Source organism: Pelobates fuscus, chromosome 7, assembly GCF_036172605.1.
Source record: "Pelobates fuscus isolate aPelFus1 chromosome 7, aPelFus1.pri, whole genome shotgun sequence".
NCBI classification, from domain to species: domain Eukaryota; kingdom Metazoa; phylum Chordata; class Amphibia; order Anura; family Pelobatidae; genus Pelobates; species Pelobates fuscus.
In genome coordinates this window covers 158,352,020-158,496,198 of record NC_086323.1, presented here as the reverse complement: position 1 = coordinate 158,496,198, position 144,179 = coordinate 158,352,020, and positions in this window count along the sequence as shown.

Below are 144,179 nucleotides of genomic sequence, written 5' to 3'. Positions count from 1 at the left end.
AATGCTCGTAGATAGATAGATGTGTTGCTCCTATCTATCTATCTATCTATCTATCTATTTTCACAGTGCTGTCATCCAGATTGGGACATCAGAAGCAACAATCCTGGCTTGGCTTCACAAGTCAGGTACAAGTTTAAAGTAATTTATTATGTGACTTGATACTTGTAATCAACTTAGATATTTCACTTGAATTAAAATGTGAGTATTGTTAAATCTTTGCAGATGTTTCTACATCTTACACATTATACATTTATATATGTATAATGTGTGTGTGCAAACATTTATAAAATTTGGTTTGTGTTATTTGTGAGTGTGTATATTTTAGGCTTTATTTTTATATGAGTAACTGTGTGAAAGATGTATGTACTTTCTTTGGCTACTTCTGACAATACCCAATAATTCTCTCTGTTATGAAAAATTACTTTTTAATACTGTAAAAGACATATCGGATCCTTAATTTTAACCAATTTCTGTTAATACTTTTAACAACTATCACTTTCAAATGCAGATTTTTTTTTTATTGTTCTGAAACATTTGGTTCCCAGTTTCATCACATAATGCAGACGAAATCCAGTTATTGAAGACAGTGAGGAAAAGAAAATCAGAGAAAACAGCCTCTTTGTTTTAAAGAAAATCAAGTTAATAATTTAAGCATTCATACTGGGTCGTTTAGCAGCTAAAAATACAGAGCAAAATGTATTTGAAGGAAAAGTACTGAGGCTACAGGAATCTGATTCATAGTTCTATTTGGAAAGTGACATTCTTCTGTGATTTTGCGAAAATTGTAGGTTCTGAAATTAAACACATAAGTCATTACAATGGACTATATTTTGAGCTTCAGAATTAACTCCTGTATTATTTAAAAGTCAAATTCTGTATTTTGCTAAACCTAATCATTAAAGGCCCATTATTTAAGATGCTTATTCATAAAACAAAAACAAAACAATATGCCAATCAATTATGCCACTTCTCAGATACAAGTAGATTTGTGCAAGTTGAAAAAAATCAGCATTTTGAAGGGAATTTAGAAGTTTTGTACCAAAAACTAGTTTTGGTACTGAATCAGATGAACCAAAAGAGTGCAAAACTGGGCCTATCATATACTATCATGACTCAATACTAATGTATATATTTTTCAGTACACAGATAGGAGCAGTTTCCTAGCATTTGGTTCACCGATTAAGTGACCAAAGTGACCAATAGAGGGAAAAACAGGGGCAGTAGTAAAATACGTGTGTGTGTGTATATATATATATATATATATATATATATATATATATAAATACTTTGAATCCCCAGCACTCACATTTACTATATACCAACGCCAGGCGCCAGACCAAGGCTCCAAAGAAATAGAAGATCCAAATGAGACAGGCTGCTCGGTTTCTAAACGTTGGTCATATTTTTTAATCAATTACAATAAAATTTTTAACTTTTAAGCCCGGAGAGCAGCCTGTCTCATTTGGATCTTATATATATATATATATATATATATATATATATATATATGTGTGTGTGTATGTGTATATATATATATATATATATATATATATATATATATTGTGACGAAACCAATCTCGCCACATTGTATTGGAGGAGCCTGGTTGCCTGCCTGCTGCCTTTGGACTATGGCCCTGGGAGATTGGGCCCTTTACAAACAGTGTTCGGCCCTTTTATTACTAGGGGAGAAGAATTGACACTTTTTATAGGGCACTTCGGATGCAGCCGAAGTGCCGAAGTTACCGAAGTGCCGGAGGTTCCGAAGTTGTCGAAGTCGTCGAAGTGACCGGCATCGGACAAAGGACCACGAGGCGGCGGCCATTTTAACTCGAACACCGCCGACCCGTACCATCGACTTCACTTCGACACTTCGACTAAAGTCGAAGTACCGGCCATACTTCGAACGGGACTTAGCTGTTTTTATGCTAGAAAGTGACCGACCGCACAGCCCAAATCCATGGAACTGTTTTGGTCAAGAAAAGGTGCTTGCGGTCGGTCACAAAAGGACTTTCGTGTAACTTTTTATTTACTGGAGGGATTTGTATGATTTTTGAGAGGGGTTATGTTTAAAGTATGCTGAGTCCGAATATGTGATTGTTATGTGGATACGATGTATGGTTGTGAAGTTATGAAAGTTATGGAAAAGTATATTTGGAACTGTACACATAATGGGATTAAGTGTCACACTAAGGGGAGGGGATGTGTGGGAGGTAACATCTATGTTATTGGTTATTTTATGCCTCCCCCTGGGTGTGGCCTGTATGTGTACTCATGTAATAAAAACCAGGCTGGGTGCCCAGCACCTCAGACACTGCTTGACCCACAACACGGAGCCTTGTCTCGTTCTTGGGGGGATTCACTGTATGCTGTTGGAGATTGATTGCTAAGGAGTGTAAGCTGATGTCTGCTTTTCCTATTCATCTGCTAGCAGCTATTCGTGAGGTTCCAGCTGGAGTGCTACCTTATTCACCTATATCCAGTTCGTGAGTTTTGGTGCTTTTACAGTAGCTGTGCCTTTTTGGGAAAAGGGGATTATCGCCTAAACAGATTTTTCCCCTTTTATGCTGAAACGGTCCGTTACATATATATATATATATATATATATATGTATTAAGGCCGTTTGGCCTGTATTTGTGGGAGGGGCTTAAATTAATTCACTCCCCTATATAAGGGACACCCCTTACCTGACTCATATCGCTTAAGGTCAGCATCAGATTTCCACTTCCAGGTCATCCAGACGCCATTTTACCTGATTACTCCATGAGGTTTTCTAAGCTGAGCTGTGTCAGGAATCCAGCAACAGGCTTTTCCTGCCTACCACCTTCTTTCTTCAATCCATCGCCGTGGATGATGTCCAAGTGACTCACAAACCGTAAGTCGACCTACCCGTTACGCCAGGCATCAGTCCCACGGCACCATGCACGGGTCAGGTCCTCACTTTATGGCTGCATTTTGTCTAAGTCTGTTCTAAAACCATTGCATGTTCATGCATATCATTTGTTTAACCCCTTAAGCACCAAACTTCTGGAATAAAAGGGAATCATGACATGTCACACATGTTATGTGTCCTTAACCCCTTAAGGACCAAACTTCTGGAATAAAAGGGAATCATGACATGTCACACACGTCATGTGTCCTTAAGGGGTTAAGGGGTTAAACCCCCTACCGGTCTTTGGGTGTACTACAGGCTTCTTAGACATTATTGCATTTCATGTACAAACCAACGAACCACTGCATTTTCGCCTACACACTGACCCCTACCGGTCATTCGGTGTACTACAGGCTTCTTAGACTTTTTTGCATTTTCATGTACAAACCAATTACCACTGCATTTTCGCCTACACACTGACCACTACTGGTCTTTTGGTGTACTACAGGCTTCTTAGACAATATCGCATTTCATGTACAAATCAACAAACCACTGCATTTGCGCCTACACACTGACCCCTACCGGTCATTCGGTGTACTACAGGCTTCTCAGACATTATTGCATTTCATGTACAAACCAACAAACCACTGCATTTTTCACCTACACACTGACCCCTATCAGTCATTCGGTGTACTACAGGCTTCTTAGATGTTTTTGCTTTTCATGTACAAAACAATAAATTACTGCATTTTCACCTACACACTGACCCCTACTGGTCATTCAGTGTACTACAGGCTTCTCAACATTATTGCATTTCATGTACAAACCAATGAACCCCTGCATTTGCGAATACACACTGACCCCTACCGGTCATTCAGTGTACTACAGGCTTCTCAGATATTATTGCATTTCATGTACAAACCAACGAACCACAGCATTTTCGCCTACATGCTGAGCCCTACCGATTAATCGGTATACTACAGGCTTCTCAGACTTTATTTCACTTTATAAGCAAACAAACTAACTACAGCATTTTCGCTTTTATACTGACTCCTATCTGTCAAACGGTAGGATTAAAGGGTATTTTTACCATACAATCAGCATTTCTGACCCCTATTGGTCAACAGCAAAACTGTCTTCACACGTCATATACAATTTACCAGCCAATATAAATTACACATAAGATTGTTTTAAACATAACCATAAACCATAAATTAAACTCCAGCATGGGCTCAACTTCATGTTTAATTCACAATAATTTACATTTCACATCAAGACCAACAGTGGTTCTATCAACACTGCCACCTACAGGTCTATCAAGTACATTGACAATTTTCATGGGGTTTTACAAACACCAAAACACTGACACCTATAGGTCAATAGACAAACAACATTTCACATACCAATCAGTATCCAACTACACTGCCACCTATAGGGCACTCGGCAGATCCCCAGTTCACTTGCATTTTGCAACACCATGTTCACTGACCCCTGCCATTCAATAAGACATACAACAATTCACATAGCAAGTACTATATCAAACATCTGGTATAAATACATATATTATTACACAGTAGCAGACGCATCTGTATATACGTAACTGGTAATATAGTTCACATTAGTGATGTACCGAACGGTTCACTGGCGAATTCATTCTGAAGCTGCATTCTTAGATAGAGGAGGAAAAGTGTAGCTGCTGCTCATTTGATAGGGAAATTGATAGCTAGGCTAGGGTATTCAGTGTCCACTACAGTCCCGAAGGACTCATCTGATCTCTGCTGTAAGAACAGCACCCCAAAAAGCCCTTTTTAGGGCTAGAACATCAGTCTGCTTTTTATTTTTTCTGTGTAATGTAATTGCAGTTGCCTGCCTGCCAGCTTCTGTGTCAGGCTCACAGTGGACACTGTGCCCACTTGCCCAGTGCCACCACTCATATCTGATGTCACAATAGCTTAAGCTTGACATTTAAAAACAAAACATTTTTTTTCACTGTAATAGATTAAATAGCAGTTAGTTGTCTGCCAGCTTCTGTGTCAGGCTCACAGTGGATACTGTGCCCACTTGCCCAGTGCCACCGCTGATATCTGGTGGCACAATAGCTTAAGCTTGACATTTAAAAAGAAAACAATTTTTTTCACTGTAATAGATTGAATAGCAGTTAGTTGTCTGCCAGCTTCTGTGTCAGGCTCACAGTGGATACTGTGCCCACTTGCCCAGTGCCTACAGCATGTACTCTGCCAACCTCTGCCACTGCACAGTGCCACTCATATCTGGTCTCACAGTAGCTTGCACGCATCCCAAAAAATCCAAATCCCCCAAAAAATTACAAGCAGAGGCAGGCCACCCCGCAGGGGCCATCGTGGTCGTGGTGCTGTGATTCCCTTTGGCCCTAGAATAATGCCCAGTTTTCAGAGGCCACGTACCCTGAACTTGAAAAGTTCTGAGGACATAGTTGACTGGCTAACACAGGACACCCAATCTTCTACAGCTTCCGCTTGGAACCTTGACGCACCATCCTCCTCCAGCTTAGCTTCGGGCACCGCTCAAGATACCACTCACCCGCCTGCCACCACCACCAACACTAGCACCAAAGCCGCTTCACTTGGTATGTCAGGGGAGTTATTCACACATCCGTTTGAAGAAATGAGTGATGCGCAACCATTATTGCCAGAGGATGTAGATAACAGGGATATGTCTCAGGCAGGCAGAATTACACACATGGACGTACGGTGTGATGATGATGTTGTACCCACTGCTGCTTCCTTTGCTGAGTTGTCAGATACAAGTGAAGCGATTGATGATGACGATGTGTCCATGGATGTCATGTGGGTGCCTGCTCGGCAAGAAGAAGAACAGGACGAAAGTTCAGATGTGTGTCTGCCTCTGACAACAGCGATGCCATTTGCAACCTGTGCCAAAAGAAACTGAGTCGTGGGAAGTCCAACACCCACCTAGGTACAACTGCTTTGCGTAGGCACATGATCGCACATCACAAACGCCTATGGGATCCACACATGAGTACAATCAGCACGCAAATTCAAAGCCGCCATCCTCCTCCTGGTCCAGCATCTTCAGCCACGTCAACCACTGCTGTCCTCCTTGCCCCCTCTCAACCATCCGCCACCCCGTCTCTCGCCTTGAGCAGTTCCCGCTCATCTGCCCACAGTCAGGTGTCTGTCAAGGACATGTTTGAGCATAAGAAGCCAATGTCAGAAAGTCACCCCCTTGCCCAGCGTCTGACAGCTGGCTTGTCCAAACTATTAGCCCACCAGCTTTTACCATACAAGCTGGTGGAGTCTGAGGCGTTCAAAAATGTGTAGCTATTGGGACACCGCAGTGGAAGGTACCTGGACGAAATTTCTTTTCACAAAAGGCAATCCCCAACCTGTACTCGATTGTGCAAAAGGAAGTAATGGCAATTCTGGCACACAGTGTTGGGGCAAGGGTCCATCTGACCACTGATACCTGGTCTGCAAAGCATGATCAGGGCAGGTATATCACCTACACTGCACATTGGGTAAACCTGCTGACGGCTGCCAAGCGTGGAATGTGTGGCTCTGCAGAGGAGTTGGTGACACCGCCACGACTTGCAGGCAGGCCTGCTGCCACCTCCTGTACTCCTCCTACTCCATCCTCTTCCATAACCTTCTCGGCTGAGTCCTCTTCTGCTGCTGCGTCTTGCTCCACATCAACAGCTGCCTGGGTACTATTCCACATCCCGGATACGGCAGTGTCACGCCATCTTGGGTTTGACTTGCTTGAAAGCAGAGAGTCACACCGGACAAGCACTCCTGTCCGCCCTGAATGCACAGGTGGAAAAGTGGCTGACTCCGCAGCAACTGGATGTCGGCAAAGTGGTTTGTGACAACGGAACAAATTTGTTGGTGGCATTGAAGTTGGGCAAGTTGACACATGTGCCGTGCATGGCACATGTGTGTAATGTGATCGTACAACTCTTTGTGCATAAGTACACAGGCTTACAGGACGTCCTGAAGCAGGCCAGGAAGGTGTGTGGCCATTTCAGGCATTCCTACATGGCCATGGCGCACTTTGCAGATATCCAGCGGTGAAACAACATGCCAGTGAGGCGCTTGATTTGCGACAGCCCGACACGTTGGAATTCAACACTCTAATGTTCGACCGCCTGCTCCAACAAGAAAAAACCGTTAATGAATATTTGTATGACTGGGGTGCTAGGACAGCCTCTGGGGAGCTGGGAATTTTTTTGCCACGTTACTGGACACTCATGCGCAATGCCTGTAGGCTCATGCGTCCTTTTGAGGAGGTGACAAACCTAGTCAGTCACACCGAAGGCACCATCAGCGACATCATACCATTTGTTTTCTTCCTGGAGCGTGCCCTGTGAAGAGTGCTGGATCAGGCCGTAGATGAGCGTGAAGAGGAAGAGGAAGAGTTGTGGTCACCATCACCACAAGAAATAGCCTTATCAGCATCGCTTGCTGGACCTGCGGCAACGCTGGAAGATGATTGTGAGGAAGAGGAGTCAGAGGAGGAATGTGGCTTTGAGGAGGAGGAGAAAGACCAACCAAAACAGGCATCCCAGGGTGCTCGTTGTCATCTATCTGGTACCCGTGGTGTTGTACGTGGCTGGGGGATAGAACATACCTTCATTGAGATCACTGAGGAGGAAGAACGGGAAATGAGTAGCTCGGCATCCAACCTTGTGCTAATGGGGTCTTTCATGCTGTCGTGCCTGTTGAGGGACCCTCGTATAAAAAGGCTGAAGGAGAACAACCTGTACTAGGTGTCCACGCTACTAGACCCACGGTATAAGCAGTAAGTGGCTGAAATGTTACCAAATTACAACAAGTCGGAAAGGATGCAGCATTTGCAAAATAAATGAAAAAGTGTGCTTTACACAGCGTATAAGGGTGATGTCACAGCACAACGGGAATCTAACAGGGGAAGAGGTGAAAGTAATCCTCCTCCTCCCACGACCACGACGGCAAGGACAGGATGATTTACAGACGTGTTGTTGATGGAGGACATGCAGATCTTTTTAAGTCCTACGCATCGCCACAGCCCTTCGGGATCCACCCTCAGAGAACGACTCGACCGACAGGTAGCAGACTACCTCGCCTTAACTGCAGATATCGACACTCTGAGGAGCAAGGAACCCCTTCACTACTGGGTGTGCAGGTTTGACCTGTGGCCTGAGCTATCCCAATTTGCGATAGAACTTCTGGCCTGCCCCGCTTCAATTGTCCTGTCAGAAAGGACCTTCAGTGCAGCAGGAGGTATTGTCACTGAGAAGAGAAGTCGCCTAGGTCAAAAATGTCTAGATTACCTCACCTTTATTAAGATGAATGAGGGATGGATCCCGAAGGGACTGACAGTGGGCGATACATTCGACTAAAAAAGGCCTGATGAGATGAGCTGCCTTGGGCTAAAAATGGTCCACACGCTGCTGTATTTTAGCTCTGAATGCCGGTTGACTTGCGTGACTTATCCGCCACCAACTAGGGTTCAAGCTGCAATGTTTTAGGGCACTTTCTGCCTGGGAAACAAACATCAATTTTTCTGGACGCTGCTACAGCAGCAGCTGCAACAATACCTAATTTTTCAGGCATGTGTACATGCCTAATTTTTCGGGCCTCTGGTGCTGCACTGTGGCTTCAAAAACCAAACCAAAAAAAAGGCACATAACACGGATTAAACTGATAGGAATAGTACTACTTAACACACCACTTCTATCTGGTGGCACATTAGATTGCACGCGCAGTGCCCCAAATTTGAAGTAGGAGGACCAACCAAGCATCTTTTTCCATCACCCGGTTCCTAAAATCGATGCCATATACATGTCCCCTGATAGGGCGCCAGCTCGTTTTTCTCTTTTTCACTTCACTAGGGACACTTTACTGCACTATGGGCACTTAGACGCACTCTTTGTCTTGCACAGTGTTATTCCTAGCCAGCATCTGTGATGGGAAATCAGGCACTCATCTAAACGTTTAGATTGAGCTTTAGCTTAGAACACCCTTGAAGGTGTTTAAGGAGATTAGGGCTAGTTTAGAGGATTCTTCTTAGACCTCTCTGAGTCTTTATATCCCTTCTGCCTATCCAGCATTTCTGGAAACTAGCTAAGAGAAAGGGTGTCTGTGTGTCTGTGATACATTTAACTTTATATCACCTTATTGACACTTTTTATGACAGCATCACTCCGGTCTCCATACTCTCTGCCTATACCCATCTATTTAGAGGGAATTTCCTTGCCCCTGGCAATATTATATAATAGGTAATAGTATTACCATTATTGCACAATTAGCCACTATAGGGGAATGAGTATAGTATCCCTTTGTTATTTATAAATGATACAATAAAGACTTTTGTCCATTACTCAATTTACTTTAACAAAGGGTACTAACCACGGTATTAGGAAGCATTACTCTGCTTTCCCTTTCTCCCTCTATTATACACCTATACTTACTAGGATTTGTAGGTACCACTTTATTATAGTTGTCTAACCTTTTCTTTTGCCAGTTTTAGATCTCCTTCTTGGGAGATTTTTTCTTTTTTCAGTTTATTAGCATACCTGGGTACAAGCCCTCGGTGGGGCTAGCACCACCACCTGACCACATTTCCTCGTTTCTTCCACTCATACCGCTTTTTCCATCTTTGAAGGGGTTTGGCGAAACAAGGAAATAGTCATCTACTCGTAACAGGGATTAAACTGATAAGAATAGTACTACTTAACACATCTTATAATAACGCAGAGAGAGGCAACGGAGAGAGAGGAGTCTGAAGAAGAGGAGTCAGAGGAGGAAGTTGGCTTTGAGGAGGTGGAAGACCAAACACAGCAGGCGTCCCAGGGGGCTTGTTGTCACCTTTTGGGGGCCTTTGGTGTTGTACGTGGCTGGGTGGAGGAAGAGACCTTCAATGACATCAGTGAGGACAAGGAACGGGACATGGCTAGCTTGGTATCCAACCTTGTGCAAATGGGGAGTTTGCGGTTGTGCAAATGGACTGTTTGCGGTGCGTTAAACGGGGAGTTTGGTCTGTCACTGTGAAGCGGGTGTAACCCTTACACTACCTGATCAATACAACATCATACAGTAGGTCCCCCCCTCATTATTTTTATAGCCCCCACCCACCACTTACGGGTGGGGGCAGGTGGGAGGACAGTAGGTCCCCCCATTGTGATTTATGGCCCCCACCCACCGCGCAGGGGTGGGGACTGGGGGTAGGACAGTAGGTCCCCCCCTTATCCTTATTTACTGAATATTCCCCTGTATAACAATGTTTGGCATTTAGTGAATGTTCCCTATTCTGCTCTGTGTCAGTGTGTATCAGGGTCTCTGAGGACAGGTGTCAATCCATATCTGCCAAGTGACCCTATGTAGGAGGCACAGTCCCTATTCTGTTCTGTGTCAGTGTGTATCAGGGTCCCTGAGGACAGGTGTCAATCCATACCTGCCAAGTGACCCTATGTAGTGGGAACATTCCCTATTCTGCCCTGTGTCAGTGTGTATCAGGGTCTCTGAGGACAGGTGTCAATCCATATGTCGAGGTGTCAATATTTCAGGTGTCAATCCATATCCATTGTGATTTAGGAATGTTAGGTGATTTATGCCCTTTATGAATTAAAACCAGACTCTGCATCAACTGTGTAATTTTCCATGGGAGTTTTGCCATGGATCCCCCTCCGGCATGCCACAGTCCAGGTGTTAGTCCCCTTGAAACAACTTTTCCATCACTATTGTGGCCAGAAAGAGTCCCTGTGGGTTTTAAAATTCGCCTGCCCATTGAAGTCTATGGCGGTTCGCCCGTTCGCGAACATTTGCGGAAGTTCGCGTTCGCCGTTCGTGAACCGAACATTTTATGTTCGCGATGTTATGGGCAAATGCAAATATTACAAGTTTTAGAATGAAATGTTGTATTTCTTAAACTGTGTACTTTGTCTTTAAGAGATATTGCAAATTGACAAGGTGTTAGAAATGGAACATGTTTTTCATAGATGTTTCTTTAAGCAATAACCTCAGTGCATAATATGTTTGCGCCATTTTGTCCCAGGCTATACTACGACTCTTTCAATACACAATATACTGTAGTAACCCCAAGTTAATGGAACTTCCCCAAATCCGGGAATCGCCCACGACTGTGCACTTACGTCTTAGTATAAACAACAGATAAACTATTCAGACTTTAATGCCATCTTGAACTAAGTCAGGAAAATGTCCATGACGTATGCCCCCTTTAGTTATTGCCCTGTATCTTTGCCAAATTAAGGGAGGTCCTAAATTGATTTAAAGTAGACAAGTTACTTTTTCATATATGAACTATGGTGACTCTAAAATGAAGACACCTAAGAGGAGAGACTTGGAGACAGACGCTGCTCCATCTTAAAATGACTGAGAGGCTGACATGATGACATGTTCAGAAGGGTATGTTAACCTATTAATGATATTTGCAAGCATTTAATTTCATCTTATAAACTCTGCTATAATGGATTTTATATGTCTATATTTATATTTTTATATAATAAATATCTAAAAGACAAAACTATTGCTTCCAAGACAATCCTTATTTTATATTGTATTCTCAATTATTTACATATGTTAAATAGAGGATCTCTTACTAACTATATCAAATTATGGCTAAGATATCTTTATGGTTAGCCCTACTAAGTTCTATGCTTTAAGACATTATAGTGGTAAATAAGGGAACCGCCTGCGGTTACAGCGACATCACTACTCATCAAGAGGGCATACTAGATTTAGTGTTAACAAAAAGAAATTTGGTATTAGATATTACTGTAGGTGAAAGATTAGGATCCAGTGATCATCAGTCAGTGGGGTTTAATATAAGAACAGTGACTGAGTCACACCTGCACAAAAAGAAAAGTTTTAGACTATAGAAAAACTGACTTTTCTAAAATTAGAATATGTGTAAAGGAGTCATTATCAGACTGGAACAATTTGAATGGAGTCCAAGAGAAATGGGATTATATAAAAGTTGCACTGCTGAAGGCAACAGAAAATTGCATTAGGCTTATCAGTAAAAGCAAAAACTTCAAGAAACCACTGTGGTACTCCGTAGATGTGGCCAAAATAGTAAAAAACTAAAAGTTAGCATTTAGTAATTATACAAAAAACCAAAGTGAGGAAGACAGAATGATCTATAAGATTAGGCAGAAAGAGGCTAAGCAAGTTGTAAAAGATTTCAAATCACACACAGAAGAGAAGATAGCACAGTCAGTAAAAGAAGGGAACAAAATATTATTTAGATTCATAAATGAGAAAAAGAAAGTAAAACAAGGATTAGTTAGATTAAAAACAAAAGAAGGAAGGTATGTAGAAGGGGAAAAGGGTCTAGCTAACTGCCTCAATTAATATTTTTGTTCAGTATTTACAGATGAAAATGAAGGAAAAGGGCTTCAGTTGGGAAAAAGGACAAATTAGTAATTTGTTACATGTGAGTTTACAGAGGAAGAGGTTCTATTTTAACAGTCAAAAGTAAAGACAAATAAGTCAGTGGGACTGATGGAATACACCCAAAGTTATTAAAAGAGCTTAGTGGTGTACTAGCAAAACCATTAACAGATTTATTTAACCAATCATTGTTAACAGGAGTAGTCCCAGAAGATTGGAAGTTAGCGAATGTTGTGCCCATTCACAAGAAAGGTAATAGGGAGGAGTCGGGCAACTATAGGCCAGTAAGCCTTACTTCAGTAGTGGGGAAAGTGATGGAAACCATGTTAAAGGATAGGATTGTTGAACATCTAAAATCACATGGATTTCAAGATCAGAGACAACATGGGTTTACTTCAGGGAGATCCTGCCAAACTAATCTTTTGACACTGTTGCACATAGAAGGCTTATCAATAAACTACAATTGTCAAGTTTGGATTCCAATATTGTTGAATGGATAAGGCAGTGGCTGAGTGACAGGCAACAGAGGGTTGTAGTCAATGGAGTATATTCGAAGCATGGACTTGTCACCAGTGGGGTAACTCAGGGATCTGTACTTGGACCCATTCTCTTTAATATTTTTATTAGAGATATTGCAGAAGGTCTTGATGGTAAAGTATGTATTTTTGCTGATGATACTAAGATATGTAACAGGGTTGATGTTTCAGGAGGGATAAGCCAAATGGCAAATGATTTAGGTAAACTAGAAAAATGGTCAGAGTTGTGGCAACTGACATTTAAAGGGCAAGATGATGTAACTTGTAAAAACTCAAGGGCAGAGTACAGAATATTTGATAGAGTCCTAACCTCAACATCTGAGGAAAGGGATTTAGGGGTGATTATTTCTGACGACTTAAAGGCAGGCAGACAATGTAATAGAGCAGCAGGAAATGCTAGCAAAATGCTTGGTTGTATAGGGAGAGATATTTGCAGTAGAAAGAGGGAAGTGCCCATGCCATTGTACAGAACACTGGTGAGACCTCACTTGGAGTATTCTACGCAGTACTGGAGACCATATCTCCAGATGGATATTGATACTTTAGAGAGAGATCAGAGAAGGGCTACTAAACTGGTTCTTGGATTGCAGGATAAAACTTACAAGGAAAGGTTAAAGGAACTTAACATGTATAGCTTGGAGGAAAGACGAGACGGGGGGATATGATAGAAATATTTAAATACATAAAGGGAATAAACACAGTAAAGGAGGAGACTATATTTAAAAGAAGAAAAATTACTACAACAAGAGGACATAGTCTTAAATGAGAGGGCCAATGGATTAACAATATCAAGAAGTATTACCGTACTGAGAGGATAGTGGATGCATGGAATAGCCTATCAGCTGAAATGGTAGAGGTTAACACAGTGAAGGAGTTTAAGCATGCATGTGATAGGTATAAGGCTATCCTAACTATAAGATAAGGCCAGGGACTAATGAAAGTATTTAGAAAATTGGGCAGACTGGATAGGCCAAATGGTTCTTAACTGCCGTCACATTCTATGTTTCTATGTGAACACCGGAACGTCTTGGAATGCTGACAGGTTATGAGATGAGTCATTATATATTGCAATAAGGGCAAAAGGAAATCCCAATCTATATTTGATGTTGCGTGAGCGGAGTTAGTCGGTAATGGCTCTTAATCTTCTCCTGGCTTGGAGTGTTGGCCATGAGAGGTCAGGATATATTTGAAGGGGAACATTGTGGAATATAAGTGGTTGGGATGTTTGGTGTAGTGCCCTTAATAATTCCCCTTTAATAGAGAAATAGTATAGCCTACATATGACATGTCTCAGAGCTGTATTAGGGGCACCCCTAGTTTTCAGTGCCCTGTGTGCCTGATCAAACAGTACCCGAGCATTCCGGTGGTCTATTAAGGAGGAGGTTAAAGAGCTCCCTTAGTGTCGCATGCAGATCTTCCTGATCTGTTTCTGGGAGGCCTTTGATCCGCAGGTTGTTGCGGCGGCCGTGGTTGTCAATATCGAGAAAAGGTGAGTATGAGATGAAACATTAGCTTGCAACTGCTGCACCTGTGGATATAGCACATCACGGTCGTCTTCCAGGGAGGTAACTCGATCTCCAACATGGCGGATATCCGCACCTATGGCCTCCAGCTTTGATTGGAAGGAGGCTTGAAGTATCCCCAACATATTAGCAATGTCGCTATTGGAAGGTAGATTTCTCAGCGCATCCATAATTTCAAGGTCATGGTGTGGCCTGTTGCGCGATGTTGTGGAAAAATTCCGTTAGGGCTCCAGACTTGCCCGGGGGATGTTTCACTAATACTTGTTGTGAGGCAAGTGATTTTTTTGGGGGGTGTCCCATCATGGGTTATTATCCCGATGTATTCGGATTAGGCTGAAAACTGTCTCAGAGTGAAATAAGAGCACATCCATGCAGCTTGGATGTCGACTCCGCCCCCCTCAATACGTACATAGATTTTATATACTTATGTATTATATATCAACATTTAGTGACTGTTTGCCAGCCATCAATGCTTTTTTACTATTGGCGCAACAGGCAGAATTCAGAATCATGATCCGAAACGAACATGCTCGCCCATTACGCATTTCGGATATTGCATTATTCAGGTACATTTTGGTCCATAGCTAAACACATTAACGATCACCTGATCAGCCTAAATTCAGATGACTTGCAATTCTGATCAAAATAAATCTCCAAGTGTGGGTATCACACAGTAAGTTTGTTATCAAGGCTAGAATGGCCCACATGCATACTTTCTCGGCTGACCAGGTTACTTTACAAAACCTTTTTTTTTTATGTCTAAATCTATTTGTCTGTTGCTCTGTCTTATCCATTCATGTTGTAGTTTATATGGTAAACACAGTTGTGCGCAAAGGTTTGCATACCCTGGCAGAAATTGTGAAATTTGGCCATTTATTTTTAAAATATGTCTGATCATACAAAACAATTTCTTTCATTAAAGGATAGTAATCATATGAAGCCATGTATTATCACATAGTTGTTTGGCTCCTTTTTAAATAATAATAACAGAAATCACCTAAATGGCCCTGATCAAAAGTTTACATACCCTTAAATGTTTGGGCTTGTGACAGACACACAAGGTGACACACACAGGTTAAAATGGCAAATAAAGGTGCTGAAAATGCTAGTCAGTACTGTTCAAGAAGTGGAAATTTGGGGGATCTTTTGCTACCAAGCCAACATCAGGTAGACCAATATAGATTTCAGCCACAACTGCCAGAAGAATGGTGTGGTAGTTTCAAGAAGCACAATACGACAATACTTGAACAAAAATAAGCTGCATTGTCGAGTGGCCAGAAAGAAACCTTTACTGCATCAATGCCACAATATGCCTGACAAGACCTTGACACTCCTCACAGCTTCTGGCACACTGTAATTTGGAGTGACAAGACCAAAATAGAGCTTTATGGTCACAACCATAAGCGCTGTTTGGAGAGGGGTCAACAAGGCCTATTGTTAAATAAATAACATCCCCACTGTGAAGCATGGAGGTTGCTGTGGGCGTGTTTTGGGGGTATCTGAGCTCCAAAGGCATGGGGAATCTTGTTAAAATTGATGGTAGGATGAATGCAGCATGTTATCAGAAAATGCTGAAAGACAGTTTGCGTTTTTCTGCACAAAGGCTGCGCATGGGACGCTCTTGGACTTTCCAGCATGACAATGACCGTAAGCAAAAGACCAAGTTGACCCTCCAGTGGTTACAGCAGAAAAATGTTCTGGAGGGGCCATCAGAGTCTCCTGACCTAAATATCATCAAGCCGCTCTGGGGAGGTCTCAAACATGCAGTACATGTAAGATGACCAAAGACTTTGCATGACCTGGAGGCATGTTGTCCTCTGCAGTCCAGGAAGCTTTCTATCATTGACAGCAGAGCTGCAGAAACAGTACTGAGAATGTAAAACTTTTGATGCTTTAATTAGAAAAATGTTCAAAATAGTAAACTGTAACTACTTGTATCCTGGAGTGCTGCCAGTTTTTCTATTCTTCTTGGTTTTGGGATGGATTTTTGGTGTCTGTTCGTGTGGAGCACTTCCTGAGAGAATGGCCGGATTGATAGGTGGAACCAAAGTGCAGGGTTGATTATTATTTTTTTTACATTGCCAAAAGATTTAAATCCATCAAACTCAGACTTGTACACACACTTGTTACTGTTGCTGATGCAAAAAAAGATAATTATCCCAATTTGAAGTAATTTTTAATTGTATTGCGAAATGCAAAAATGCATTCATAATTTAATTTTTCCTACATATTTGAGTACACCTTTTCCAAACAGTGAGATGACTTATTGCTTGTATAAAAACCTCAATCAAATACTGATTTCATAGTACATTTTGATATATTCTAAATGTATCATGGAAAAATTACATGATGACACTTTATTGGAAATTCCTTCTGTTTAAAGGACTCTCCAGTGCCAGCAAACAATCCATTTTCCTGGCAGTAGAAAATCCTGGAGTGCCCCCTTCCCTCCTGCCCCCCATCCCATGTCATTGAAGGGGTTAAAACCCCTTCAGCTACTTACCTGAAGCCAGTGCTGATGTCCCTCGCCGCTGGGTCAGGCTCCGCCCCTGCTCCTTCCCTGCCGACGTCATCCAGCAGAGGAGACCTAATGTGCATGCGCTGTAAAGCCCGCACACATTAGACCTTATTCAATGCTTTCCTATGGGGAAAATCTGACACTGGAGGTTCGTGAGGATGTCCAGTGTCAGATAACCGACCAAAGGTCGGTTATGGATTCCGGAAACCCTCTAGTGGCTGTCTGTTAGACAGCCACAGAGAGCAGACTTAGAGCTGCAATGTAAACATTGCAGTTCTCTAAAACTGCAATGTTTTACATTGTGGCACTAAGTGCAAAAAGGTCACAGCACCCAGACCACTTCAATTAGCTGAAGTGCTCTGGGTGCATGGAGTGCCTGGAGTGTCCCTTTACCATATTGCTACCATATGTGTTGTTTATCTTATTTCTGTAATTTCTTATTTTCATATTTATCTTTCTTATTTCTGTAATTTTCCTCTACATTCTTATTTATTACTGATATGCATTGCCATAGTAGCACAGACTACACATATGGCATCCGTAGAAGGCTACTTACTCAATCGCTCTGCCTCCAATTATTGCTGGGAATTTCACAATTCCTATAAATGTCTGTATCTGTCTGTCTGTCTGTCTAATCTATCTACCTGTCTGTGCATCTTTAAAAAATGAAATAAAAAATAGGGCATACAATACATACAATACAGTCAGGGATGCTGAAAAAGGCTTTAATCCAAGCATTTTTTTCTCCTTTCTCTCTCCCTCTTTCTCCCTCTCTACTTTTCTCTCTTGTTTTCTCTCTTGCTCTCTCTCCCTCTCTGCTCATCTATCATGCATTTGTAATGTTTATTTCAATTGGGGTGAGATTTTCCAAGAAGACTACTCCGTTAGTAACTGGCACACAGAGAAACCATTCCCAAGGCCTCTTCTGGAGTACAAACTATCAGACAATATAAATTGAAGTAATCAGTGTGGTCTACTGTGTATGCAAGGTCAGTGCTATTCCTGTAAATCTCCTTAATTTGGTCCGTTTGAAAGCATCGATTGTACTTAGGATCTTAGTGACAGTGTATTTGAGGAAAAAATACACCTTGCTCATTTATCCTTGTTAATAACTTGCTTAAATGTAGTGAGAGCTTTTGTCTAAGAACGTTTTCCAATATGTTTTCAAGCATCTGTAGAAAGCAGAGTGTTGTGTGCAATGAAGGAGACACTGTTTTGTTATTATGCAATAGAACATCTTTTACAATTTTTATTCTTCAATGTATATATGTGTTCCTGCTTCTGTGGTGGTAGAACGATTTTTATAACTGGGGAGATTTTAACAAGATTAGATTGTGAAGTATGTGAAGTAGAATTTTATAATTTACATTGTCAGGGCTGGATTTACATGTCAGATGTCAGTCAGAGGTCTAGAATGCTTAGGGACCCCTCCATCTCCTATCGCTCCCTCCCCCCACCTCAATAAAGACAGATAACGTTAGTGTTAATTCATAGACTGGACTTAGCGGCATGCAAAAGAAAAAAAAAAAGAAAAAACATTTGATAAGTTTTAACTACTGCATTTGTATATGTGTTCATATTTTCACTTGTAATGCATTGTGTTAAAATATGTGAGTATAGTTAGTGTATGCAGCTGTGCAAATGCATGCAGGGTTAAACATAATGTTAGAGGTTATTATGGCAAATTACCTCCTCAATTGCAAGAAAGGAGTCTCTGGCAGAGTTAGATTACACAATATGGTTATTGTTAAAAATAATTAAGATTAAAGGGTTATTTGCAAAGTACTCACCCTCTTATATCAATCCCACATACAAAGACCACATTCACATCTATAACATGATACACAGCTTGCATACATACATATATAACACACACTCTATAACAAACGGATCATGCACAAACACAATTTACACAGCCCACTTATGCACAAAAGCAACTGTAAAAAAAAAAACAAAAAAAAAAAACAGCTGTAGCACCCATACACACAAAATGAAAAGATGGAACAATAGGGCTCATCTGGTATTTGTCGGACACCTGTCTCTTAGGGACAAAGCTTGTTTGTGAATGGGAAACAAGGTGAGATAGTAGAGCACTAAGTCTTGAGGCCAGTATCCTGGCATATAATTTGATATTTGCATGTAGCAGTGAGATGGGCCTGAAGTTGGTGCAGGTGGGTAGGTGTTTTACCTGGTTTGGGTAGGATATCTATGTTAACCTGGAGAATCTCCTCTGAGATAGCCCACATTGTCATAAAGTGGTTAAAGAGAGAGGTGAGACCATCTTGTTAGGCAATGATGTAAAAGCCATTAGTACCTCATCATCAGAGATGAAAAGCTCCAACTCATGTAGCTGAGAGTGCTTAAGGGTGGACAAATGGACTCCAGCGAGAAGTCTCGGATTTCAGCTACCTAGGGTGCGTGTGGAAGGATTGTTAGCAAAAGTGTAAAGCTTTTTATAGAAAGCAGCAAACATGTTGACTATTGTAGCTGGGTTTGTAACTTTGGAGCCCTGCTTGTCTATGAGGTAAGGAATATGGTCTGCAATCCCAGTGCTTTAAGTTTAGATGCTAATAACTTGCCAGCTTTGTTGCATTGTAAGTTGTAGATTTGTCTTACGTTACGGAGATATTGTTCTGTGACGCAAATCCACAATGACTGCAGTTGGATCTTAATGAGGTGATCTGAGCCCTTGCAGCAGTGAAGTGATTTGACTTATTTTTAGTTTCTAAGACTTGTAGAGATTTAAGAAAATGGTCCTCAATGCTAGTTGGAAGTTTCTTAGAATGTGAAATCTGCTGTAGGAGGTGCCCGTGCTGGACTGTCCTGTGCGCTCACCATGTAGTAGCTATTCTCGTATGTTTGGGGTTGTTGTCTGTAGGATTTTTCGGGAGGTGGAGAAAACAATGTCATTTTCAGTCAGCAAAGAGTAATTAAGTTGCCTGAGCCCTCAACCCTTTGTCGGGAAATGGAAAGTGAATGATGTGATGGTTGGTGCATGGTCAAACCAGGTTATTAAATCCTTGCCATTAACATAGTTTACAAAATCAGAGTATCCTCTAGGCACATGCCTATCATAGAATACTGCTCGTGTACCGCACAGTAATAAGTGAAATATCTTCCATGGGGATCAGAGCATCTCCACTTGTCGTGTAGACTGTATTTTAAAGGGAGGTTGCTAAACTGCTGATTAAGGGAAGCTTGTCTTGTGCAATAGACTTTCTGCATTTCGATAATATCCCAAGTAGGGACAAGGTCAAATTGAAGTCTCCAAAGATATATAAATGACCTCTACACATCTTTTTAGAGAGACTTTTATCCAAGAAACCAATCTGATTATTGTTAGGGATATATACTAGCAATGGTGCTTTGTTTGTTACTTAAAATACCTTCTAGAATTAATAATTGAATTAATAATTGAATCTGAGTAGTTGGTTTAGTAGAAACATCCAATCTTTTTGAAAAAATATGGAAACTTTTTTTAATTGATGAGCAAGCGTGGTAATTAATGGGAACTGAGAAGCATTTATAACAACTTTGGAGGATTCTGACTACAGAAATGGGTTTCCTGCAAACAGCATATAGCTACCAGAGCAGAAGCTGCCTCCCTCAACAATAAATGCCTTTTATGAGGGATATTAAGGAACCAGTCATTAATAGAAATAATGGAGCAGGAGCTGGCCTTTATTAATGGTGGGGAGGGTGTGCTCCATAAGAGTCCCAGTGTTCAACATCATGCTAGCAGGCCATCTACAGCCAAAGTGTGAGAAGGTGTGAGGAAGTAAGAGATAGAGTACTAAGAAGGAAAAAAAATGTAGTGTTAATATAGAAGAACAATAGTACATACAACTGTGTAATACAGTATAAGTAAAATATACAAGTAAAAGAAAGAGGGAGAACTTGCTTAAAAGTCAACCAAATATTGTGTAATTGTATCTAGTGATGTGGGGGTTAGTGACTTGAAAAGAGTGGTGCTAAAGACAATGAATGGAGTATAAAACTGTCTGTGTATAGCCAGCTAAATTATATGAGACTAGTAAAGAGAACCACAAAGGGGCATCTAATCTAAACCAGTTTTTTGTTTTTTTTAAATGTAGCATTGTAATAAATGCAGAAAGAAAAGTCCTGCACTCACTCCCATCACTGGGCGGCAGCAATGACTACACATCAGCCCCAACATATAGTAAAAACCAAAGAAAAACATATTACCTGCGCTCTCTCCTTAATCCCTATGCATTTTTTAAACAAATGGAGGATTTTTAGTTACCTCCATTGGCCATGAATGGGTAATCCCACCTGCCAACGTCAAGGCAGACCCCCCCAGGTGGGTCCTAACTCTAACCATTTACCTTGCTTCCTTGAGCTTCAGGCAAAGATCTCTAATGAGACAGAAAGGGGTATTTTTTATATACACCCCTATTCATTATTAACCCTTAATAGGGAACACATGGGATGGGCGGCTGCATTGTAACAAGGCTGAGTGATACAAAAAAATGGATTCAAATGCAGAAAGAAAAGTCCTGCGCTCACTCCCATCACTGGGCGGCAGCAATGACTACCTTTGCTGCACAAGGTAGGCATTGCTGCCGCCCAGTGATGGGAGTGACAATGGAGTCCCTCAACATGTCAGCTTGCAGTTGGCATGGTTTCGGAAGCCAGTTTAATAAAAAAAAAAAAAAAACATCTGCATTGCTTATCATGTCATCAATGCCATAACACTTTTACTACAGTCTGAACTATTTGCTGGTATGGATATGTCAGGATCCTAGGGTCTGTCACTTGTGGACACATGACCCTTGGGCAGTCATTTTATCATTCACATACGGGCAAGAAATATTTAATTCAATCTAGGATAATGTGCAAGACAACATTTGTAATCTATAAATTAACATGCCCATGTGGACAAGTATATGTGGGCAAAACAGAGACACAATTGTGCAAACTAATTTGAGGACACAGATCTAGTCTTGTTATCCTGTCTTACCACTGTAAAGAAGTCCCTGAGGAAATCCCTGATAGGGAGGAAACGCATTGGACAGATTGTGGACAGATTTTACTTGTGTTTTATGCTGATTGATCCTTACATGTGTGTAATTAATCAATTGTGACCACTTTAAGAGAGGGTATATATACCCAGTCCGGTGATAGTAGAACTTTGTCTTGAGAAAGTCCTCTAGTAAGGATGAAACGCGTAGACAGTCCTCTATCTGTTTCTCTGTGCTGTACCTCCTTTCCGGTCCTTCATTTGCGGTCCGGCTGTGATTTGTGGTAGCTGTCGTGATTGGATCGCTCACCCGTCTACATCTCGTGTCAAGGGGTTGGCGTGCTCCCCTCACCTCGCTCGGAGGTCGGGCGAACAGGGTAAGTTGCTCTGGCTGATCCCCAGGGTATTTATACAATATTTTGTACTCTGGGTTATCACCATTGCTACCCCCTTAGCCCAGACCCGGTAGCCTGGTTGGTTTATGAGCTCCCCCCGACAGGGATAGTGCAGGAGCCGGGGGACTGTTTATCTTTCTTTTCATTTTATATATATTTTTTATATGTGCAAATTTTTCACCAGTAGCCATTTTACCAGTGTTTAGGGGGCCCCACACTGTGTCTAATATTTTTTTCCTAAACATCTGCTCTGGACTTTTGTGTTGCCGGTATATACATTTTTGCAGTATTGATTTGATGCTATTACATTGTGTCTATGTTCAATAAATAATGTTTTATACTTTTGACACATGGCAATATTATTAATGCAACTCACTTATTAATTTATATTAACCCTGTGTTGCTACCAGGTTCTATTTTATTTTTATCAATATATTAATTGAGGTACAGGGCTTCAGTGGTCACTATTTTATTGTATTTTACTTTTGGAGCGCTCACATACCATTTTGTATTTTTTATGTATAATTAAGTCGCTCATTTGTATGTGATGCAGCCCGGCATTTGATAATTATTATTCTTTTTGTCAGTTACCTTATATTAGTTGTGGTATTTGTTCACAGATCTAGTATCCGCACGGCTGTCAGAGATGGATCTACAGACAAACCTGTAGCAAAACATTTTTTAGATCTAAGACGCCTGCCGTCTGAGGAGTGTTCAATGGAGGTATCCCTGGGCTGTAATCTAAACACTGCCTTTTCTCTGAAAAACAATGTTTACATTAAAAGTTCAGACAATAGTCACCAGAACAATTACAATAAGCTATAGTTGTTCTTGTGACTATAGTGTACATTTAAGATAATTCTAATTTTGATAGTTGTTATAACTGTAAAAATGCCTGACAATTAGCAATTTAGTTTGTAAACGTTTACAGCAATACCACACTGAAACTAACATTCTCCTAAATAGCAAACAGAATGTGTTTGAGGAGTACCAGACATTAACTCTCAAATAATTTATGTACATTCCAATATTTAAAGGGACAAGCTAAGAACAAAAACAACTTTAGCTAAGACGTAATTTCAACATAGGTAATCTTTACAGCTCAGTGATATAATTAGATATTGTCTTGATTAATACCAAAATACCAAATTGATACTGATTTTAGTTACTTGACCAATTCCTTCTATTCTATGCAGGATGGCAGGCTTATAAAAATACTCATACAATCATAAGCAATAATAATTAATCTCATCTCTACTGCATAAATACAAATCCTCATTATCCTATCACATTATCCCATGCTTTTAATTTGCAGTAAAAGTTGGAATGATTATTCATTTTTAGCTTAATTAAGTGATTTAATCTGAGTAGGGTCCTGATTTTGATCTGAGTAGGGTCCTCTGGATTGTCCTGAATGGTATTAAACAGCTTTCCTGCTACAGTGTTACACATTATGCTAACATCTTTAATATATTTGTTCTTTGTGACTATAAAATAATTAAGTTACCAAGCACAATTTATGGCTTATTTTATTTTCAGTATGTTGATCAGAAAAAAACAAAACCTTTTTGAACTAATCATTAATAATATTAGCACATAATGCTACTTGTCCGTCTCTTAAAGCATTATGACATTCAGGAAAAAAAACATGCAATTTAGATAAAAAGTACATTAGTGAATACTTAATGGCTTTATTTTGTTTACCCCTGAAGCATTGTTAAATTAAGTTCATTGTTTAATATCTTCAAGGGTTTAATGTTCACTTATAATATTTTTATTTAGTTAATAGTGCATATCACAAAAGTTTTTTTTTTTCTCTAAAATAGTGTATAATTGGTAGACTGAACGGCATACTTCAGTCTTTTTACTTAAGGTAAATGCCCTTTCTGCTGAATGTAAGATTCATTACATAGTATAATTTTTTTTCCCCTTGGTTTTATATTTAAAATTATATATTTTTTTATGTTATATGCTATTTTTTTCAAATGTATTTTACAATATTACATTTGAAATTCTGATTAAAAAAACAATTGAAACCAATAGTGCGGGTATCCAATGTAATCACTGGCATTTAACATTTATTGATCCTGTATCTTATTCTGAGTCCTATCTCCCTTTAGACGATCAATTCTCACGTTCAGAACCCTTTTTAAATGATGTTTAATTTGATCTTTACTGTACAGAAACCACTTTTTGCACAGCACCATGAAAGGTTATAATGAATAATCTAAAGCAACATATTATGAATACAAATTAACATTTTGGAGTTGCAATTACAATTAATTATTCAATATTTAAAAATGCAGGAATTAATTCACATCAAATGAGAACATATGTATGACATAATTTATATAATTTTCTATATAATGAAAATCATGCTGAAAGTGTGTACAATGTGAATATTTTTCAAAAACAATTTGGATAATCATTCCACATATACATATATTTGCATATTCTTTGCACTGAGCTTCATATTTGACATTTGTGTTTAGCCAATTTCGAATTATATAAATTGTATTTAATAAGAAAGAACTTGCAATCAAACACTAAAGGGGAGATTTGTCAAGGTGCTATTCTGGGGCAAAGTGGTAAATAAGAAACAGTCACCATGGAAACCAATAGAATGTCTCGCAACATTTAGCACTTTGCACTCAAAATAGAAATGTTCAGCTTTGATAAGTCTCCAAGCTTATATTATTATTATTTTTTTATTTTTAGCTTTTGTTCTCAGATTTGGGAATTGTTTATAAGCTTGATCAGAACATATATTTTAGAAGCATTGTTTAGTTTTGAATGCTTTCTAGATCTTTAATTAGGGAAGAGGTTATGCGACCAGAAAAATCTGAATAAAGTCAATTTACATTATAATTCACTGTCCATCACTGGCTTACTGTGATATCTCAATGCCTTACATATAGTTAACTCCCCATAATTTCTTACAAGCAGCTCAGGGTATCACATGATCACGGAAAAACGTCTTCTTTTGACAAGATGAAAAATGTTGTATCATTATCATTACTTAATTACCCTTGAAGCAACAGACTGATCTATACAAGCATGCATTTGTATTGATTTACATTTGAGTGTATTTAGCATTTAACTCGTATGTGCACTGCCAATTATGCATATACATTTCAAATGAAGCAGAGGCAAAGATGGTATTTTCAAGACACTAGGAAAACTGATTTTTTTTCAAAAGTTAGATTGCCTAAATGTTTAATTATCTTTTTTTTCCTTACAAATCAATAAAATATGGATAAAAACATTTTTTTTTTTTTAACATTTGACCACTTGAAGAGGCTCTACTAAATTTTTGTTTCCATCAAAGTAAAATTCTTCATAAAAATCTGATGTTATTTAATTGGCACTAGATATGTGCATAGCAAAAAGATTTCGATCAGCCAAAACAAACCGATTGGGGGGCAAGAAAAAAATAGTTAGTCCGGATTTATTTTTGTAGTGTTGCGGCTTTGGCAAATTTCGTTAGTGCAATTGTTCAGGAAAAACTGTACAGCCAATTAGGGTACTGCAAAATAAAAAACATATAAGGAGAAATATACATGATATAAATAGTCACATTTCACGCTATTGGACCCACAGATAATACATGGAAAAAAGGAGACTTAGTAAAAATAATTGAATTAAAAAAATAAATGATTTCAATAAAGAGTCTGATTTGTACAATGCAAACCAATACAATACTGATACATATTCCATGCAAAGAGGCTCTTAATATATAAAAAATGATTCTTTTTTGTACTGCTCCTCTTTTTTTGCCTCTGCTTGTCACTTATCAGTGGATATGTAAATAAAAGCAATATCTAATGGCTGCCCACTAACCTAAAACTTAAGTATGGTAGGAGGAGTTACTATTCATAATTCTCAGTATGTATTCAAATTACGACAGGAGGTCAATTCAGAGATGTTACATCACATACCTACACCTGCTGATTGCCTAATGTACAACATACACAAGAGAATCAGTAGAGAGAGCTGTTAGCTTTTTTGTTCCTCAACTTAAGACACTAGGGACAGCAGATCAGAGCATCTCTCCTTTCCATTATTGAATTTTACCCCCACCCAATGCAGATGGGTTGGAGCACGGGGAGGGACTAGTGTTAGGACCCTCGCTCTGGAACTTTACAGGCCCCCTCCACGTGGGATGAGGCCCTTTCTAGTGATTGGGCAGCAACGGCTGACCAGTCAGCAGATTTATTAATACAAATACAAAAAGAGAAGTCCTGCGCTTAAGCAGCAAGGACTACAACACACATCAGCCCCAATATATAGTAAAAACCAAAGAAAAGAAAAACGTTACCTGCGCTTTCTCCTTAATCCCTATGTATATTTAGACAAATGGAGGTCATTTAGTTGCTCCAATGGCCATTGGAGGAATGCCCGCCTGCCAACGTCAAGGCAGACCCCCCTAAGCGGGTCCTAACACTGACCCTTCAGCCTGCTTCCTTGAGCTTCTGGCAAAGATATCTCTAATGAGACAGAAAGGGGTATTTTTTATATACACCCCTATACTTATTAACCATTAATAGGGAACACATGGGATGGATAGCAGCATTGCAACCAGGCTGTGTGATGCAAAGTAAATACAAATACAAATACAAAAAGAGAAGTCCTGCGCTTAAGCAGCAAGGACTACAACACACATCAGCCCCAATATATAGTAAAAACCAAAGAAAAGAAAAACGTTACCTGCGTTTTCTCCTTAATCCCTATGTATATTTAGACAAATGGAGGTCATTTAGTTGCTCCAATGGCCATTGGAGGAATGCCCGCCTGCCAACGTCAGCAGATTTATTAACACTGTGGCTCACTGTTTAGAAGACATTCACCCGCACCTACGACTTGGTGGATGGAGGTATAATGGATGTTTAAAACAAAGAAGGGTTATATTGAGCACATATGTTTTTTTTTTTTATTTATTTTATATTTTAATGTGGACTCTGTTGTGAGAAGGTTAGGAAGTGTGCAAGCCAGTGGGTTATTTTAACTATTTGCCTGCACAGACGATTTTAAACATCCGGCCTCAGATTTTAACATTCTAAGTCTGGATGTAAGCCATCCTGCAGCTTTCATTACAGTAGAATTGTTTTTTTTTTTTCATTCAATACAAGGCATTCAAACTAGCAAATAGATCGCTCAGTATTTTCCCTCAATATCGGCAAATAATGCTGAGCTTAAGCTGACATATTATTTGCCACTTGCTATTTAGCACTTTTCAGTTTTTCAATACATGTATTGCATACAGCTACCGTTTACCTGTCTTGCTATCCTGTGCCAGATTTATTAATTCATATATGCCATTAAAGAGTCTGATTTGTACACTGCAAACTGTTAGAATACTGATACATATTCCATACACAGGGACTCTTACCTGAAATAATTCCTGAATTTTGGCCTGACCTTAGGAGCGCACAAAGGTGGACTAAAGATCTAAACACTATATAATATATATATTGCTCAATCTTCAAATAGTTCGACGTTTCAGTTCCTAACAGGAACTTTTATGCGTTATGCTGTCCTGATAAAAGTTCCTATTGGGAACTGAAACATCGACCTATTTTAAGATTGAGCAATAAAAAATTCTAATTCTGGAAGCACTGGAGTGCTGATATTTGTATTCGAATTATGCATGAAGTGTTACTATATATATATATAGAAATATTTTTGTTCAAAGTGTGTATATATATATATATATATATATATATATATATATATATACTTTGAAAAAATTATTTCTATATCATTTTTAGCAACATTTTAGTCCAGTACTCTATGTTTCATGCTACGTGTAAGACAACGTTTTTTTAGTCCCCGTATCACTGTGCAAATAACACCGTCGTGCAATATAAATGCCATTTTTAAAATTTGCACAATTGATTATTTCATATTGGAATCACCGTAGCCGCATATCAAACAAGAATGTTTTGGAAAGATGCACTAGAAAAAGTCCATGCGGTTTATGGAGGAGATAAATAGCATCCAAGCACAAATCAATTGCTTCATTATTTTGCACTGTCAGCCTGTATAATAATTGTTCTTCCCATTAATTAGTTGAACTCTGGTTCAAGTATTTAAGTAAGTGGACCTTTCGTGTCTTTTCAGGTTATGTCTGCATCCTGCAATAATTTTGCCTAATGAAATCCCTGAAAAGATCTTACCCAAGTGTAATGGCACATCTTGACCTGGGCAAACAAATTCCCAGGATGTACCACCAGAAGTCTGGGTCTGCCATCTTATAGAGGGATCATTACTGACATCAGGATCAATTTAAAGCTCCCCAATCTGGGCTGGTCTATCTGCCAACATTACCTCTTTCCAGATAGTATCAACCCCTCCACCTCTCCTCCTTTTTCAAGACAGGTATCGACACCTGTCTTCCTTTTTCAAGGTAGGTAATGACCCCCAGCCAGACAGCAGATCCTAAAACTCTGTTATAGGAATTCCTGAAAGAAAAGTACATGCAGTTCCCAAGAAAACTAACCTACAATACTTTATTTTGAACAAGGACTTGCCATTTTGAGATTGGAGAAGTCATCATAAGTCGCAATTTCAGATGAATTTGGAGAAACTACTTGAAGCATTCGTTGTGTTGAGCTATTTCAATTGCTTTTGTTTGATTTGTTCATTGCAAACATCTGAAAGTCTGTACATTTTGACAATAAAACTGAATTTCAATGGGAGTTGATTAATTTTGCACAATCATAACTTGGCAACATATGGAAAAGCAGAGATCAACACGTGCCTCTATATATTCAGGTATAGTAGGTGTGGAAGCTATAGTATATAGATATGCACTCACATTGTATGGAGTCTGAAAATTCCTCCTATTAGATGGCGTAAAGTGGTATCACTATGGTCCTCTCCATAATAAACACAAATAAAATCTAGCACACACTGTGGTTGAAAAAAATTGAAAGACAGAATTATAAATGTAAATAGACAGGGGCTCTGCACCCAGATAGCTTCAATGAGATGAAGTGGTATGGGTACCTATAGTGTCTCTTTAAGAATAACAGTACAATTATGTTTGCAGTGTTTTGCAGGATAAATTTGTTATGCAATAATTTTTAAAGATATATTTAGCAAATAGGCACTTGTTCTGATCATATATTTTAATTGCCTTTTTTCATACATTCCTGAAATGAGTGCAGCCTTATCAGTCTACATACTTTCGTACTATGTTCAAAGCAAAGGAGGATGTTATGCTGAATATTCTTGAGAGAGGTCATGTACACACAGAATAAACTCAAAGGGATTAGATATCAAACTGCCAGACCAATTCCTCAGACACTTAACTTGCTTTCAAACACTGACAAGACCATTGCTATGCTTTTCAACTGAGGAAAGAATACTCTTTGCCTTTTTAAATGATTTATTTACAGCTTTGTTGTGGCATAAAATTATTCTCTGCTTTATTTAAAACAAGATTCAATAGGTTCTGTAAAAATTACATGTGTTTGCATAAAGCATGTTTTATGTAACAGGCTATCATTATTTCTTTGTTTTTTTTTTTTGCCTGTCTCTCTTTGGTCAGACTAGATGGGCCAAATGGTTCTTATCTGCCTTCTCATTTTATGTTTCTATGTTTCTTTACGTATCTCTATATATCTATTTAAAAGTCTAAAATGGAATAAAATAAGGAACAATGGTGTCTGCAAAGCTATGTTAGGAGAAAACTGATCATTTTTTATTACAGAAACTGTACATTTTTTACACAGGCCTCCAAACAGTCAGGATTTTGTTAAGACTGGTATTATTTTAGGGTCTTGTCCTGACAGCCCAACTTTGTTCCCTGGTGTTCCAAAAAAGCATAGTGTGAGCACATTATTAGACATGCATATGCACTCTGGGCACTGGGACCATGTGAAAAGAGCTGAAACAGTGCTCCCTGCATGGTTTGATCTCAGTGGGCCAGCCTGTGTGATTGGCAATCAAGCTTTCACACCAGGATGACTTGCTTATTCTTCAGCTGACTGTACCGCCTTTCTGAGTTGGTCCACTTCTTACCGAGGGCTCCAGAGATGCTGTATTTTATTACTATTAAATTTAGTAGTAAGTCCAGGAACTCAGGACTCTCCAGGATGCTTACTTTAATAGGGACACCCAAGCAAACCATGACAGTTTGCTTGTATTTCCCTATTACATTCTGCATCTTAAAGAATCCTAAGTACCTGGACTTACTACTAAATTTACTATGGGCTTTGCTGACCCAGAAATCTGGAGCGGCGTTTTGCAATGAATTGTTAAGTCACTTCCTTGTCATTATTGCAATTTGGTTTAACAACCCTACTTCTCTTATCCGATCCACTGGTGTTGTGCTTTACAGGACACCAATTTTAGGGGGTATGTCTTAAAGTATGTCTTGAAGTATGTCTTAAAACATAGGTATATTTTTAAAAGTTTTACTTATTTGAACATTATGCCCCTGTTATATATGCATATACATATGCTTTATTAATAAGTTGTAATCACTTGTTCTTATATTTTTAATGAGGTGTTGGAAAATATACCACTTTTCTATTGCGTTTAATGTCAAAGAACACTTTTCCATAGATCAGATATGGGAAATCTAAATCTGGAACCTGAAAATATCCAATGTTTTTTGTTTTTGCAAGTATTTTTTTAATATTATTATTGTTTTCTACACCGATGCTGCCACTTAGAGAGGGAGTGACTCTTTTTTTCTATCTTTACTCAAAGCTTGTCTTGCTTACCTTCTTAGTAGGTAGCTTAAGATGGCAAGATTTTATTTCCTGTTTTACTTTTTTTCCATTTATGTCTTGATCATCTGATGGTTTTGCTATGAACAGGTCACTATTGCATTAAAATACACTATAGGATTAATGTAACCAACACGGCTTTATCAAGTAAAGAGTTGATAAAGCCTTGTTGGTGAAACGCGTTATGGATATTTTATACTGCTGTGGTTTTTTATATTGTTTTAATAAAGGTATACTTCCATTTGTGAGTGTGCCATTTTACTTTTTTATTTGTTCTTTTATTTTCTACGTGGCATCCATTTTATGTTCCAGTGACGACTACACCTAAACAAGGTGGGGATTATACCACTAACGCCCTATACAGTGAGCAGTTTGGCTGCTGTACTAAATTTAACTATTTATTATTTAATTCTCCTGGCATTTTGTAACACAGTGAGAAGTATTGTTGTCTCTTTTATATTTCTTTTATGGTCTACATATTGATGAAACATCTACCTAACAACATATCATCACGTATAACTAAGTGGGGATTGTACCGCTGCATGATGTTCATACTAATATAAGCTCTTAAAAACGTGAGTAGGACTATATTAGACTTATTATACTGGTATTATCTACCTCTGGGATATATTGCACTATTAGTTTTTCCTTTTTCTTTTTACATAAGGATGAATACCCTGATCTGACACTGTTTTAGAATAATTATTCTGGATATACGTGAGGCTATATCTTCTGGCAAGTTTTATTGAGACTTTTATTGGATGTCTTATTTTTTTTTATACTGCATTTTTTATATATTGGATTTATTATATATTTGAAACTATACTTTGCCTATTTTGTTTTGGCGCCACCTTATTTCCTCTTTTGTTTAATAATGATGTTAGGGCAGAAACAATCAAACCTTAAAAAGCTCACTAATTACTTAAACTAGTTACTAATTTTTTTCTGGAAAAAAAAACTATCTTTCTTTGGCAGAGATTTTCGTTTCCTGGTGTTCGGCATTCAGGGACAAGTGTTCCCTGGCAGCACACCACTAGTGTGTCTCATGATGTGCAGTGGGCACTAGGACCATGCAGCACTGCACTCTTGTCCTGTATGTGGTGGTCGGTCAGCCTGGTGTGCTTAACACTATATTGATACGCCCCTTAAGTGGGCAGCGCATGAAAAGAGTTGCCCTGTAGTATGTAGACTTCAGAATAAAGTGTATAAGATTAAGTAATTAGGCAATGAAGAATCCTGAAGAATATCCATTGTACCATTTTTATGCATTTTCATAAATAAGACAAAATTATATGTGTACCAGAAAACATGGTGGATATAGTAACCCTAGTTTTGAAGGCCTACCCACTTGTCCTAATTTTATACTTCCCAGTGTTGGGAGATATGCTATGTGCATAGGTTGAAGTGATCATATGCTGAAATATCTACATTGATTATGCTATTAATTCAACATGTATTCCTGACTCTATAGTCCTGAAGTGGCTATTTAGGTGACCGGAAGCCTCCAATCTCTGTTAATAGGTGATTTTACTGACCTTTTCTCCCACTCTTGCTGTAGCTGGTTCCATGTGGCTCCACCTCCATGGCTGAGATTATCAATTAGAGGTGTTGTGCAGCACCACTGTAAATATTGAATTTTCTATGAAAGGGCAACATTTGCAATGCTCAGCCTGCAGGGACAGACTATAGAAATAAGAACCACTACATTAAATGCAATTGTAGAACTTCTTCTTAGAACTTTGGTATGTTTTGCAAGATGTAGCTGTAGTAGATTAGCAGATGTGTGTATATATGTGTATATATTATGCATAGCATCAGATATAAAAATTTATATATTTTAATATAACAAACTTAAAGCTTAAATGGTCATATCAGAATATGAAGCTGCATTGACCTTTGGCATCTCATGGGTTTAATGCTGTCTGGCACTTACTTAGACAAATGCTCACAATCATTATAAATATAGTTACTTTGCATCAACGTATGGTCAGTACATGGAATGCTGAAAATGATTGTAGAAGGATCACTGTATTTGAGTAGTAATCAAAACACAATACAAATACCATGGAGAGAACTAAATACAACCTTAATGTCTCCTGTAAACATGAGACTGTTTCTACAGATTCTTATTAATGCATGCAACAAAGCCATAGAATATCTTGCCCCCTCACTGCTTTACTACTGCCAAAGGGTTAATTTTGGTTTAATGCAAAGTGTTGACACATGAAATATAACACAACAGTTATGGGTCCCTCTGTAATTCCAATTTTTGTTTGGGTTGCATTTCTACATTCTGCATAATTGAATCTTAATGCACTCTACTTCTGATATGTTCAATAATTTTATTTGACTATAGATATATATTTATTTTCCGGATTGGATAGATGTCACTTTTCCAAACTAAGAGAGACACTTGCATCCAGGCATTGGCTAATACTGCAGGACATAGAGGAACACTGTCTATTTGGCATTAGAAGGGACAGCTTCGGACATCAAGTAGATATCTCTAATGGGATTTTATGTTGATGCATTTTAGTTTCTGCCTGAAATTGATGGATGAGCACAAAATATATGTGATCTTATAGTAATTGCTTCTTCTTCGTCCCATGCATGCTAAACAAAATATGGCAATGCAAAAATACAGTAGGCTTGTTATTGCATACACTGATCCGCCACAACATTAAAGCCACTGAAGTGTGAAGTTAATAACATTGATATTATTACAATCGCACCTGTCAAGGTGTGGGATATATTAGTGAAAAAATCTGAATGACTTTGACAAGGAACAAATAGTGATGGCTAGACAACTGGTTCAAAGCATCTCTAGAATGGCAAGTCTTTTGAGGTGTTCCCAGGATGCAGTGTCTAGTACCTACCAAAAGTGGAGCTAGCAAGGGCAACTGCTGAACCATTGTCAGGGTCACGGGTGCCCAAGGCTTATTGATGCACTTGGGGAGCAAAGGCAAGCACGTCTGGTCTGATTACAAACAAGAGCTACTTTAGCTGAAGTTGCTGAAAAGGAAGTAATGCTGGCCATGATAGAAAGTTGTCAGAACAGAGCATTGCTGTTTGTTGCGTATGGGGCTGTGTAGCTGCAAACCAGTTAGAGTGCCCATGATGACGCCTGTCCACTGCCAAAAGTGACTTCAATGTGAACATCAGAACTGGACCATGGAGCAATTTACCTGAGGAAGAGATGGAAGCAGAATGCACTATGGGAAGAAGGCAGGCTGGCATAGACTATATTAAGCACTGTGCAATGTTCTGCTTGGAAACCTTGGGTCCTGGCATTTGTGTGGATATTACTTTTACATGTACTACCTACCTAGAAATTGTTGCATATCACGTACAACCCTTCATGGCAATGGTGTTCTCTGATGGCAGTGGCCTCTTTCATCAGGATAATGCACCCTGTCACACTGCAAAAAATGTTCAGGAATGGATTGAAGAACATGAAAATAAGTTCAAGGTGTTGCCTTGGCCTCCAAACTTCCCAGATCTCAATCTGAACAACATATCTGGAACAACAAATGGCCATGGAGGTCCCACCTCACAACTTGCAAGACTTCAAGGATCTGCTGCTACTTGATGTCTTGATGCCAGATACCACAGGACACATTTAACCCCTTAAGGACCAAACTTCTGGAATAAAAGGGAATCATGACATGTCACACATGTCATGTGTCCTTAAGGGATTAAAGGTCTTCAGGAGTCCATGCCATTGAATGCATTAGAGCTGTTTTGGCAGCACATGGGGACCTACAAAATATAACGCATGTGGTTTTGCTAAATACTATGCTTTTTTTTGCAGACATGTACAACATCTGGAAATGTTTGTACTGAACTGTGTTAAGTAATTCCTGTGTTTATTATAACCAGGACTTAAAATATGCTAGTACAAACAGTGTGGGAGTTAGTTTCCCACTTAAAGCAATGCTATATCTTAAAGGACAAAGAAACAGGACAAAAAGGGAAAGGGTGATTGCTGGTATTTGCTTATCATTGTTAGGATTGTTGGTTATTTGTTTTGATTATTAGTAGAAAAAAAATAACTGAGGGTCATTTTGAATATTTTATTGCACATCACTCACTTTTGATTGCCAAGGAAGAGTCCATCTGGAATCCAAGTGAGGACATTTCTTGCTCAAGATTTATACAATTCCTTGTTATATAATCTAACATATGTCATTGTGGCAAGAGCAATTTCGCCACATTGTATTGGAGAAGCCTGGTTGCCCGCCTGTTGCCTTTGGACTATGGACCAGACTTTTAAACGACTTATTTTTCCCTGCAGAAAGGCTTATTCGTGCCTTTCTGCCGGGGTGTTCGGTAGATTTTATCTACCGAACAAACTACCGAAGGAGTGACCACCCGGGAGCTGGAGTGTGCCGCCAATTGACCACCCTGAAGCTGCGGTTAACCGCAGCTTAATTGAAGAATGCAGGGTGGTCTTTGTTCGTTTACCGAACACGTGGCGGCGGCCATTTTAAAAGTCCTGTACAGCCAGCGGTGTTCGGCACTTAAACTATGGAACTAAAAACGGACACTTACTTGCACGAACACCGCTGAGCCGTCCGCCACCTGGTTCTATTTCGTACCGATCTAACGAATATATGTCCCTTCTGTATTTTGTTTGATGTGAATGTGTTAACCCAGATAGCACAGCCATGGAGCCCATTCGTGTAATTAAAGACTTTGGCTCCATGGCAATTGAACTGTGTGTATAGGATCTGAGCGCTATTCGGTAGTTTTGTGCGCTCAGATCCCAGCTATCTTGGGATATGTGCTCTGTCTGTGTATTATGTGTAAAATGTGACTTTATGTATTTTAAAGTATTTTACTGTTTTGTGTCCCCACGTTTGTAATGGAGTTTTGCCTTTGTCCTGGGAGATAATTGAATTACTTCTCAATTATCTCCAGGGCAGAGGAGAGTAAGCCAAGATGCATTGTGGGGAAGTGTTGTGACTGTATGTCCTGAAATGCTACTTGTCTGTCCGTTGTTACAGTCTTCCATCTGGTCCCCTAGGGGAGTGTCCACCAGGTGGGAAACCTGCATAAATACAGGGGCAGGTAGCCCTCAATAAACAGATTACTGCTTGACCCTCAACACAGAGCTCTGTCTCGTTCTTGGGGGGATTCACTGTATGCTGTTAGAGACTGATTGCCAGGAGTGTAAGCTGCTTGGGAACTTTTCCTGTTTGTCTGCTAGCAGCTATTCGTGAGGTTTCGGTTCGGGAGTTTGGAGTGCTACCTTATTCCCTTTTATGCAGTTCGGGAGTTTGGTGCATTCCCTTGTATCCAGTTCGTGAGTTTGGTGTTCTGCAGTAGCTGTGCCTGATCTCTGGAAGGGGAAGATCTACTAAACGGCTTTTAGCCCCTTTTATGCCTGGGGGTGCCGTTACAGTCATTAAGCACAGTCGCACCATAGATATATTTTGAATACTTGAAAACTTGTATACATAAAAATAATTTTTTGGTACCTTTGAATTTTTTATTGCATATTTTATATACTTTTACTGCTATTTTAGTTATTTATTGGTTTTATTTGGCGCTACCTGTATCCTTTGTTGCGACAATAAATTTTTTCTAGTGTCACATTTGCACTCAATCATTGACGACAGATTGTATTAACCTGATTTCACTAATTATAAATCACACTATTAGAAAAAAAAAGTAAAATAAATCTTAAAATTAATTAGTGCGGGTTCCCTTCACCCCTACTAAATCACAAAGCAGCTGTCACAGCTATGTAACAGACATGATATGATACCTCCTACTGTCATACCTATGTGGGGTGTGAAATTAGTTAATGCAATTAGGTAGGAGAACATGTAGATTTGAAAGACTGAAATGCATTTACTTTATGTAAAAACATATCTCAGATATGTTTGTTTTATTTTTTTTGTCTGATTGTATTTTTATTTCCGTTCTGGTTTAACCCCTTAGGGATGGAGGCAATTGTCCAAGTTCTGAACCAAAACAAAACCTATAATTTGAGCTACATGTCTGTTTGACCAATGCTGTTTTCAACCATAGTTTACCTTTTTCATATTAGGTGAAATCACACTTATACATAGATATGATTATTGTTCAGAAGAAATAGGGCTTTCATTTCACATCAAATATTTATATGGAACACAATTTAATATGAATACAATTTAAATAAGTGTGAGAAATTAAGACATTTTGTTATTTTAAAAGTTCTGCATGGCATTTTAAATGTGAATGTCAATAAAACACACATTTGTATGCTGTGAGATCCCACATTAATGCCCCCCATGTCCAGGTTTCATGGAAAGTTAAAGGGTCAAATATTTGCTGGGCCTATGTTGCCTTTGAGATCGTATTGCAGCCCAGGAATGAAAATTACCCTCAACGTAGCAAATCCTTTGCAAAAGTAGACAACCCAGGGTATTCAAAATGGGATGTGTTCAGTCTTTGTTAGAATGCACTTAGTCACAAACCCTGACCAAAGTTGGTGCTCATATATGTTTGGATTTTTCACACTAAAACTGCACTTTTGCCAATGATATAGCTCAGTGCGCCAATGCATCATTAGCAAAATCTGTTCAACCCTCAGGGGTAGCAGGTTTAAATCCTGGCAGGGTTGGCTGAAATCCATCCAATCACAGTGCTCTGTGTCATTTTACACAGCGTGGGAAAGTTCTTTGGAATTTTCACACGCTGTGTAAAATGACAGAGCACTCTGATTGGCTTAAACCAGCCAATCAGAGTGTTCTTAGCCTAATTGCAGGGCGTGGCAAGACTTTATAAGCCTTCCCCCACCCTGCAGAGTTCAGTCTGCGCAGAGCCCTCCATGGGTGAAGATGGATTATTATTTTTTTGCACTCGTTTTTTTTTTTTTTTTTTTAATTGCGTCGGTTATTATGGTTTGTTATTTGGCCTTTTGGGGCTGAAAAAATAAGATTTTAGAAGAAAGAAAACATCTAATGGTAAGTTGTTTTTATCTAATTTTTTTTAACAGGTTTTTAGTTAAAGGTCCCCCCTCATTATTTTTAGGGTGAGGGGGGTAGGTAGGGGGATAATTTTTTGGGGGGGGAGGGGGTGACAGTAGGTCCCCCCCTTATTGTTATTTTTAGGCCCCCCCACACACCGCTCAGGGGTGGGGGCTGGGGGGGACAATAAGTTCCCCCCCTTATTGTTATTTTTAGGGCCCCCACCTGCCGCACAGGGGTGGGGGCCGGAGAGGGGGAGGACACTAGGTCCCCCCCTCATTATCTTTATGGCCCCCACCCACCGCCCAGGGGTGGGGGCTGCAGGGGGAGGACAGTAGGTCCCCCCCTCATTACCATTATGGCCCCCACCCACCGCCCAGGGGTGGGGGCCGGAGAGGGGGAGGACAGAAGGTTCCCCCCTATTATCTTTATGGCCCCCACCTGCCGCCCAGGGGTGGGGGCCGGGGGGAGGACAGTAGGTCCCCTCCTCATTATCTTTATGGCCCCCACCCGCCGCCCAGGGGCGGGGGCTGGGGGGGAAGGAAAGTAGGTCTCCTCCCCCCCCTTCAATCACTATTGTGGCCAGAAAGAGTCCTTGTGGGTTTTAAAATTTGCTTGCCTATTGAAGTCTATGGCGGTTCGCAAACATTTGTGGAAGTTCGCGTTCGCGGTTCGCGAACCGAAAATTTTATGTTTGCAACATCACAAGTAGTGGATATGATTTTCTGGAAGAGGATAAAAGATTAATGTTGGTTTTTTTTTTTTACCATTTATTTATTATTATTATTATTATTATTATTATTTTAATCTGGGTTATTGGTTTAGTTGTTGTTTAACAGGTTGCCACTGGAGTACTCTTACACTCCTCCATGATGACATCATGGAGCTGGTGGATGTTAGAGACCTTGCGCTTCCCCACCTTCTGTTTGAGGATGCCCCACAGATGCTCAATAGGGTTTAGGTTTGGAGACATTCTTGGCCAGTCCATCAACTTTACCTTCAGCTTCTTTAGCAAGGCAGTGGTCGTCTTGGAGGTATGTTTGGGGTCGGGATCATGTTGGAATACTGCCATGCAGCCCAGTCTTTGAAGGGAGGGGATCATGCTCTGCTTCTGCATGTCACAATACATGTTAGCATTAATGGTTCCCTCAATAAACTGAACTAAATAAGTTTTGATCTTGATCTCATCGGACCACAGGACATGGTTCCAGTAATCCATGTCCTTAGACTGCTTGTCTTCAGCAAACTGTTTGCTGGCTTTCTTGTGCATCATCTTTAGAAGTGGCTTCCTTCTGGGATGACAGCCATGCAGAACAAATTGATGTAGCGCATGGTCTGAGTACTGACAGGCTGACCCTCCACCCCTTTAACCTCTGCAACAATGCTGGCAGCACTCATAAGTCTATCTCCCAAAGACAACCTCTGGATATGACGCTGAGCATGTGCACTCAATGTCTTTGGTCGACCATGGTTAGGCCTGAGTGGAACCTGCCCTGTGAAACTGCTGTATGGTCTATGCCCACTGAGCTGCATGCTCAGTTTCAGGGTCTTGGGAATCTTCTTATAGCCTAGGCCATCTTTATGTAGAGCAACAATTCTTTTTTTTCAGATCCTCAAAGAGTTCTTGCCATGAGGTGCCATGTTTAACTTCCAGTGACCAGTACATGAGAGTGTGAGAGCGATAACATCAAATTTAGCACACCTGCTCCCCATTCACACCTGAGACCTTGTAACACTAAAGAGTCACATGACACCGGGGAGGGAAAATGGCAAATTGGGCCCAATTTGGACATTTCCACTTAGGTTTAGACATTAATGGCAATGGTTTAGACATTAATGGCTGTTTGTTGAGTTATTTTGAGGGAACAGCAAATATACACTGTTATGCAGGCTGTACACTTACTACTTTGCATTGTAGTAGAGTGTCATTGTTGTCATATGAAAAGATATAATAAAATATTTACAAAAATGTGAGGGGAGTTTAAATCCAAAGGACAATCGCCAGACGTCACAAGGACAAGGAATTGGGCATTGTCTTCACAGCTTTTGTGTTAAACTGCCTGTAAAAAGTTTAGCCCTTTAAGATAAGATGCCATTCAGATCCTTAATCCTTAATTATGATGACGTTGTAATAGTACCAGGAATATTCATTTTACGAAACTCTCCTAGTGAAATTTATTTTTTAACCTTTCAGTCAAGATACCACTGGGAATTCCAGCATCTTCCAACACTATTAAAGGAAAACTCAGCAACTAAAATGCTCCTGGGAACCATCTGTTTTTGATTGCTCGCTATCTATAGTGCTATGATTAAGCTTAATTATGTATTAAATCATTTCAATCACATATAGCTGGTAAAGCAGTTACTTTAACCATTTTTGACAGGCAAATGAAAGGTTACGTCGTCATTGCTATAGCGATAGGACAGCCCATTGATTCACCTTTAAACTAACCCTCAAGCTTTGTTAACAGAGATGCAATTACATGTATAGTAATCTTTAAAGATGTTTGTTTTACAGTATTCTGTTAACTAATTAGATTTTTTAGGTGTGTTATGTTTCACATAGGTGTGTTATGTTTTAGAGCTGGCCTCTGTGTGCATGCAATTGTTTTTCACTTTATATAGAATACTGGGCCTATGAGGGCAGATTTAGATAGTGTGTCTGTGCATGCATTTATCACTAAAAATCCTTTTCTGTTCCCAACAAAATGTAAAAAATACAATGTAAAGGGTTTTATTTTGAATTTTTATATTCAAACCTTATATCATCCCGTCAAAACTACATTTAAAATAAAAACTTTACCTTAGAAAATCATCAGCAGTGCTACGGAATTTGCTGGCGCTATGTAAATAATAAAATAAAATAATAATAATAATAATAATATAAATTATTGTAAAAGTCAACCGTCCACATAAAAAAAATCTCCAGACTTTGATTTGCATTACTTCTGCACAAGTACAATTGAGTGATCCATTTTCTTCCTCCGACAAACGTGTAGAGGCTTCATTATACCAGGAAAGAATGGAGCAAGACACCTGCTCATTCCCATTCCCATAATACATGGTTCTGAGATTGGGGGTAATATAATTAGTTTGTTAAGCTTCTTATGAAAAATCACTTGCAGTTATCTACTGCCTATTAAGGGTATTTATCAACCACATACAGGTCATGTGTTTATATAACCTGTACCACAAAATGATGTGACCTTGTGGACTCTCATATGTAGACAAAATAAACAGAACACATTTGTGCTAGCAGATGATCTATATAAACTGCTTGCTGAGAAGGGAGCTTGAAAAAGCTGGTGGTAAATGTTATCAAGCAAACTATTATTTTTCTTTATTTCTTCTTTCTTTAATAGACCACTCCACACTCCTAGAGGCACTTCAGCATTGCAGTATAAATGCTTCTCTATTAGAGATTAAAAGTAAGCTAACTCTTTTTCTAAGAAATTGTGGGGTGGGGGGGGGGATCTAAACTGACCGAGCAAACCTAAGGATTGCCATGTAGTCAAATGCATTGCAAAATGGCAATCCCTGCTACGTACAACCCTTTACCCTTGTTTTGTTATATAAATCACACTGTGAATTTTTTTTTGAGAATTACATTAACCTATATTTATATATACTCTTAATATACCCAGTTTGAAATTTATAGGTGAAAAAAAATATGATACAATGTATCTCTGGGTGCAGGCTAGTGACTATTACAGGTCTAATCTCTCCAAGATATTTAGCCAGCTAGGTGGCAAAAGAAAAGGGACTTTGGCCCAGGGATACATTTGTAGTAATTCCTAAAAATATCCCTATAGCCGGTTCTAAATCCAACCCTACTATGTGCTACAAGTCACATTGTAACAGCATATCGTTTGTTGACTTCACAATATTACATATAAATAAAACTTCACACCATCAGATGAGCTACCATTGGCAAAAGTGCATCAGGGGTTCTACTTGACTTCCAGTTTATCATCATCATACTACAAGGCACCTTACTTCACTAATTATTTGCGTATTTACAAACATCAATGGGAAGCCTTTAGGTTTATCCTTATTTTTTTAAATTTAATTTTGCTTTTTGCCATTCCCAAAGTGTTTAGGCACAGCAAAGCTTGTTCTCACTATATTCGATTAGCCGGGAGTTAGGAGGAGGTGTCTTGAGGGTGCCCTTGAAGGCACATATAGGCAGATAAGTGCTTTTGTGCTTCCTATAAGGCTACTAAACAGAAAAAGGTTGAGCAATATGCACACTGAAGAAAAAATGTATCCTTTATTGGACCGTCCCTGAAGACAGTTTTTCGAACCAGCTGCTACTAACCTTACATTCATACTCCAGTGTCACACTCAAGCCTTTATACCTGAGCTAGTTAAAGGAACAGGCTCATGAAAATGTGAGTGTGATTCCAACTACCATTTATACCTACTTATTTATAGTGATATCTTACTATATTACCCTATGAGAGTTCTCGCGTTTCTCTCTATCCACAGATACATATAACCTCTAATTAGGGTATATTTAAAATGTAAATATATACACATACTGTATGTGATTGACACTCAAGGTTTTTTAATTGTGTTTTTTTATGGTTTTATTATAGTTTGTGCTGTTTAATTTTTGCTACTTTTTGTGTGTATTTATATGGCGAAATTGGAGTAATTCATTTCACAGTGAACATAGCTGCACTTATTCACTTTCTTTGCACAGACCTTCTTTTGTTTGTAGAGATTAGGGACTTACTACCCTGCCGGTTCAATTATCCCCCTCCCGCTGAACAATACCTTTCTAGGTTTATATTTCACTCATACTTACCTCTTTACATTTATTTCCAATTTGACAGCTGTGACATCAGAACAGACTGAGCTCCAGTTTGCATCTTCTGTATGTGTGACTGTTTGCCACATTTGAGTGGCTATATAGGTTATCTTACTGTTAACTGTTTTTTGCTTCAACAGTTGCATCTTACTATCCGTATCTTGGATTAGTGTAGCAGGCAATTGCCTCTACTATTTAGACTAATTGCCTATATTAACCCTCAAAGTACTGCTAATGGGCTTTGCATTCTTAGATATATTACTTGTCCATATTTGGATTTTATTTAAATTGAGAATAAATAAAAGTTATGTTTAATTTTGATATATCCTCAGCTGGGTGTATTAGATTTAGCACGTTTTGGATGATTTATCCGATTTGTGTTTGTGATTAACTTGTTCTACACCCACACCTTCGTTTTCTCTCTTAAAATAATGATTTCATAATTTAAGGGTTATCTCCCAATATGTCCGTGTTGACTACCTTTTGCTCCAATTTTCCACTGAGGTCTCCAACTTTTGTCACCCCCCCAGCAACATCCATGGGTGTTTGAATATTTGCTTTACTTTGAGATTTAACTTGTGATTGACTTGTGCTATACTTATCACTATCTATTTTATGTCATATTTTCTTTACACTGTTTCAGGATCACCTTTTCCTCCGGGCATTGTATCGATTACTCTCTTTAGCAATTTGGCTAAAGCTGCACCCTCTCTTAGTTTACTAGTTTAAAATGTCTTGGAAAAACATCCTATAACTGACTGAAATTTTTTTTATTTTCATCATCATCATACATCAGTGACCGCAGTAATCATACAAAATACTCTGGAGCATAAAAATAATCTTTGCTCTCTTGAGAATATATACAATGTTTTCAATTTCGGTTTGCAGCAAGTATCTCTCTTTCGAGAAAAGTCAGCAGTTACATACAGCAAATGTTTTCTCCTATTCAGTGTTTCTCTGTCCTCAGTGAATCTGTCTGGCTACAAGCAGGCTTTACTTTTACATCTTGTAAGATGTAATAATGATATACAATGCAATTTCATTGCCTCACACTTAAAACCCGACCTTGATTCTAAACAGCTCATAAGGCATCTAGAGAACTTGACCACTCTGCCCTCCAGATGCTCTGCCCAGGGACCCAGGATATAAATTGTGCTTCAAACAAAAATAGACAGCTTTGCTGAGATTTTATGTCCATAATGGAAAACACATTAAAATGAAATTAATATATATGATAGTTACAAAGTTACATAGCTGAAAAGAGACCTGCGTCCATCAAGTTCAGCCTTCCTCACATATGTTTTTGCTGTTGATCCAAAAGAAGACAAAAAACCCAGTCTGAAGCGCTTCCAATTTTGCAACAAACTAGGAAAAAATTCCCTCTTGACCCGAAAATGTCAGTCAGATGTCTCCTTGGATCAAGGAGCTATTACCCCACTAATTAGAAATTATATCCCTGTATGTTATGTGATAAAGATAGCTTGGTAGGTTAATGCATTATCACTACAATCTGTTCAACCCTTTAGGGTGGCAGGGTTGACTCAGCCCATCATCCTTCTCAGGTAGATAAAATGAGTACTATTAAATTAGTCAAAAGTAACATCCCCAGACGTACTTGTAAACAAGAATAATCTGAATTTCCTGGTTAAATACTTTGTTGTTATTATTATACACATGTGTGTATATATATAAAAACTTGGGCAGATTATTGTCCACTCGTACACATGTTTTGGGTGTTTTATGATGCAAATGCAATGACTGGTTAATGAGAAATACAACAATATTTTAATTTTATTGGAGAAGATAAGCTTTCAACGTTGGGTTTCAACTTAGTAAAGCAATGTCATCCAACCAATGCTATTTTTTCCGAGTCTCTATTTATTCTCAGAAATTGCGTGTAATCAAAGTACACAAAACTACTAGATTGTGTGAAATATTATAGCGTATGTGCCTTTTGGTCATGAGGATTATGGTATCTGACGTATCTGACGTTTTATATTATGCCAGTAAAGCTATGGCCAATGCCTTTAACCCCTTAAGGACCAAACTTCTGGAATAAAACGGAATCATGACATGTCACACATGATAAGTGTCCTTAAGGGATTAAGGGGTTAAAGCTTACTGTCTCATTTATTTTAGGAGATTTTGCCCTGGGATATGATTAAGGCTCGGATAGTGTCCGTCAGGTTGAATCATATTTTGTTTTATGAAGGGGTCTTCCTAGATATGTCTCACATCAATTATGTCTCAAATTTCTTCTTTCACTTCAGAAAATTAATATTAGATAATTTCCTTCAGTTTTATGAAATTGTTTGACAAAAAAATAACCAATGTGCATGCCAAACTTGTTTGATAAGAGTGACTCTGCCATTCTATACACTTGTGTTAAACTTTAGTGCTCTCGGATAATGCAAATCACTCACTTGATGCATTGTTAAATAGAATTTGACATATTACAGTACAGCATTGCTATAATATTGATTTTGTTTCTTCGTCATTATGTATTGCTTTTAATCAGTTCACAAATACTGCTATGTTTCTCGGGAACTTGTCAGCTTGTCCTGCCGAGCCGTGAGTTGAAACCCCTAAAAATCAATAACACATCTGCTAAAAAACCATGCCGCATGACAAATGAATTATTTTATTTGCAATAAAAGTTCAAGACCCCCATGGTTTAAAAGCGGCTTTAATGCTTACTAGAAAATGAATACAAGAAATATAATTTATACAAAAGTATGCATTAATCCTTGGTTTCATAAATGCTTTCTCAATGTAAAAATATCCTGTGACTTTTATTTAAAAAGAGTTGGGTATGTACCGGTAATATTCCTGATTTTTAATGACTCATGCCTTTCTTAAACCTGCCACCAAATAAATATATATATATATCAATATATTATACTGCTGTTTATATATTTATAAATTTAAAAAATGCTGCAGGATTATTTTTGTATTCTGTTTCCACTTGCATGTGCTTAGAACAAGCTTTTTTCTTGTGCTTAGAACACACAAAAATATATTTACAAATGTAGAATTGTAGATGAAATAAAATGTGAAAAACAAAATGGAGACTGAAATTCTCCATTTTGGCAGTCAGACTGTCACGATTCGGGGAACCCAACACGCTAACACACACACAGACACCCACACAGAAAGTGTGCAGTACCGGTCCTTAGAGTGGCCGGGCTAAGCACACACAGAATAGTCAGGAGACAAGCTGAGTAAGGGGAACCAGAAAACAGAATAACGAGAAACAAGCCGAGGTCAAAGGGTAGGAGAAAGTCACAAAGTCAGTATAACAAGCCAGAGAGTACGTAACCAGAAATCACACGTTCAGAATCAATACTATAAAGCAAAGACCACAACAGGGCAGGGAGGAACAGGAAAGGTAAGTATTTAAACCAGAAGGTTAATTCTGATTGGCTAATTTCCAATCAGAATTAACAATCACACGTGGGAGATATCTAAACCTCCCGCTGTGATTGAGTACTGTGCCTTTAACGCCGGGTCAGGTGACTGACCCCGGCGTGTAACAAATTTGCCGGTCTCCCAGTGTGCAGCGTCATGCATGCTGCCGCCGGGGGACCCGGAAGAAGACGCGGGCGGCACCCGTGGCTGGGAGGATGCCGCCCGCCGAACACATGGCAGGAAGGGGACCGTGGACGGCTGGAGGGTGAGTGCCGCGAGCGGACTGCAGCCTCCCCTCGCAGCCGCCCGCGGGATCCTGACATTACCCCCCCCTCGAAGACCGCCCGGAGGGTGGGAAGCAGAAGGCTTCAAAGAAAACCAGGCATGAAAGGAGCGGACCAAAGAGGGAGCGTGCAAATCAGAGCTCGAAACCCAAGACCGCTCCTCAGGGCCATACCCCTTCCAATCCACCAGATACTGTAACCGACCCCTAGAAACACGAGAGTCGAGAAGGGCAGCCACCTCGTATACGTCACTGGAGACCGCGCAAGGGGAAACGGGCCGCCCGAGGAGACGAGAGAATCGGTTACACAGCAAGGGTTTCAAAAGAGAGACGTGAAACATGTTCCGAATACGCATGGAAGGAGGCAGGTCAAGGGAGTAGGAAACGGGGTTACCCCTACGCAACACCTTGTAGGGACCCAGAAATCTGGGAGCAAATTTCATCGAGGGAACCTTGAGACGGACGTTCCTGGAGGATAACCATACCCTATCACCCGGAATATAAGAAGGGGCCGCAACCCTACGGCGATCAGCAAACCTCTTCTGAGCAGCAGCTGAACGAGACAGCGCAAGATGGACCTGATCCCACATCTTCCACAAAGAGGCGAGGTGCTGGTCCAAGGCGGGCATTCCCTTGTCGGAGAATGCACCGGGAAGGACAGAAGACCGAAACCCATAAGCAACCTCAAAAGGACTTAAGCCAGTAGACGAGTGAGACACCGTATTCCTGGCAAACTCAGCCCACGGAAGGAGGTGAGACCAGTCGTCCTGGTGCGCATTAGTGAAGCAGCGCAAATACAATTCCACAGACTGGTTAGCACGTTCGGCTGCACCATTAGATTGCGGGTGATAGGAGGAAGTGAACGACAAGGAGACCCCCATCTCAGCACAAAAGCCCCTCCAAAACCGAGAGACAAATTGAGGACCCCTGTCAGACACGATATCCTGAGGAACCCCATGCAAGCGGAACACTTCTTTGGCAAACACCTGAGCCAACTGACTCACAGAAGGAAGCTTTCTAAGCGGAATGAAGTGCGCCATTTTAGAGAACCTATCCGTCACAGTCAAAATCACCGTCTGACCATCAGAAAGAGGAAGGTCTACAATGAAATCCATGGATAAGTGGGTCCATGGTTTCTTTGGTATAGACAGAGGCAAGAGTAGACCCTGGGGTCTCACATTAGGGGACCTACACTGCGTACAGACCCGACAAGCCTGTACAAAATCTACTACGTCCTGCTTAAGCGAAGGCCACCAGAACTGTTGAAGGAGGCCCTTATAGGTTTTGGCTACCCCCGGATGACCAGCAGTTTTGGCGGTGTGAAATAAAGTTAACAGCTTTTTTCTGTCCTTTGTTTTAACATATAGTTTACCAGCCGGCGTCTCAGGGGGTGCTTGGGTTTGGTATGTCTTAATACTATCAAGAAAAGGAGATGAAACAACCAAACGGGTAGCAGCTATTATCTGAGACGCAGGAACAATAGGTACAGGAGTCAGGTTAACAAATTCTAAAGGTTCATGCTGTCGGGAGATAGCGTCAGCTTTGGCATTACGGCAACCAGGTCTATAGGTAATAACGTATTGAAAACGTGAAAGAAATAGAGACCATCTAGCCTGCCGGGCAGATAACCTTCTAGCGTCAGCTATATAGGAGAGGTTTTTATGATCAGTAATAACCATGATTTTGTGTCTAGAACCCTCTAATAAGTACCTCCATTCCTTAAAAGCTAACACAATAGCTAATAGTTCCCTGTTCCCAACATCGTAATTCTTTTCTGAATCGGACAACCTTTTTGAAAAGAAACAACGGGGATGGAGGGGTTCGTCATGCGATAACCTCTGTGACAGTACTGCTCCCACACCTGATTCAGAAGCGTCTACTTCCATAACAAAGGGAAGAGAAGGATTAGGGTGGTGCAGTACTGGAGCAGAGGCAAATGCCTTCTTGAGAGTTTCAAAGGCCTTAAGGGCTTCAGGAGTCCAAACCCTAGGGTGTAGACCTTTTTTAGTCAGCTTCGTTATAGGAGAGATAAGGGGTGAAAAGTTCTTTATAAATTTCCTATAGTAGTTGGCAAATCCTATAAAACGCTGGATAGCCTTAAGTCCTTGGGGAAGTGGCCAGGACAGTATGGCTTCCAATTTAGCAGGATCCATACTGAAACCCTGTTCAGTAATTATATAACCAAGGAATTGCACCGAGGTTTGATCGAACAAACATTTTTCTAACTTACAGTAGAGTCCGTTCTGTAATAATTTCTTGAGCACCATCCTAATATGATTATGGTGTGACTTCAAATCAGGGGAATACACAAGGATGTCGTCAAGGTACACCACGGCACAGACATGCAAAAGATCCCTAAGGACATCGTTTATGAGGTCCTGATACACAGCAGGGGCATTACACAGTCCAAAAGGCATGACCAGATATTCGTAATGCCCACTGCGCGTATTAAACGCTGTTTTCCACTCGTCATTCTCCTTTATACGGACGAGGTTATAAGCCCCCTGAGGTCTAATTTGGTGAAGTACTTAGAACCTTTCACACGATCAAACAACTCAGTGATGAGGGGGATAGGGTAGGCGTTTTTAATCGTTATGTTGTTCAGACCGCTGTAGTCTATACATGGCCTCAAGTCGCCCTCCTTCTTTGCCACAAAAAAGAAACCAGCACCAGCAGGAGAAGAGGACCTTCTAATAAAACCTTTACTTAAGGATTCCCGTATGTACTCCTCCATGATCTGGTTTTCTTTCTCAGAAAGAGGGTAGACCTTACCCCTAGGAGGCATAGTACCCGGTAACAGGTTTATGGCACAGTCATACTCCCGATGTGGGGGTAGTTTATCTGCTTCCCTTTTTTCAAAAACCAATGCAAGGTCTGCATACACAGAAGGGACAGAAACAGAAAGTGGTTTAGCCGTGGGCACATTGAGTGAACAAACAGGACGTACATGAGCCATACAGTCTCGTTGACAAGATTCCCCCCAGGAGAGTATATCTAAACAACCCCAGTCAAGTACCGGGTTGTGCTTAACTAACCAGGGAAAACCCAGAACGATGGAAGCAGTAGGGGAGTCAATTATTTGAAAGGTTAACCTTTCCTTGTGCAAAGCACCCACAGACATAATGATTTCTTGGGTTTCATGGGTTACCAGAGGTTTCTCAAGCGGTCTACCATCTATGGCCTCAACGGCCTAGGGTGTGGCCTTTTGGATCAAAGTCAAGGGTGCGGTTTTGGCAAAGTTCTCATCCATAAGGTTGTCTGCCGCATCTGAATCGATCAAGGCTTTAGTTGTTATGGTGGTTTTATTGACCAAAAGAGAAACCGTAATAAATGGTCTGGAGATGGACACATGAGGGGACAAAGTCATAACACCCGAGGCCGACCCCTCTCTAGGCCTTAGGTGCTGTAGTTTCCCTGTACCTTAGGGCATGCATTACAGTGGTGCCCCCTCTTACCACAATAAAGGCATAACCCCTCCCTTCTACGGTACGCTCTTTCAGCCTCAGTTAACCCCGTAGCGCCTAATTGCATGGGTTCAGGGGATGGTGGCCTAGGAGCGGGTAGTGCTAGTAATGCAGTACTGGGTAGAGCAGGTAACACCCGTGTATCCAGCCGTCTTTGACAACGCCTCTCTCTAATACGGTTATCAATAAGGATCACATAGTCTATAACTTCATCCAAAAGAACAGGCAATTCCCTGGATGCTATTTCATCCAGTATGTAAGCGGCCAAACCCTCCTGAAAGGCTGTTACGAGGGCGTCATTGTTCCAAACCACTTCAGCTGCTAGAGTGCGGAATTCGATAGTGTAATCCGCTACAGATCTATTACCCTGTCGTACCCTAAGCAGAGCTTTGCCAGCAGAAGCAACCCTACCGGGTTGATCAAATGTGCGTTTGAAAGTGGTCAAAAAGTCTGCAAAGGACATTGGGGAAGCATTCTCCCACATGGGATTAGCCCATGCTAAAGCTCTCCCTGACAAGTGGTTTATCAAAAAGGCTATTTTAGATCTGTCAGTGGGATAGGAACGTGGATTCATCACCAAATGGATGTCAATTAGGTTTAGGAAACCACGACACAATGCCGGGTCACCGCTGTAGCGCTGTGGCGGCGTCATATGCACTACATGGGCAGGAACGGGTACCGGAGTGGGAATGGGCTTGGACACAGCAGCAGCAGCCTCCTGAACGGCAGGCTGCAAGTGTGCAGTGCGAGCCAGTATGGTTTGCAAAGCTTGAGCAAACTGATCCATACGGTGGTCCAAGCCATCCATTCTAGCCTCCTGATTAACTAGGAGCTGTGGTATGTCAGCAGGTTCCATTATGGCCCTGTTGTAATGTCACGATTCGGGGAACCCAACACGCTAACACACACACAGACACCCACACAGAAAGTGTGCAGTACCGGTCCTTAGAGTGGCCGGGCTAAGCACACACAGAATAGTCAGGAGACAAGCCGAGTAAGGGGAACCAGAAAACAGAATAACGAGAAACAAGCCGAGGTCAAAGGGTAGGAGAAAGTCACAAAGTCAGTATAACAAGCCAGAGAGTACGTAACCAGAAATCACACGTTCAGAATCAATACTATAAAGCAAAGACCACAACAGGGCAGGGAGGAACAGGAAAGGTAAGTATTTAAACCAGAAGGTTAATTCTGATTGGCTAATTTCCAATCAGAATTAACAATCACACGTGGGAGATATCTAAACCTCCCACTGTGATTGAGGCACTGTGCCTTTAACGCCGGGTCAGGTGACTGACCCCGGCGTGTAACAAATTTGCCGGTCTCCCAGTGTGCAGCGTCATGCATGCTGCCGCCGGGGGACCCGGAAGAAGACGCGGGTGGCACCCGTGGCTGGGAGGATGCCGCCCGCCGAACACATGGCAGGAAGGGGACGGCGGACGGCTGGAGGGTGAGTGCCGCGAGCGGACTGCAACCTCCCCTCGCAGCCGCCCGCGGGATCCTGACACAGACACAGCTTGGCTATATTGCCATTTGGATTTCAGTTTGCATTCATTTACAGTTTAATGGATAACTGTGCCAGAATTATGTACTATCCCGGGAATTGTCAAGAATTTACAAAATAAGTGTAAATGTTAATACAAATGCAAAAAAAATAAGTCCTGTGCTCAAACTCCCATCACTTATGAGCAGCAGCAGCAACGACCATAGTACACATCAGCCCCAATACATACCGTAAAAACCAAAGAAATAAGTTACTTGTGCTCTTCCAAAATCCCTATGCATATTTAACCCCTTAAGGACCAACGATGAATTAGGTACGTCCAACAAAAACAGTCTTTAAGGACCGCGGATGTACCTCATACGTCTGTGGGAATTAGAGAGCTGGAAGTGATCATGATCACTTCCAGCAGCTCTAATGATCACTTCCAGCAGCTGCAATACTCCCCTCACTGCCGGTAGCCGCCGGAGAACACAAGGTGTTCGCTCCCCCTGGGGTGATCTCTTCCAGGTTGCTCCATGTGGAGCCCGACAGTGAGGCGGAGCATCGGAAGCCATTAGGCAGGCTTCCAATAGTCTGCCTGCACTGAGTGCCTTGAAGGGTCAAGACACTCAGTAAATATTAAAACAAAAACAATTAACCCCTACCCTCCCTCCCTCTCCCTACTTAGCGATCGCCACCGTTCCCCTGCCGGCAATCGGTCTTCTTTTTAGGGGTTACTGTCTGAGCGGAGCCCAGAGAGTCCCCCCTCTGTAATTTAAGATCCCCAGGGGCCATGTGACCGCTTTAAAAGAGTGGTCACATGGCCGCAATAGGTGTCCACAATGATGCCAGCAGGGGGACTGCCTGAACTGACAGGCAGTCCCCCTGCTGGTGAAAAAAGTTACAAATAAAAGGTAATAAAAAAAAAAGATATATATATATATATATGTATATATGAAATATATTATATCTATATATAATATGTGTATGCACGTATTATATGTATGTGTGTGTGTGTGTGTGTATATACATACATACACACGTATATGTGTGTGCATATGTGTGTGTATATATATGGCTTCAAATCAATAGCCACTTCAACACGTACAGGAATAGGGGTGGAGCTGGGCGGTCACCTAATGCGCATACCCGGAAGTATACACGGCGGAAATGCCGTGGACACCATGCACCTGGGTGAGTCACTTTTCATTATTGTTATAGCTATATATTGACATACATTGCAAGTATCATGTGTTGTCCTATCATTTTGTCTGACCCTGAGGAAAGTCCCGAGCGGGGACTGAAACGTTGGTCACAGATTTTAATATGATTTAATAAAACTTTGGGATTTTACAAGACCGGTGAGCAGCTACTATTTGGCATTTCTTTGTATCTTTGGAGTCCAGGCTCTGGCACCCGGCATATGAGGAACGATTAAGCGTGAGTGCATGGGATTTTTTCTATTTTTATATATATATATATATATATATATATATACACACACACATACACACGTCTAAGAGCAAGCGTTAGGCTGCTAGGATAGGACCTGCCAACAATGGGGTACATTGACGGTGTGGCAGTCTTATGCAATATATGATCTATATAATGTAACTAAACCCCAATTATTTTTTGCCTAGGTGAGGTGTTTTTAAATAAAACTACTACAATCTCTAAGATTTGAAATCATTGTTTAGTGAATAAGCGAGTGCGCTGGATTCTGTTTTTTATGTATGCGCATATATATATATATTTCCTGGCTAATCATGGCAGCATATACACATGGGTTAGCTCCTCCCCTACAGCCGATAGGACAGGAAAACCACCAAGGTTTTAAAAGGAGGCTCCATCCCCAAGTTCCTCAGTCTTTTTCCTGTCCTACAGCCCTTAGGACGTGAGCAATTTGCTCCCTTTACTTATGGACATGTATGTTGTTTTTTTTTATCTTCATTAATTTATTTGCCTGTTTTTACTGTAGTACATTATGCAGTTGTGCTTTTATGCTGTGATGCATTTAAGCTTTGATATCTTTAAACTAGTGCATTATACAGCTGTACCTTATTTTTAAGATTGTGGTACATTATGCGGTTGTGCTTTTGCTAAGAAGCATTTAAGCTGTGTGGCATTTAAAACGGTTTCATTTAAATTTGCATTTAATACTGTTGCATGTAATACCGCAAGTCATATGAAACTGCAGTACATTTGGAAAACTGCAGTGCATTTGAAGACTGATATATTTTAAAACTGTGATACTTGTTGAAAACTGTGTTATCTTTTATATCTTGAGGCCTTTAGACTGTGGTGCCTTTAAACTTTGACTTTTTGCACGTGGTTGCCTTTTCAACTCCCTTGCAGGCACTTTTGTTATCTATTTTGCTTCCCTTCGGTCCCAGTGATTTATTCCCGGTACCCTGGGTGTTTAGGGGCCATGTAGGCTTCAGTCAGTCCTCTCCCTGGTCTCTAAACAGCAAACACAATCGGAATAGGCCCACATGTGTGCAGTTTGTGCCTTATTGGGCCTAATACAGATGACTTGCATTGTGGGAATACAAGTTGTGGCAGCTATCTTGGATAAGGGCAATTGCCAGTAAGTGCCTAAAATAAAGGGAAAATTACAGTAAACATACCACACTTATTTGGTAAGTATTTGCAGGGTCTCCAGACATGGATAAGTGCTGTCTTTAGCCTGTTTTAAAGCTGTTTCGCTGGTTTCTCATAGAATTTAACAATGCACATTTTTTCTTAATACTTTACTACAGGTAATATTTAGTTATTATTATTTGTCAGGTGTCTGATTCTTCACCAGGATCTGGTTATGAGGAGAAAACAGTGGAATGAATCGGTTGTGCACTGACTTCCTCTAGAAGGTTGTCGCTTCAGCATGACCTATCACTGTGCAGCCACATGACATGCAGGCAGGGCTTACAAAGTAAGTTCCAGAGGCCTTAGGGGTAAGAAAAGAGTGGCTTTACCCTGTGGAGTAAGTTATTTCCAACCCCAGAACTACACCACCTAAGTTGCACACTTATGGATCATAGGTGGACGCAGACCTGTCCAAAATTTTACGCCTACCATTGCAGGAGGCCAGCCAGCTGTGACTTCCGCTGCTGTTTCTACAAACATGAAATATGTGACTAAAGATCTAAAGGCTACTATGGAAAGAGATATTAAAAGCCAAGATTGAAGAGGCAGTCTGAAGTCTTCAGGTTACAACTGACTTCTTCACAGAAACTTCCCTAGGTGTAACTAGGATATTCTCTGGATCAAATGGCTTTGTCTATAGCAGCTAAGAAAGCATTATGGTTCTATTTCTGGGATGATGACTCATCCTCCAAGTCTGCCCTCTACACCATTCTATTTGAAGGGGTGGTGCTGTTTGGGGAAACTTTGGATAATTCCATTGAAAAGGCGAATGAGGGCTGCAAGATATTGGTACCTTAGGATGGAAGTTCCAAGGATCCCAGCTCCTCATAGTCTGACCGGAGAACCTCCAGTGACCAGTATTATGGAGCTACTGGCCCTGCAGGGAATACTCCAGAGGTGACTCATGGCAGTTGGTAAACCTGCCTTTCAAGGTTCTAATGGAGCTATAACGCAGTCGTTTTGCTCTTCAGCAATGAACATATCTCCTCCAGTACTAGGAGCCTCATTTTTCTGATCACACATACCTGGGCTCGTCATACTCTGGAGGCTTGAGTGGTATCCATGGTCCAGATTGATATAGACTGGAGTTTTTTCTTAACGGGCACAGGAGTCTCCATACCAACAGGAGTATTAAGACCAATGAATCAAAAGGTAAAGCACTGAAGGAAGAAGCCTTCTGGACGAAGAGGTGATGTTTTTTTTTTAGGTCCCAGAACAAGAGCAGTTCCAGGGACAAGTTTCGCCTCTCTTCTGGTGCTAAGAGGAAAAGCACATGAAAGCCTACACTGGACATAAGAGGGGCCAACAAGAGGCTGAATGTCAGAGTCTTCGGGATGGAGTCAATCAGATCCATATCTCAAGCAATCTGGAAGGATAATTTCCTTAGCTCTATATATCTCAAGAATGCTTACTTTCAGTCCAATCTGCAGAGATTTTCGGTATTAGCTCAGAAGAGAACCTACCATTTGGCCTCAATGTGGCCCCAAGAATTTTTATATGTGCTTATAGTGTTATTGAGAGTCCAGAACTCCACCTGGTTCCATTATCTGAAGGATCTACTTCTGATAGCCTTAGACCCTCAGAAGGCAGGCACACAGAGGTGTATAGTTCTTTCATAACTCCTAAAGTTTGGCTGCTTGAAGAATATCAAGAAAAGCAGTTTCAGACAAGCTCAGTGGTTGACATTCCTGAGTGGAAAATTCTATGCTCTGCTTTTCCCTATCTCGGGAACAGTTCCACAGATTGTAAAGGTTTTCTCTCCCAGTTTCTTCATTTCTGCTTGGTAACAACAATAAAATAGATGCAACTACTAGGAATCCTGGCTTCCACCAGCAGACTTGTCAGATGGGCCCAATGGCATCTCTGGATTCCTTACAGATCCTTCCTATCTTAATATAACAAGAGAGAGATTATTGGAGTCAGCCACTTACTATGTCCCCATCAGTGTAGTTACACCTTACCCTGGCAGTTGAAAGAGGGATTAGATCTCTGAGTTTCCAGTGAACAGAACCTCATTGGTCGATTATTAGCTCGAATTCCAGTTTTTATAAGATTGGTTGCACAGTGTTTGGACCATGTTGCACAATATTTCCATTCATTTGTATGGAACGAAGAGTCATTTTCAAGGTTCTTCTTCACTTCAGAGGCTTGCTGAAGAATGAGTGGGTCCAAATTTGCTCAAATATCAATGCAACTGTATCCTATATCTACCAAGATGGGTCTCACAGATACATATTGATGGAATTCCAGCCCATAATGATCAGGGCACAGAAGAACAACCAGTAGCTCAGAATACAATGGCTGTTTGCTGGAGCTGAATAACTGTGGACAAGGTGGATTGGCAACCATGTCCTGACATATCCTCAGGGTTGACGCAGATTGGCTGATACCCTACATAGATCTGATGGCCATTTCTTGGACATACCAGGTCCAGAAGTATTTTTTACATGCTAGGACCAGAATGCTCAGGTTCAGGATACACTGACTCACATTTGGAATTTTAGTCTGATGTACATATTTTCCTGTTTTCAACTTTCCTGAAAAGGCAATGCAAAAGGTGACCATGGAAGACCGTGTCGACTCTAATTCCTATGATGAATAAGATGATTCTGGAACCTCCAAGGGAAATTCCTGTACGTCCAGACCTATTACAAGGCCCCATGACACACCAGGATCCTCAAGTTCTGGTGTTGATGCGGGAGTCCATATTAGTATAGGCATCCCTGAGACGGTCATTGAGATCCTCTTACAATCCTATACAGGCTTTACTAAGCTTGACATGCTTTTGTCTGTTGGAATTACTCCTCGTTCAGGCCTTGAAAGGTTCTGTGTTATAACACTCTAGAGGAGCACTTAGCTGCACTTTGCTTCATATAGGCATTGATTGAAATCATGCCTCCACTGAGTGTGGTGAAGCCAATATGTGACATACCACTGGTCTCACGGGCCCTGACTGAACCATTATTCGAACCTCTAGAAGGAGCTTCCATGGTGGTAGCACAGAAAGTGCTGGTGGCTGGTACCCCAGCAAGGAAAATGGGTGAACTCCGGGATTGATCCTGTGAACCCCCTTTCACTACTTTTCAACAGATATGGTCGTCTTGCATTTGGCACCTGAAGATCCTGCCTATGGTGAATGCTTATCTATGTCATTCTCTACCTGTACTGAAGGGTATCGATTGAGCGTTAATATCCCTGGTGCTTTGCTTCATGTAAGCAACAATTGAACACAAGCCTCCGCTGAGGGTGTTGAAACCACTATGTGACGTACCACTGGTCTCACAGACTCTGACTGAACGTCTAGCAGGAGCTTCCATGATGTTAGCCCAGACGTTGCTGGTGACTGGTACCTCAGCAAGCTGAATGTGTGCACTTAGTTGCAATTTGCTTTATATAGGCATTGAATGAAATCATGCCTCCACTGAGTGTGGTGAAGCCAATGTGTGACGTACCACTGCTCTCACAGGCCCTGACTGAACCATTATTCGAACCTCTAGAAGGTGCTTCCATGGTGGTAGCACAGAAAGTGCTGGTGGCTAGTACCCAGCAAGGAAAAGGGGTGGACGCCAGGCTTGATCCTGTGTACCCCCATTCACTGAATTTCAACAGGATATGGTTGTCTTGCATGTAGCACCAGAGATCCTGCCTAAAGTGAGAGCCTTTCAATGCCATTCTCTACCTGTACCAAAGGATTTGGGGCATTCTCCACTAGTACGGTTACAGCATCTCGTGGGCTTCCATGGCAATGGTCTCTGCTGAAACTTTGTAAAGTTGTCATTTGGACCTCTTTGAACTAGTTTGTCCTGCATTACATATTGGACATTGAAGCAATTAATGAGGCACAATTTGGACGTCACGTCCGTTCTCTACCTGTGCTGGAGGGTATCAGGGCACTCTCCTCTCATGCTGTTGCAGCATCATGGGTTGCCATGGCAATGGTTTCTGCTGACACTTTTTGTAAGCTAGCATTTGAACCTCTTTAGACACGTTTGTCTGGCATTTCATACTGTTCGTTAAAACAGTCTATGATGCACAATTTGGTACTCAAGTACTTAACTCAGTTCATTCTTCTATCTATGTTGAATTATTCTAAATATTTGATTGGCTGTTCTGTCCCTCCCTTTGTAAGCTTGGGTATTCCCCATGTGTATATGCTGCCATGATTAGCCAGGAAAGTGGAAAATTTATTCATACTTACCGTAATTTTCTTTTCCTGGCTATTATTCATGGCAGCATATACTTCCCACCCATTAATGTCTCTATGTATGTACTGCAGAGCTTGTAAACTGACTGAGGACCTTGGGGATTGAGCCTCCTTTTAAAACCTTGGTGGTTTTGCTGTCCTATCGGCTGTAGGGGAGGAGTTAACCCATGTGTATATGCTGCCATGAATAATAGCCAGGAAAAGAAAATTACGGTAACTATGAATAAATTTTCCACTATATATATATACATTTGAATTTTTAAAGTGATTACTACAAAAAACTGGAAATACCCCATTTGGAATACCCTGGGCTGTCTACATTTGAAAATGGTATGCCGTGATGGGGTTATTTCACATTTCGGAGCTACCATGGTCTCAAAAGGCAACACAGACCCAGCAAACCAGTCTGGCAAACTGAATTGGGCAAGCCCTATATTGACCCTGTAACTTTCCAAAACACCATAAAACCTGTATGTGGGGGGTATTGTCATACTTGGGAGACTTCACTGAACACACATATCAGTGTTTACAACAGTAAAACTTATCAGGACTATGAAATCACCAGTAAAAGTGCATTTTTGTGTTAAAAAAAAGCAAAAAAACAAATATGAACGATAACTTTGGCCAGCGTTTGTGACTAAGTGGGTACTACAAAGACTGGAAATACCCCATTTGGAATGCCCTGGGTTATCTACATTTGAAATGGTATGCCATGATGGGGTTATATCACATTCCTGGGCTACCATATGGTCTCAAAAGGCAACACAGACCCAGCAAACCAATCTAGAAAATTTAAATGTGCAAAAATGCACAAGGGGAATGCAGTACATTTGACCCCTATAAGTTTGCAAAAACCCATAAAACCTGTTCATTGGGGGCACTGTTGTACTCGGGAGATGTTGCTGAACACATATTGGGGTGTTCATTGTCAGTAACACATAACAGGAACTGAGATCCACGCCTAAAGTACAATGTGTGAGACAAATTACACAAAAAATAGCTAACCAAATGTTTGACATAGACTGGTGGTAGAATTAGTGCATGGAAAGTGTTAAAATACCACCATTTAAAATACCCTAGGGTGTCTACTTTTCAAACATATAGGGTTTGATGGGTGTAAATTACATTGACCGGCTTCAAAAATGTCCCAAATAGGACATGGGTGCATGATGACCAGCTGATGAAATTCCAAGTTGAAAAACTGGAATGCACACCCTCCAAATAAGGTCTTTTAGTTCCCAGAGAACCCAACACACCTATACATGGGTGGTATCACTGTACTCAGGAGATGTTGCTGAACACATATTGGGGTGTTCTTTGGCTGTAACCCTTAAAGTTCTCTGTACATGAATTCTTAAATTGCTATGTGTGTCAGAAAAAATCACCAATTATTATAATTTTTTTTTAAATTTGGCATAGATTGGTGGTAAAATGGTTGCATGAAAAGAGTCAAAATACCCCAAGGTATATTTTAGACCTTAGGTTGTCTTCTTTTAAAAAATATATACATGTGAAGGGTTATTCTGGGATTCCTGACAGATATCAATGTTACAATGTAACTTTGTAATTTTTTTTAAAAAAATGGTTTGGCAATAGCAAGGTGTTACTTGTACTTATAGCCCTATAACTTAAAAAGCTAAGAACATGTTAACATTGGGCATTTCTAAACTCAGGACAAAATTTAGAAACCATTTAGCATGTTTTTTTTTTTTTTTTGGCGGTTGTAGATGCGTAATAGCTTTTGGGTGCCAAAGTAAAAAAAAAAGTGTTTTTTTTTTTTTTTTTTACATTTTTCCATCATATTTTATAAAAAAAAATTATAATGAATTATATGATATGATGAAAATAATGGTATCTTTATAAAGATGATTTGATGGCGAGAAAAATGGTATATAATATGTGCGGGTACAGTAAATAAGTAAGAGGAAGATTACAGCTAAACACAAACACAGCAGAAATGTAAAAAGTGCCCTGGTCCTTAACGGTAAGAAAATTGAAAAATGTTTCTCCATTGGTCATGAGAGACTTTAGCCTACCTGCCACATCAAGGCAAAACAAAGCTATGTTACAATGTTGCTGCCCATCCCATGTGCTCCTTATTAGGGGTTAATAAGCATGTAGGGGAGTAAAAAAAAAAAATCCCCTTTCTGTCTCATTAAAGATATCTTTGCCAGAAGCTCAAGGAAGCAAGGTGAAAGGTTAGTGTAGGTCCCACCGGAGAGGTTTGCATTGATGTGGCAGGTGAGCTAAAGTCTCTCATGGACATTTTAGAAACTAGATAACCTGTATTTGTTTAAATATGCATAGGGATTTGGGATGAGTGCAGGTAACGTATTTCTTTGGGTTTTAATTGTAACTGTTAGCCCAAGGTAGATGAGCTGATAAAGCATGTAAAACATACTTTATTTTTTTTTAATTTACATTTCCCAGGTTAATTCCCAATGGCCCCTTAGTTAGATAGTGGCAATTTAAAAAACGTTTTACTATTTATGCTTTTTTAAATGACTTTATAAGTGATTCTGGCGCTCCCTATTCGTGTGTTTCCAAAGGGAAAAAATAATTATAATTAACCCTGCATTTAAAAAAAATATTTTCTTCTATATAGAAGAGCTGAAATTATAGACAACAGCGGAGATCCCAACAATATTTCTATTTTCTATAAACTCCCTGCTGTATTGATGCAATATGTGTGAAAATTAAATGAAAATATTTCTGTGATTTTTGTTTTAATGTTTTCACATACCGTACTTTATATATTTTCATTTTTATCTTTGAAGCTAAAATTTATTCATTCATTATGAAGAACTGCTTACATCCAGTGCCACAAGATGAAGGATTGCACAACAAATTATGCAGATGGTATTATTTGTTATCTGCGCAATCTTATATCAATGTATCATTGTGCTTTTGGGTCTATGCATCAATGTCTCTCAAGATTTCCCTGAAATGCAAAAGTAGTACAATTTAAAAAAAAGTCCAGCTGTCTATAATGAGATTATTTTGTTTGATAAATCTGGATTTATTTTATTTTGTTCTGAATTTCCAAAGGGGAAATATGAGAATAGTGCACCTCTTATATAAACCCTGTTTTACCTTTTGTCTACAGGAGTTTTGTAAGAAGTGGCAGGTAGTAAGCAGTACAAAGAAAATACCACCACCACCCACTACCCACACATTTTTAATGGCCTTAGAGCTCTTTAAATATTTTAATAAAGCCTACAGACTCATTCAATGTATCTCTTGTGCTTCATAGAATCTGACGGCAGACAAGAACCGTTTGGTCCATCTAGTCTGCCCAATTTTCTAAATATGTTCATTAGTCCCTGGCCTTATCTTATGCCTTATCTTATGCCTATCCCATGCATGCTTAAACTCCTTCACTGTGTTAACCTCTACCACTTCAGCTGTAAGGCTATTCCATGCATCCACTACCCTTTCAGTAAAGTAATACATCCTGATATTATTTTTAAACCTTTGTCCCTCTAATTTAAGACTATGTCTTCTTGTTGTGGTAGTTTTTCTTCTTTTAAATGTAGTCTCCTCCTTTGCAGTGTTGATTCCCTTTATGTATTTAAATGTTTCTACCATATCAAAAATATTGCCCAGAAAAGGTTTCCAATCTCTCTCACCCAGTCTTTGTGTCCATTTTATAAGTCCCACAACTCTGATCTCCTCTTTCTCAATTATACAAATTCTAAATCCTCGCTCATCAGGAATCATGCCCACTCCTCTCCTCCCGTTCTTATCAGACAGAAACGTACTTCATATATGCAGGAGAAAGACTTCACAGCCAAAACATTTTGGGGTGTATGAGGAACGTTGTCTCCATCAGTAAAGCATTAGGTGCAAAGGCCACAAACCCATGAAATTGTACAGTATTCGTGCTACCTGTGAATTTAAAGACCAAAAATAGATGAAAACTTGATTAGCTTGACATGCTTTAGTGGTTAAGCGTTCCATCTTTCATACTTTATAGAAGTGATGATTTCATAGAAAATCTGCACTTTTATAAAGGTCCGGAATTGTACCCTCCCAGACAGTCGGACGATCTGGAGGGTGCTCTTCTTAACATGTTTTCCGTGCATGCTTAAAGCAGATGTTAGGCTTCCCACATCCAAACATTTAAGCATACATGGGAATACAGGACATTGCCAGCAATCGTAAAATAGGACAAAAAATATGAAATATAATAGGTATTTAAAAATTGTTTTCCACTTATTGCATTGTATAGGAAATGAAAGACATCGGCCAGTCTCTCAAAGCAAAGATGTTTCATAGTTTTTAAAACATTAAGATATAGGCTCTATATTCCAAGACATCACATATTTATTTTGTAATTTATATATCCTGGAATTGCTATTGCATCTCTTCTACCTGGATATCACATAGAGAAGTGTGAGAGTTATTATATGGCTTTTTGAAGGTGGCCAAGCTTTAACTTTCTTTGTCTTCTTCAGTAGTACAAATACAGCTTCTGTTTCTGTTGACAGTATACTGCCTCTTGGGCAATGGGTTGCTCTCTTCAAAACTACTTTATTTTGTTCAAGGAAATATAAATGGTTTTGTCACATTGCCTACTTTTACTCAACAGTGTCACCTGTGTCCTGCATCAGCTGTGACACTGGACACTGTCCTGTCACATCATTTTATGTTCCACAGGCCTAAGAGATGCATCACTTTTAAACTAAACATGCACGCCCAGTGAAGAAGAATCAGTACCAGTCTCTCCTGGGCATGAACCCTGTAGATTAGACAACTATGAAACGGCAGAACACTAGGCTCTAATATTGCAGGAAGTAATCTTAGGGCCATAGGTAACAAGGTACTAGTGCTGTATGTATCTCCACTTGTACACCCTTACTACAAGGTAAATAGAAAACTACTGTGACCCAAAGAAGAATATAAATCGGGATAGCTAGCTAAAATCTTGGATGTTCTACAGAAAAATAATGGCCTTCTACCAGCACAGGACATGAAATGCATACCTGTAATAGAGCATATTACCTCAGTTGTTGTGCTAAGTCAGCAACCTAACAATACCAAAGAATCATCCCCCTTACAGAACAGCTACCGAACAGACACTAATAATATATTATATACAGTTATCTACAAATTCAAATGTGCACAGTACAAAGTGAAAGTGAGAAAAAGGAAAGAAAAGCAAGTGAGCCCGGCGGCCGGTTTTGGTGCTAGATGCACCCTCGTCCAGGGACAAAAAGCATCACTCTTGCCACACGATCTGAGTTTAATATTAGTTAATAAACTGCCAGTGCTACCTATTTATAACAGCTAGTACTTATTACTCTGTTGTTTTAGTCTACCTAAGAGTGTGTTCCTATTTTTCAGCCTCATTTGGTTTTGATCCAACTTGTCCCTGAGTCTGCCGACATCTGATATCCTAGACTTTGGCTTGCACTGTGCTTCTTCTGTTATCCCTGACCTCGGTTAGCTTCTGACAATTTTCCACCGGATTTGCCATACTGTTGGCCCTGCATGAAGCATGGCCATCCTAAGGTATCATGCCAATATCCTTTTGTTTTTCCTTTTCTTATATTTAGTTAGATAGGTAGGCTGTATGTTCTACACGTAGGGCCTGATAGGTTGTAACCAAGTATATAAAACACAGTAAACTGTATTATTGGAGAATAATGCCACAAAATGGTTTTTTTAAGTCTAATAAACAGCAAGGCACTTTTTTAGAGGTTGGGCTTCTTTTATATCTTCTGGTTTAATCAAGATTCTTGGGAGTTACACTCTCAGTCAGCAACTGCAATTTTCAGATGTCATTATTAATTCAGTCCCTCCCTATATGATATTTTGAGAAAAGAGCAGGAGAGACAGATCTGCTCATGTATTTCCCAGTACTGCTTCTAACCAATGCATGAATTAATCACATTGTGGCTATGAATCTATAAAATATCTATTTTTATATTATTGAATTTGAACCTTTTTTTTTTACATTTTAAAATAGTGAGTAACTGAATATGATGTATAATTTTTGAAAAATATCTCATTATTTTGTATGAATAAACTCTAACATTGTATGGCAATGTCCATATGCAAATACAAAAGTTTTAGTTTTGTGCCAAGCAAGACAATTATAAATTAGGCATGTATTGTCTCGCCTATTCTTTTTCTCACTCTTATGCAGCTGTCAATGACATAATAAAATGGCATAAAAACTTATACATTCTTCAAGCTGGAACTAGCATATCAGACAAAATTACACACATTACTATCAAGCCATATTCTTATAAAAATGTGAATGTGTTCTTCATTAATGGCTTTGTTATGCAAATTTGTAAAAGTCTCTGCATACTGCTGTGATATAGTTATTTATTTGTATTTTATTTCAAACTATATTCTATTTGCTATAGTTTACGTCATTAACACAACATTTTAAAGTGTTTATAATGTATGTTTTGAGTTTTTGTTTTCAATATGTTAGATCCTTTATCCATGTAAAATGCTGTTAACATGGATATATTTCTGTTTTCTAAGACACACGTGATCATAAAATAAGCTTACATCTACAAGGGTGGCCATGAAGTAGACTCAAATGTGTGGCAGAACTACAACTTCTTTAATGCTTTAGGAACATTAAAGCAACAACATTGGCATCGACCTTAAGGTTATCCCTGATCAACTGGCTAAACTTGGCAATGTGTGTTCCCATTTTGAACAATACAATTTGCATATCCCCTTATTTATACAGGGAGTGCAGAATTATTAGGCAAATGAGTATTTTGACCACATCATCCTCTTTATGCATGTTGTCTTACTCCAAGCTGTATAGGCTCGAAAGCCTACTACCAATTAAGGATATTAGGTGATGTGCATCTCTGTAATGAGAAGGGGTGTGGTCTAATGACATCAACACCCTATATCAGGTGTGCATAATTATTAGGCAACTTCCTTTCCTTTGGCAAAATGGGTCAAAAGAAGGACTTGACAGGCTCAGAAAAGTCAAAAATAGTGAGATATCTTGCAGAGGGATGCAGCACTCTTAAAATTGCAAAGCTTCTGAAGCGTGATCATCGAACAATCAAGCGTTTCATTCAAAATAGTCAACAGGGTCGCAAGAAGCGTGTGGAGAAACCAAGGCGCAAAATAACTGCCCATGAACTGAGAAAAGTCAAGCATGCAGCTGCCAAGATGCCACTTGCCACCAGTTTGCCCATATTTCAGAGCTGCAACATCACTGGAGTGCCCAAAAGCACAAGGTGTGCAATACTCAGAGTCATGGCCAAGGTAAGAAAGGCTGAAAGACGACCACCACTGAACAAGACACACAAGCTGAAATGTCAAGACTGGGCCAAGAAATATCTCAAGACTGATTTTTCTAAGGTTTTATGGACTGATGAAATGAGAGTGAGTCTTGATGGGCCAGATGGATGGATTGGTAAAGGGCAGAGAGCTCCAGTCCGACTCAGACGCCAGCAAGGTGGAGGTGGAGTACTGGTTTGGGCTGGTATCATCAAAGATGAGCTTGTGGGGCCTTTTCGGGTTGAGGATGGAGTCAAGCTCAACTCCCAGTCCTACTGCCAGTTTCTGGAAGACACCTTCTTCAAGCAGTGGTACAGGAAGAAGTCTGCATCCTTCAAGAAAAACAAGATTTTCATGCAGGACAATGCTCCATCACACGCGTCCAAGTACTCCACAGCGTGGCTGGCAAGAAAGGGTATAAAAGAAGAAAATCTAATGACATGGCCTCCTTGTTCACCTGATCTGAACCCCATTGAGAACCTGTGGTCCATCATCAAATGTGAGATTTACAAGGAGGGAAAACAGTACACCTCTCTGAACAGTGTCTGGGAGGCTGTGGTTGCTGCTGCACGCAATGTTGATGGTGAACAGATCAAAACACTGACAGAATCCATGGATGGCAGGCTTTTGAGTGTCCTTGCAAAGAAAGGTGGCTATATTGGTCACTGATTTGTTTCTGTTATGTTTTTGAATGTCAGAAATTTATATTTGTGAATGTTGAGATGTTATATTGGTTTCACTGGTAAAAATAAATAATTGAAATGGGTATATATTTGTTTTTTGTTAAGTTGCCTAATAATTATGCACAGTAATAGTCACCTGCACACACAGATATCCCCCTAAAATAGCTATAACTAAAAACAAACTAAAAACTACTTCCAAAAATATTCAGCTTTGATATTAATGAGTTTTTTGGGTTCATTGAGAACATGGTTGTTGTTCAATAATAAAATTAATCCTCAAAAATACAACTTGCCTAATAATTCTGCACTCCCTGTAATTGACAACATGTGACCATGTTGAGTTGGGGCTCACCTCTAGAGTTTGTTCAGAAAACTTGTTAGAGGTGAGCTCGAAATTTCCCACAATAACCCAGTTATTATACCTATGCCGTTGTAATGCTATAATTACCCAAATAATATATGGTGTAAAACATATAGCAATTAGTGGAGCTCTATATAAATAAAAAATAATTGACGGGGTAGGTGAACCCCTGCACTGAGTGTAACAACACACTTGGGAATACAAATTTGAAGGTACATATAAAAAAGAAAAAACATAGAGATACATAGTGCAGATGGGCAATGTTGTGTTTTAATTTGTAACCAGTAAATTTACCAGTTATTCCAAACCAAGTCCTTGGATCCTTTAGGGAAGTGCCCTCATAAGAAAGTGGCATACTGCTAATTATCCTTAGAGTCAGCAACTGAAGGCTCTAAAAAAAGGTGAGCGTAATACTTACCATAAGTATATCATCTGCAATTTTGCACAGTACTACACATCTGTTTGTTTTCTTCTCTTTTCTGTTTCTTTGGAGGAACATCATTGAGAGAGTGGTATGTTGCTGCAAAAAGGTTTACTTTACGGAGCCAATACCATATAGGCTCCAGACCATGTGAGTGGTTCAAGTTATTTATTTACCACAAATTACTATCTAAGGCCATCTGCATTACATATCTCATATATGTTTTTTCTTTTTTATATGTACCTTCAAATTTGTCATCGCAAGTGTGTTACACTCAATTGACGGGGTAAGTGAACCCCTGCACTATTTTTTATTTATATAGCACTCCACTAATTGGTATATGTTTTATACCATATATTCTTTGGGTACTTAAGATTGATTGTGTTGAGCTGCTTTGAGCTGCTTTGAGCTGCTTTGAGCTGCTTTGTGTTGAGCTGCTCTTTGTTTGGGCACTATACTATATCACCCACTATCCCCAAAGAGAGAGTTTCTGTTTTCCTTAAGTAATACACACATATCTTCATACATTATTGAAAACACTGGCAAGTATCATGTGTTAAATTCATTTGATATATAGGAAAAAGGAATGAACACAAAGCAAATCAAATCTAAACAACATTCAGATAACATCCTTTGGATAGGTTGAGGAGAACAAAAATTGCTATGGCTAATACTAGATATTTACAGAAGATTGTATATTTGAAGTTTCCAATCCTTGGATTACAGTAATAAGAAAGGCAAACCATGCCGTGACCAATATTTATAGGCTGACATTTAATATTATACCTAAGCAATCATATGCACCTGGGTCCACAGTTCCCATATCCTAGAATTTGGAATTAATATTGAAAGGGTTTTTTTTTTTAGTTTTTGTTAAAGCTCAGTTAGAGCTATTTGGAGTTCTATATGTTCCTACAAAGGGAACCATTGTTTAATAAATGTATATGACTCCTCAATATATCTAGATCAGTAAATATCACTAATACCAAATTATATGTAGAAATTATAAATTGTGAGCTGCCAAATTCCAAAATCTCAGGGGCACTGACTTGCATGAGTTTGCTTCTTGATTCTAAATGCTGTTTCTTTCACCAGAAAAAAAAAGAAAATTGAATGGATAAGAGGGATTTTTGTTTGTTTGTTTTTGTGGGTGAGGACAAATAAGCAGCTTCATTTCCCATTATGGACTAGCCCGATCACGTGGGCTGTATCTCCTATTCAACAAAGGGGTAGCAAAAACAAGATGATCAATCTATGATTAGGGGACATCCATTAAATGTTGATTGTATTTACAGATTAAGTAAAGTGACCAATAAAGGGGGGAAAAAGGAGGATCAATTAAATAACCATGCTTCCAAACAGGATTCGTCTTGACACTTTGACTTCAGCTATTAAGGGAAACAGACCAACAGTGACCCTATGTGTTTACCTTGCTCAGCCTGTGTTGGAGTGGGAGATAGTTTGGGTTATCAGTTCTAGTGTGAGATTATATTTAGCTTTTTTGTTCTGTATCTAGCAGGTAGTGTTGCCAGGAGCAGTAGAAACAACTTTGAGTGGGTGATTGGCATCTGGCAGACCTTTTGTCATTGATCCTAGTGTGAGACTAATTTACCAATATACAGTTGTTTTTTGTTTGTTTTGTTTGTTTTTGTTAACTGTTTGGAGAAAAGAAAATTCCTCTTTTGGGGAGTGTAGTGTTAGAAAAAAACAAAACATTTGGATAGTCGTGTTCAAGTGTGAGACTAGCTTAAGCAGTTTATGATGTATCTAGCAGCTACTTTTTTGTTAACTGTATGGAGAAATAAAATGTTTTAACTAGTGTGCAAATGTGTAAACAGTGTTTTTGTAACATCACATAGAAAAAAAAATTACAGCAGTAAATCCATGAAGCATTAACCCATTTTTCAAAAACAAAAATAAATAAAGTTGTGTTACTTTACACAATACATTGACGTTTATATATCCTGCTGATTTATTATTAGTAATATGAAAAACAAGCCCGCCGTCAATGTCATGTACTAATCCCAAGCTGAAATTGAGAGAGGGTAGGAGAAGTGGTCTTGTTATCCAATTCACAATAAGCAATCCTGCCATAACTTCTAAATGTAGGAACACCTCTTCCTCAGCCAGGAGAACTGCAGCCACCACTTCCCCCACTGCACTATTAGTAGTATTATGTCCCAGTAGAATGGGATTAGCAGCAAATCCATTACATACAGTGTCTACCTTGTGGAGGCCTTCAGCTGAGAACTTAAAGCGGATTAACAAACTAGTGACTCCGATGTCTGGTGTTGATAATAATAATAATTCTGTTTCCTCCACCACTGCAAACATATAACTTTTACTTCTGGCCTAGGAGCTAATTGACTATGAGCATGATGAGCAAAAGGAATTAGAAGATGAGATTGTGGAATGGACAGCCTGCAGTCCAGCATTTTCTCTGGCAGCAAGTCTGCACTCGCCTCCTGCATCATGTCCATCTGTATCTGCTATAGCATTGTCTCTTCCTACAGAGACCATTGGGACATCAGCTTCACCTGCTACCACTGACACAAGTACTATCACCACTTTCATCATCACCAATACAACCTGCATCTCCAGTACCAGCACCATCAACATTTCCCTTAATCAACCAAGTGCCAGTGTACAGGCTAGGGTTGGACAACTTCTACTGCCACTGATGCAAATATACCTGCAAGACACAAGGCAGAGTGCTGAGGGCTCTGTATTGCACCAATGAAGTAAAGCATGGAATTACTTTGAGTGCCTACAGGAAAGCCAACTTGCAAAGTGCAAATTGTACTGCAAGGAAGTGAGTAGAGGTTGAATGAAGGGTAATTTTACTAGGACTAGTGTGAAGTAATATCTACAAATATACCACAACACTTTTTTACTAAGGAAAGAAGCACAAAAGAAAGTACTAGGATGGCATCGGGTCTACTGGCACTATATCTGATTCTAAACAGTTGTCACAACCAAGCTACCACTACTTCTTCCACTACTACTACCACCCTTATGCATAGCTCGTGAGGAGTAATAGTGCCAGTAGTCACAAGAAGCAGGTCGGTCAGGGACAGTTACACCCCTCACTATCCCATAACCAATAAAATAAAAAACTGAACAAAAATAGAATTAAAAAAATTGATTTCAGTGTTGTTTTGTGACACTGCTTGTACTTTTGAAATTGCAAACTACTTTCCTCCATAATATATACAAAGTGACTTCATTTTACTGGACAAGTTGCTCTCACTATACATATTAGAAAAAAAGTATTCTAAACTGTGGCGGTGCTACATATAGGATGAAAGCACTAGTTGAATTTTCAAAATGGTGTATTAGAATTTAGCGAACAGTGACAATCGACATTAACTTTTCAAATATTTTTATTAGAGTGTATATACCAAAAAAAGCCTATAACAATACATCAAAATAATACAGAAACAATAATACAAAAAGAAAAAAAATATATAGATAATTTCAATTAATGTTAAGAGTAGAGATGAAGATAGAGATAGAGACCTGGCACTTTCTGATATAACTAATTATGGTACATTATAAGCCAAATCCATCTTTCTTCCAAATGCACTCTATGTTAATGTTAATACCTGCCTCTGTGTCATTATTCAAGTTTATTCTTAGTTTTATTCTCAGCCAGCCATCCTTTTCTCTAACCCTTTCCTCTAATATAGAACCCCAGATTTTCCAGAACTTGAACAAAGAATTAGTAGCCATATATTTCATTTGACATATATTATAAAGCATTTTAATAAACCTTGCATTGAAGGAACTTCAGTGCTCTTCCAGTTTTTAGCAATACAAGTCTTAACAGTCATAAAGAAAAAGGATATCAATATTTTAGTTTGTAATGTAATTGTTATTGTATAATTATTTAACCCCTTAAGATCGTGGGACGTTCTATGCCGCCATTAAGGAAGCGGCTCTAAACGCCGCAGGGCGGCATAGAACGTTCCCTCAATCTTATGTACTTACCCGGTCACCAGCATAGCCTTCCAAGGCATGACAGGTACTGGCATGACAGGTTATGACAGGTACTCCCCCTGCTGTCTGAAAAAAATAAATAAAACATGTTAAACCAGTGTAAAATTAAATAATATATACTTAGATCATATATATATATATTCATTATATATATGATCTAAGTATATATATATACTTAGACACACATACACATAAATACACATACGCTGTCTAAGCGTATTTTAATTTTAATATATATATAATTATATATATATTTATATCAAAGTACACATACAATGATATTGACTATATATATATATATATTTATTTATATAGAATATAAAATAAACACATATGTAAACACGTTAACAAATACAATTTAAAATATAAATAAATTAAAAATATAGACATGTATAATTTCATTCTAACTGTATTTTAAAATTAATATATATATATTGATATTAAAATACATGTAGAACGAAATTATATATCTATCTATATACATAAGTATATACGTATAAATCACTATATAAATAAAAATAATTGAAAAAAATGATATACACGTGTATATATAATAATTCTACATATATATTTATGTAATAATTTTACATAAATGGGTCACTTTATTAATTACAATTTGCAGGACCTGCCTGACAACCCAGGCTTAAAGTTCAGGGAATTTAATTTGCTAGCACTATATTCCTGTAACTTTCCAAGACACCATAAAACCTGTACATGGGGGGTAATGTTTTACTCAGAAGACTTGACTAAACACAAATATTAGTGTTTCAAAACAGTAAAATGTATTACAACGATGATCTCGTCAAGGAAAGTGACATTTTTTGCATTTTTCACACACAAATGGCACTTACACTGACGATATAATTATTGTGATACGTTTTACTGTTTTGAAACACTAATACTTGTGCTCAGCAAAGTCTCCCGAGTATAACAGTACCCCTCATGTACAGGTTTTATGGTGTTTTCAAAAGTTAGAGTCAAATATAAGGCTTGCATTTCAGTTTTTTCACATTGAAATTCGCCAGGTTGGTTATGTTGCCTTTGAGACCATACGGTAGCCCAGGAATGAAAATTACCCCCATGATGGCATACCATTTGCAATAGTAGACAACCCAAGGTATTGCAAATGGGGTATGTTCAGTCTTTTTTAGTAGCCACAAATACTGGCCAAAATTGGAGTTCAAATTAGTTTTTTGTATTTTCAAATATTAACACTAACTTTGGCCAGTGTTTGTGACCAAGTGGCTACTAAAAAAGACTGGACATACCCCATTTGCAATACATTGGGTTGTCTACTTTTGCAAATGGTATGCCATCATGGGGGTAATTCTTATTCCTGCGCTACCATATGGTCTCAAAGGCAACGTAACCAATCTGGTGAATTTCAATGTGAAAAAAAAATAAAAAAATTAACAATGCTACCTCTAAAGAAAAGGGAATGCAGATATGAAGATTAGATTCAATAAGATCATATACATTTTTCCACATCCAAGACATTTTTTGGCAATCTCACCAGATATGTGATAGTGAGTCAATCTTCCCACATTCTCGCCAACAACCATTAGAGACACTTGGGTACATATGTTGTAATCGGACCAGGGTTAAGTACCATCTAGTAAGCAGTTTGTGTGATAGTTCTATATGGCTTGTACATCTTGAGATTTTTGCGGTGAATCTTAACAGGGACATCCAATCTTCATCAGAAATTAAACGGCCTAACTCTTTTTCCCATCCTGATTTAAAGTAAAGTTTATCTGAGTACCGTATTTTTCGCTCCATAAGACGCACTATTTTTCCCCTTTAAAAGTGAGGGGAAATGTCTGTGCGTCTTATGGAGCGAAGGTGAAGGTTTACTTACCTGTCTTGTAGCATGGGGGCAGCACAGCGCACACCGCGGTACAGGAACTTCAATTCTAGGTTCCGGTTTCCGGCGGGACTCAAAGGAAGTGCGCACTCAGTGTGCACACTTCCTTTCAGTCCCGCCGGAAACCGGAACCTGAAATTTAAGTTCCTGTACCGCGGTGCTCGCTGTGAAGCCGGCCCACGCTACAATACAGGTAAGTAATTATGGGACACTATGGGAGGAGGAGGGGGGGAACACTATGGGAGGAGGAGGGGGGGGGGGACACTATGGGAGGAGGAGGGGGGGAACACTATGGGAGGAGCACGGGGGGAGAACACTATGGGAGGAGGAGGGGGGAACACTATGGGAGGAGGAGGGGGAGAACACTATGGGAGGAGGAGGGGGAGAACACTATGGGAGGAGGAGGGGGGAGAACACTATGGGAGGAGGAGGGGGGAGAACACTATGGGAGGAGGGGAGGGGGAACACTATGGGAGGAGTAGGGGGGAGAACACTATGGGAGGAGTAGGGGGAACACTATGGGAGGAGGAGAGGGGGGAACACTATGGTAGGAGGAGAGGGGGGGACACTATGGGAAGAGGAGAGGGGGGAACACTATGGGAGGAGGAGGGGGGAGAACACTATGGGAGGAGGAGGGGAGAACACTATGGGAGGAGGGGAGGGGAAGAACACTATTTGACAAGGGGAGGAGGGGGTTAAAGAACACTTGGACAATGGGATGGGGGTTAAAGAACACTATGGGAGAGGGGAGGAGGGGTTAAAGAACACTATGGGAGAGGGGAGGAGGGGTTAAAAATCAATATGGGACAGGGGAGGGGAGTTAAAAGATCTCTATGGGACAGTGGAGGGGGGGTTAAAGATCATTATGGGACAGGAGAGGGGAGTGGGTGGTAAGGAACACTATGGGACAGGGGAGGAAAAAAAATATTCTTAACAAACTTTCCCATAGTAAGAAACACTATGGGACAGTTTGTTAAAAATATTTTTTCTCCGGGTTTCCTCCTCTAAAAACTAGGTGCGTCTTATGGTGTGGTACATCTTATAGAGCGAAAAATACGGTATATTGAGGATATTAGAGATTGGTAACGTACCGAAAGGGATTTACGCCCTTTGGGCGCATTTTTTTATAAATTAGAAAAAAAGGCATCGGTTGCTGATCCTCTAGATAGCATTAAATGTTGAATCCTAAGATATTTATAAAAATCATGGTGTGGAATGTTATATTGTGACTGTAAAGACGAAAAGGGCAATATGATGTCTCCTCTTAGCATATGATCAATAGTTTCCTCACCAGCCTGAGATATTTAAGTCGGGAATAAATTGTTTCTAAAGTCTTTAACGGAGCATATGGTGAGATTGGTTGATTTGGGGTATCTATCTCCGCGAATGAATCCATTTTTTTAAACTATAATTAGTAGTCGGCAGTAAAGCCGGAAATTTGGGTAGCTCAGAATGTGACCATAAGAACCAGGATACCCTTCCCCTTTTCAGATAAGCATCTTCTATATCAACTAACGATACTGATTCCGCTTTTGAGCAATACAACCAGGTTTGCGATATAGAGGAAGTAGTACAATAATAAGTTAGATTTGGAACCCCCATACCTCCTTTTTGCCTAGATCTATATAACATTAAAATAGCTCTCAGTTTTTTATGAGCATGTATGAATTTAATTATATATGACTGGATATATTTTAACAAATGGGGGGGGGGGGGGAGGGAGATGTTTCTAAATAGATACAGGAACCATTGAAGTGCCGTCATTTTAAATGACGACCAAACCAGCATAGTTTAATTTTTCCCCTGCTCCCATACATGTTTCAAATTTAAAGTTGTTAACAAAGCCAAGCCTGTATAATCTTATTCCAAGATATAAAATACACGTCAACTGCCTAACCTATGACCATGTTTTTAAAAAAAAATAAAAAAAAATTGTGCAATGTCTTTCTGCCACTGTTTTATTCGCATATGTTCCAGTATAAATGCACGCTGTTGTGGCGTATGTAATTCGTATGTACTAACCTGCACACCAAAAATAAAGAATTTAAAAAAAAAAAAATTACACGTCAACTTCCAATCAAACTTATGTCATTTGAAGTTGAGATAATTGTTGTTCTGAGATATCAATGGATAGGGCCTGGGATTTTTTTCGAGTTCACTTTATGATAGGAGACCTTCCCATAAAAAAATAAGCACTTCCTTAAGATAGGATAAAGACTGAGTGGGATTAGTTAAGGTTATGAGAATGTCATCCACAAAGAGAACTAACTTTTGTGAGATGAAATTCCATCAATGGCTATATCTGTTCTAATCCTATATGCCAAAGGTTCTAAAGCCAAAATATACAACGGGGAGACAAATGGCTCCCCTGTCTAGTGCTAGTACTGATAGTAAATGATTGTAACACTGAGCAAGAGAGGAGTACAACTGCCGTAGGGTTAGGCAATCGACATTATGACCTAGAGGGTCACTTTTCCCAACTTCCCTATACTGTTTTGTTTTTGTGCCTCTTATCATTAGTAAATAAATCAGAAGCTGCATTTTAAATTTGTTTTCCTAAAACTTATGTTATATAGCCAAAACACATATGTATGCCCATATGTGTAAACATGTCCTTTTGTATATAGCTAAAATGTGGAAGAGCTCATTGTTTCCATTTGCCCAGGTTCTTAATGACATCTAGTCTGAATACATGATGAAGTCTAGTGGTGCAAATTTATGATTACAAACATATGGGACTGTTGGATCACTCTGTGTCCTACTTGTTGTTCTCACTCTCTGTCATGTTTTATTTCTTGTACATCACTTAACTAGTGATGTCGCGAACACAACATTTTCGGTTTGCAAACGGCGGACGCGAACTTCCGCAAACATTCGCGAACCGGCGAACCGGGCGAACCGCAATTGACTTCAATGGGCAGGCGAATTTTAAAACCAACAGGGACTCTTTCTGGCCACAACAGTGATGGAAAAGTTGTTTCAAGCGGACTAACACCTGGACTGGAAAATTACACAGTTGATGCAGAGTCTGGTTTTAATCCATAAAGGGCATAAATCACCTAACATTCCTAAATCACAATGGATATGGATTGACACCTGACATATTGACACCTCGACATATGGATTGACACCTGTCCTCAGAGACCCTGATACACACTGACACAGAGCAGAATAGGGACTGTTCCCCCTACATAGGGTCACTTGGTAGATATGGATTGACACCTATCCTAAGGATCCCTGATACACACTGACACAGAGCAGAATAGGGACTGCTCCCCCTACATAGGGTCACTTGGCAGATTTGGATTGACACCTGTCCTCAGGGACCCTGATACACACTGACACAGAGCAGAATAGGGACTGTTCCCCCTATATAGGGTCACTTGGCAGATATGGATTGACACCTATCCTAAGGATCTCTGATACACACTGACACAGAGCAGAATAGGGACTGTTCCCCCTACAAAGGGTCACTTGGCAGATATGGATTGATACCTGTCCTCAGGGACCCTGATACACACTGACACAGAGCAGAATAGGGACTGTTCCCCCTACATAGGGTCACTTGGCAGATATGGATTGACACCTGTCCTCAGAGACCCTGATACACACTGACACAGGGCAGAACAGGGACTGTTCCTTCTACATAGAGTCACTTGGCAGGTATGGATTGACACCTGTCCTCAGGGACCCTGATACACACTGACACAGAGCAGAATAGGGACTGTTCCCCCTACATAGGGTCACTTGGCAGATATGGATTGACACTGTCCACAAGGACAAGCTGCAGGCTTCCTGACAGGGCCCATACAAGGTAGTAGAGCAGGTTTGTGATACCACCTTTGTGATCAGTGCGGTCACAGGCACGGGAGGCAAGCGCATGCTCCATGTGAACATGCTCAAGCCATACCTCGAGCGCACGGAAGAGGTAACCGCGATCTGTGCACCTGCCACTGAAGATTATGATAATTTGCCACTCCTAGACCAAGAGGGCCAGATCTCCTAGACCAAGAGGGCCAGAGCAGAGACCAGGGAGAAGTTCAGTTAGGAGAATGGTTAGACCCCCAGGAGCGAACCAAGGTCCAAAGACTAATCCAGGACAAGGGGGCCACGTTTTCCAACCTACCTGGGTACACTCCGTTAACCACTCACAAAGTTGAAACCCTAGACCAGACCCCGCTTCGCCAAACCGCCTATCGCATACCTGAAGCAGTTAAAGAAAATATGCGGAAAGAAATTGAGGAAATGATGCAGTTAGGGGTGATAGAACACTCTGACAGCCCCTGGGCCTCCCCGGTAGTACTAGTACCGAAACGGGACGGCACGACCCGTTTCTGTGTAGACTACCGGAGGCTAAACGATAAAACAACCTCAGACGCCTACCCTATGCCCCGGATAGACGAGCTCCTAGACAAAATGGCCAGAGGCCAGTACCTCACCACAATAGATCTGTGCAAGGGGTTCCGGCCAAATTCCATTAGCCCAGGAAGCCATCCACAAGTCGGCATTTGTCACTCCGTTTGGCCTGTATCAGTTTAAGGTCATGCCATTCGGGATGAAGAATGCCTGGATGGGTTTCAGGAGTATGCCTGCGCCTACTTGGATGATATAGCCATTTTTAGCTGCTCCTGGCCCGAACACCTGACCCACATAGGAGCCGTACTAGACCGGATTAGGGAGGCCGGACTGACCCTAAAGCCCAGTAAGTGCTATATAGGAATGGCAGAAGTTCAATACTTAGGGCACAGAGTCGGGAGCCTGCTACAGAAACCAGAACCCGCTAAAATAGAGGCAGTCGCCAAGTGGCCAACCCCCCGCATTAAAACCCAGGTCCTCGCATTCCTGGGTACCGCAGAGTACTACAGGAAATTTGTAGCTAATTACAGCACCCTAGCTAAACATCTCACGGATCTAACACGTAAAAACCTCCCCAAGATAGTAGTATGGGCCCCAGAGTGTGAACAGGCCTTCCAACAGCTCAAGATGGCGCTCATTAAATCACCTGTACTTTCTGCTCCTGATCCAACTAAATGCTTTCTCGTCCATACAGACGCTTCTATGTTTGGATTGGGAGCAGTACTGAGCCAAGTGGGAGCAGATGGCGGCGAACAACCCGGGGCTTATCTAAGCCGGAAACTTTTGCACAGGGAAGTAGATACACTGCCATTGAAAAGGAGTGCCTGGCGGTGGTGTGGGCCCTCAAAAAGCTGCAACCTTACTTGTATGGACAACCGTTTACCTTACTAACAGATCACAACCCGTTGGTGTGGCTGAACAGGGTGTCAGGAGACAATGCCAGGCTGTTGCGCTGGAGTTTGGCGCTACAGCCTTTTGACTTTACAATTCACTATCGCCCTGGGAAGCAAAATGGCAATGCAGACGGGTTATCCAGAAAAACAGACCTTGAACAGTGATCTGTGAGTACTCCTCCGGACATCCCCAAGCCGATCCTGGCCTGCTTCAGGACGTCCTGTAAGCCTGGGTACTTATGCACAAAGCATTGTACGATCAGATTACACACATGTGCCATGCACAGCACATGTGTCAACTTTCCCAAATTCAATGCCGCCAACAAATTTCTTACGTTGTCACAAACCACTTTGCCGATCTCCAGTTGGTGCAGAGTCAGCCACTTTTCCACCTGTGCGTTCAGGGCGGACAGGAGTGCTGGTCCGGTGTGACTCTCTGCTTTCAAGCAAGTCAAACCCAAGACGGCATGACACTGCCGTATCCCTGATGTGGAATAGTACCTGGGGAGCTGGGGGGGTGCCGTTGATGTGGAGCAAGACGCAGCAGCAGAAGAGGACTCAGCCGAGGAGGTTATGGAAGAGGATGGAGTAGGAGGAGTAGAGGAGGTGGCAGCAGGCCTGCCTGCAAGTCATGGCGGTGTCACCAACTCCTCTGCAGAGCCACGCATTCCATGCTTGGCAGCCGTCAGCAGGTTTACCCAATGCGCAGTGTAGGTGATATACCTGCCCTGACCATGCTTTGCAGACCAGGTATCAGTGGTCAGATGGACCCTTGCCCCAACACTGTGTGCCAGACATGCCATTACTTCCTTTTGCACAATCGAGTACAGGTTGGGGATTGCCTTTTGTGAAAAGAAATTTTGTCCGGGTACCTTCCACTGCGGTGTCCCAATAGCTACAAATTTTTTGAACGCCTCAGAGACTATGGACACCGGGAATATGTCTAAATACTTTGCTGGGATTCGGTATTAAAAACCGTTTGTGTCGTTTTAATCATTCCCTTTGTCTCAGTGTCTGGGTGTCCGCCATTTCGGGACTTACACGTGTTCGTGACCATCTTGCACACGAACAGCGGTGTTTGCCTGTGAACGCATGAAACTAAAAACGGATACGCAAATAGGCGAACACCGCTGAGACCTCCATACACCCATAACTTTGTGCTGGAACTACCGAATAACCGGCCGTTCGGTAGTTATACTTAATTTGCTATGGGAAGTCTAGCGACCACCAAGATTCGACTGGATGGCACGAATTTCATTCCCTTTCATCGTACGAACGAGGACCGACCGCAAGGCCAAAACTTATGGAACTGTTTTCGGCTAGTTGGTCTGTGCGGTCGGTCAAATCTTTGGAACCCTATAACTCCTGAACCGTTTATCCGAATTAACTGATTTTTGGATATGTTGTCCCCCTGAATAAGAGGGGTACATCCAGAACTTGGGGAAAAGTGTGTACTGGATAATTGTGTTAAGTGTTAATCTAAGGGGAGGAGATGTGTGGGAGGTAACATCTCTGCCATTGGTTATTTTATGCCTCCCCCTGGGTGTGGCCTGTAAGTGTACAATTGTAATAAAAGCCAGGCTGGATGTGCCAGTCCAGAGTTCCTGTTTTTACCCTCAAAGTGATGTGTCGTCTCATTTCTGGGGGAGGATTTATTGCATGCTGTTCCAGTTGACTGCTAGGAGTGCAAGCCTATTCGTATGGTTCCTATTCAACGGTCTACAGCATTTCTATGCTTGAGAAGATTCATATGCTGCTTCGGTTCGGTGATTGTGGTGTCTGCCAGAGTGCTTGGAGTCCTCAGGAAACACTAGGAACATCCTTTAACGGAGGTACCCAGTCGGGGTGCCAGGCGATCCGTTACAAGCTGGCAGGCTAATAGTTCAGACAAGCCAGCTGTCAGACGCTGGGCAAGGGGGTGACTTTCTGACATTGGCTTCTTATGCTCAAACATGTCCTTGACAGACACCTGACTGTGGGCAGATGAGCGGGAATTACTCAAGGCGAGAGACGGAGTGGCGGATGGTTGAGAGGGGGCAAGGAGGACAGCAGTGGTTGAGGTGGCTGAAGATGCTGGACCAGGAGGAGGATGGCGGCTTTGAGTTTGTGTGCTGCTTGTACTCATGTGTTGATCCCAAAGGCGTTTGTGATGTGCGATCATGTGCCTACGCAAAGCAGTTGTACCTAGGTGGGTGTTGGACTTCCCACGACTCAGTTTCTTTTGGCACAGGTTGCAAATGGCATAGTTGTTGTCAGAGGCAGACACAAAAAAAATGCCACACTGCTGAGCTCTGCAATGACGGCATTCTGGTGGTGGACACAGCATGCATTGATTGGCGTGCTGTCGGGCTGACCCTGGGTGCCGAGGCATGCTGTCTGACTGTGCCACTAGCTCCTTGCGACGACCTCCCCCTGCTTCCAACTTGTCTCCTCCTCATCCTCTCTGTCTCCCCATCTGAACTTTCGCCATGTTCTTCTTCTTGCCGAGCGGGCACCCACGTGACATCCATGGACGCATCGTCATCATCAACCGCTTCACTTGTATCTGACAACTCAGCAAAGGAAGCAGCAGCGGGTACAACATCATCATCATCACAGCGTACGTCCATGTGTGTAATGCTGCCTGCCTGAGATATATCCCTGTTATCTACATCCTCTGGCAATAATGGTTGCGCATCACTCATTTCTTCAAACGGATGTGTAAATAACTCCTCTGACATACCATAACTTTTTTTCTTTTTAAAGGCACGCTATAGTGACTCCAGATATGAGTGGTAAAGTGCACTGGCAGAGGTTGGCAGAGTACACGCTGAAGGCCTGACACCCAGACACTTGCAGACAACTAACTGCGATTAGCTTACAGTGAAAAACGTTGTTTTCTTTTTAAAGGCACGCTATAGAGACACCAGATATGAGTGGCACAGTACACTGGCAGAGGTTGGCAGAGTACACGCTGAAGGCCTGACACCCAGACGCTTGCAGACAACTAACTGCTATTAGCTTACAGCGAAAAACTTTTTTTCTTTTTAAAGGCACGCTATTGTGACACCAGATATGAGTGGCAAAGTACACTGGCAGAGGTTGGCAGAGTACACGCTGAAGGCCTGACACCCAGACGCTTGCAGACAACTAACTGTGATTAGCTTACAGTGAAAAACTTTTTTTTTCTTTTTAAAGGCACGCTATAGAGACACCAGATATGAGTGGCAAAGTACACTGGCAGAGGATGGCAGAGTACACGCTGAATGCCTGACACCCAGACGCTTGCAGATAACTAACTGCTATTCAATCTATTACAATGAAAAAAAAAATTGTTTTTAAATGCAAGCTTAAGCTATTGTGACACCAGATATGAGTGGTGGCACTGGGCAAATGGGCACAGTATCCACTGAGCCTGACACAGAAGCTGGCAGGCAGGCAACTGCAATTACATTACAGAAAAAAAAAAAAAAAAGCAGACTGATGTTCTAGCCCTAAAAATAGCTTTTTGGGGGTGCTGTCCTTACAGCAGAGATCTGATGAGTCATTCAGGACTGTAGTGGACACTGAATACCCTAGTCTAGCTATCAATTTCCCTATCAAATGAGCAGCAGCTATACTTTCCCTCCTCTATCTAAGAATGCAGCTTCAGAATGAATCTAAAATGGATGCTGTACAGGAGGTGGGAGCGTCTGGAAGGGAGGGTCTGCTGCTAATTTGCTGGAATGTGTCTGCTGCCCATGAGGCACAGGGTCAAAGTTTACTCAATGATGACGAATAGGGGGCGGATCGAACCGCGCATGTGTTCGCCCGCCGCGGCGAACGTGAACACGCTATGTTCGCCGGGAACTATTTACCGGCGAACAGTTCGGTACATCACTACACTTAACCTTTTGACCTTCCTACTTTGTTTTTCATTTATTTATTCTTTGTTGATTTCTTTTTTGTTTACACCAAAAAAAAACATGACAATACATAGACATAAAATTCACATTAAACATACAATATTCTTTTCCTCATCCATAAAACCTCACAGTCATAATATGACATTATACCATCTTATTAGAAGGGGTTACAAACATAACAACATAAATGTCCGTCGGGACAGCTCTTACAAAGGATAAATGTTTTCTCAACTAATCACTGAGATTTTTGTTTATTTCGCTCAGTCGGGATTGATTTTATCCATAGATCCCAATTATGAATCCTCTTTTGGGTAAAGTTTTGATAATTATCTATTCCTTTTTCCATATTTAATTGAAGTTGGTTTTTATCCTTGGTCCACAATGGCGGGATAAAAGATTTCCATTTTCTGGCTATTATGATCTTTACTGCCAGTAAGACATGAACTACAATGTTGTATTCTGCTTTGAACATTTTTGGAAAATGTAAATATAATAGATATCATTTCGGTTTCAGTGGTAGTTTAATACTAATTACCTGGATATTTTCCTTTACCTGTCCCCAAAACCTCAAAATTGGTTCATACTTCCACCAGATATGTAATAAATCACCTTTATGTGATCACATCTCCACACCACATCCTATTGAGATGGCTTGAAATATATATGATTATTTACATACTTTCTGAAATGCTCCTATTAAATCCTTAATCCTATTAAAATGTTAACTGGTATGTCTCTTTCCCACTTCTCAGCAGCCCTAGTCAAGCTCTTTTTTTCGCCCAATGTTAACAATTCCTTGCATAAAATTATTTGAATTACCGTATATACTCGAGTATAAGTCGACCCGAATATAATCCGAGGCCCCTAATTTTACCTCAAAAAACTGGGAAAACATATTGACTCGCGTATAAGACTAGGGTGGGAAATGCAGCAGCTACTGGTAAATTTCTAAATAAAATTAGATCCTAAAAAAATTACCGTATTTATCGGCGTATAACACGCACAGGCGTATAACACGCACCTCATTTTTAGAAAGAAATTCCAGGAAATTTCCCCCCTCATCCCATAGTATTCCCCCCCTCATCCCATAGTATTCCCCCCCCTCATCCCATAGTATTCCCCCCTCATCCCATAGTGTCCCCCCTTTCCATAGTATTCTCCCCCCTTTCCATAGTATTCTCCCCCCTCCCATAGTATTCCCCCCTCCTCCCATAGTATTCCCCCCCTCCTCCCATAGTATTCTCCCCCCTCCCCTCCCATAGTATTCTCCCCCCCTCCCCTCCCATAGTATTCTCCCCCCCTCCCCTCCCATAGTATTCTCCCCCCCTCCCCTCCCATAGTATATAGTATTCTCCCCCCTCCCCTCCCATAGTATTCTCCCCCCCCTCCCCTCGTATTCTCCCCCCCCTCCCCTCCCATAGTATTCTCCCCCCCTCCCCTCCCATAGTATTCTCCCCCCCTCCCCTCCCATAGTATTCTCCCCTCTCCCCTCCCATAGTATTCTCCCCCCTCCCCTCCCATAGTGTACTTTCCTCCCCCTCCCCTCCCATAGTGTACTTTCCTCCTCCTCCCCTCCCATAGTGTACTTCCCCTCCTCCCCTCCCATAGTGTACTTTCCTCCCCCTCCCCTCCCATAGTGTACTTTCCTCCCCCTCCCCTCCCATAGTGTACTTTCCTCCCCCTCCCCTCCCCTCCCATAGTGTACTTTCCTCCCCTCCCATAATTACTTACCTGTCCTGAAGCGTGGGCCGGCTTCACACCGTGCACCGCGGAACAGGAACTTTAATTTAAGGTTCCGGTTTCCGGCGGGACTGAAAGGAAGTGTGCACACTATTGTGCACACTTCCTTTCAGTCCCGCCGGAAACCGGAACCTTAAATTAAAGTTCCTGTACCGCGGTGCGCGCTGTGAAGCCGGCCCACGCTTCAGGACAGGTAAGTAATTATGGGATATCGGCGTATAACACGCACCCACGATTTTCCCCCTATTTTCAGGGGAAAAAAGTGCGTGTTATACGCCGATAAATACGGTATATTAATTGAATATTTATTTACAGTGTGTGTATATAATGAATGCACTGTGTGTGTATGAATGCAGTGTGTGTATGAGTGCAGTATGTGTATGAATGCAGTGTGAGTGTGTTTGATGCAGTGTGTGTTTGTGTATGTGTTGCAGGGCCTTGGTGGGGGGTGGGCATTTTTATTATTATTTTTTAATTATTATTTTAATAAAAAAATTTTGTTATATTATTTTTGATTTTATTATTATTTTATTATTATATATTTTTTTCGTCCCACCTCCCTGCTTGATAAATGGCAGGGAGGGGATTTCTCACTTCCTGGTGGTCCAGTGGCATTGGCACTTCAGTGGAGGGGGCTGGCAGAGAGCGTTTACTTACCTCTCCTGCAGCTCCTGTCAGCTCCCTTCTCCTCCGCGCCGGTCCAGTCAGCTCCCTCTGCAAGTCCCAGTGTAAGTCTCACGGCCGCGCTATGACCCCGCGGCTCTTGCGAGACTTACACTGGGAGCTGACAGGGGAGCTGACTGGACCGGCACGGAGGAGAAGGAAGCTGACAGGAGCTGCAGGAGAGGTAAGTAAACGCTCTCTGCCAGCCCTCCTCCTACACAGCCCCTTGTCTGTATTATGGCAATAGTAGCATTTAATGTTACTATTACAAATGTTTATTATTCTTTACTCAGTATTTTACTCCCTCCTTCCAAAGCTGCCTTGCCAGACTTACACAAAAAAAAAATATAATCTTGTCACTACTTGTTCTGCTAGGTGGGGTTTTCGATATACTCCGACAATGGAAACGGAACCACAATACACAGTTAGAACTATCAGCCTTCCATATCCCGTATATGCAAGCATGATTCTGCATTGTACCCATACTAATGCGGACATTGAATGCCATATCTAATATGGCGTTGGAGCTAGCGTGGATCTTTATAAAACTATCTTTTACAGCGCTGAAAATTATAACTTTATTTTTTATCTTTTTCCCTTCCTCTCTCTCTCTCTCTCTCTCTCTCTCCCTTCCTTTTTTCTTTTATTAAATAAACTCTAAAAAACAAAAGCACATGGGGTATAATAAAACATATCATTTTAAAAAGGCCAATTTAAATAAGTTATGGGCAGCTTTACAATATATTGACTGGCATGAACTCTTTAGTGAAAAGAACACTGAGGATAAATGGATCATCTTCCAACAAATATTAGAAAGGTACATTTCTCAGTATGTACCATTGGGAAATAAATATAAAAAATTCAAACCAATGTGGCTTAGTAGAGAAGTAAAACAAGAGATTAGAAATAAGAAAAGGGCATTTAAATCGGACAAATCAGATGCATCTTATAAAAGATCTAAGGAAGCAAATAATGCGTGCAAAAAGGCGATTAGATTTGCTAAACTTCAAAATGAAAAAATGATAGCTAAAGAGAGCAAAACCAACCCCAAAGCATTTTTTAAGTACATAAATTCTAAAAAACCCAAAAATGAAAGTGTAGGTACACTAAAAACTGAAACGGGTGTGTTAGTTAATGAAGACCAGGAAAAGGCAGGAATTTCAGTGAGTGAGTGGTGGCACTGGGCAAGTGGGCACAGTATATGCTGTGAGCCTGACACACATACTGGCCGACAACTAACTGCTATTCAATCTATTACAGTCAAAAAAAATTTTTTTTTTTTTTTAAATGTACACTACTGTTACACCAGATATGAGTTGCACTGGTGTGACACTGTGCCCTTGCAGGCCCTGAAACGCACACTAGTGAAGGAAACTTACTGCTATTATATTACAGTCCAAAAAGTTTTTTTTTGTTAAATGCAAGCTATTGTGACACCAGATATGAGTGGTGGCACTGGGCAAGTGGGCACAGTATACGCTGTGAGCCTGACACACACGCTGGCAGACAACTAACTGCTATTCAATCTATTACAGTCAAAATTGTATTTTTTTTTTTTTTAAATGTACACTACTGTTACACCAGATATGAGTTGCACTGGTGTGACACTGTGCCCTGGCAGGCCCTGAAACGCACACTAGTGAAGGAAACTTACTGCTATTATATTACAGTCCAAAAAGTGTTTTTTTTTTAATTGCAAGCTATTGTGACACCAGTGAGTGAGTGGGGGCACTGGGCAGGCCCTGCAACGCACACTAGTGAAGGAAACTTACTGCTATTATATTACAGTCCAAAAAGTATTTTTTTGTTAAATGCAAGCTATTGTGACACCAGATATGAGTGGTGGCACTGGGCAAGTGGGCACAGTATACGCTGTGAGCCTGACACACACGCTGGCAGACAACTAACTGCTATTCAATCTATTACAGTCAAAATTGTATTTTTTATTTTTTTTTAAATGTACATTACTGTTACACCAGATATGAGTTGCACTGGTGTGACACTGTGCCCTGGCAGGCCCTGAAACGCACACTAGTGAAGGAAACTTACTACTATTATATTACAGTCCAAAAAGTTTTTTTTTGTTAAATGCAAGCTATTGTGACACCAGATATGAGTGGTGGCACTGGGCAAGTGGGCACAGTATACGCTGTGAGCCTGACACACACGCTGGCAGACAACTAACTGCTATTCAATCTATTACAGTCAAAATTGTATTTTTTTTTTTTTAAATGCACACTACTGTTACACCAGATATGAGTTGCACTGGTGTGACACTGTGCCCTGGCAGGCCCTGAAACGCACACTCATGAAGGAAACTGACTGCTATTATATTACAGTCCAAAAAAGTGTTTTTTTGTTAAATGCAAGCTATTGTGACACCAGTGAGTGAGTGGTGGCACAGGGCAGGCCCTGAAACACACACTAGTGAAGGAAACTGACTGCTATTATATTACAGTCAAAAACGTTTTTTTTTTTTAAATGCAAGCTATTGTGACACCAGTGAGTGAGTGGTGGCACTGGGCAAGTGGGCACAGTATATGCTGTGAGCCTGACACACAGGCTGGCAGGCAGGCAACTGCAATTACATTACACAGGAAAAAAAAAAGCAGACTGATGTTCTAGCCCTAAAAAGGGCTTTTTGGGGTGCTGTCCTTACAGTAGAGATCAGATGAGTCCTTCAGGACTGTAGTGGACACTGAATACACTAGCCTAACTATCAATGATGACGAATAGGGGGCGGACCGAACAGCGCATGTGTTCGCAGTCCGTGGCAAACGCGAACAAGCGATGTTTGCCGGGAACTATTCGCCAGCGAACAGTTCGGGACATCACTAGTGGTAACGTCATTACCTTACAACTAGGAAACTCACTGTGAGTGTCTTTGGGAAAGACACCTAATGATATATGTTCGCCTACCTCAAATGCTCATACATTGTAAGTTTGTTTGAGCAGGGTCTTCTTCAAATATCCCTTTCCATAATTGTAAAGTTATGCGAAATATGCAGCAAATATATAAATGCTAATGATAATAATATAACAGAAATAAGAGTAGACCTGTACAAATATAATGTTTTGTGCATTGCACTTAGTTGTTTCACAATGACACTCCTTTCAAAGCAACGTCAAGTTCACTCTCTCAGATGTTCTAATAAACTACTCTCACTGAAGTGAGGTCTTCATTTATGCTGCTAGGACTTCAGTTTCTAATGAAATATGTAAATACATCATTACTTTAATTATATTTTACTCTTAAGTCTAATAACAAATTTTTATTCACTTTTTTTAAGAACTGAAGAAATAAAATATCCCATCTACGGTGTCCCGTATGTGTGTGTATATATATATATATGTATATATATATATATATATATATATATATATATATATATATATATATATATAATTTTTTTTTTTCTGTTTTAATCTCTTATCTGTGTTTTTTTTTTATATATTTACAAAATGTACCTCTTTAGGTAACTGTTGCTAGGTTATCATGGAAAGATATTCAACACTTATTAAGAGTACAATTCTACTGTGATCGAATAGAGATGAACATAAAATAATATTTTCCCTGGCCTTGTAACCGTAGCATATCGTTTTTTTTAGTTATGCTGGTCATGATATTTAGTTTTTAAATTAATATGTCTGGGGGCCACTTTGATCCTGTTTACAAGGTCAGTAGATAATTGAGTCTGCAGAATAATTAAGCATCATCTGGCAAGATTCCATTGATACCTGAGCAACCTGATACATTCATGTAGTTTCCCCGTGTTCAGTCATGATTAGAAAAAGGGCATTTGTTTCCCACAATTATAGAGCAAAATTAAGTAAACAGGATTCTTGCACAGTTTTAGGGGAGTGTGTGAAATCTATTTGGCCCATCAAGGTTCATTTAATTTTAGTGCTTCATTTAAATTATAGTCATCTGTTTGTTTACCGAAGAGCTTGAAATTTCCTGGCTGTATCACATTGTCAAGTAAACAATACTATAAATATGTAGTCTATGGATAACGATGGGCTAGTTTTAATTAGTGAAAGTATTTGTTTATTCTAAACAATAACTGTGTTTCCATCTGTGCATGACTGTGTGCAAACACTTCTTGCTAATAGATGTTTCTACTGTAAACATTACTGAATATTTTAATATAACATATCTACAGCCCTAAGTGACACATATGTTTTATAGCAGTAGATTTACTTGTGAGTTACATAATAGCATTTCATGGCAGGAACAAAGCATTAGGTAATTATAATTTGCCTGACGCTACTCCAACACACACCCTTCTGAAATGATACTGAAGGGAGTAGGTGAAAGGATTGCGGTAAAATCATTATAAGTACAAAATAATCAGTAACCATGCATTGTAACAAATGAACATAATTGCATAGTTAAGAAAGAAACTTCATCTAGAAAAGTGCTAGTTTTTAGATTTCTCTTCTTTATAATTTATACTGAATGAAACAAACTGCTAAGGGTTATACTATAATTTGCACATCAGTGTAACGTAAAATAAACATCCTTGTTGTCTATTCTTACATAAATTATGTGTTTGTGTGTGGAATGAACAATGTTTGTTAGAGGTATTCAGTTCTTTAACCCCTTAAGGACCAAACTTCTGGAATAAAAGGGAATCATGACATGTCACATATGTCATGTGTCCTTAAGGGGTTAAAGAGGCTCTATCACCTCACCCACACCCCAAAAATTTACATTTTATAAAGATAAAACCTTTATTAATTGCTAATATAGTTTTGCCCTATAACCTCACATTATTAACCCTTTTATCAATGTTGCATGGTTTTAGACAACATACTGTTGTAGGTGATTTCACAAGCCATGTTTTTGGGAGTTGGAATTCCGCTGTTCAGTGTTCTGCTTTGAACTACATTTTCTTTGCTGGTGCCCATAAAGTACTGGATAAGCTTAGCACTGCTCTAGAAAGTATTGGAGGCGTTAGTCATTCCCTGGTTTAGTGAGAGTTCATTGCGAATTCTGCACAGCACAGTTGTGCTGAAAATGGAGAAAGTTATTCACTATTATTTTATTATGTCTGGATCCAAAAAGTTTAATAAATAAAATAACAAAAATAAATAAAAAAAGACTTGTAAGAGGTACTGAAATGTACAAAAGCTTGAAGGAACGCCATCCTCGAAAACTACTTACTTACACTTAGTATATATTATTTATTGAGGATTCATTTTAAAATAAGAATGCTTACATAATTATCACTTTGACATTACATTACTCAAAATGCAAGTTATAGAACAGGATTTTGTAGCTCATCTAGCAGCGGTAAAAGTCAAATACTAATTTCTTCATCATAATTATCATGATATTCTTTTTCAAATTTGTTCTAACTATAATGTATGATTAATAAAAACCTTTTTGAAATTATTATTATTTATAAAGCAATGACAAATCCTGCACTGCTGTAGAATAGATGGACTAACAAACAAGAAGTTGCAACTAGACAATTTGAATGTACAGGAACAGAGGGTTCACCTGCATGCCCTGCTCAAATGAGCTTACACTCAAAGGGGAATGAGGTAAAATGACACGAGATGTAAGGATAAGGTGTAATTGATGTAACTGAGTACACCAAATACAAGTAAGGTCACCTGGTGAGCTCTGCTTCATGGATCACGACACATAGTACTGGTGAGCTCTGCTTCATGGATCACGACACATAGTACTGGTGAGCTCTGCTTCATGGATCACGACACATAGTACTGGTGAGCTCTGCTTCATGGATCACGACACATAGTACTGGTGAGCTCTACTTCATGGATCACAGCAAATAGTACTAGCAATAGTAAACAGTATGAAAAATAATGATGATGGAATATTCTGTATGGAATAAAAATTAAGGGAACCCCCTATATATTTTAATACCAGATTCCAAAATTAATATCAGATTCCAAGATGTACTATTTATTCAATTGAGATCTACCATCCAAAAAATGGTATGCGCGGGAATGGGATTGTATATATTATTTAGCAATTCCTTTTTAAATAGCCCTATAATGTTTCCTCTCAATCTATAGATGGGTATATTTATTCCTACATTGCAAATTTAATAGATTACTGATATTCAATCTGTATCTCTTATTATATTTAGAGCTGTTACCTTATATAGTATTTAATGTCTTGAATCCATAAATATTGGGATAAACACCAGTTCATAGGTATATCACCAGATTTGTAAAATCTTCCAAATAAACAGCATAAGTAAAGAAAAAAAAAACAAAATTTTGATATGCAGTGTGCCTTGCAAATTAGATTTTCATTTTTTAAACCCTTAAAAGTTTGTACAATTGATATGTAAGCATAATCTTTCAGAAGAAACATTACTGCAACAATTCTCCTTTTTAACAGCATGTTCTAAGGGTACTGTTCATTTCAGATACGCTCTATAACAACAGTAGGGCTGCCCCATAGAACTAGAGGAGTGGTATGAAACAATAATCAAAGTAAATAAATATGTGCACAGTTTACAAAGTGATCAATAAATGGTATTTAGTACGCTCAAAATTGTCAAGAGTGTTACAAGATAATAATGATCTATGTTGGAGATGTGGAGAAACTAAGGGGGATTATCTCCACATATGGTGGAGTTTTAAAAAGGTATTACCCTTTTGGCTTACAACCAAATCATTACTGTATAGTTTAAATGATATAAAAATAAAAGCTACACCAGAAATTATGTTGTTGCACTTGAGATGGCCTTTCCTTAGTAAAACGAATCAAGTTCTGACAACACATTGCCTGGTAACGGCAAAGATTATTATTGCCAGGAATTGGAAAAATACACAGCCATTTAATGTGTTACAGCTCATTCAACAATTGAAATATCAGATTCAAATGGAAACCGGGCTGAATAAAATAAAAAATCAATATAAGGACTATGATAAATGGGTAAACTGGCTAAAAAAACTGGAGCAATTAGAGAGGGAACTATTTATAGCGTCTTAATAAGCCCTAGAGAGATAAGAATGAAATAGACATTATTCCTCACAATAAACAATAAAAACGACTGACTTAGTTGGAAGATATAGTGTGAATGAAGGTATGAATGTGTTAATTTCTCCTCTACAGTTGTGCTCAAAAGTTTGCATACCCTTGGAGAATTAGTGATATATGTACCTTTTTTCACCCCTTAGTAACAAGACCGTTTTTCAATTTTCTTACCATTGGGGACCAGGGCTGTTATTATATTTCTGCAATGTTTGTGTTTAGCTGTAGTTTTCCTCTTACTCATTTGCTGTACCCACACATATTGTATACGATTTTTCTTGCCATTAAATGGTCTTTCTAAAGATACCATTATTTTCATCATATCATATAATTTGCTGTAATTGTTTTATAAAATATGATGAAAGATAAAAAAAACGTATTCTAACTTTGACCCCCAAAATCTGTTACGCATCTACAACCGCCCAATAACACCCATGCTAAATAGTTTCTAAATGTTGTCCTGAGTTTAGAAATTTCCAATGTTAACATGTTTTAGCTTTTTTTGCAAGTTATAGGGCTATAAGTATAAGTAGGACATTGCTGTTTCAAAATATACATTTTTAAAATGTATCAATAGTGACATTGTAACACTGTTATCTGTTTTACATTTCTGAATCACACCTCACATGTACATATTTTTTTTAAAGTAGACAACCCAGGGTAATATGTGGTATGTCCAGCCTTTTTCAGTAGCCACTTAGTCACAAACACTTATGAAAGTGTATTTTGATATAAATATATATATATATATATTTATATCAAAATACACTTGTAATGAAATTATATATATATATATATATATATATATGTATGTATGTATATATAAATAAATAAAAATAATACAAAATATACAATATATAAATATGTATATATATATATTTAAATTCTACATGCATAGTTATGTAATATGTTTACATAATTGAGTAACTTTATTGATTGCAAAACACATTTATTTTATTTCTTATAGAATATATATATATATATATATATATATATATATATAAAATTGTTTTTAATTTGTATTTATTATTTTTACATTTATTTTATTTATTTTTAATTCATTATTTATTTTATAATATATATATATAGTTATTATATACAATATATATGTGTGTAATTTTACTCTAAGTGTATTTTTATATTAATTCATATGTTTCACATGACCCGAGGGGTACTGTCTGGGCTGTCAGGCAGTCCACCCAGATGGAGAGGAACACCGATTGCTGGTGGGAGAACGGCGGCGATCAGGTAAGTGCATACAAATTCCAGTCCTGGTTGGGGGGAGGGTTAATAAATAGATTTTTATTTTTTATTTTTACATTTCAAAAAAAATCTTCACTGAGTGCATCGACCCCTCGAGACACTCAGCACACAGGCAGAGCATCAGAAGCCTGCCGATGGCTTCCGATGCTCTGCTACACTGCCGGCGCCACATAGGACAACCCAAAAGTGATCGCTCTGGGGGAGCGATCCCCCGGTGGCCCGGCAATCAGGGGAGGTTTTGCAGGATGCCCTTGTCAGGGTACCTGTAGTCTCTACCTCAGAGGAGGTGAGAGACTTAGACGTTTATCCTCCCAGAGGGGTTGTTTCTTCCGTACCTCGCGGTTCTCTCGGCCATTTACAAGCCGACCACGAGGGATCCACTTCCTTATATGACACGACGCTCAGTAGTCGACGTCATGACGCCAACCCGGGTCGACCTGTCAGTCAAGTCCCGAGCACTAATCAGGACTCGTCGGGGGCGTGATTACCCTCTAGAATCAAGGTATAAAGTAAGGCTTTCGGCATCTGCTCATTGCCCTGTCGTGGTTCTAGCCTGTCTAGTCACTCAGTGCTCTTGTATTCTAGTTGTCTCTTTGGTTCTGACCCGGCTTGTTTGTTCTACCCTGTTTATCTCTGTTACCCTTTGACTCGGCTTGTCTCTCGCTTACCTGTCCTCTCGTTCCCTCGACCTCGGCTTGTTCCTAGACCATTCTCTACTTACTCCTTCCGTTAAGTCCGGCCATTCTAAGGTCCGGTATACGTACCTACCACCTGTTTGTACTCTGCGTGTTGGATCCCTGTCCCGATCCTGACAGCCCTGACATCGAGTCATCACTGCAATACTCAAATTTGCCGCGGACGTATCAGGTACGTCCAAAGTCATTAACGACCTTTTTTGTTGGATGTATCTGATACATTCATGGTCACTAAGGGGTTAAAGAAAACATGAGTGTGCAGGCAAAACACATTTCTTTTATTTCTTATGGGATTCATATTCAGCTGTAGCTTATGGCACAATCATTAAACAAAACATGGCAAAGAAATACAATGATTTAAAAAGGAGCCAATCAACTATATGATAATGTATAGCTTCATATGATCACCATCCTTCAATAAAAAAATATTTCACAATTTCTGCCAGGGTATGCAAACTTTTGAGCACAACTGTAGGTAAGTTCAGTAATGGATCCATGTCTAAATTATCATGTGCTCTACATTCTCCATGTCAGTCAACATGTCCCAATTATCATTACCTTACTATTCATATCAGTACCAATTTCACCATTGTTTTAGCCTTGTTGTACTTCTGTCTTCAGTTCTCCTTCCCAATCACCATTCATTCTCTCCCCCACCACCAAACATATCAGTTTTTTTTTCAGTTTTTTTTTTCACATCAGTCTTCAGCTTCTACCTTGCTTCTCCATATTAATAAAGTTTCTCTACATCACTGCCTATGCACAGGTGTATGTGCTTAAAACACCCTGAATTCAACCATAAGTGCAATGTAAACAAGGTTAAACAGCTTGCTGTGCACTTGCCCTCAGTCCTCCTGACACCAGGTGACAAAGTCAGGCTGACAGCAGATCAGGAGGACAGAAGCAATATCATGTGTCACAGAGCCCTGCCATGTGCCTTAATAGATATGCCTTCTATCTTAGCAAAACTCAAACTGTTGCCTTTCCAAAACAGGAAAAAGATGGCTAATATGCACCCAATCATGGTAAATCTGTTAAAAATTGTTTTGACTACAGCTATTTTTCATGGAAAGGGCTAGTTAATACGTACATACAAACATGTTATATACCCAAAAGTAATAAAAGCACGGCGAATGCGTGAAATATTTACATTCATGGGAATTTCTGGTCTCAAAGAGCCTTAAACCATTTCATCCATTTGACATATATTCATCCAGCTAAGAACTGTGATTAATGGAATGGTGTTAAGATAATGTGTACAATAAATGTTTTCTCTTAATCTCATGGCTAAGGCAGAATGTGGAAGTATTATCCATATTTATTTTTAATATGATGATTTCTAGGGGATCAAATAAAACAAGAAACCAAAGAATAATTAATCTCGTTGTGTTTATTACATTTTGCAGTGATATTTGTAAATGTCTTTAGTTTAAATTACAATTTCTGTAACATTGTGTGGTTACACAATTTTCTTCTGTAATGTAATTCTTGCTTCCAGAAGTTTAAACCATTGCAAAATATATTTAATTGTTTAACCCTTTAAGTTCTAAAGAATTACAATAAGTTCTAAAGACCAATGACAACAAATGCTATAATTACAATATTGGAGATCCAACTGTTTTATGTAAAGGAACTCACTGTAGAGTTATGGTGCCAGGAGTGTGCTAGCACCCTGTCTATTTCGAACCTTAATGGATCCTCTGCATGTCACACTGGCATACCTTTAGAAAACAGATTGTGATGATGGTATAACATGCCATTGGAGTTAAATAAAAAATGAACTAAAAAGCTAAATGTGATTGATTTAACGTGGGTTATAAAAGGCAACCCAAATTCATGACATCCAAATTAAAACCGGGTCTGGCAGGAAACACAAGTTTATTAAAAGAATTATAAAAATTATCAGAAAATTCCTGCTTGTGCAAAATGTCTAATGACTATTAAGTATTATTTGAAAAAGTCAGCTTTTAGTAGCAGTCAGATAGTCACAGAGGTGCTACACAAATGTCCTTTCTCGGCCTTGACTACTGTAATTCGCTTCTCAGTGGTCTTACATGATCCCAACTTGCGCCGTTACATTCCATAATGAATGCGGCAGCGAGGCTAATCTTCCTGTCCGCCCGCATCTCCCACGCCTCACCCTTCTGTCAGTCCCTACATTGGCTTCCTGTAGGATATAGGGCTCAATTTAAAATTCTGGTTCTTGCTTTCAAATCTCTACATAATGCTGCTCCCACCTATCTATCCTCACTAATACACAAGTATGTCCCGTCTAGGCCCTTACGATCTGCTGAAGACTTACGTCTATCTTCTGTCTGTACTCCCACCTCTGATGCTTGTCTTCAAGACTTCTCAAGGGCTGCGCCGTTCCTGTGGAATTCACTTCCCTCCTCCGTTAGATGCTCACCCAGTCTCCACTCCTTCAAAAAAACCATTAAAAACCCACTTCTTTATAAAAGCATATCAATTAAACTGTTAATAGCTCCCGACTGATTCCTCTCTTGCAACTGTCATTAGTCTAATACTACCCTTACCTTTTGTGTCACCTTATCCCACTCCCTCTAGCATGTAAGCTCATTGAGCAGGGCCCTCAACCCCTCTGTTCCTGTGTGTCCAACTTGTCTGGTTACAACTACATGTCTGTTCGTCCACCCACTGTAAAGCGCTGCAGAATTTGTTAGCGCTATATAAATAATAACATAATAATAATAACGCAAATGCATAAAAACAATTTTTTTTTTAAATTCTTTATTTTGGTTGTGCACTGATTGAACAAACAGCCAGCGTGTGCCACAACAGCGACATCCGGTAGAGTAGGTAAACACTGGTATGACATGTTATGGCATTTGATATACAGGCACATTTTTTATAATATTTGAAAACAGTAGATCAGGATCACGTTTGATTTTAAATAACAGCTGAAATGATAGAGTAAGCTTAACTGGGATACAATGAAATAAAATAAAATAACATAACATGGTTGCTCGCCGGTGCTAATTTTGCTATGCTAGCCTAGTTATAATGCTTGAATCTGTTTTGCAGTTCAGCAGTAGCTAATTAAAATATGGTTGTCATGCTGTGAGTGTATAGGCTAGGAGGTTTATAGGCTAGATAGTGGTTAACAGCGCTAAGAGTTGCCTACAGTATAGAGTCACATCGTTAGTCTCTCTAGACATGTTAATGCTCTGCTGTGTCATTAGGTACTAAGTGTAAATTTACCAAGCTAGTGTACATTTTGTAGGCATTGTGATCAGGCTCATTGGAGTATGTATGGGGTTAATAACCTGCTGTAGATGCTTCAATGAGCTACATTAACTAGCATTAAAACGTGATGCAGTCGTAAGCTTATTGAATTTGCTCAAGGTAGGTCTCTGAAATGTCCCAGGAGGCTCCCTCTCACATCAAGTCCTTGAAGCAGGGAGACAGGGAGGCAAAATAAAGACTTGGGCCCTCCTTATGTGTTGTGTGTTTGAGAAGGGCACATACATTTAAGAGGAAGTCCCAGCACCCCTGGCTCCTGGTCTCCTATCAGCCGACTCCCGTCACGGGTATCCCGGTGTTGGGCAGCTCAGTGAAGTATGTCAGGCTTGGAAACAGGTGAAGGTAGTCTTGAGGCAATGCTGGGCAGGGGCATCGCATGGTCGCTCTCCAGCCCCAGGTCTTGTTTTGGGGGCCATGTTGCTTTTTATGGGCCGGTGGGGTGAGTATTCGTTTCGCCTCTGTACCAGGGCAGTGGGTCGCCGCAGTGGCTGCTGGTGTTACAGCAAGTACTGTGGATGTTCTGTGGGTCCCAGGCTTGGTTTTGAGTGACTGTGTTTTGTGTGCAGCTCTCAGCCGTTGCGTTGGGGACTTCCAGCCTCGCGGCCATTTTGGGCCCTTCATCCGTGCTTGGACTACAGGCATCCGTCGCTTGTGTATTGGCGGTGGTGGAGGCGAGTGTTCGTTTGGCTGCTGTTGGGCATTGAGCTGCATCCTCTCCTCCAGGTTGTGCCAGAAGGTTGCGAAGGCTCTGTCCAGCCTGGCCTCGATGTCTGCCCACACTGCTGCAGTGTCAGGGTGCCTCGTGGCATCCGCCATGTTGGCTAGGTCGGAGGCTGTGCCCATGACTGTAGTCATTCTGTCCCTCCTGTGCTGTGGGTGAGAGTGTTCCCCCAGGGTTGTACCAGGATTACCCCTGCCGGTCCAGAGGGGGGGTAGCGGGGTGTCTGCTCTACCTTGTAAGCCCCTGTGCCTCTCAGAGGTGGGAGGTCGGCCGCCCCTCCCGGCCGGTGGTCAGCAGGCCGTATGGCTCCGAGTGTGCCTCTTGTTGGCTCCAGTCGAGCTTTTGCCGTCGGTAGTACCTCGCTGCTCGGTTCCGAGGTAGGTAAGGCTGTAGCAGGTTTTTGTCTTTTTTTAATTCAGCTAAAAATAAATCGCTTTTCTGCCAATGTAGTGAGGAGCTCATGTAAGTGCATAAAAACATTTTAATGGAATGTCCATAATGACACCCCTAGCTACATATTCCCTTCTGTCATGATTACTAAGTGACCCAAAATGCAGTGGTGTAGAAATAAATGTATACCAATCCTTAGAGTGGCCGGGTTTTACGTTTGAGAGACAGAGAATAGCCAGGGATAAGCTGAAGTCATGGAAACCAGAAAGCAGGAAAGCGAGGTACACATGTAGAGTCAAAGGATTACAGAAAGGAGAATAGTCAGAATAGCTGAGTTAAAAAAAAAAAAAAAAAAAAGGAATATACAGAGAATATTATAATACACTATTGGGAACCAGAATTAGAACCACAACAGGGAATGATCCATGCCACCAAAACATTTGAATTTGAATGTAACATAAGATAATGTGACACCTACATCTTGTAAAGTGTGGTTTCAAACAACATAAAATACAGGTCCCCAGAGGGGCTAGCAAATGACCCCATTTCCATGCTCCATATGCAGTAGAGTATAGGTTAATAAAATAAGCAGATATTTACTGCCTTAGGAGGAGATTACATTTTTCCCTATTTGTTAAAGTTCAATGTTGCTTGAGTGTATAATTTTGTTTGGACCCTTCTTGATGTTGAATCATTAGTTTACATTTATACAAGGTCTTTCCAAAAAAAGTCTAGCCATTGTTAATATAACAAGAATGGTTTGCCTGTAGTTGATGTAACCTGGCAGTCAAGGAGAGTGGACTGGAATGGACATGCGTGAACAATGATGACTTCACTGTGCTAGTCAGTGGGGGTGCTAGACACCATTAAGTGAGCATGTGTATTGAGAGGCCATCACATTCAAAATGCCTAGCGTGTAGAGCAATGAAACTGCATCAAATTTTGCGTTAAGCTTGAACATTCCTCTGTAGAAACTTTTCAGATGATTCAGAAGGCTTTTGGGGATGATGCAATGAGTGCAGCGCAAATAAAAGAGTGGCACAATTGCTTCAAAGATGGTTGAGAACCTGTTGAGAAGAACTGGCACTATAACTTCTGGCTATTTCGAAAGCTAAAATCACCTTTGAGATGGGAGACATTTTTTTTTTTTTGAGAAATATTCAGATTGGTATAAATGAGCTTATACGAGAGTATACCTCTTTCGGTGAATCTGTTTTTATTGTCAGTCAAAAGGTAAGGCATGCATGAAAAAAAAGAAAACAAAAATACATGACAAAACCAGCATAGCTTATCATTAATGACTGTAACAGCACCCCCCGGCATAAAAGCGGTTAAACACCGCTTAGAGGATATTCCCTTCCAGATATATAGGCAGCTACCAAAGACACCAATCCGCCGAATAGGAAACCATATGAATGTTGTAAACAGCCGAACCGGAACCATACGACTGCTCCAAACAGTTGAATAGGAAAAACCATACAAAAGGTTTACACTTCTAGCAGTCGAACTGGAACAGCATACAATAAATCCCCCCAAGAATGAGACAAGGCTCCGTTTTGAGGGTCAAGCAGGAACAGACAGAGCTGTGGGTTTATTGTTCTTATATACACATTCTTAAACATTAGTACCACCCACAGGGTTTTGTAAAACAACCAATAAACACATAATACACAGTAAAACACTCCCATAATGACATCACAATCCCTCCTCTCTATCCTGGAGATAATTGGGAAGTATTCCAATTATCTCCAAGGACAGAGGCAAAACTCCATTAACCCCTTAAGGACCAAACTTCTGGAATAAAAGGGAATCATGACATGTCACGCATGTCGTGTGTCCTTAAGGGGTTTTAAGCACATGGCAGTAAAAAGACAGTAAAATACAATAAAATACACAAGGTTACATTTATTACATAAAATACAGACATGCAATATATCCCCAGATAGCTTAGGTCTGAGCGCACATTATTACTGAATGGCTCTCAGACCACACACATACAGTTCAATTGCCATGGAGCCAAATTATTGTATTACACAAATAGGCTCAATGGCATAGCTATCTGGGTTAAATGAGTTCATTCAGTAAATCCGTGAATGTACTGGCTGTGTGTGAACTGCAGACTGCTGCCATCCATATAGGTGAATGCATCAAACTCCCGAACTGCATACAAGGGAATAAGATAGCACTCCAAACTGGAACCTCACGAATAGCTGCTAGCAGACGAACAGGAAAAGCAGACATCAGCTTACACTCCTAGCAATCAATCTCCAACAGCATACAGTGAATCCCCCCAAGAACGAGACAAGGCTCCGTGTTGAGGGTCAAGCAGTGGTCTGTTTATTGAGGGCTACCTGCCCCTGTATTTATGCAGGTCTCCCACCTGGTGGACACTCCCTCAGGGGACCAAATGGAAGACTGAAACAGCAGACAGACATGTATCACTTTCGTACACACAGCCACAATACTTTCCCACAATGCATCCTGGTTTCCTCCTCTCTGTCCTGGAGATAATTAATGAAGTAATTCAATTATCTCCCAGGACAAAGGCAAGACTCCATTATACACGTGGTGACACAGAAACAGTATATCACTTTAAAATACATAAAGACACATTTTATACATAAAACACAGACATGTAACATATCCCCAGATAGCTCAGGTCTGGGTGCACATTATTAGGTGAATGGCACCCAGACCACCCGAATACAGTTTAAGTGCCATGGAGCTAAAGTCTTTAATTATACGAACAGGCTCCATGGCATTGCTATCTGGGTTAAAGCATTCACATAAAACATAAAATACAGAATTTCCCTGCATTCACCAAATCCATACGAATTAGAACCAGGGGCTGGAGGTTCAGCGGTGTCTGCACGTAAAAGTGTCCGATTTTGGTGCATGAAAGCCGGGCAGAAAAGCGCTGGCTGCCCGGGGAGCTCCAGAACAGCGGCACCTAACGGCCGCTAAGTGTAACAGCGGCCACCAGTAACAAGCAATTAAGCTGCGGTTAACCGCAGCTTCAGGGAGGTAAATAGGAGGCACACTCCAGCTCCTGGGTGGCCAATTAACAGCGTCGGACGGCTTCCCACGGCTCTGGGAAGGTTGGTAAACGGCTGTTTGTTCGGTAGATGATGAAATCTACCGAACTGCTGTGCAGAAAGGGAGAAATAAATCCTTCTGCACAGTAAAATTAACCCTTTAGCTGCCGGTCCATAATCCAAAGGCAGCAGGCGGGCAACCAGGCTCCTCCAATACAATGTGGCGAGATTGGTTTCGTCACAATATACTTTATATTTAGGCACACCTCAATGATCAGCCAGTTGCGAGAGTCTAGTTCTTACATAAGTAGACGTTTGCCACTTGTCCCATATTTCAGCATATAGGTTCATCTGATTATTCTTAAGGAAAAAAAATCCTTCTCCATTGTGCACTGGTAGTTTATTTGATTTAATATTTAATTCCAGTTTTGGTGATCTTGCTTTTTACAGTTTCTCGCCATGCAAATTTTGATTGCTAGGATAATATGGATCTGTCAGGGGTCCGCGGGCGGCTAGTAGGGGAGGCTGCTCGCAGCTCGCAGCACTCACCCTCAGTCCATCGCCGCCCGCGGTCTCCCCTCCTCCTACCTGTCGGCGAGCGGCGTCTCCTCTCCGCCGCTCGCCGCTCGCATCCGTCACGCCTCCCAGCGGCAGCATGTATAACGCTGCACGCTGGAAGGTCGTTGATTTATGCAAACGCCGGGGTCACGTGAGTGACCCGGCGTTAAAGCAACAGTACCACAATCACAGTGGGAGGCTTAGATATCTCCCACGTGTGATTGTTAATACTGATTGGAAGTTATCCAATCAGAATTTAACCTAGGGTATTTATACTCACCTTTCCTGTTCCTCCCTGCCCTGTTGTGGTCTTTGCTGTATAGTATTGATTCTGAACTTGTGATTTCTGGTTACGTACTCTCTGGCTTGTTAATCTGACTTTGTGACTTTCTCCTACCCTTTGACCTCGGCTTGTTTATCGTTATCCTGTTTTCTGGTTCCCCTGACTCGGCTTGTCTCCTGACTATTCTGTGTGTGCTTAGCCCGGCCACTCTAAGGTCCGGTACTGCACCTTTTCTGTGTGTGTGTGTCTGTTAGCGTGTTGGGTTCCCGGAATCGTGACATTACAACAGGGCCATTATGGAACCTGCTGACATTCCACAGCTCCTAGTTAATCAGGAGGCTAGAATGGATGGTTTAGACCATCGTATGGATCAGTTTGCCCAGGCTTTACAAACCATACTGGCTCGTACTGCCCACTTGCAACCTGCCGTTCAAGAAGTTGTTGCTGCTGGGCCAGAACCCAGCCCTGATCCGGTAACCGCTCCTGCTCACGTGGTTCACATGACGCCACCTCAGCGCTATAGCGGTGATCCAGCATCGTGCCGTGGTTTCCTCAACCAAATTGATATTCATTTGGTGATGAATCCGCGCTCATACCCCACTGACAGAGCCAAAATTGCTTTTCTGATCAACCATTTGTCAGGAAAAGCTCTAGCATGGGCCAACCCCATGTGGGAGAACACGTCCCCAATGTCCTTTGCAGACTTTCTAACAGCTTTCAAACGTACGTTTGATCAGCCCGGCCGGGTTGCTTCTGCTGGCAAAGCTCTGTTCAGGATCCGACAGGGCAGTAGATCAGTAGCGGATTATACCATTGAATTCCGCACTCTGGCAGCTGAAGTGGTTTGGAATAACGACTCTCTCGTAACAGCTTTTCAGGAGGGTTTGGCCGCTTACATATTAGACGAAATAGCATCCAGGGTATTGCCTATTCTTCTGGATGATCTAATAGATTATATCATTCTAATTGACAACCGTATAAGAGAGAGGCGTAGTCAAAGAAGAATGAATACACAGGGGTTACCTGCTTTACCCAGTACTGCACTACTAGCGTTACCTCCCCCTACTCAACCACCTCCCGAACCCATGCAATTAGGTGCTGTAGGCTTATCTGAAGCTGAAAGGACATACCGCAGAAGGGAGGGCTTGTGCCTTTATTGTGGTAAGAGGGGGCATCTCCGAAGTAACTGTCCTAGTTTGCAGGGAAACTACAGCACCTAAGGCCTAGAGAGGGGTCGGCCTCGGGTGTTATGGTTTTTTCCCCTCATGTGTCCATCTCCAGACCATTCATTACGGTTACTCTTTTGGTCAATCAAACCACGATTACAACTAAAGCCTTGATCGATTCAGGTGCTGCAGATAACTTTATCGATGAGAACTTTGCTAAAACCGCAGCCTTGAATCTGATCCAAAAGGCCACACCCTTGGCCGTTGAGGCCATAGATGGTAGACCACTTGAGAAACCCCTGGTGACCCATGAGACCCAAGAAATGGTAATGGCCGTGGGTGCCTTACACAAAGAAAGGATAACCTTCCAAATAATTGACTCCCCTACAGCTTCCATCATACTGGGCTTCCCCTGGTTAGTTAAGCATAACCCGGTACTTGATTGGGGTTGTTTGGATATACTCTCCTGGGGGGAATCCTGTCAACGAGACTGTATGGTCCATTTACGTCCCGTTTGTTTACTCAATGTGCCTACAGCTAAACCCCTTTCTGTTTCTGTCCCCCTTGTCTATGCAGACCTCGCATTGGTCTTTGAAAAAAGGGAAGCTGATAGACTACCCCCACATCGGGATTATGATTGTGCCATAAACTTGTTACCTGGAAAGATGCCTCCTAGGGGCAAGGTCTACCCACTTTCTGAGAAAGAAAACCAGGTCATGGAGGAGTACATACAGGAATCCTTACGTAAAGGTTTTATCAGAAGGTCCTCCTCTCCGGCTGGTGCTGGTTTCTTTTTTGTTGCCAACAAAGAGGGGGATTTAAGGCCATGTATAGACTATAGAGGCCTGAATAATATAACAATTAAAAATGCTTATCCTATCCCTCTCATTACTGAGTTGTTTGACCGTGTCAAAGGTTCTAGATTTTTTACCAAACTAGACCTCAGGGGGGCTTATAACTTGGTTCGTATAAAAGAAAACGATGAATTGAAGACAGCGTTCAATACACGCAGTAGGCATTACGAGTATCTAGTCATGCCTTTCGGACTGTGTAATGCTCCTGCTGTCTTTCAGGACCTCATCAATGATGTCCTTAGAGATTTACTACATGTCTGTGCCGTGGTCTATCTCGATGATATACTTGTGTTTTCTCCTGATCTGGAGTCTCATCATGCCCATGTGAGGAAGGTACTTAAGAGATTGCTACAAAATGGTCTTTATTGTAAATTGGAGAAATGTTTATTCGACCAAAAATCAGTACAATTCCTAGGGTACATCATTTCTGAACAGGGGTTCAGCATGGATCCTTCAAAATTAGAAGCCATGTTGTCTTGGCCTCTTCCTCAAGGCCTTAAAGCAATACAGCGATTTATAGGTTTTGCCAATTATTACCGCAGGTTTATTAAAAACTTTTCATCAGTCATTGCTCCTATCACTAAACTGACTAAAAAGGGTTTGCACCCCAGGGTTTGGACTCCTGAAGCCATTAAAGCCTTTGAGACTCTCAAAAAGGCATTTGCCACTGCCCCTGTGTTACACCATCCCGATCCTTCCCTTCCCTTTGTAATGGAAGTAGACGCTTCAGAATCAGGTGTGGGAGCTGTATTATCACAAAGACTATCCTATAACGAACCCCTCCATCCCTGTTGCTACTTTTCTAAAAAACTATCTGATTCGGAGAAAAATTACGACGTCGGGAACAGGGAACTATTAGCTATTGTGATGGCTTTTAAAGAGTGGAGATACTTATTAGAAGTAGCCAGACACGAAATCCTGCTTATAACTGATCATAAGAATCTCTCCTATATAGCTGATGCTAAAAGATTGTCCTCTCGTCAAGCCAGATGGTCCTTATTTCTTTCACGCTTTCAGTTCATTATCACATATAGGCCTGGGTACCGTAATGTCAAGGCTGATGCTATCTCCCGACAATACGAACCTTTGGAGTCTATTGCCCCCGCTCCTGAACCCATTGTACCCACGTCTAAGATAATAGCCGCTACCCGTTTGGTTATTTCGTCCCTTTTTCTGGATGGTATCAAGGCATACCAAACCCAAGCACCCTCTGAGACACCTGTTGATAGATTATACGTGAAAGAAAGAGATAGAAAGAAATTGTTGGTTTTATTTCACACCGCCAAAACGGCTGGTCACCCAGGGGTTACCAAAACATACAAGGGTCTCCTTCAACAATTCTGGTGGCCTTCACTTAAGAAAGACGAAGTGGATTATGTGCAGGCTTGTCGTGTTTGTGCACAGTGTAAGTCCCCTACTGTTAAACCCCAGGGTCTCCTGATGCCTTTGGCCGTACCCAAGAAACCATGGACCCACCTATCCATGGACTTTATTGTTGATCTTCCTTCATCCGATGGAATGACAGTAATTTTGACTGTGACTGATAGGTTCTCTAAGATGGCACACTTTATTCCACTCAAAAAACTACCTTCTGCGGTTCAGTTGGCTCGGGTGTTTGCCAATGAGGTTTTCCGCTTGCATGGTATACCACAGGATATCGTATCCGACAGGGGTGGTCCTCAGTTTGTCTCTCGGTTTTGGAGGGGCTTTTGTGCTGAGATGGGGATTTCCTTGTCATTTACCTCCTCCTATCATCCACAATCCAATGGAGCTGCCGAACGGGCGAATCAATCTGTGGAGTTGTATTTATGCTGCTTCACGAATGCACACCAGGACAACTGGTCTCACCTCCTTCCCTGGGCTGAATTCGCCAGAAACACCGTGACTCATTCGTCCACTGGCTTAAGTCCTTTTTTGGTTGCTTATGGGTTCCAACCCTCTGTCCTTCCCGGCGTATTCTCCGACAAGGGAATACCCGCTTTGGACGAGCACCTAACCTCCTTACGGAAGATGTGGGATCAGGTCCATGCTACTCTTTCTCGGGTGGCTGTTGCTCAGAAGAGATTTGCTGATCGCCGTAGAGGTGCTGCTCCTTCTTATGTTCCGGGTGATAGGGTTTGGTTGTCCTCTAAGAATCTCCGCCTCAGGGTCCCCTCAATGAAATTCGCACCCAGGTTCCTTGGCCCCTTCAAGGTATTGCGTAGGGTCAATCCTGTGTCCTACTCCCTGGCCTTACCTCCTTCCATGCGTATTCCTAACACCTTTCACACCTCCCTTTTGAAGCCCCTGCTCTGTAATCGATTCTCTGGTCCTCTCAGGTGTCCAGTTTCCCTCCGCGCAGCCTCTAGTGACGTGTACGACGTGGCTGCCCTGCTTGGTTCTCGTTTTTCTCGGGGTCGCTTGCAGTATCTGATTGACTGGAAGGGATACGGTCCTGAGGAGCGGTCCTGGGTTTCTGCCTCTGACGTGAACGCGCCCTCTTTGGTCCGCTCCTTTCATGCGCGGTTTCCTTTGAAGCCTTCGGCTTCCCGCCCGTTGGGCGGTCCTCGAGGGGGGGGTTATGTCAGGTCTCCCCTCCTCCTACCTGTCGGCGAGTGGCGTCTCCTCTCCGCCGCTCGCCGCTCGCATCAGTCACGCCTCCCAGCGGCAGCATGTATAACGCTGCACGCTGGAAGGTCGTTGATTTATGCAAACGCCGGGGTCACGTGAGTGACCCGGCGTTAAAGCAACAGTACCACAATCACAGTGGGAGGCTTAGATATCTCCCACGTGTGATTGTTAATACTGATTGGAAGTTATCCAATCAGAATTTAACCTAGGGTATTTATACTCACCTTTCCTGTTCCTCCCTGCCCTGTTGTGGTCTTTGCTGTATAGTATTGATTCTGAACTTGTGATTTCTGGTTACGTACTCTCTGGCTTGTTAATCTGACTTTGTGACTTTCTCCTACCCTTTGACCTCGGCTTGTTTATCGTTATCCTGTTTTCTGGTTCCCCTGACTCGGCTTGTCTCCTGACTATTCTGTGTGTGCTTAGCCCGGCCACTCTAAGGTCCGGTACTGCACCTTTTCTGTGTGTGTGATTCTGTTAGCATGTTGGGTTCCCGGAATCGTGACAGGATCGTTAGAAAGGAGAAGGATTTATCACATTAAGGAGGGTCCAAATGGAAGAGGAAGAACTGTGGGGTCAAAGGGGTATCCTGCCCTGAAAGCTCTTTTAAAAGATCTCCAAGATTCCTTTTTATAGCATCTAACCTTGAACATTCCCATCAAACATATGTGAGGAAGGCTGAACTTGATGGACGCAAGTCTCTTTTCAGCTATATAACTATGTAACTATGTAACTATGAGATCCTTTAGCATCATTCTTACATCTCCAGCCTTGATCAGTTTGATCTCTATAAATGTTATTTAATTTTGTTGGAACCAAGTAACAAGTGTACATAATTTTATAGAAGAGCTCTACCAAAGTGACACAATGGCGTGCTCTGTTGGAGCCTCTTTATACTCTGTTTCCATGATGTTATTTCAAATGATTTTTTAAAGTCGAGCTCCTATTTTAACATTGGGGCTCCTTAACAAAGGTCTCAGAAGCTGACAAAAATTTGAGTGATTGAGAAATTATTTTTGAAAGATTGTGGTTTCCCAAGAATTCAGTAGTCTCATTATTTTCTATTATTTGTTTTATAGCAAAATAATTTGGTTGATCCCACAATTCTTCCAATTCCTCAGATCCATATCTCGCATATTTATTTCCAATATTCTATAGGGCGGATAGTGATATTCCATTTGTTTGATCAATTTTTTTCTTTACAATTTTCGCCATCTTTAGAATTGCTCTGGTGATAGAATTTACCGTAATTTTCTCTAAGAGGCATTTACTATCAATCCAAAGACAATCATAAAGTATATTTGTTTTAAACTCTTGAGCTTCCATTTCCTACAATAGGTTTGTACTGATGTTACTTGAATCCCAATCTGAAAAATGGGTTAGCTTTGTGTAATGCAAAGATGTCTGGGAACCCTAGAACTCCATTCTTACTTGATTTATTATGAATTCTCTGTGAAATTCCAGGTTTCTTATATACCCAAATACACTTTGATATACTGGATTGAAAGGAGCTCAAAATTGTATTCTACTTACTCTAACTGGGATTGTTGACTGTCGATGAGATACAGGTAAATATGACAAGGCAGCTGATGGCGACTCCAACAAAGGATTTTGCAGAGTGTTTTGAACATTTGAAGAGACGCTGTGTGCTAAGGTGCCTACTTTGAAGGGGACATTTTGTATTTTGTATTGGCATTCTGTATTTTGTATCTTCTTATATAAATGTGTCTATTTTTCATATTACATGGCTGGGTACTTTCTGGACAGACCTTGTATGTGCCTTTCCTTCCAACGACTACCACGTGATAACTTTCTTTTGAATCAACCATAAAATTGAAACATTGAATTGTGAGGATTTTGCAGGAAAGAAGTACCAGGGCACCACTGGTAGGTGGGATGCCACCCACCAAATAGACACCAAGGCAGTAAGTTTTAAGTTGAATCTTAAAGCTCCAAACGATGTGTTAAATATCAATTTTTTCTACTCACACACAAGATAATACATTATATAGGCATCATTATTGTGATGTAGTCCCCATCACTGGAGATGGAAGACAGACACTATGGGTGGGCTCCCAAATTCCTTTTGTGTTTTGTCACATTGTGCCCATTATTTGTGCAGGGTATGTTGAATGTATTGCTGGTCTGTGCATCTCCCCCTCCCCCCTTTTTCCTGTCCTATTGTTTCCCCAGCAGGGCGTTGTCCCAGGGACACTGCCAGACCAGTTTAATCTAGCTGCTCTGTCCCTCCTCAATCTCCCATCAGCCCTTGCTATTGTCTGACCCCACCCTTCCTTGTACTATAGTAATATATGTAACCTATTGTATGTAAATGAGGCTGTTGGGGGCTTAAACTATGTGTGCTGTATTCATTAAAGAGTTGCTGTTTAACCTTCACCATGTGTCGTCTGGTGTTTGGTCCAGGGTGGAAAAGGCCCTAAGTGATCCCAATCAAGCCTCGGCGTCTGGGTCTGAAGTGTTTCAGCAGACTTGGCGGAGGTACTCGGTCGGAGTACTGGAGCTCTGTTACATTGGTTGGCAGTGGTGGGATGGCTTCCTAGCAGATGGAGAAACGTCCCTGGACACCAGCGCCTCTACTGGGATTCCACTGTGCTTTCTGGAATTCATGGAAATGGATAGAGCTAGCACCCATGCAGCATCCCCATGTGAGGAGGAGTTACAGCGGAGGCTACAAGCAGCTCTGTCCCAGTACGATGGCCCTTTCTTAACAAAGGGTGAACTGGACCGGCGGGACTCGATCCGTCGGGATCTCTGGAACAATGTTCTTGAGGAGGTTTGTTGTCTCCGGGGAGAATCCCTCCCAACCATTATGCAACGATTTTGGGATCAAGTTGATTTCCGGATACAATTCTTGGGAGAGCAGCCCCTGGCGAATGGCTGTTTAAAAAAGAGGAGCTGGTACAGAAAGAATTGTGGCTGGATGATTCTTACCGGGCCTTAAGGTGGTATGCAGTCCAGCAGTACCCATTTCTAGCAGATGATGACCCTCCAGAGGGTGAGGACTATGATGGCCCTGGCCTTTGAGGATAACATTGAATTGGGAAGTCCTGAGAGGTCCCGGATTTATGACATTAGGGAAAATAGGGAACACCTACTGGATCTCTCAGAAGCAACTGACCTGGAACCTGATTTGACCCACCTGGCCACCATGGAGTGGGAGCTTGAACTGGATTACAAGCAATTGTTTGACTCTGTACAGCAGCAGGTACCAGAGACTGGGGATTTAATAGACCTTACATCTGAATATGTTGGTCAGGTAGATGTGGAAGGAACCATATTCTCCACACCTGAATTATGGGGGTACTGGGCAGCCATCCCAGATCTCCCAGCTCCTGGCATAGAAAGTCATGCAGCAGAGGTAGAGGTTGTCGGTTTCCCCCTTCAGCAGCAGATTTAGTTACTGGGAATAGAGGTAGTTGATCTCCCTCCCCAGCTAAAGTTTGCGTTACAGGGAGAGGAGGCAGTTGGTCTTTTTCCCCAGTGGCAAAGTGTAACCCCAGCAGAAGAGCTGGCATCAGGACAGAGGACCACTGGTCTCTGCCCCCAACTTGCAGCAACGCCGGAAGTTGAGAGCAGGGAGGACAGCCTTTCAGTGATGGTGGAACTTGAGGAGTACACGACCACCCCAGCTGAAGCGCTGGCATTGAGTCAGAGCGCTGCTGGCCTCTGTGCCCAACTTGCAATGACACTGGAGTTGAAGAGCAGGGAGATCAACCTTCTAGTGAAGGTGGAGTTCAAGGAGTGCGCAACTCCTCCAGCTGAAGTGCTGGCATCGGGGCAGAGCTCCACTTGCCTCTGCCCAAACCCACTGGTAACCTGTGAGCCTCAGACATCAGACACTGCTGGTCCCACGGAAGAGCGGATCCCAGAGCAAAGCACGGCTAACCTCAGCCCTTTGCCACAAGCACTGGGGGATCTCTATCCAATACAAATGGATGGGACTCTGGTCTCTACCTGTAGTCCCCAGGAAGGCTGGACAATGAGCTCCGATCCCCAACCCCGTGACAGGGGGGCGCCCAGCCACACTGCATTCCCTCCAGCGGCTGAGAGAGATCCAGGGAGACAGGACAGTGGGCACGCATCGCCTGGTATATGCTTTAGTAGATGCAGAGGTTGGCTGGGTAAGTGCTGCTCTTCCATGGGCAATTTGTTTGGGGTACCGATTCAGTGATGGCCTTGATGATCTGCATGTAGTCACTAACTTCAGAGTCAACTCGTCTGGGGTCTCCTGTATTGGTCTCCTTCTGAAGAGGGATAAATATGCTGGAAACTATTCTGAGCTAGAGATACAGGGTTCCAGAATTGCTATTGCGGACTATGGGGGTCATAGTGGCCCCCTAAGAGTGGATTCATATGGGGATAGGTTTGAGTTTGGGAAGGGGGCCATGGCAGATTCACTGGGAACTCCCTTTCTCCACTTCCAAGTCCCCTCTTATGTCTAAGTCACCCTGTGCTTATTAAAGGCACAGGGTGACCGAGAAGCCCAGTCTGGCCTGCCAAACCAAACTTCCACAGACTGATCGGCTATGAGGGCTCCATGCTCCTGACCGGGACAAACTTACAAACTATGAGGAACTTTGTCGAGAAGGCTGCCAGGATGGATGGACTTTTTGGGACTTATTACCCGACTAACTCAGGCACAGACTGATTGGAGGTCTGGTACCTGGTTAGTCTACCTTTGGGGGGGAAGATATGTGACGGTAGTCACCATCACTGGGGATGGAAGACAGACACTATGGGTGGGCTTTTGTCACATTGTGCCCATTATTTGTGCAGGGTATGTTAAATGTATTGCTGGTCTGTGCATCTCCCCCTCCCCCCTTTTTCCTGTCCTATTGTTTCCCCAGCAGGGCGTTGTCCCAGGGACACTGCCGACCAGTTTAATCTAACTGCTCTGTCCCTCCGTAATCTCCCATCAGCACTTGCTATTGTCTGACCCAACCCTTCCTTGTACTATAGTAAGCTATGTAACCTATTGTATGTAAATGAGGCTGTTGGGGGCTTAAACTATGTGTGCTGTATTCATTAAAGAGTTGCTGTTTAACCTTCACCATGTGTCGTCTGGTGTTTGGTCCAGGGTGGAAAAGGCCCTAGGTGATCCCAATCATGCCTCGGCGTCTGGGTCTGAAGTGTTTCAGGGTCCCTGATAGCTACAAGGAAGCAGACTTGGCAGAGGTACTCGGTCGGAGTACTGGAGCTCCGTTACAATTATCTTTTAGCATATGCAAGGAAAGGCTGGACTTAAGTGAGAGAGAGGATAGGACCCTTCAAAAGCAAGACTAAAACCTTTCAAGGATAAGAGCAGTCCCATAACGAATCAGAAATTTGGGAGCTTATTTGAACCTTTGAAGTATTGAGTTGTGAAAATGTTAATTGAAGCACATTTTCTTTTATATATGACTTTATTGAGTTTGCATATTTGCTCAAAATAAGCACTGTACCCATTATTACTTTGTAGCTTTTTTATGATTAGTGGTGTCGTATGGTGTACAAAAAGGAGAAGCAAAGTGATGGCTACTGAAGATTAAAGATGGAAGAGTGCTTAACTCTATTCTTGATTTAACTTTGCTTTCTGACTTGTTTAGTTCTGCCCTGTTAACCAATAGTTTATGCATATTTGGAAACCAACTATCACTTAAGAATGGTTGGACTCCTCCACTAGATGATGTAACCCAATGACAGCTCTTGAACACAGGAAAAAACTCAGGCCTGTCTTCTAGAATGTCCAGGAACCTGTGTTACTGACTGACAAGGGGTCCAAACATTTTAACATGTCACATTTGCATTTGAATTAAAAATTAGCAAATACATGGAGTATTAAAATATGCAGAAATATGTAGAATGTTTTTCACTGCAGAGAGTATGTTAACTCTTTTCACTGTGAAAAAAAGAAAACCTGTTATATTGTCAGTTTTTAATCATCAGTATTATAAGGAACTACTAAATAAAATAGATTATATTAAACATATTACATATACATTATTTTTCAAACATAACTATGTGAGCTAGTGGGCAGTATTTAAACTTGCCTAATTAGTGTCCTGGAGTGTGTCTGTTTGTGTCTAAATTTTAATTTTGTGTCTAAATTTATATCTTAATTAGTGATGTACCGAACTGTTCGCCTGGCGAATAGTTCCCGGCGAACATAGCGTGTTCGCGTTCGCCACGGCGGGCGAACACATGCGCGGTTCGATCCGCCCCCTATTCGTCATCATTGAGTAAACTTTGACCCTGTGCCTCACGGTCAGCAGACACATTCCAGCAAATTAGCAGCAGACCCTCCCACCTCCTGTACAGCATCCATTTTAGATTAATTCTGAAGCAGCATTCTTAGATAGAGGAGGGAAAGTGTAGCTGCTGCTCATTTGATAGGGAAATTGATAGCTAGGCTAGGGTATTCAGTGTCCACTACAGTCCTGAAGGACTCATCTGATCTCTGCTGTAAGGACAGCACCCCAAAAAGCCCTTTTTAGGGCTAGAACATCAGTCTGCTTTTTTTTTTTTCTGTGTAATGTAATTGCAGTTGCCTGCCTGCCAGATTCTGTGTCAGGCTCACAGTGGATACTGTGCCCACTTGCCCAGTGCCACCACTCATATCTGGTGTCACAATAGCTTAAGCTTGCATTTCAAAACAAAAAACATTTTTTAACTGTAATAGATTGAATAGCAGTTAGTTGTCTGCAAGCGTCTGGGTGTCAGGCCTTCAGCGTGTACTCTGCAACCTCTGCCAGTGTACTTTGCCACTCACATCTGGTGTCTCTATAGCGTGCCTTTAAAAAGAAAAAAAGTTTTTCACTGTAAGCTAATAGCAGTTAGTTGTCTGCAAGTGTCTGGGTGTCAGGCCTTCAGCATGTACTCTGCCAACCTCTGCCAGTGTACTTTGCCACTCATATCTGGTGTCACAATAGCTTAAGCTTGCATTTAAAAACAAAAAACATGTTTTCACTGTAATAGATTGAATAGCAGTTAGTTGTCTGCAAGTGTCTGGGTGTCAGGCCTTCAGTGTGTACTCTGCCAACCTCTGCCAGTGTACTTTGCCACTCATATCTGGTGTCACAATAGCGTGCCTTTAAAAAGAAAAAACATTTTTCACTGTAAGCTAATAGCAGTCAGTGTCCTTAAAGAGGGTGTCAGGCCTTCAGCGTGTACTCTGCCAACCTCTGCAAGTGCACTTTGCCACTCATAGCTGGTGTCACAATAGCGTTGATTTAAAAACAAAAAAATATTTTCACTGTTATAGATTGAATAGCAGTTAGTTGTCTTCAAGCGGGTGTGTCAGGCCTACAGCGTGTACTCTGCCAACCTCTGCCACTGCACAGTGCCACTCATATCTGGTCGCACAGTAGCTTGCACGCATAGTACCACTAATCCAAAAAAAAAAAATTACAGGCTGAGGCAGGCCACCCCGCAGGGGTCATCGTGGTCGTGGTGCTGTGATTCCCTTTTGCCCTAGAATAATGCCCAGTTTTCAGAGGCCACGTACCCTGAACTTGAAAAGTTCTGAGGACATAGTTGACTGGCTAACACAGGACACCCAATCTTCTACAGCTTCCGCTCGGAACCTTGACGCACCATCCTCCTCCAGCTTAGCTTCGGGCACCTCTCAAGATACCATGCACCCACCTGCCGCCACCACCAACACTAGCACCACAGCCGCTTCACTTGGTTTGTCAGAGGAGTTATTTACACATCCGTTTGAAGAAATGAGTGATGCGCAACCATTATTGCCAGAGGATGTAGATAACAGGGATATATCTCAGGCAGGCAGCATTACACACATGGACGTACGCTGTGATGATGATGATGTTGTACCCGCTGCTGCTTCCTTTGCTGAGTTGTCAGATACAAGTGAAGCGGTTGATGATGACGATGCGTCCATGGATGTCACGTGGGTGCCCGCTCGGCAAGAAGAAGAACAGGGTGAAAGTTCAGATGGGGAGACAGAGAGGAGGAGGAGGAGATGAGTTGGAAGCAGGGGGAGGTCGTCGCAAGGAGCTAGTGGCACAGTCATACAGCATGCATCGGCACCAGGGGTCAGCCCGACAGCACGCCAATCAACGCATGCTATGTCCACCAACAGAATGCCGTCATTGCAGAGCTCAGCAGTGTGGCATTTTTTTTGTGTGTCTGCCTCTGACAACAGCGATGCCATTTGCAACCTGTGCCAAAATAAACTGAGTCGTGGGAAGTCCAACACCCTCCTAGGTACAACTGCTTTGCGTAGGCACATGATCGCACATCACAAACACCTATGGGATCAACACATGAGTACAAGCAGCACACAAACTCAAAGCCGCCATCCTCCTCCTGGTCCAGCATCTTCAGCCACGTCAACCACTGCTGTCCTCCTTGTCCCCTCTCAACCATCCGCCACTCCGTCTCTCGCCTTGAGCAGTTCCCGCTCATCTGCCCACAGTCAGGTGTCTGTCAAGGATATGTTTGAGCGTAAGAAGCCAATGTCAGAAAGTCACCCCCTTGCCCAGCGTCTGACAGCTGGCTTGTCTGAACTATTAGCCCGCAAGCTTTTACCATACAAGCTGGTGGAGTCTGAGGCGTTCAAAAAATTTGTAGCTATTGGGACACCGCAGTGGAAGGTACCCGGAATAAAATTTCTTTTCACAAAAGGCAATCCCCAACCTGTACTCGATTGTGCAAAAGGAAGTAATGGCATTTCTGGCACACAGTGTTGGGGCAAGGGTCTTTCTGAACACTGATACCTAGTCTGAAAAGCATGGTCAGGGCAGGTATATCACCTACACTGCGCATTGGGTAAACCTGCTGATGGCTGCCAAGCATGGAATGCGTGGCTCTGCAGAGGAGTTGGTGACACCGCCACCTCCTCTACTCCTCCTACTCCATCCTCTTCCATAACCTCCTCGGCTGAGTCCTCTTCTGCTGCTGTGTCTTGCTCCACATCAACGGCACCCCCCCCAGCTCCCCAGGTACTATTCCACATCCCGGATACGGCAGTGTCACGCCGTCTTGCGTTTGACTTGCTTGAAAGCAGAGAGTCACACCGGACCAGCACTCCTGTCCGCCCTGAATGCACAGGTGGAAAAGTGTCTGACTCCGCACCAACTGGAGATCGGCAAAGTGGTTTGTGACAACGTAAGAAATGTTTTGGCGGCATTGAATTTGGGCAAGTTGACACATGTGCCGTGCACGGCACATGTGTGTAATCTGATCGTACAATGCTTTGTGCATAAGTACCCAGGCTTACAGGACGTCCTGAAGCAGGCCAGGATCGGCTTGGGGATGTCCGGAGGAGTACTCACAGATCACTGTTCAAGGTATGTTTGTCTGGATAACCCGTCAGCATTGCCATTTTCCCTCGCAGGGCGATAGTGAATTGTAAAGTCAAAATGCTATAGCGCCAAACTCCAGCGCAACAGCCTGGCATTGTCTCCTGACACCCTGTTCAGCCACACCAACGGGTTGTGATCTGTGAGTACGGTAAACGGTTGTCCATACAAGTAAGGTTGCAGCTTTTTGAGGGCCCACACCACCGCCAGGCACTCCTTTTCAATGGCAGTGTATCTACTTCCCTGGGCAAAAGTTTCCAGCTTAGATAAGCCCAGGGCCGGACTGGCCCACCGGGATACCGGGAAATTTACCGGTGGGCCGTGGCACTTGGGGCCGCACAGTGCAGCAGCCTCTCCCCACCCAGTACACAAACTTACATTGGGGGTACTGGGGAGCACAGGTCTCCTCTTACCTCTAGAAGAGGCTTTCCTTATCCACTCGCGAGCAGCAGGTGCAGTAAATAGAACTTACAATGCTGCTCGCGAGTGAGACATAATGAGCAGACAGCCGGCAGGAGCCTGGAGTACCTACAGGAAGAATGGAAGTCTCTGTCCCTGCCTGACAGCCTTCACACACAGGAAGCATGTGCCCTGGCAATCACGCAGAGCAGGGCAGCCCACACGGGTCTTCCGAAGTCTTGCTTCCTGTGTGTAAAGTGCTGTCAGGCAGGGAGTCCTGTGAGAGAGCTGGAGGGAAGCTGCTGGGAAGGAGCAAGGTAGGCTCAGTGAGCAGAGGCACTTAGGCATTTCATTTTAATTGTACTGATTCTTAGAGTGTTTATATTTGAGGGTGTAGTTGTGAGTGTGTTTGGTGTGTATTTTTGAAGTGTGTGTGTCAGTATGGATCAATGAGTGTCAGTATGGATCAATGTGTCAGTGTGGATGTGTGTGTGTGTGTGTGTGTGTGTGTCAGTATGGATCAATGTGTGTGTGTGTCAGTATGGATCAATGTGTGTGTGTGTCAGTATGGATCAATGTGTGTGTGTGTGTGTGTCAGTATGGATCAGTGTGTGTGTGTGTGTGTCAGTATGGATCAATGTGTGTGTGTGTCAGTATGGATCAATGTGTGTGTGTGTGTGTGTGTCAGTATGGATCAATGTGTGTCAGTATGGATCAATGTATCAGTGTGGATGCATGTGTGTGTGTGTGTGTGTCAGTATGGATCAATGTGTGTGTGTGTGTGTCAGTATGGATCAATGTGTGTGTGTGTCAGTATGGATCAATGTGTGCGTGTGTCAGTATGGATCAATGTGTGTGTTTGTGTGTGTCAGTATGGATCAATGTGTGTGTGTGTGTGTGTGTGTGTGTATCAGTATGGATCAATGTGTCAGTATGGATCAGTGTGTGTGTGTGTGTGTGTGTCAGTATGGATAAAGTGTCAGTATGGATCAATGTGTGTGTGTGTGTCAGTATGCATCAATGTGTGTGTGTGTGTGTCAGTATGCATCAATGTGTGTGTGTGTGTGTGTGTCAGTATGGATCAATGTGTCAGTATGGATCACTGTGTGTGTGTCAGTATGGATACATGTGTGTGTGTGTGTGTCTCAGTATGGATCAATGTGTGTGTGTGTGTGTGTGTCTCAGTATGGATCAATGTGTGTGTGTGTGTGTGTGTGTCTCAGTATGGATCAATGTGTGTGTGTGTGTGTCAGTATGGATCAATGTGTGTGTATGTCAGGGAGTGTGTATGCATTAGTGATTGTGTGCCAGTGTCTGTTGATGAGAATATGTCAGTATGTGTGGGCATCAGTGACTACACGCCTATGTGTGTGCATGTGAGTATTCATTAATTAAAAATCCATGTGTCTGTCTGTTTTTTTATTTTTTATTTATTTAAAATAAATTGGAAAAAAAAATATATATATATATATATTTTTATTTTTTTTGCTTTATCTTTGTGATTTGTGGGAGTATTATGCATCTATATATTTGCACAAATGTATATTAATATATGTGTATTATATCAAAATATATATATTTATATATTCAGCACCCACGGTGATCGGCTGCCTGAGAGCAGAAGCAGGCAGTGGGATCACTGAGGACTGAGGCAGGCAGGCTGCTGAAGGAGGGCGGGGGCGGCTGGCTCATGGAGAGCTGTGGGAGGAAGGCAGGCAGCTGACAGAGGGAATTGGGTGGGCGGCTAATTTATTGCAGAGGGAGGGAGAGGGGTGGCCGGCCCATGGAGAGCTGTGGTAGAAAAGGTGGGCAGCTGACATAGGGGAGCAGCTGGGTAATGGAGAGCAGAGGGAGGTGGGCGGCTGACTTAGTGCCACGGCGAAGGATCTGTAATCTCCCTGCTCTGCTCCCTTGTGCGGCTTGCAGTAATGCTCGGAGCTGGGTCATGATGTCCGGCCCCCGGCTCACTAAACAGTGCACGAGAGGGAGCTGAGTAGGGAGATGACAGCAGCCCTACTGGACCCCAGGGGAAAACATATCCACTCCAGCTCTCTAAGGGTAGGGAGGCTGGGTGGATTTAAATCTAAATAAAAAAGTAATTACTTGTGAGTGAGTGTGTCTGAGTTTGTGCGTCTGTCTGTGTGTGTGTGTCTGAGTGTGTTTGTGAGTATGTCTGTGAGTGTGTGTCTGTCGGAGTGTCTGTCTCTGTGTCTGTCTGTCTGTCTGTGAGTGAGTCTGAGTCAGTCAGTAAGTGTGTGTGTTCCCTCCAATTACATGGGAAAGGTTTTTTTTTGGTTTTTTTCACGCTGTGGCTGGCCCAACCTCCATGGATGAAATTTTCAATCTTGACGACCCCAGTCAATCCAATGCTTCCTCATAGCAAAGCATTGGGAGACTATTGCGCATGCACGGGAAAATGCCAAAGCGCCAATTTAACTTCTTATAGAGATGCATTGAATCAATGCATCCATATTGGGAACATTAACGTAGTTGCTGCACAGTGTGAAGCACTGACCCAGGAAGCACCTCTAGAGGCTGTCTGAATGACTGTCGCTAGAGGTGTCACCAGGCAGCAATGTAAACACTGCCTTTTGTCTGAAAAGTCAGTGTTTACATTTAAAAGCATTCAGGGACAGGATATAGACTTCAGAACAACTACATTAAGCTGTAGTGATTCTGGTGATTATAGTGTCCCTTTAAGAATTGTATTTTTGACGTTGATTTCTCTGGCTCCTAACTTTTCTAGCTGGCTGCTAGATTCCAAACTAATTTGTCAAACCCTGTGTGTGGATTCATAAGGATTCATTTAAATTAGACATGCAGCAGCTATCAGTCAATGACTTCAAGTTTTGGGGATGAAACGTTGGGTAAATAATTTTCAATCTTTTGTGTTTTTCCACCTGTATGTCTGTCACAGTTGGCACAATTAATGTTAGGGCTGGTGTAAAAAAATTCCAGGGCTGCTTTTTATTCCAAGTCCGGCCCTGGATAAGCCTCGGGTTGCTCGCCGCCATCTGCTCTGACTTGGCTCAGTACTGCTCCCAATCCAAACATAGAAGCGTCTGTATGGACGAGAAAGTGTTTAGTTGGATCAGGAGCAGAAAGTACAGGTGATTTAACGAGCGCCGTCTTGAGCTGTTGGAAGGCCTGTTCACACTCTGGGGCCCATACTACTATCTTGGGGAGGTTTTTACGTGTTAGATCCGTGAGAGGTTTAGCTAGGGTGCTGTAATTAGCTACGAATTTCCTGTAGTACCCTGCGGTACCCAGGAATACGAGGACCTGGATTTTAGTGCGGGTTGGCCACTTAGCGACTGCCTCTATTTTAGCGGGTTCTGGTTTCTGTAGCAGGCTCCTGACTCTGTGCCCTAAGTATTGAACTTCTGCCATTCCTATATGGCACTTACTGGGCTTTAGGGTCAGTCTGGCCTCCCTAATCTGGTCAGGGCCGGTGCAAGGATTCTTGCCGCCCTAGGCAAGAATACATTTGGACGCCCCCCTTATGAACGCAGCTACATTCCCTCAAAGGCTTATTCACTAAACTCTGAATTACACTAAAGAGACATTTAGGGAAAGAGGCACACTGAGTAGATATTAGAGGGAAACTATAGTGCCAGGAAAATAAACTTGTTATCCTGGCACTATAGCTTCCCCCTCCATCAAGCGCATCTCCCCTTGTGGTGCAGCAGGGGTTAAAACACCTCCTGTCACTTACCTGGGTCCAGCAGTCTTTTGTGCTGGCTTGGTTCCGCCTTCGCTCCTCATTGGCCGTGCTTGCAGTGGTATTTCCGTGACTGGACGTCCCCGTGCATAGCCACTAGAGGAGTTGACCCTGAACGGGAATTATTGAAGTTTCTTAAAAATTGCAATAATTACCTTTGCAGTGTCACTTACACAATTTCACTAATACACACTCTCTCACTGGCATACACACTTACACATTCTAACTAACTTACACACTCTAACACATACACATTCTCACTTACCTACACAGTGCCACTTGCACACTCTCACTAACACACACAGTGTCACCTACATACTCTCACCTGTACACACTCTCACTGGCATACACATTGTCAGTTACACACTCTAACACCACTCAGTGTCACTTGTACACTTTCCCTAACACATACTCACTAACAGTGTCCCTTGCACGTTCTCACTAACACACACACCCAGAGTCACTTGCACACTCTCCCTAACACACACACACACATAGTCACTTGCACACTCTCCTTAACACACACACACACACACACACAGAATCACTTGCACACTCTCTTTAACACACACACACACACACAGAGTAACTTGCACACTCTCCTTAACACACACACAGTCACTTGCACACTCTCCTTAACATACACACAGAGTCACTTGCACACTCTCCTTAACACACACACAGAGTCACTTGCACACTCTCCTTAACACACACACACACAAAGTCACTTGCACACTCTCCTTAACACACACACACACACACACACAGAGTAACTTGCACACTCTCCGTAACACCCACACAGAGTCACTTGCACACTCTCCCTAACACACACACAGTCACTTGCACACTCTCCTTAACACACAATGTAACTTACACACTCATTAACACACATACTGTCACTCAACACAAACTTTACATAAAGTCACACTTTATTTACACACACAAACAAACCAATTTACACACTCCCCCATTTACAAACATGCACACAATAAGCAATCCCCCTTAACCATGCCATACCTGGGTACTGTGAAGAGAAGAGGTCCAGGCTGCAGGATCCAGGATGTTGCTCTTTCTCCTGGGGGAGCAGGAGAGCCGTGCACTGTGAGCACAGCCTGCTTCCTGCTCCCTTCACAGTGCTTCCGGTGTTCACAGGCTCCCCCTGCCTGCAGGGAGCACAGTGCTCTGCTCGGGGGACAGCAAATCCCACTGCCCGAGAAGGTAATCGGCTGCAGAGGGAGCCCAGCAGGTGAGTGGCTGCGCTGGGGGGTGGCTAAGGAGCCGCTCACCCAGCACAGCATTCCCAGACAGCTACAGCAGGGCATCCCACCGGGAAACCTCTCGGTTTGCGCCCCCTAGAGGCCGGCGCCCCAGGCGAATGCCTTATTCGCCTTAATGGTAGCGCCGGCCCTGAATCCGGTCTAGTAAGGCTCCTATGTGGGTCAGGTGTTTGGGCCTGGAGCAGCTAAAAATGGCAATATCATCCAAGTAGGCGCAGGCATTCTCCTGAAACCCATCCAGTAGCCGATCTACCATCCTCTGAAAGTTAGCCGGGGCATTATTCATCCCGAATGGCATGACCTTAAACTGATACAGGCCAAATGGGGTGACAAATGCCGACTTGTGGATGGCGTCCTCAGCTAATGGAATTTGCCAGTACCCTTGCACAGATCTATTGTGGTGCGGTACTGGCCTCTGGCCATTTTGTCTAGGAGCTCGTCTATCCGGGGCATAGGGTAGGCGTCTGAGGTTGTTTTATCGTTTAGCCTCCGGTAGTCTACACAGAAACGGGTCGTGCCGTCCCGTTTCGGTACTAGTACTACCGGGGAGGCCCAGGGGCTGTCAGAGTGTTCTATCACCCCTAACTGCATCATTTCCTCAATTTCTTTCTGCATATTTTCTTTAACTGCTTCGGGTATGCGATAGGCGGTTTGGCGAAGGGGGGTCTGGTCTAGGGTTTCAACTTTGTGAGTGGTTAACAGAGTGTACCCAGGTAGGTTGGAAAACGTGGCCCCTTGTCCTGGATTAGTCTTTGGACCTGGGTTCGCTCCTGGGGGTTCTCCTAACTGTACTTCTCCCAGGTCTCCGCTCTGGCCCTCTTGGTCTATGAGATCTGGGAGTGGTAAATTATCATAATCTTCAGTGGCAGGTGCACAGATCGCGGTTACCTTTTCCGTGCGCTCTTGGTATGGCTTGAGCATGTTCACATGGAGCATGCGCTTGCCTCCCGTGCCCTTGACCGCACCGATCACAACGGTGGTATCACAAACCTGCTCTACCACCTTGCATGGACCCTGCCAGGAAGCCTGCAGCTTGTCCTTGTGGACAGTGTCAATCCATATCTGCCAAGTGACCCTATGTAGGGGGAACAGTCCCTATTCTGCTCTGTGTCAGTGTGTATCAGGGTCCCTGAGGACAGGTGTCAATCCATACCTGCCAAGTGACTCTATGTAGAAGAAACAGTCCCTATTCTGCCCTGTGTCAGTGTTTATCGGGGTCTCTGAGGACAGGTGTCAATCCATATCTGCCAAGTGACCCTATGTAGGGGGAACAGTCCCTATTCGGCTCTGTGTCAGTGTGTATCAGGGTCCCTGAGGACAGGTGTCAATCCATATCTGCCAAGTGACCCTATGTAGGGGGAACAGTCCCTATTCCGCTCTGTGTCAGTGTGTATCAGGGATCCTTAGGATAGGTGTCAATCCATATTTGCCAAGTGACCCTATGTAGGGGGAACAGTCCCTATTCTGCTCTGTGTCAGTGTGTATCAGGGTCCCTGAGGATAGGTGTCAATCCATATCTGCCAAGTGACCCTATTTAGGAGGAACAGTCCCTATTCTGCTCTGTGTCAGTGTGTATCATGGTTCCTGAGGACAGGTGTCAATCCATGTCTGCCAAGTGACCCTATGTAGGGGGGACAGCCCCTATTCTGCTCTTTTTCAGTGTGTATCAGGGTCTCTGAGGACAGGTGTCAATCCATATGTCGAGGTGTCAAAATGTCAGGTGTCAATCCATATCCATTGTGATTTAGGAATGTTAGATGATATATGCCCTTTATGGATTAAAACCAGACTCTGCATCAACTGTGTAATTTTCCATGGGAGTTTTGCCATGGATCCCCCTCCGGCATGCCACAGTCCAGGTGTTAGTCCCCTTGAAACAACTTTTCCATCACTTTTGTGGCCAGAAAGAGTCCCTGTGGGTTTTAAAATTCGCCTGCCCATTGAAGTCAATGGCGGTTCGCCCGGTTCGCCGGTTCGCAAACGTTTGCGGAAGTTCGCGTCCGTCATTCGCGAACCGAAAATGTTCGCGACATCACTAATCTTAATGTGCCCATGTTCTTTAGAGTTTCTAAAATGAATGACTATTGTAATAAATAAGTTTTAAATTCCCATTTTCATAATAATTAATATTTGATGATGGGTGGGTACTACTCCTAAATTTCTTACAGTTCAAAGAACTAACACTAGCCCTGACTTTGAAGAAGACTTTATATGACAACGCTGCGCTACCTTGTGATAAATGCACCTTGACCTGATCTTGGAATTGTATCTTGCCACTGCCAAGAGATGACTGCCATGATGGTCTCTGTCCTCTGTGTTTGTGAAAACTGGGGTACCCATTTTAAGAACCAGTTTTTCAAAAATGACAAAAGCAGCTTTAGTCTGCCGCACAAAAATTTAAGTGAAAGCTCTCTCTGAACTGCAAATGGATTGAAAGTAATTTAAATCAAAACTTTTTCTTTTATATATAAATTGCCTTTATACTTCTTTGTTTTCATGCACAGGTTTTGCCTTATTTTTTATTCCTCAGGCTATTATGATAATATAATTTGCAGCAAATTATGTTGAGTATAAAATTGCACTCAATCTCTTTCAATGACAATGACCTTATGGTAAATTATATTTCATTTCAAGTTAGTTTTTGTAAATTACACTTCTTCACAGTTATTAAAATGGAAAACATAATGTTTATATGTTCCTGAGATGAACTATTCAACATTTATTCACTGAAATATAATTGAATTAATGTACCCATTAAGTTAAAGACTCACTGATATATGATGAAAACTATGGCTCATAAAGACTTGATTTATATAACAGTACATGATGAATCCCCATTGGGCACATCTATGAATCCCTGGATCTCTCTCTCTGTCACCTGGGACCAATATTGATGGCCCCAGAAATAACGATGAGCATGGCACATGTCTAGAGGAATTAGCTTGGTTGGTAATCCACAAACGAGCAACCTCATTGGCAAAATCAGCAGATATTCCCCAGAATCTATAGGATCTGAAAAGAATACCCTATTTTCCTTGCATGCCTTCCACATCAAAGACTTGCAAAAGTCCAGACCAGGATTGGTGCTATGGCTTAGGCTTAAGTTAGATTCTCTTTATGTCACTTAATTTTTTTAAAAAAATGTATTCGAGAAATCTGTTCTATTTCTCCTTATTTTTTGATGCTTCTAATAAATAAATTATAAACCATCAATGTCATAGGTCCTTAATTATTTGACAATATTCACTGACATCTTTCCACTTGGATTGCTAACTTCTTCTCTGTTTACTTGTCTGCTTTTGCACAGAAGTCAGAGATCGTCTTGTTTGTTTCATTTGGTAATTACAGCCCAGACGGCAATGGCAGTTGAGAATTGCTGATATTATTAGGCAGTGTTATTCTGCATAAATCATTCTCCAGCTCAGTTGTGTCACACTACATTATGAGAGAACCTGAACAGTCAGAAGGTTTTATTAACGGCATGTACCCAAATTCGATAAAATATAGAATTCTAATCAGGTTGTGCATACTGTTACAAGAAGTAGATTTCATTGCTTTTTAATGAATGGAAAATAACTTAGTCTTATGATAAAATTGGCAAAGTCTTACCCATATTATTTCTATGAGCCACTCAAAGACAATGTACCTCTTTTAAGTCTCAAGACATTAGGAAAATAGTTTTTGCCTAAGATCAAAACATTATTTTGCATATACACACCTAATAAGATGCAGACTTTGATTACCACATATGATGTGCTGTACTTTTGTGCCATGAACATGTTTCTTAGGATAGAATGTGTTAGACTGATAATTAATAGTCCCATTGCTGATAGTACACTGATTAGAACTGCACATTTGCAAAGATGGGTTTTGAAAAATAAAATAAAACAAAGCAAAAATCCACAAATAATTGCTCAGAGGGGTGACGGCGATGGACCATCTATTGAATTTATCATATCTGCTGTCAGGGTACTTTGAAAATTACCTTCTTGCTAGCCATCAGCACTCAAAATATAGACTAGATTTATACACATCATAATTTAATTAATCAAATATCAGTTATAACATATGCTGCAAATTGTTTCTAATTTCCTTCAACTTTCATTATGATCATGACCTCTGATATATTCTGTCTGTTAACAATGCTAAGTAAGAGGAGTTGTCCAGCAGCTGAATGAAATACATCATTATAATTAAAAAAACATATTTGCAATTCACTTATTGGGAATCACTCACACACTCACACATTTTTAGTACACAAACGTCTGATGTCTCCAAATTGGAAGCAGGTTCTTGATATTTGAAGTCAAAATTGACCAGGTACACATACATTGCATATTTTTTATCTATTTTCCTCGACTGTCACTACATCTGATTGCATTTTCTCTGATTTACAAAATCCATGGTGGGGATATTATCAAAATACATACAAACAATTAAGACATACCATATTGCTCTGGAACCTGGAAGTAGAATTATTTTATATTTTAATTACTCAGACCTATGTTGCATATTCTGTATTTTGTATTTTGTCTTGAATACAATATATGTATGTATGCCTAGTAAATCTGGCTACATTCTTTTTCTTTTTTCCAAGTCATAATTAAATTTAAATACTTCAAATTAATAACACAAAGGTCATTGGTCAGCTGAGGAGGATACCATAACTAAAAATTAGTATACATAACATCTTCCTTCATTGTTACATCCTATCTTTAATGTCAGAGTATGTAGTTTTACTTAGTATTTAGGACTAACTATCCAATTAGGGTCAAATATAAACATTAATTCTTAGTTACATAGAAACATAGAATGTGACGGCAGATAAGAACCATTCGGCCCATCTAGTCTGCCCAATTTTCTAAATACTTTCATTAGTCCATGGCCTTATCTTATAGTTAGGATAGCCTTATGCCTATCACACACATGCTTAAACTCCTTTACTGTGTTAACCTCTACCACTTTAGCTGGAAGGCTATTCCATTCATCCACTACCCTCTCAGTAAAGTAATACTTCCTGATATTATTTTTAAACCTTTGTCCCTCTAATTTAAGACTATGTCCTCTTGTTGTGGTAATTTTTCTACTTTTAAATATAGTCTCCTTTACTGTGTTGATTCCCTTTATGTAAAAAAACAAAGAGAAGAGTCTGCGCTCAATAACAGTAAAAGCTGCAACCCTAATTAGGGAATCCCACAAAACCCTAAAAACAAACTGGAAATGAAACAACGGGGGGAAAGGGCTGCGCTAAAAAGTAGTAAAATACAGTGTAAACCAGACCGGATGGTCACAATCAGATAATAATGGAAAACGTAAATCTCTTACACCAGGTAAAGAAATTGTCTTATGGAAAGATATATATATATCTTGGAGGAGAGTCTTTGCAGATAAAAAAAAAAAAAAAGAGTATACAATAAAAAAGTAGTAGTAAAAATGGTAAAAATGAATAAAAATATGATGAATAAAAATATTAGTATCACTGATATAGCTTGGTGGGATATCTGTACAGTCCTCAGGAGTTGATCCGTCCGGGGAGTAGGATGATCCGTATATGTGGAGACAAAATAGGAGACACGACAAACTGCCAATAGTGAAGAATTGTGGCTCCAAGGGTAAAATGAGAAAATAATATGATAATACACTCACATTTGTATGAGCTTTGGACCAGCTCTGGACTTATAGGCGTTGCAGCGGTATGATCCCCGCTACCAGGATATACTGGAGAAGACGTCTGGCGATCCAACCTTGGCACTCCGGAATGTATAGAAAACAACAATAGTGCTCTCAGTAGGTAGGGTATGTGAAGTAACAGTAAATGAAATATACTTACAAATATAGAGCAGGAAATACTGCTCTATTAATAGGGCGCTGGTGGAATAATCCCCACCTGGGATTTCTTTGGATCAGGATCCGAGTATGAGAGGTAAAAATAGTAGTGATTGTAGAATAGAATAATATAATAATATTAAATAATAATATATATGTAAAAAATATGTATATAAAAAATATATATATGTATATAAAAAGAAAAAAATATAATAAAAATAAAATATAAAACTGCCAGGAATAATAAAATAGTATATCAAATAAAGTAGGAGTTGGTCCTATAAAGAAGGTAACCAAAATCACTTTAATATTTAAAATACACAATTTAAAACCATTAACGCGTTTCACCTAAACAGGCTTTTTCAAAATGGTAATATAGCATTAAACCTGGCAAGATACAGTATATATAAGACAATGTAAATTGTTAAAATTTGCGCCAAAAAATGATTGGCCAATCAGAAAAACACTTAGACTAAAACACTGTTAGACCTTAAATAAGTTAAAAACGAATGTGCATACAAATGGTCATAGGTAATATATACATAAAGAAACATAGAAATATAAAAAACGAAGCTTCTAATATAAAATTAAAATTATTGGACTTGTGTCACATGACCGGACTTGGGGTGTATGGGAAATGTAGTGTCTGAGCGCTATGCGCGTGCGGTATGCGCCCCTCCCCGTGAAACTTCTACCCGCCGGCACTACTATGGAGCTAAGCCTCATGGGGCTTGTAGTAGTGCCGGTCAGATGTGCGCACGCACGGGGGGGCGGAGACCTGGAGGCGGAGACCGGGAGGCAGCTCGCTGGGTAGATTAGCAACGAGCTGCTTCCTCAAGGGCACAGTACGGGTGCCTATATGGATCAAAATACTGGACGGCGAAAATAGCCGTCAGAGGGGAGGGGAGAGGGAATAGGAAATGTTGGCATAAATAAAATAAACATGAAAATGAATACCATAGTTGAAAACTATGGGTAAAATTAGTAGCACATAAAGAATGGAAGAATGATAAAAGTATAACCAGCTAAAGTCTAAAAAATAAATGTATAACCAGCTAAAGTCTAAAAAATAAATAGAAATGAAATATAAAGTAAAACAGTATAGTCATAAAAAATTGTATAATCATAAAAAATTGTATAATCATAAAAAATTGTGCAGATCAAAGTCTGCATTTCAAACAAATGAAATCCTATTTACAAGATTCTATGTCTCTTTTAAACTTTTTAAGTCATTTTAAATGGGACCCAAATTTTATTCTAGTAACTTGTGATGTGCAATCATTATATACAATCATACCACACAATATAGGTTGTCAAGCGATAAAAAACATTTTAACAAAAGAAAAAAGGATCTCTGAAATACAAATTGATTTTATATTAGATGGTATCAATATTATTTTAAAAAACAACTATTTCTGGTTCCTCGACTCGTTTTATCTCCAAAAAAGAGGAACCGCTATGGGTACCAGGTTTGCCCCTAGCTATGCCAATCTATTTATGGCAGACTGGGAGTCCTCAGCTATATACGATGGAGACAAGCTAAGGGCAAACCTGGTCTCATATTTTAGATATATTGATGACCTGTTTTTTATCTGGAATGGATCCGAAGATAGTCTTATTTCTTTTATTCATGATCTTAACAAAAATGATAGAGGCATAATTTTAACCCATGAATTTAGCAAAGTACAAATTAATTTTTTAGATTTAAATATATTTGTCAAAAACGGGCAGATCCACACGAAAACTTTCTTCAAAAAAGTCTGCGTAAACACAGCAATTGACAGAAACAGCTGCCATTACAAACCCTGGCTCGACAGTGCTCCTAGAAGCCAATTTTTAAGGCTACGCAGAAACTGTACCGAATTAGATGATTTTAATGAGCAAGCAAACATTTTAAAAGACAAATTTATCGAAAAAAATTACTCAGAGACCGACTTATTAGAAAATATTAATTTGATCAAACACAAAAATAGGAGTGAACTTCTAACATATAAAACCAAAAATACAAACGAATCCATATCCCTCCCTATAACTTTTAACTACAATAACAAAAGCAGTGTTAAAAAAATTATTAAAAAACACTGGCATATTTTAAAACAAGACTATAAACTTAACAAAATTATTCCCGAAAAACCAAATATAGTTTTTAGAGGAGCTCCCAATTTTAGATCGATTTTAACCACGAATTTTACTAAAACTATTGTACAGAAAAACCCTGTATCCTTCTTTCCGCAAACTAAAGGGTTCTACAAATGTAAAACATGCATTGTATGCAAAACCACAGATCCCACATTTGCATCTAGGGTGACTCAGTTTGTTTCAAATAAGACTAACACTGTATATAATATCAAAGAGTTTATTACCTGTAATACCAAAAATGTAATTTATTTGCTCGAATGCCCTTGTGGCTTCCAGTACGTTGGAATGACCACAAGGTGCCTGAAAATCAGGTTGAGCGAACATTGTAGAAACATCAAAAATGGATACTTAAATCATACAGTATCCAAACATTTTATTAACCATAATAAAGACCCTAAATTGTTAAAATGTATGGGGATAAAAAAATGCACTCTACCCTGGAGAGGGGGAGATATTAAAAATGTTTTAGGAAGAACAGAAATGGAGTGGGTCTATAAGTTACAGACCCTCTCACCCCATGGTTTAAATGCAGACTTTGATCTGCACAATTTTTTATGATTATACAATTTTTTATGATTATACAATTTTTTATGACTATACTGTTTTACTTTATATTTCATTTCTATTTATTTTTTAGACTTTAGCTGGTTATACATTTATTTTTTAGACTTTAGCTGGTTATACTTTTATCATTCTTCCATTCTTTATGTGCTACTAATTTTACCCATAGTTTTCAACTATGGTATTCATTTTCATGTTTATTTTATTTATGCCAACATTTCCTATTCCCTCTCCCCTCCCCTCTGACGGCTATTTTCGCCGTCCAGTATTTTGATCCATATAGGCACCCGTACTGTGCCCTTGAGGAAGCAGCTCGTTGCTAATCTACCCAGCGAGCTGCCTCCCGGTCTCCGCCTCCAGGTCTCCGCCCCCCCGTGCGTGCGCACATCTGACCGGCACTACTACAAGCCCCATGAGGCTTAGCTCCATAGTAGTGCCGGCGGGTAGAAGTTTCACGGGGAGGGGCGCATACCGCACGCGCATAGCGCTCAGACACTACATTTCCCATACACCCCAAGTCCGGTCATGTGACACAAGTCCAATAATTTTAATTTCATATTAGAAGCTTCGTTTTTTATATTTCTATGTTTCTTTATGTATATATTACCTATGACCATTTGTATGCACATTCGTTTTTAACTTATTTAAGGTCTAACAGTGTTTTAGTCTAAGTGTTTTTCTGATTGGCCAATCATTTTTTGGCGCAAATTTTAACAATTTACATTGTCTTATATATACTGTATCTTGCCAGGTTTAATGCTATATTACCATTTTGAAAAAGCCTGTTTAGGTGAAACGCGTTAATGGTTTTAAATTGTGTATTTTAAATATTAAAGTGATTTTGGTTACCTTCTTTATAGGACCAACTCCTACTTTATTTGATATACTATTTTATTATTCCTGGCAGTTTTATATTTTATTTTTATTATATTTTTTTCTTTTTATATACATATATATATTTTTTATATACATATTTTTTACATATATATTATTATTTAATATTATTATATTATTCTATTCTACAATCACTACTATTTTTACCTCTCATACTCGGATCCTGATCCAAAGAAATCCCAGGTGGGGATTATTCCACCAGCGCCCTATTAATAGAGCAGTATTTCCTGCTCTATATTTGTAAGTATATTTCATTTACTGTTACTTCACATACCCTACCTACTGAGAGCACTATTGTTGTTTTCTATACATTCCGGAGTGCCAAGGTTGGATCGCCAGACGTCTTCTCCAGTATATCCTGGTAGCGGGGATCATACCGCTGCAACGCCTATAAGTCCAGAGCTGGTCCAAAGCTCATACAAATGTGAGTGTATTATCATATTATTTTCTCATTTTACCCTTGGAGCCACAATTCTTCACTATTGGCAGTTTGTCGTGTCTCCTATTTTGTCTCCACATATACGGATCATCCTACTCCCCGGACGGATCAACTCCTGAGGACTGTACAGATATCCCACCAAGCTATATCAGTGAGACTAATTTTTTTATTCATCATATTTTTATTCATTTTTACCATTTTTACTACTACTTTTTTATTGTATACTCTTTTTTTTTTTTTATCTGCAAAGACTCTCCTCCAAGATATATATATATCTTTCCATAAGACAATTTCTTTACCTGGTGTAAGAGATTTAAGTTTTCCATTATTATCTGATTGTGACCATCCGGTCTGGTTTACACTGTATTTTACTACTTTTTAGCGCAGCCCTTTCCCCCCGTTGTTTGATTCCCTTTATGTATTTAAATGTTTCTATCATATCCCACCTGTCTCGTCTTTCCTCCAAGCTATACAAGTTAAGATCCTTTAACCTTTCCTGGTAAGTTTTATCCTGCACTCCATGAACCAGTTTAGTAGCCCTTCTCTGAACTCTCTCTAAGGTATCAATATCCTTCTGAAGATACGGTCTCCAGTACTGCGTGCAATACTCCAAGTGAGGTCTCACCAGTGTTCTGTACAATGGCATGAGCACTTCCCTCTTTCTACTGCTAATGCCTCTCCCTATACAACCAAGCATTCTGCTAGCATTTCCTGCTGCTTTATTGCATTGTCTGCCTACCTTTAAGTTATCAGAAATAATCACCCCTATATCCCTTTCCTCAGATGTTGAGGTTAGGACTCTATCAGATATTCTGTACTCTGCCCTTGGGTTTTTACGTCCAAGATGCATTATCTTGCACTTATCCACATTAAATGTCAGTTGCCACAACTCTGACCATTGTTCTAGTTTACCTAAATCATTAGCCATTTGGCTTATCCCTCCTGGAAAATCAACCCTGTTACATAACTTAGTATCATCAGCAAAAATACATACCTTACCATCAAGACCTTCTGCAATATCACTAATAAAAATATTAGAGAGAATGGGTCCAAGTACAGATCCCTGAGGTACCCCACTGGTGACAAGTTAGGGTACGCAACCAAGGTTGACATCTTTTTTTATACAATTCGTTCTTTTCACAATATATTCCTGTCTCAATTGTATATTGATATTCAAGCTGATTTAAAGTATAGGTCCAGAAAGGGATTTCTTGTTTTTGACAAAATCTAGATATATCAACTTTGGCCGCCATTGTCAAATGAATTAGTAGATATTTTCTTTGAGTCAATATACCTGAGAGGTTAAAATAAAACATAATATCCTGAAAATCGTTCCCCAAACCATGACCCAAAAGTTTGACTAGTTTGTTTTTTATCCTACTCCATATATTATCTAATAAAGGGCAATCCCACCAAACATGCTTTGAGCTGCCCATACCACACTTACACCTCCAACAGAGTGGGGAGTCTGCCGTATTAATTGTATTCATTATTTTGGGGACAAGATGCCACTGATGTAATATTTTATAATGAAGTTCAGTAAGGTTTAAACAGTGTAGAGTTTTGTTTTTTTTTACTAGTGATATAGACTTATACCATTGATCAATATGTACAGGGGTTTTAAAATCTTTATCCCATTTAACCCAAGCTTTAGGTTTTTGATCTTTATCATTTATTCTCAATATTTCAAAGCAGAATAAAATGGTCTTAAATTTAAAATCACTCTCAAAGAATTTATTCATTTTTTATTTAGATCTCTTTGGGGGATATATTATAGTTCTGTTGTAGTTGGACAAAAGGTTTCCTCTTATTGTCTAAAACAATATCCGAAACAGTCATAATACCTGCTCCAATCCAATTTTTTAACTTTGAAGATTACCTTCTTGCAAGCCATAAGCACTCAAAATATAGATTAGATTTATACACATCATAATAATATTAATAAAATATCACTTATAACATATGCTGCAAATTGTTTCTAATTTCCTTCAACTTCCATTATGATCATGAACTCTAATATGTTCTGTCTGTTAACCTCCCTGGCGGTATGATTATGTCAGGAATTTTGTACCAAAAGCGGTACCATTTTTTTGCATGGAAATTTGGTGTTATGTATTGTAGGCCAGTAATTACTTTCTTAAACCTGACCAAAAGTACTCTCAGATGTGATAAAGTTCGAAACATAAAATCAAGAATTATAATCTAATAAATAATATACCGGTTCCCATTTTCTGTTCCTGGAAAACTTGCTATGCAGAGTAGCTGATTGCTGCTCGTTGTAGCGATTTGTCTCCGTGACAATCTTTTCAATGACGTCATCTGTGAGAAATAATTTTAGGTATGCCAAAGGATCATTGTGCTCAACGTCTACCTTCATCCCAGGTGATCCAGTAAACGGAAATCTTGGCGGCGGTACCTCATCCATACCGCAATCAATAAGGCACCAAGTGCGCACATCACTGAGCTCGGGTGCAGAATCGTCGCTGTCGCCATTTCTCTGGTCACTGTCAGAGTCGGATGACGAATCTTGCCACGAATCGCTATCGCAGTCGCTCAATTCTGCGAGGGGCTCTGTGTCGCTGCCGCTGTCACTCATCTGATCCAAACCCGCTTTGGAGATGCTAAAGTGACGCTTTGATGCCATGGTAAAAAATGTATTTTATGGGCAGAAAATACAGCAAAAAGGGCAGGCAGGGCAGTGTAGGATGATCAAATTTCAAATCTGAGGTGATACTGTGTCAAATCTGAGGTGATACAATGTAATCTGACAGGATTTCACTGTATCACCTAACTGTATGTGTGCGTGTCACTTTTATGCTTGAAACATTTGAATTACCCGCCCAGTTCCGCCCCCATGAGCCTCTGCGGCTCACAGAGACGGAACCAGGAAGTCAGATGGAGGCATCCGCCGGGGCTCTCACCGGCAATCACAGCGCGGGGACATCGCTGGATCGCAAGGAGAAGGTAAGGAGACTCCGCTGCCAGCTCTGTTATCTACCCCGAGCGTGACTCGGGGTTACCGCTTCTGGCAGCGAAAATTAACCCCGAGTCACGCTCGGGAATACCGCTAGCCTGGTTAACAATGCTAAGTAAGAGGAGCTGTCCAGCAGCTGAATGAAATACATTTTAATTGAAAACAATATTTACAATTCACTTATTGGGAATCACTCACACATTTGAAACACAGGTACTGTAGTAGACAAACTTCTGATGTCTCCAAATTGGAAGCAGGTTCTTGATATTTGAAGTCAAAATTAACCAGGTAAACATGCATTGCATATTTTTTAGCTCTTATCCTCGACTGTCACTACAGCTGATTGCATTTTCTCTGATTTACAAAATCCTTGGTGGGGATATTATCAACCTACATACAAACGATTAAGAAATACCATATTGCTCTGGAACCTGTAAGTAGCATTATTTTATATTTTAGCTACTCAGGCCTACAGAGAGCATTGCACATTCTGTATTTTGTCTTGCATGGTCATGCCAAGTAAATCTGTCTGCATTCTATTCTTGAGTGGGGATTGTACCACTTCATATTGGTTTATCTGAGCTGCATTAGACTGATATACACGTGAGTGCACATACGTGATTTATTATTGACAGCCATATATTGATACGTGCTACAATATGTAATGCTTATTTTTCTGTTGTTTCCAATAGATATTCCTTTGAAGACCAATACATATAAAGAGTGAAGCAACACTATATCCCGAAATGGTGATTGTACCTCTCAAACCTACCTATCAGAGCTGATTTGAAGCTCTGGAGAATGTAAGTGTATTAATTTATTAATATTTCCACTGTTCAAAAATGCTCCACCACATTTAGTTGCTCTGTTATTTTATCTTGCATATTTTTTGATATCTGTAAGTGCAACATCAATCTTTTTTGGTAAGCCACATACATATTGCATACAGCAGAACTGGAGACATCTTACCATGTAGCAATTTTGGAACACCTGGGTTTCCATTAATAGAATTCCAGCCAGAGATATGTTTTTGAGAAAAAAATAAATCATAACAACACATGGACAGTGGAGGTGGACAAAGTCTAAGCTGCCTGATAAGTTTCCTTTAAAAATTGACCCAAAAAATATTCTCTGGTTCCCTAGTGTCACCAAAATATTTATTCAAGGGCAAAATTAAGATTAACTATTAAGAGAAACAAGCTTCCTTGGCTTCCTTCAAAAGATGACACCATTAAAATGCAATATGTTTGTCTTCATAAGTTCAAATATCTTTATTATGAATTGGGCTATTAAATGAAGTATTTGATAGTGTTACAAAAAAAAAAAATCAAGTCTTGTTCATAAGACCATAACCCTACAATTTTTATCAAGGAAAAAGATGACAGAATTGACCCCTTAAACCGTATGTGACATTTTACCATCTGTTCAATCTGGTTTCTAAAGACTTTATGTCAGTGTGAACTGTAACAGTACATAGCAAAGAAGACTGAAAACTATTAAAGTCCATCAAGTTCAGCCTTTCACACATCTTTATTAGTGATGTACCGAACGGTTCGCTGGCGAATAGTTCCTGGCGAACATAGCGTGTTTGCGTCCGCCACGGTGGGCGAACATATGCCCGGTTCGATCCGCCCCCTATTCATCATCATTGAGTAAACTTTGACCCTGTGCCTCACAGTCAGCAGACACATTACAGCCAAAAAGCAGCAGACCCTCCCTTCCAGACCCTCCCACCTCCTGTACAGCATCCATTTTAGATTCATTCTGAAGCTGCATTCTTAGTGAGAGGAGGGAAAGTGTAGCTGCTGCTGATTTGATAGGGAAATGGATAGCTAGGCTATTGTATTCAGTGTCCACTACAGTCCTGAAGGACTCATCTGATCTCTGCTGTAAGGACAGCACCCCAAAAAGCCCTTTTTAGGGCTAGAAAGTCTGCTTTTTTTTCCTGTGTAATCTAATTGCAGTTGCCTGCCAGCTTCTCTGTCAGGCTCACAGTGGATACTGTGCCCACTTGCCCAGTGCCACCACTCATATCTGGTGTCACAATAGCTTGCATTTAAAAACAAAAATTTTTTTAACTGTAATATCTTGAATAGCAGTTAGTTGTCTGCAAGCGTCTGTGTGTCAGGCCTACAGCGTGTACTCTGCCAGTGCACAGTGCCACTTATATCTGGTGTCACAATAGCTTGCATTTAAAAACAAATTTTTTTTTTCACTGTTATAGATTGAATAGCAGTTAGTTGTCTTCAAGAGTGTGTGTCAGGCCTACAGCGTGTACTCTGCCAACCTCTGCCAGTGCACAGTGCCACTCATATCTGGTGTCACAATAGCGTGCATTTAATAACAAAAACATTTTTTCACTGTTATAGATTGAATAGCAGTTAGTTGTCTTCAAGCGGGTGTGTCAGGCCTACAGCGTCTACTCTGCCAACCTCTGCCAGTGCACAGTGCCACTCATATCTGGTGTCACAATAGCGTGCATTTAAAAACAAAAAAGGTTTTTGACTGTAATCTAATAGCAGTCAGTGTCCTTCAAGCGGGTGTCAGGCCTACAGCGTGTACTCTGCCAATCTCTGCCAGTGCACAGTGCCACTCATATCTGGTGTCACAATAGCTTGCATTTAAAAACTAAAAATTTTTTGACTGTAATATAATAGCAGTCAGTGTCCTTCATAAGTGTGTGTCAGGCCTACAGCGTGTACTCTGCCAACCTCTGCCAGTGCACAGTGCCACTCATATCTGGTGTCAAAATAGCTTGCATTTAAAAACAAAAAAGTTTTTGACTGTAATATAATAGCAGTCAGTGTCCTTCATAAGTGTGTGTCATGCCTACAGCATGTACTCTGCCAACCTCTGCCAGTGCACAGTGCCACTCATATCTGGTGTCACAATAGCGTACATTTAAAAACCCAAAAACTTTTTTCACTGTTATAGATTGAATAGCAGTTAGTTGTCTTCAAGCGGGTGTGTCAGGCCTACAGCGTCTACTCTGCCAACCTCTGCCAGTGCACATTGAACTTCTGGTGTCTGGTGCTTCAAGTGTCCTGTGAGAAAGGACCTTCAGTGCAGCAGGAGGTATTGTCGCCTAGGAGAAGTCGCCTAGGTCAAAAAAGACTAGATTACCTCAATGACTGACAGTGGGCGATACAGTGGGCGATACATTCGACTAAAAAAGGCCTGATGAGATGAGCTGCCTTGGGCTAAAAATGGTCCACACGCTGCTGTATTTTAGCTCTGAATGCCGGTTGACTTGCGTGACTTATCTGCCACCAACTAGGGTTCAAGCCGCAATGTTTTAGGGCAATTTCTGCCTGGGAGACAAACATCAATTTTTCTGGCCGCTGCTATAGCAGTGGCTGCAACAATACCTAATTTTTCAGGCATGTGTACATGCCTAATTTTTCGGGCCCCTGGTGCTGCACTGTGGCTTCAAAAACCAAACCAAAAATAGGGATTAAACTGACCACATAACAGGGATTAAACTGATAGGAATAGTACTACTTAACACACCACTCCTATCTGGTGGCACATTAGATTGCACGCGCAGTGCCCCAAATTTGAAGTAGGAGGGCCGACCAAGCATCTTTTTCCATCTCCCGGTTCCTAAAATCGATGCCATATACACGTCCCCTGATAGGGTGCCAGCTCGTTATTCTCTTGGGCGCCAGCTCGTTATTCTCTTTTTCACTTCACTAAGGACACTTTACTGCACTATGGGCACTTAGACACACTCTTTGTCTTGCACAGTGTTATTCCTAGCGGGCATCTGTGATGGGAAATCAGGCACTCATCTAAACCTTTAGATTGAGCTTTAGCTTAGAACACCCTTGAAGGTGTTTAAGGAGATTAGGGCTAGTTTAGAGGATTCTTCTTAGACCTCTCTGAGTCTGTATAGCCCTTCTACCTCTCCAGCATTTCTGGAAACTAGCTAAGAGAAAGGGTGGCTGTGTGTCTGTGATACATTTAACTTTATATCACCTTATTGACACTTTTTATGACAGCATCACTCCGGTCTCCATACTCTCTGCCTATACCCATCTATTTAGAGGGAATTTCCTTGCCCCTGGCAATATTATATAATAGGTAATAGTATTACCATTATTACACAATTAGCCACTATAGGGGAATGAGTATAGTATCCCTTTGTTATTTATAAATGATACAATAAAGACTTTTGTCCATTACTCAGTTTACTTTAACAAAGGGTACTAACCACGGTATTAGGAAGCATTACTCTGCTTTCCCTTTCTCCCTCTATTATACACCTATGCTCACTAGGATTTGTAGGTATCACTTTATTATAGTTGTCTAACATTTTCCTATGCCAGTTTTAGATCTCCTTCTTGGGAGATTTTTTTTATTTTTTCAGTTTATTAGCATACCTGGGTACAAGCCCTCGGTGGGGCTGGCACCACCACCTGACCACATTTCCTCATTTCTTCCACTCATACTGCTTTTTCCATCTTTGAAGGGGTTTGGCGAAACAAGGAAATAGTCCTCTACTCATAACAGGGATTAAACTGATAAGAATAGTACTACGTAACACACCTTATAATAACGCAGAGAGAGGAAACGCAGAGAGAGGAGTCTGAAGAAGAGGAGTCAGAAGAGGAAGGTGGCTTTGAGGAGGTGGAAGACCAAACACAGCAGGCGTCCCAGGGGGCTTGTTGTCACCTTTCGGGGACCCTTGGTGTTGTACGTGGCTGGGTGGAGGAAGAGACCTTCAATGACATCAGTGAGGACAAGGAACGAACATGGCTAGCTTGGTATCCAACCTTGTGCAAATGGGGAGTTTGGGGTTGTGCAAATTGACTGTTTGCGGTTGTTTGCGGTGTGTTAAACGGGGAGTTTGGTCTGTCACTGTGAAGCAGGCGTAACCCTTACACTACCTGATAGATACAACATCATACAGTAGGTCCCCCCTCATTATTTTTATGGCCCCCACCCACCACTCACAGGTGGGGGCGGGCGGGAGGACAGTAGGTCCCCCCCATTGTGATTTATGGCCCCACCCACCGTGAAGGGGTGAGGGCCAGGGTGGAGGACAGTAGGTCCCCCCTTATCCTTATTTACTGAATATTCCCCTGTATAACAATGTTTGGCATTTAGTGAATATTCCCTATTCTGCTCTGTGTCAGTGTGTATCAGGGTCTCTGAGGACAGGTGTCAATCCATATCTGCCAAGTAACCCTATGTAGGAGGAACAGTCCCTATTCTGCTCTGTTTCAGTGTGTATCAGGGTCCCTGAGAACAGGTGTCAATCCATATCTGCCAAGTGACCCTATGTAGGGGGAACAGTCCCTATTCTGCTCTGTGTCAGTGTGTATCAGGGTCCCTGAGGACAGGTGTCAATCCATATCTGCCAAGTGACCCTATGTAGGGGGAACAGTCCCTATTCTGCTCTGTGTCAGTGTGTATCAGGGTCTCTGAGGACAGGTGTCAATACATATCTGCCAAGTGACCTTATGTAGGGGGAACAGTCCCTATTCTGCTTTGTGTCAGTGTGTATCAGGGTCCCTGAGGAGAGGTGTCAATCCATATCTGCCAAGTGACCCTATGTAGGGGGAACAGTCCCTATTCTGCTCTGTGTCAGTGTGTATCAGGGTCTCTGAGGACAGGTGTCAATCCATATGTCAAGCTGTCAATATGTCATATGTCAGGTGTCAATCTATATATCCATTGTGATTTAGGAATGTTAGGTGATTTATGCCCTTTATGGATTAAAACCAGACTCTGCATCAACTATGTAATTTTCCATGGGAGTTTTGCCATGGATCCCCCTCCGGCATGCCACAGTCCAGGTGTTAGTCCCCTTGAAACAACTTTTCCATCACTATTGTGGCCAGAAAGAGTCCCTGTGGGTTTTAAAATTCGCCTGCCCATTGAAGTCTATGGCGGTTCGCCCGGTTCGCGAACATTTGTGGAAGTTCGCATTCGCCGTTCGCGAACCGAAAATTTTATGTTCGTGACATCACTAATCTTTATTGCTGTTGTCAAAAAATTAAATAACAAATTCTATTTGAACTAATTTCTAATTGTTCTGCAAAATTATAAAATAAAAATTCTTACTTACTCCAAAATAGCAGTGGGATTAATTCATGGATAAGCAAGATGTTACCCCTCATATAAACTATATCTTTTAAATATTATTTTTTCCAAATAAGCATAAAGACATTATTTAAAACTCTGTACAATATCGGATAAAACAACCTCTTTAGGCAGTGAAATCCACATATTGATTGTTCTAACTGTAAAGAACCCTTCCACTGCTGTAGGCAAAATTTCTCTCATTTTTTTCAAAGCCTAAATGGTTGTCCTTTTTTACAGTTCTATTAATGAAATGCTTGTCCTTTGTACAGTTTATTAATGAACAACCTACCAGATAGATGTTTGTACTGGCCTTTATAGATTAATGTTATCCTCTGTTGTCTTTAAACGTGTCGATTCTTTCTAAATTCTCTCTAAAATCTCATTCTCCTTGTTAATTGTGTAACCAACTTCTGCACTCCTTTTTTGATCCATAACATCCTTTAAAGAAAAAAAAAAAAAAAAGCAGGTGCCAAAAATCACACTGCATATTCAAGGTGGGATCTTAACATTGTTTTAAAATAAGGTGATATTGTAATTTTATTCTGTTCATAATCCCTTTTTATGAATTTCATATTACTGGCTTTAGTAACTGCTATCTAATATTACACATTGCCATATAGTATATTGTCTACAATTAATTCATATATATGTATATAAATAAATAATATTCTCATGTCCTCATTTATTATTTCCCTAACTCAGCACAATTTCGGGTATAAGTAACCTGTGCATTGCCTACCTCAAAATACATCTTTGTATTTATCTACAGTAAACCTTATCTACCACTTTCTACAATTAAGTAATATCATGCTCAATCTGTGTTTTGTTACCTAATTTTAAGTCATTGGCAAACACTAACACATACCAGGAAATTCTTATTAAAAGATCATTCGTAGGGAATAGGGAGAGATATAACCTGGAAAATAAAAGAAGGAAAATAGAAACAAGTTAGATATAATAGAAAAAGAGTGTGTTCGAGAAATAAAACATCAGAATATAGGAGGTAAATTATATATATGTGCTTGTAGTTTTATATGAAGGTATGCATATATGTCCATGTAGTTACATAGGTATATGTGTGACTGTATATGCCTTTGGGATGGACGGTCATGGTTCCAAGTGAACTGAGATGTAAATAAGGGGAGGGAACAACATTTTTGTTTTTTGGGGGGCGGGTATTTAGGATTAGTGATGTCGCGAACATAAAATTTTCAGTTTGCGAACGGCGAACGCAAACTTCCGCAAATGTTCACGAACGGGCGAACCGCCATAGACTTCAATAGGCAGGCGAATTTTAAAACCCACAGGGACTCTTTCTGGCCACAATAGTGATGGAAAAGTTGTTTCAAGGGGACTAACACCTGGACTGTGGCATGCCGGAGGGGGATCCATGGCAAATCTCCCATGGGAAATTACATAGTTGATGCAGAGTCTGGTTTTAATCCATAAAGGGCATAAATCACCTAACATTCCTAAATTGTTTGGAATAACGTGCTTTAAAACATCAGGTATGATGTTGTATCGATCAGGTAGTGTAAGGGTTACGCCGGATTCACAGTGACAGACCAAACTCCCCGTTTAACGCACCGCAAACAGTCCATTTGCACAACCGCAAACTCCCCATTTGCACACGGTTGGTTACCAAGCTAGCCATGTCCCGTTCCTTGTCCTCACTGATGTCATTGAAGGTCTATTCCTCCACCCAGCCACATACAACACCAAGGGTCCCCGAAAGGTGACAACAAGCCCCCTGTGTTTACACTACTGTTACACCAGATATGAGTTGCACTGGTGTGACACTGTGCCCTGGCAGGCCCTGAAATGCACACGTGTGAAGGAAACTGACTGCTATTATTTCACAGTCAAATTTCAAGTTTTTTTTTTAATGTACACTACTGTTACACCAGATATGAGTTGCACTGGTGTGACACTATGCCCTGGCAGGCCCTGAAATGCACACGTGTGAAGGAAACTGACTGCTATTATATGACAGTCAAAAAATATTTTTTTTTTAAATGCAAGCTATTGTGACACCAAATATGAGTGGTGGCACTGGGCAAGTGGGCACAGTATACACTGTGAGCCTGACACACACGCTGGCAGGCAGGCAACTCCAATTAGATTACACAGAAAAAAAAAAGCAGTCTGATGTTCTAGCCCTAAAAAGGGCTTTTTAAAGATAAATTCAGAGTAAAGAACAAAGCAATGGTCAATACCAAAATAAACAAAATAGATCAAGGAATGCACTAAAGGGTACACAGAAACCATGATAGGACAAAGTGGATAGGGCTAGGAAAGTTTAAATATCCTTTAACATTTGATTGGCCCATGTCATGCCTACGCCCCCAAAACGTTCGTGTGTGGATGTGCTGGAATGACGTGGGCCAATGGGAGCCTGAATCAACTTTTGGCTCCCACTGCCCCTTTAAGAGCGAGCTCTTGACTCGAGCCGTGCTCCTAGTGCCAGGCGGGCCACGTCACCGATCACTGCAGTCAGTGCACGTGGCTAAGTCAGAAGAGGAGATCAAGCCGCATGCGGCTCGTGTGGAGGCAGGAGTGATCCAGCCACGCGCGGCTCAAGCTTAGGAGCCAGGTCGGTCCCAGGATAAGGTAAATACAGCCACAACCACTTATCCCAATCACACACCTTTCCTAACGTCCTATCCCATTAAAAGCATAATACCGCGTATTTAATAAAAGAGATAGACCCCCTACTTCATCCAGGTTACCAATCGATGGTTCGATATTCTGAGCCCTCTCTGATTTACTGTACACGACTATTCGATATTCCCACAAATTTTATATAGCATTTTATGTTTGTTTGAGACCACCTTAAAAATATTGGATATCGCTAAAAATCATGATCACTATATACTTTCTCTACAAACCTCTAAAATTAACCAAACTACTCATCCATCCGCTATACCACTTTATCCCACCTAGAACTAGTGCCCAGTTAAAATACTTGACTCTTACTTACCCACACTCAGTCATGCCACACACATTTCACCACTACTCTCACTGAATCCCTCTGACTATGGCTAAATTCATCTTCTACATCAGAACACTACTCCTAAGATTGGGTTGTATCCATGTCTCGGGTCTTTCATTTAGAATAGGGGCAGCTTCGGTCTCCTTCAACACTGACACTCCAGTGCATATTATTAAAAGATTGGGCAGATGGAAATCCTCAGTCTACAACCGATATATTCCTCATCCCGAGAAAGAAATGAGGAAAGCTTTTAAAAGTTTGGCTTTGTAAATTTGATGCAATAAGTGTGTTTTTCTTTAATACCTTTTCACCCTCTTTGCATGAACCCGATTTACATATATTACTAATATGTTTCTGAACATATATATTATATTATTCACTCACTCACTCAGTCTCTGGGCCGGCCTAAGACATCATGCTGCCTAGGTCCAACGATAAATGACTATGGGGGGTAATGTATAATAAACACAGGTTACTGGCTATTGGGGGGGGGGGGTAATGTATAAAAAACACAGGTTACTGACTATGGGGGATAATGTATAATAAACACAGGTTACTGGCTATGGGAGGATAATGTATAATAAACACAGGTTACTGGCTATGGGGGGGAAATGTATAATAAACACAGGTCACTGGCTATGGGAGGGATAATGTATAATAAACACAGGTTACTGGCTATGGGAGGATAATGTATAATAAACACAGGTTACTGGCTATGGGGGGATAATGTATAATAAGCACAGGTTACTGGCTATGGGAGGATAATGTAAAATAAACACATGTTACTGGCTATGGGAGGGATAATGTATAATAAACACAGGTTACTGGCTATGGGGGGGGGGCTAATGTATAATAAACACAGGTTACTGGCTATGGGGGGTAATGTATAATAAACACAGGTTACAGGCTATGGGGGGATAATGTATAATAAACACAGGTTACTGGCTATGGGGAGGATAATGTATAACAAACACAGGTTACTGGTTGTGGGGGATAATGTATAATAAACACAGGTTACTGGCTATGGGGGAGATAATGTATAATAATCACAGGTTACTGGCTATGGGGGGGATAATGTATAATAAACACAGGTTACCTGCTATGGGAGGATAATGTATAATAAACACATGTTACTGGCTAAGGGAGGATAATGTATAATAAACACAGGTTACTGGCTATGGGGGGATAATGTATAATAAACACAGGTTACTGGCTATGGGAGGATAATGTATAATAAACACAGGTTAATGGCTATGGGAGGGATAATGTATAATAAACACAGGTTACTGGCTATGGGGGATAATGTATAATAAACACAGGTTACTGGCTATGGGGGGATCATGTATAATAAACACAGGTT